The sequence below is a fragment of the Barbus barbus genome (genome assembly GCF_936440315.1).
Source record: "Barbus barbus genome assembly, chromosome: 5".
Classification (NCBI taxonomy): Eukaryota; Metazoa; Chordata; class Actinopteri; order Cypriniformes; family Cyprinidae; genus Barbus; species Barbus barbus.
The window spans coordinates 36,461,627-36,572,730 of record NC_136733.1 but is presented as its reverse complement, the minus strand read 5'-3'; the positions used below and the strand labels follow the sequence as shown (position 1 = coordinate 36,572,730).

The following is a 111,104-nucleotide window of genomic DNA, read 5'->3' as shown; positions in this document are numbered from 1 at the left end:
AATCTGCTGAAGCTGGTTTCGTTAAAGGGGTCCTATTATGCTTTTTCACTTTTTGAATTTTAGTCAGTGTGTAGTGTGTATGTTTGGGCATTAAAAAGATCTACGAAGTTACAAATCTCAAAGTCCACTCCAAAGGGAGACATTTTGTTTTTTTTTTTAAATCCCTTTTCAAGAACTACAATGAACGGCTCGTTTGGACTACAAAGTTGTTTTTGTGTATTTGTAAAAAATATATCCCACCTACGGACATTTGAATGGTTGGCGGGTGAGGAGAACACTTGGTTGAGCACTGCACGTTTCAAAATCGAAACCCGGTGCGGGTGTTTTTATATCACTGTATTTCTGATGGAAACCGTCTGTTTTCAGAAAATTTGGGATGTCATTTTCGTTTCATCTTGCATGTAATGTCTGATAAAGCAGCATTCGTGAGAGGAGCTCTGTTTTGTGTACAGCGTTACCGGGGAAACCTCGCTCTCTCCTGCTCCAACAGCACCTCCTGCTGGCAGAGAATGAATTTGCATATATATGCCGCCACAAATAGTGCAAGTCTGTGGCACTATGGTATAAATAAATTCAACTGTATAATAGTTTCACTGCAATTCATGTTATAATGTCAGAATTAAAGAACAATAAACATAATACATATTACCGTTGCACTTATCTGTACATAGTAAATGCAGTTATTTTTAAGCTGTTGTTGACATCCTATCTAAAACGTGATTTAGCAAAAAAATAAAAATAAATAAATAACGTCATCCACTTTAATATGTCTTGCAATATCCGTGCATGCAAAGGTTCTACGCGATCCTATTGTTCAATATTCTCGGGGTCTGAACTGATATAGCAATATTGACGAACTTGCTATTTTGGCAAGGGGCGGGGCAATACTAAAACACTGTCTAAGCTGTTCGCCAATCACAACGCACTGGGACAGCTAACCAATCACAACTCATTTTGTTTTTCGGAAGGCGGGCCTTCATCAAACCCGGAACTAATCGAGCCGTTTGTGCCAGGCTGGGGAGAAAATAAGAATGTAAATTATGTGAAAAATAATGCGATTTTCGTACCACCAAGCATGAGAGCATGTTCTAGTACACCCCCAAAACAAAATCAAGACTTTATAAAAGAGCATAATAGGACCCCTTTAAACTTTTTAAGTTTGCTCAACTTTAAAAAAAATTTGTTTATAATGCTGTAAACAAAATCTAAAGTTGAGAGAACTTAAACGTTTAAGGCAACCAGCTTTAGCAGATTTTTGAGTTTTCTAAACTTGTTGTTTTAAGTTTATACAACAAAAAATCGAGAGAACTCAATCTCCTAAAAATTAAGTTGAGAGAACTCAAAAATCTACTGAAGCTTAAATTTTTAAGTTTGCTCAACTTTTTCTTTTTACAGTGTATAACAATTTATTAACCAGGTAATCGTACAATAATTCACAATCCAATTAAAATCATAAATCCCTAATCAATAATATACATCATCAATAATCCAGAAATGAAGATTTTAGAAGTAGTTGTAGCAGAAAATAATACACACAGCAATGGTGTGGGAGATCTGTTTGCAGATTCCCTCAGCTCTTTGGCGCTCTTCCTTAAATATCCAGAACCCCAAATGTTACCAAGTTACCAAATGGTATTGTTTGTTTATTGCAGTGGTTTTAGTATATCACTTTTGGGGGTTGCATGCGAGTAACTTTGATTTCTGATTTACATACAGGAGGTAATTTGTGTGAAAGACCTGGGAGTAGTCTGTCTTCAGTGTTTTCTAATCTTGATGGCCGTCTGTTCTATTGTTATGAGAATGAGACCCTTTTACCAGGCACACAGATACCTTTCAAATGACATCAAACATGAATAGTTGCATTGTAATAAACTCTGATTAAGAAAGGTGGTTTTGATGATCTGTGTAGTGTCCTGTGTTTAGATGGAAATGAGGGGATAGAGTGGGATAGTGAGTAAAGGACATGGATGTGGAGAATCATACAGAGGTGTGAAACTTTTGTTTCTCTCAGTTGAGTGTGTTGTCTTGAGTGAAGATCGTAGGCTTGTGAGACAGAGTTCAGGTGTCGGTTCTCGTAAGAGTTCCTCGTCTTTTCAGACTGTGGCTTTCTTCCGGTCCAGACAAGGTCCAGAGAAATGACATCAATAATCTTACAACAATGATAAAAGAAAAATGTGATTCTAGATGAATGAAGTTCCCATTTCAGCATCCATATAAGCTATGTTATAATAGACACGTCGCTTTCCCTGACAATAATGGGTTTGTTGCTCAAATTGAGCAGGAACTGAATTGTGGAACATTGTGGATGACCCCTTTCCACACAGTCAATACAAAGACCTCATTAGTTTAATTTGGGCAGACTAAGCAGATTTCATTGTCACACTGTCACATTTTGAAGGAGCCAAAAGAATGGCTATGTTTGGCACAAGATGTGAGACACCCACAAAAGTCTGAAAACACAACAAGTGTCAACAGTCTATTCCGATATAATCCGAGGAGGAAGATGAGCTTGTGCTTGTGATATCATCGCAACAGTCCTCCGCATCAGAGAAAGAAGACGTATAGTGGAGACCTGAGAGTCTGTGGTAGTCCTGCTGAGTGACCTCTGGCAAATAAGACATGTCCATTGATGTCTGGCCTCTTCGTGAGCTACGTGACACACTCCACATATCAATCAACTGTGTGCAAATGGCACAACCCATTGCTCTGTTATATCCAAAATGTGGTCTTGAACAGAAAACTATCTCCCTATATGACATCACCTTTTAAAAAATACACACTGAACCACTGGTCTGTAGTGCAGAGGCAATTACTCATTCAAGCTCTGGCGGTCACATAATTGTGATTAACAGCAAGCTGGACTTGTTATACATTTGGATGCAACGTATGATGGCAAGCTGTGAGCGTGTCTGTGTGAAAAGAGCTATATGGGAAGAAAAGAGCGTGAGAAAGCAACTATTTCTAAGTAGGTCTTCCCTAGGAATGCTTTGTTCAAACCCTCGCCTGGAGGTAGTGACAATTATAAGGTGGAGTACAAGATGAAAATTGAAAAAGATGCATTGAGACAAGAAAAGACAGAAGGACTACTATTCAAATCATTGTAGCGTGTGCATTGCAGACTAAAAAGAATTTAGGACTAGACTGAAGACCGCTAGGAAATTACTAAAAGGTCACAAGGTTAGTGTAGTAAGTGTTGTGCAAATATTGGAACATGGTCAGTAATATTTCAATCTCTTAGCGTCAGTTAGAAACATGAAAAACTGGAATATGATATCGGAGATGAGTGTTTATCTAAAAAATGCAGTACCACAACTCTATTTTTGGTTTGCCCTGAACTCACATTACTTTATGAACATATAGAATATCAAAAGCTAATGCAGTCCCTATTTTGCCATAGTCAAAGATCAGTGAAGCTGTATTCTCCCACCCTGTGAAGCCTGGGTGTGACTCTGATCATCGTCGCTATTGTTGCTAAAGTCTCTGTGGTGTTTTCAGTCCATGCACATGGACCATCATCCAGCCTGGAGAAAGAAACAGAACACGTTCAACTGATGGCATCAGAGATTATCTGCATTTCATAACAATTAGCTTTAAACTAAAATTAACATGCATGGCTGTTTACAAGAACTCAAAATACCAGCCTAGTTATTCAGTCAGATGATGCTGATTATGATACTAAAAGTAAATTTGAATGTACAGTACAAAAAATTGACTTGCTAAAGATTACATTTAACTGTTATTTAGATATTAGTGCTTCTAAAGACCCTCTGTGGTGAAAATAGGGTTTATAACATTGTTTACATATCTATCTGATGTTATTAATATGACTAACCTTGTGCAAATTCATCAGTCAACACCATGACTTTGGTAGGCCTACACTGCAGTTAAGGGAAAAATGCAAAGTCTCCAAAATTGTGGTCTGAAACAGCCCCATCTGCACAAATGTGTAACTAATTTGTCAACTTGCAGCAAAGTGTTTCTACCAAAGGATGATGATTTTTGAGATGGCGAATAGGAATATGGTTTGTGTAACATTTAATTAGCTGTTTGATAAGGTAGTCAAGTCAAAGGCTACTGATATCAGTTAATGTTTTGAGTCCAACGTTGTAGAGAGCATTACATTAAGATGCATGAACAGTCTGATACTTCAGCTTGTAGATGACTTGTTAAGCTCTTCCTCTTCTTCTTCAGAATCAGTTTCTGGTTCAAACATACAGTCATGGCCAAAAATATTGGCACCCTTGGTAAATCATTTATTTAATAAGAATTTAAAATGAGGGGAAATATCATTATGAAATCAATGTTTTTCTCTAATACACATTGGCCACAATTAATGGCACCCTTTTATTCAATACTTTTTGAAACCTCCATTTGCCAGTTTAACAGCTCTATGCGTTTTCTACAGGGTTCAGGTCAGAGGACTGGAATGGCCATAGCAGAAGCTTGGTTTTGTTCAGTGACCCATTTTTGTGTTGTTTTTGAGGTTTGTGTTTGAATTATTTACGGTTGGAAGATCCAAACATGGTCCATTATACGATTTCTAACAGAGTCAGTCACTTGTTGATTTTATATCTGTTGGTATTTATATGATTACATGAAAATAAATATTGGGGCATTTTATATGAAAAAACTCATTTCGATACACTTCAAAATATGAAACTTTCAAAAACAGCACCACAAAGAAGGTGTGTTCAAGCAATGAATCTGAGCAGAATGTGCAGCTACCAAACCTCATCTGCATAAAACAGGTTGTTTTGTCAATAGTCACGATTTCCATCATATATAAGGCTTTTCTAAACCTTCTGGATTTTTTTTTTTTCTTACCACTGTAAATGTTAATAAACCAGAAAGGGCTTTTTTTTAGTAAATAGGTTCTGCAATGTTGACAATGAAAATACTGATTTTGCAGCTCTGTGTACAGTCATGTTAGTTATTCATACCATGAATATCATATCAAGGAATTTAATTAGAAAGTTATAAACTGACGTTTTATGAACAAAGGATATTCATTTATTCACATGGCACTATCAGCTAATATAAACACAGGCTCTTGACTAACAATAACCCGATGATTTGGACTCAGGAATGCAGTATTTATCTGTTGTGTTAAACAAAAGAGCTGCCAGATGTTTCTTTAGCCCAGCTAGTACCACATATGCTAATGTTTAGACACAGTAGACCAAGCCAGCTAGATGTTATTGTCTACGTGATACACAAAGCATGTTGATTTCCAGAGATGACCCTCTGGATAAAGAAAGCCAGATGCTGCAATTGCGCAAAAAGAGAGGAATGACGACTCACTTTGGGAAGAAAATTACAATCCTTCTTCCAGCAGACAAGACAGGCGCTCAGATGGGTGGTCTGCAGCTCTCTGCATCCTTCTCTCCTCCTCCTCCTGCGCTCTCCTTTCTTCAGCCTGCAGACAGAAGGAGGACTTACAATGACATCAGCATTGATAGTGAGCTCCGTCATATAAATATTCACCTTACCTGTCAGATTATTTGGTTTATGCAGGGCAGCTGATAGAAGCAATATTCCAGGGGCTGTTTGAGGACAAAGGGAGAATGGAGATTATGGGTGGGGGGTTGGGGGCACGTGGGGAGTGGTGATAAAGATGAGCTTGGAGCATATACATAACATTGAATAGCCGTTCCTCAGCATGCTTAAAGAACGCCTGGGGCTCTGGGAGCAAAATATGGATCCTTGAAAATTTAAAGACGCCGTTTTTATCCACAAGTGATGGACCCATGGAAATGGCTCAGCTTGAGAAACACGCTTCTGTGTTTTTTTTGTTGTAGCAAATAAATTATTTTATGTATGCAGAGAATAAGAGGCATTAAAAAAAGAGAAAATAAATAATAAAATAAAAAGCTGAAAAAGAGTGGAGTTGTTTATTTTTAGGCTCAGCTCTTACTGTTAACTAAAACTAAAATTGTGCATTAAAAAATTGCTAATTGAAATTAAGATAAATATAGAAATAAAGATAAATAAGAAATAAATCAATCTAAAAATAAATAGATGAAAAATGACAACAGTTTAAAGTCTAACTGACACAAAAGTTTAAAGTCCGTGTGAAATCAAAATTGACTATATTTATTTTGTTAGTGCACATTGCTATTTTTGTGGTGAGCAATTCATCCATGCAAGTCAATCCAAAAAAAAAAATGTGTTTGCCTTCATAATCTTTAATCCAAATCTGAAAATGCTCCTCCCCTCTAATATGATGGGCCTTCTCTGATGACATCAGTTTGACGGCTTGGGCATGAGCATGACATCCTTAACCACGCCCCTCCAACTGTCAGTGTTCATACATCCAATCAATTCGCAGTAGAAAAAACAAGCCATGCCCTCTATTTTCCTCATTCAATATTCTGTTTCTCTCGGAAGTACGCCACAATACGGAAGTAGAAACGGTCGCAAACTTCTGGTTCATGCGGACTTAAAGAACTAAAATGACTAAAACCAAAGTCCCTTTATAAGGGTCATCGGCTGCAAAATTCACTTTTCAAGTTGTTTGAACATAAATGTGTGTTGGAAGTGTGTACACATCCATCCTATAATGATAAAAATCCACCCAGTGTTTTTTTTAAATCCCTATTTTAAAATCCCCTCTCTCAAATCAGGCTGTTCTGAGATTCCTGTCAGAATGACGTAGTTCTGTACAGACCCCTCCCACAATAGCTGATTGACAAGACTGTCTTACCTTAGACCCGTCCTGAGTGAGCTGAAAGTTGTCTGCCATTGAGTCGACTCCGGTGCAGCAGGATGTCTCAGATTAAGCGATTGAAGTGCTTTGTTGTTGGATGTAATAATGAATAAAGCAGTCGTCAGTTACTCCCTGCTGATGACGCAGAGGAATAACGTTACTTTAATTTTGAAGGGAATGCGCCGATCCCCAATCTGCCTAAATGTGTCTATGTTTGCGCGAATCATTTGTGATCCAGCTTCATCTACAGAAAAAGTGAGTATAACGTTTTTTTTATGAATCTTTGCAAATCGCCTTTCCTAATAATGTACTAGTTAGCCAGTTTTGTGGCTAAAGTAAACAATCCTGCTCCAGAGATTTTCTTTATATAGGTAGATGTGAGGGTCTGTATTACTTACTATTGGAGAAAGTGTAACTGTCAACTTCGATCACATGTGCCTTGATAACCAATCACATTACAGTCTTGACGTCATTGAATTTCAGTCAGAGAGTGCGACACTCATTGGCTGTTTACAGATACCATATGAATCCAAGACGGTGCCGATGATGGCAGCTATTGTGCGTTGCTCTTCAGTGCTTGTACTGTTTTTGTTTGTTTTTCCTGTTTTTTGTTTTTCAAATAGGATCAGTTTTACCAGGGATGACCTGCTGAACATTCGGCAGAACACACCACAAAATCTTTTACCGGATTTTGATTTTTCGGACGTTTTGCTGGACATTGTAGTTGGCGGAGCCATAGCTCTGGTCAAACGCTTCAGGAGGCGTAGGCGGGGGAAGAGAGCTGGTGCGCTCGTGAAGCTTCGTCAGCGTGGATTTTGAACGGCGTTGCCTAGCATCCATCTGGCGAATCTCCGCTCTCTACCCAACAAAACGGACAAACTCCTTCTGCTCTCCTGGACAAACAAGGATTTTTCTAACTCTGCTGCTCTGTGTTTCACAGAAACCTGGCTGAATGGCGACATACCGGACAGCGTGCTACATCTGCCTAATTACCAGTTGATCAGAGCAGATCGGGATGCAGAATCAACGGGGAAATCGCATGGCGGCGGGACATGCTTTTACATCAATGAGAGGTGGTGTACAGGTTAAGGAGCTGGCTGTCTGGTGCAGTCTTAACAACCTGGAGCTTAACACGCTCAAAACTATGGAAATGATAGTGGACTTCAGGAGAAACCCCCCTGCTCTCCCCCCACTCACCATCATGAACAGCATTGTGACTGCAGTGGAGTCATTCAGATTCCTGGGCACCACCATCTCCCAGGACCTGAAGTGGGAGATTCACATAGACTCCATTGTCAGGAAGGCCCAGCAGAGGTTGTACTTTCTTCGCCAGCTGAGGAAGTTCAACCTGCCACAGGAGCTGCTCAAACAGTTCTACTCCGCCATCATTGAATCCATCCTCTGCACTTCTATAACTGTCTGGTTCAGCTCAGCTACCAAATCTGACCTCAGAAGACTACGGAGGGTAGTCCGGACTGCTGAACGAATCATTGGTACAACCCTCCCCACTCTCCAAGAACTGTACTTATCCAGAGTGAGCAAAAGGGCAGGTAAAATCACTCTGGACCCCTCACACCCAGCACACTCCCTCTTTGAAGTGTTACCGTCAGGTCGACGCTACAGAGCTCTGTGCACCAGAACGACCAGACACAGGAACAGTTTCTTCCCTCAGGCAATCCATCTCATGAACACTCAACAATAAACGTGGAACACACAACTATAATACACTATCCATTCACCACACTCACTAATTTTATTTTTATTTTCTCATTTCTAATGTGCACATACTTGACCTGTACATACATAGTTGTCTATATTATATATTGTGTTTTTGCTGCTTTGTACATTGCCTATTTGGTTATTTGTTGTTATTCTTTTATTATCTGTGTCCTGTCCTGTTGCTGTCTTTCGGTTACACCGTGGAGCTTCTGTCACTACAACAAATTCCTTTTATGTGTAAACATACTTGGCCAATAAAGCTCATTCTGATTTTGATTCTGAATGAATGAAAAGTGCCGTAAGCTGAATACCACCAGTCGCAAAAAGTCTGTGACTTCTCTTATAAAACGGCATTTTTTTTCGGTGTAAACTCTAAAAATAGTTAAATCCAAAAGTATTGTTTATTTTGTAAAACATATTGTAGATTAGCAGATAGGCTGTCGATTCATTAAATGATGAGCTGTTTCCTCTAAAAAGCTGTTTATTCAGCATAGTGAAGCCTCTCCTCCATTGACATCCATTAAAAAAAAAAGCGGCCTCTGGTCTCCTTTCCAGACTCCTTTACTGCCAGACCGGAAGTGTTAGCATTAGCCATTACGCATTTTCGGCTAATGGTTGCAGGCTTGCCTTCTAGTGGCTTTGGTACTGCTCATCACCCCATGGAAGAGAGGGGTGGGGTCAGCAGAACTCATTAGCATTTAAAGCAACATGGACTAAAAAACGGCTTGATGAAAACATGATTTTGACAAGGTGATTTTTACACTACCATTGAGAAATTTTAACCAAAGTATGTTATAGACTTTTCATTAAGACCATAAAGAATCATATCAACTTGTGGAAAATGGGCATCCGATGACCCCTTTAAGGCAAGTCATGTCACTTGGCGGCCATCTTTGAAACACCTCTCCGGCATGCAACTGCAGCACCTATCTCTTTGAATAGGGAAACATCAAATTCTCAAAAACTGGTCGCCAAGCTTACGATTAAATTTAATATTTGAAATCACCAATGAAATCTGACAACAACTATCATAAATGTTGTTTATTTTTGCTCAAATCGCATTTAAAAAAAGCTTATTTGTCAGGCATGCACAGTCCTACGCACACGTCTCAGAACGCCGACTGTTTCTATAGAAACCGGGATTTTTAACGGCGGATGCAGTGACACGCTGACTTTACCAATTAGCGATTGGCTCTTTGGCTCAGAAGGCGGGGCTTCGTTTGATAGACCGGCCATATTGAGCGTTGCATTTATTCCCCATTCAAAACTATAGAGCCCTGGAGCTTGACGTCACGCAATCTAATCTCCGACATTTTGTCAGGCAACCAGAGAGCGCTAGAGTGGCCGTAGCATTGGTATCGACAGTTGTAGAACAATCATTTAAAACCAGACTATTTAGACCTTACAAACCTTACAGCATTTTAACATGCACAGCTGCTGTGCGTTAGGATGCCAGAACATGCAGGGGAAAGCTAGGGTTGCCAACCGCCCGTATTAGCCGAGACATCCCTTATATTGGGCTTAATTTATGTGTCCTGTATGTGACCTCCCTTGGCCAGTTTCTCGCCCCCTCATGCAGTCAAGGGTGTAGTTTTGGTTTGAATATTGGGGGGATTGAAGTGAGCTGTTTTAGTGGAGTCCCGCGTCATGCTCCCTCATTAGGCTTATTTATTTGTTTGTTCGTTTATACATTTACTTTTGTAAAAAGGTATTTTGTGCTATTGTCCACGCATGCAAAGTTGGTTAATAACATAACTTCAATAATAGCCTAGTTAACAATTAGCCTACTTGTTTACATATAGCCTACAGTATATAAAGTATTTTACATTACTTAGGCACTTATAGCCTATAGTTTGACAGAATGTTCTAATTCATCATGCCATGGGAAGTCAATTTAACATTTTCTTATATTGATGTTTATTTCTTACCCCAGCAGATCAGGCTCTTAATAATGTAATATATGCCATCTCTTGGAATATGTGAAGGCCAGGTTACACATGTCTCTCGATTCTGACTTAATTGCTCTTATAAAAAAATGTACCATTGTTCCTAATTTTAGCCTTTGCTATGGCATATAGTCATAAGGCCAATAATGACTTTATATACTGTGTGTGTATTATATATATATATATATATATATATAATCTATATAGCATTTGTTATGAAAAACTACAGCCTGCACATTTAGCAACAATAGTTCCACCATAGCACAGTTGTAATACTGTAAAAAATCTATAGGGAAAGTCTATTCCCTTAACTATGGTGCCCAGGAGGGGCCGTCTTCAGTTCACTTAGTTTTGTCGTGGCCACGAGATCGTTTTGTCGAGGTAATGACATCCTTATGTCGTGGCCTCGAGATGCTATGTTGAGGCAACGACATCCATTTCTCGTGGCCACGAGTTTAATATGTAAACAAACCTACGTGATCAGAGCAACCCGGGATTATCATAAAATAAGCCTACTGTAAATGCTCGACATAAAGCTTTGATTATGCTGACTGGAATTTATAGCCTATTGGAAATACAGTTTAAAGGTTGAATTTAACATATATGAATTTAACAATAACACTATGGGTCGACACCCGCTTGTATGGAGGTTTATGAGAGGTGCACTGCGTTTGAACAGGGAATCAAAACCACTGATTCCGCCGTGGGACCTGTCTGTGGTCCTTAATCTCATGCACCTTTTGAACCTATAAACAGCAGCGATCTGAGGCTCCTTTCTCTAAAGACCGCATTATTGCTGGCTCTTTCAACTGCAAAACGGGTTAGTGAACTTCATGCTTTGTCGGTTCATAACTCCTTTATGCAGTTCGCTATGGATTACTCAAGAGTGTCTCTCAAAACTAATCCAGTGTTCATGCCTAAGGTGAGCGAGTCAGCTCTAGCCTATAATCAAGTGGATTTAATGGCTTTCCATCCGCCGCCTTTCTTGTCACCAGACGAAGAGCGGCTTCACTGTTTGTGCCCTGTCCGTGTGTTGTGTTGCTATGTAAACAGAACGAAAGCACTGCGGAAGAGTAATCAGTTATTTGTCTCATGGGCTGATTCTCACAAGGGTAAACCTATTTCTCGTCAGCGCCTGTTCCACTGGGTAGTTGAAGCTATTATAGTGGGTTATAACCACATGGGTCTTAGTCCTCCAGAGGGGCTTAGAGCTCATAGTACCCGAGAGTTGGCCACTTCGTGGGCGTTGTTTAAGGAAGTTTCAATTCAAGACATTTGTGCAGCGGATAGCTGGGCTTCGCCACACACTTTTGTCAGATTTTACATGCTGGATGTTACGGAGCCGTCGTTGGCTCATTTCGTCCTAAGTGTGTAAAAAACACACACAAAAAAACAACAAAACTTGTACAGATGCATTTGTTTTACATATGTCTCCATTATATTCTGAAAATGGTGGGGGCTTGCATTCCTATGTTATCACACATTATGGAGTTGGTTGACCTGCCTACTTCAGACAGCATGTCTGCAATACGGGAGTTGTCTATATCCCATAGTGAGATACCGAATGAATGTTTGAAAGAGAACTTTAGGTTACTCACGTAACCCTGAATCTCTGATAACATGAGTGAGGTATTTCACCGCAGTTCCTTCCTTGCAGTAGCACCCCCTGTCAACTGACAGACATGGTGTAATTGGTGCTTTCAGGATTGATTGATTACCTCACTCATGTTATCAGAGAACTGGGGTAACGTGAGTAACCTAAAGTCATTGGGGGTTTACCTCCCCCCCACAAACTACGCCCCTGCATGCAGTATTCATTAAGGCTGGCCGCACACTAGAGAATTTTAAGCCTGATTTTAAGGCCGTATTCTTGTAGCTTTGTAAAATTACGGTTGAACCCCTGATGTCACATGGATTATTTTACTTTTCTGGACCTTGATCATGTAAGGACCCTTTCTGTCTACGGAGGGCCTGAGAGCTCTCAGATTCCATCAAAATATCTAAATTTGTGTTCCGAAGATGAACAGAGGTCTTGCGGCTTTGAAACGACATGAAGGTGAGTAATTAATGACAGAATTTAAATGAATTAAAATTTTTGGGTGAACTAACCCTTTAACCTTCCAGTGACAACATTTTTACAGTCGGTTTTAGCCGGCAGACTCCTGAATATTCATCAAAAAATTAGATTGCGTCCATTTGTACCCCTCCAGGCTTTTGTAAGCTTTTAAAGAGTCTCCGGAGTAACGTTAGGCGGGAAAGTTGATGAGGTAGTTATACATATCAGGATACTGCAGGTCAGGAAATCTATCCATTCATATATTGATACATGTTAAAAGCACCCCGGGGGCATTATAGGGATCTGTTATGTTTAATCTATTAAGTTTTGCTATGTACAGCTCTATGTCTTTTGAATTAAATGCGCAGTGAACTCTGTTGCATTGAAACTTATGCTGGCGCTATTCATTTCATATTCGCTCCCGGCTGTTCTTGCCTGCCAGCATGGTGATGTAAACAGAATGGGTCACGTGACATCCGGCGCTCTATATGAGTGACATGTCTTGGGTATTATATAGTCTTTGCTAAAACTGAAATAAAAATAAAGAACGACAAGAGCACATGAAATAATAAATGCAAAATAAAATGTAAAATTAAAACTGAAAACATAAAAATAAATATTATTACAGTTTATATACTGTCCGATATATTGCCAATGTCCAGTGCAATTTATTAAAACAATTTATTTTAAAGAAATAATTTAAAATCATCAGCTAAAAAATGAGACCATTAGAATGCTAGTTAAGAAATAACTTCCTTTTCGGTGTTAACAAGTGTGGGCATGGGTTTAGGTTTTGCAAAAGAGATCTAAAGTTTATAACTGGATCAAACTAGTCATGAGTGTAATCACAGCGGTTGCTGATAGATGTGGAGGAAATTCTGGGAATCACAAGAAGAATAAAATAAACAGACCGTGTGAAGAAAGAACAGGCTTTATTTCTATTTGCCAAATCAGACAGACCTTAACATTTAAATCATTTAAGTTAAAAATACATTACATTAGAAGTTACCTTGGAATTTTAGGTTCCTGCATCAAAATATGTAACAGACCATGTTGTCCTATACACAACTCAGCAATTCTACACAATTCTGACCTGCTTATGAGAAACGAAGACAGTCATAAATAAAAACTATGTACAAAGAATACGTTTGTAAAGACAGCATTCTATTAGCATTTCTAACACATCTGATACGCCTCATTGCACGTTCCCTTAAAAATGTTGTTTTGGGGCCATGGCGCTGAATTATTAAAACATTGTAACATATAAATGATGCAGCTTTTAAAAGACCACACATCAAGCATTTGAGTAAACAGTTATGTTTTTGCCAGTCTGAGGAAATGGAGAAAATTTTGAAGACCTTTTAATACTGAACAAATATTGTAGCTTGCGCAACCCTGTGTCAGAGTTGGGGCACTGAAATGGGGATATCCGGGAAAGATTCACTTCCTTTGATTGGGACAGAGCATGGAGCTATGCCAAAACAAAGGATTTTAAAGTGCATTAAAACAAAACGCAATATTAATGGCAGAAAATGAAACGCATCCTGATAGTTACAGGCAGATTTCAGTAGCATTGAGTAAACAGTCCTAGATTAAAGAAAACTTTTACTATCAACATGTAAAGGCAAAGTCACCTATAACATCACAGCCTGTTGCCACTTTAGATTTTTAATGCCTGAATTATAACTTCCAAAGCACCAACGTATATCTGCAATATCAAAGCTTATTCCTCTTACAGTATAGTTCCCAAAAAGATTTAATGGCTAGTGCGAACATGAACATTTGATTGTTTAGTATTGACGGAAACTGTTTTCATGGATCGTGGAGGTAGGAAGCGAGTTGGAACATAAACAGAACTCACTTTGAATTGAAATAGTGAAACAATTTAAGCCTTCACCACTATTATGATTCACTTGTTTCTTCGTAAAAACTCAAAGTGCCAACATGCTTGATTTCATCAAATTTTTAGTGCGAATTATTGCGATATAGAGGAGTTGGGTGAAGCTTCTTTGAACATGCAGGTACTAGGTTCAAGTTTTATTTTGCCTAGGCAGACGTAAGCAAAGAGCTCTAACAAAGATTTGAATGTGTCCTGCGTGATGCATTATGCATTTACCTCTGTGCTACTGAGAAAGGCTTACGTCACTGCCCTTACTTAGTCCCACTGACAACAGAAACACGCATATCACCAGCGCACATGAATGAAGCTTGTTCATGAATGTTAAATATGTTTTATGCATGTATCTGACAGCAGATTTATTCACTTAATAAATAAGACCCTTTCCTACACTAGGAGAACTCTGTCAGAAATAGCAGATCCACAGAAAGGCTCACAAAGTGCTTGTGAGACAGAAATGTAAGCATAGTGTGTAACGGTCATCCACACATGGGTCTTCATTACCTACAGCAGAGCAAAGAAATAAAGAAGACCTATCAATAACAAATTAATGTTTCATGACTTATTAAATATGACTATTTTATTATTGGAGCTTTTCTGTCCCTTAGAATGATCTTACAGGAAAAAAAGGGGAAATATATATATATATATATATATATATATATATATATATATATATATCAAAAAACTACATTACACATAATACCAAAATTCACCTATAAATGAATGAAAACCCTTATCAGATCTAGTATTAAATATTTGAATGAAGATGAAATCAAGTTAATTTTTCAGGATTTCAAGTAGTAAAAGTTCCATCATTGTAACTCTGTTATGACACACACACACAAAAGGGTGATTTATTTATTTAGTGATGAATCAGCCTGTCTGCACCATACCATACGCTGATGAAACATGTCAGGCATTAATGATACTAGAGCTTTTCTCAGAACTAACTTCACATTCTCAGACTAGGCTGTATAAAGGGTTCCCCTCAAATTCATACAGGTGAACCAGAAAAGTAGATATAATACACTGTTTTATTGACACAAATATTCTATAACATTTAAAAACCAAAAAGTGACTAAATACTTTTATTCATTTTGAACAACAAAACTTTTTAAGTCATATTAAACCTAACAGTTTTGTGAAATTATTTTTGTTTGGAAAGCATGTTTGTGCTATTTGTTTTAAATAAATGATACTTGGTTTGACATTTTATTATAGAATGGGAATAAATTCATTACCGTTCATTTAAATAATTCTAATATGCTGATTTAGTGCTCAAGAAACATTTATCATCATCAGTGTTTAAAACGGTTATATTTTTGTGGGACCAAATATCAAGATTCTTGGATGAATAGAAATTTGAAAAGAAAACAAATTTAAATCATGAGATCATTTGTAACATTATAAATGCCTTCTATAATTATAAATGTCACTTTTAACCAATTTAATACAAGTATATATATATATATGAGGTAATTTGCTGAATTTAAAAAAAATTAAAAATCTTACTGTCCCTAAACTTTTGGACAAGTAGTACACGTAACACATGCATGCATACAAGTGTGGCTTAGTGTTTAAATACTTTTGTGGTTATTCTATGCGTCTCACCATTTCAGAGGGCTCTGGTCTCTGCCTCTATCTTCCTCTCACCATGCGTGTCAGTGTCTGGGGGGCTGATTGTTTGCCGCACTGCAATCTCTGGCCCACCGCCATAAATACTTAACAAGTACTGCCATGTTTCTTCAGATATCTGCCCATAGTCTGCTCCTGCAAACCAAGCCATAGATAATGAATTATATGCAAACACACACATGCAGTATGTGTCAGACAAAGTTTTGAAACACAAGATGATTCAAAGACATGTCAATTTGACGCACGCACACACAGTCCAAACCTTGTTTAAGCTGGATATGTCCGCCTTTCATTACTGCAATCTTGCTGTTGTCAATGGGGCCTGGCGGCTCTAAACCAGCAGAGAGAGACAGAGAGAGAGAGAGAGCGAGAGAGAGAGAGATGAAAAAAAATAATGACCTTTGCAGCGCGTAAGCAAACATTTCCTTGAAAATACAGAGGGTGGTCTTGGCAGAGCTAACAAGAGGTCTCGCCATTGGTTGAGTCGATGTGGCCATGTCAAGCTGGTCAAAACACTCAAACAAACAGAGCAATGTTTTAAATGCGTTTCAGAGACACAATGTTTAAAATTTTTGGAGAGTACTATAACATCAGAAAAATGTACCTAAATGTAACAGACTTTTGCGATGCATTTTACACAAAGCCTTAAAAGGACAGTTCAATAAGATATTTTTAAAAATGCTGCAGTGATTTTTGGGCAAATAGTGAAAGTCAATAGAATATTTTTTCAAAATATCCATCAAGTCAGCATGTATTGGAAATTGCGATTGACTGTTCTTCTCTATTATGATGTAAAATGCAAGTGAAGGGCATCTCAAACTAGACAAATAAAGAAAATTTGTCAACCGGGAATTGATTGAATTATTGTCGTTTGCTACTTATTGCGATTGTTTCATGTGAGTGACAGATTGCAACTCATCAGGCTATTGGACAACCTAATTACATAGCCCTCACGCTCACGCCATCAAATAAAAAAAACTGTGCAAGAATAAATTATTTGTTATAAATACTGCCCATTTTCCACAAAAAATATGATTTGTCAATGTTGATTTCACTATAAAAATGTTCAAATACAAATAGAAAATGTCACAATGGTCGCAAAGTATAACCAGACACTTATATACATCCCTCAGTGAACTAAACGCCCCAGATTACATTTATTTTGCTGCATATTTTCTCAGATTAAAAAAAGTTTCATGTTTGTTGAGATGTGCATTACTCTGTTTGTATGAGACTGTACCGTTGTCTTTGCCCTTGACAAAGTTCTCCCATTCTCTAAACCACTGCATGCTGATACACAGGATGACTGTAGGCGCTTCTTCAGCTTGAAACTCCTTATTTAACTATAGACAGCGAGAGAAAAAGAGAAACAGAGATAGAGATATGAGGATTACCAAACTCCCTTGAACCAGTCTGAGCTTTTCAGCATTTGACTGAATTCTATTATATAGCAATTCAATTGTTATATTTTACTCTGATGTGCCCCTTGCAAACCTGATGAGTTTCAAACAAGACCTCTAGATATTTCCAAAGCTTTAAAACATGTCTGATTCAAAGCCAGTGATGCATCTCACAGATGCTGCACTTCTGATAAGATCGCAGTGGAGATCACACTCTTGATCTGTCCAGCATGCAGTCTGCGTTTCATCAGTTCTCTGGCTTTTACGAGCACCAAACACTTCCAAGAACATTATGCTCCTTCCAAGAAGAGTTTCCACACCATGTTACATAAAAACGCTGTAGCTCTGAGGACATAACCTAGAGGAACAGTATTCAAATACGCTTCCTCCCCATCTATGATTGACAGTGAGGGTTGTGGTGATATGTAGCATCTAGTGTTGTCAAACGCACTGCCTTCGGTACCAGTTGGTACTGAAAACGTCCATTTCCTGCTAACATTTGAGCGCTGTTGAGCCGATTCGTAAACAGTGCTGATTGACCAATGTGTTCATGCAGTCAACAGATATGACTGTGATTTGCTACAATAATCATCGCTTTATTCTCTGCACCGAGCGCTCACACAGAAACACACAGGAGCGTTTGAAAGCGGAGTCTATCAGCCGATCCCCAATATATCTGCATATACACGGATCTGCTGACAGGCGGCTGCTTTTAAATGCTCCTGTGTGAGTGCTCGGTGAAGAGCATAAAGCGATTGATCACTGTGGCCAATTGCACTCATATCTGCTGACCGCATGAACACATTGGCCAATCAGTGCTGTTTAAGATTCGACTCAACAGCACTCGAATGTTAGCAGGAAATACACTTTTTCGGTACTTTTGACGACACTAGTAGCATCTCATTGTATATTTTAAGTGGGCTACAATAGTCGGCAATACTCAAGCAGGCACTAATTTGTCTGTACTTGGATGTCACTTGAAGTAATTTGTTCACCTTGATAAAGGTGTCTATCTCCAGTTTCCGCCGTTTGGCTAAAGTCTCCATCTCTACTTGGCAGATGGCACACACGTATAAGTGATTCACAGCCGGGCCTCCCCCAAACCTGTGAAAAATGTTTCAAACCATGATGAAACGTTCAAAGTATGGCCAGTGAAAAGAGCAAACACATAACTCAACAATGTTTACATTGAACTGCTGGTTGAGTTCCTTACACATGACATCAGAGGTCTTGAACCAACAGAACTCCATACGCATTTTGTTAGTACAGGGTTGGACTGAGGCTTTGTTGACTTCACCAGATCAAAAGTCTTCCCATATTCCACTAAGACGGTAAATGTCCTGAGGACTTCCTAAAGGTCAAAATGTGCATTGCTATGCATGACTCACCTGTTGTAGAGATATTCCCACACATTTTGGGGAAGGATCACAACCAGATCATCCACATAATGGTACTTAGTAGGAGGGATTCCTGTATAAAATCACACCCGAGTTAAGTTTTTACTGCTTACAGTAAGTGAAAAAGATTAAAAATCCACCAATGTGCACATTATGGGGGGATATACTAGGGAGAAAATGACCTATTGGTTGTAACTGCCAAAAGTGGATGATTTTGCACCAAATCGTGGAGCTCATTGTGTTACTTGTAATACAATGTCAGTAGTTATCAACCAGGGAACTCCACTAGGGGGCCTCAGCAATCTTCTAAGAAGGGCCCAATATTTTTTTTTTTAAGAAGACTTTAGTTATTAATTTTCAGTGTTTTAAAGTAAGATTATACGTACAAAATTAAACTGCATTATGTTTTTGAATTTATCTGTTTTTATTACAGCAGAAGTACCATAGGTATATATTTTAGCTTTAGATAAGATGGCCTTTGAATATAGTTTCAGAAGAAGGGGGGCCTTAGAAGTCAAAAAGGTTGAGAACCACTGCTCTTATGTGAAAAACTGTCTCACATAAAAACATTTATACACTGAATTTGGTGGCTTAAATGTATTAATAGTTCACATATGAGTCATCAAATAGAGCTCTAGAGGAGGGAAAGAAAAACTTCAGCCATCCTAGATAAACATCTGAAGGTAAATTTTCCACTGAGGGAAAAAAAAGCTGTAAAAAGATGCAAGTTTTGACGGCTCAAATCTTTTGATTTGAGAAGAAACATAAACATATACACTATAAGACTGTGTAAATCCTTGATTTATTATTTTATATCACTTATGTTAGACAAAAAAATTCAATAAAAAGCAGTAAGGGCCAGCCTATAGTTCTTGCAATTAAATGTGATAATTCACCCAAGATTGAAAATTCTGTCATTAATTACTCACCCTCATGTCGTTCCAAACATGTCCGTTTCTCGTAGCTTCATACAATTAAGACTGAACCGCTGATGTCACATGGACTATTTTAACGATGTCATTACTGCCTTTATAGGCCTTGAACGTGGTAGTTGCATTGATGTCTATGCAGGGTCAGAAAACTCTCAGATTTCATCAAAAATATCTTAATTTGTGTTCTGAAGATGAAGGTCTTAGAACGACATTAGGGTGAGTAATTAATGACAGAATTGTCCTTTTTTACTTATCTACCACATACTGTAGCCAGTAAATCCATTTACCCATTCAATTTATATTCACTTTCAACCCTTCATTTTTGCACAGTAATCACAGCCAAGTGTAAAAAAACAAGTCACTGTCCTTATATAGCAGCAAAGTTTATGAGAGAGCCAGGCTCAGCAGTGCCCCCCTAAACTCTTCTGAGTTTAACACAAACCTTGATGCAAGTAAATTAATAATTCCTAAATAAATCCACTTAAATTAGATATACGTGAAAGTCTGTGTGTGTGATTGTACCTCCATGTTGACAAAGAAAGGTGAGGTTGGTGATGGGTCCGGGCTCAGTGAATGTGTTGAACTTGTTGAGCCATTCTCTGGAGATGTAGAACTGCAGCAGACTGGGCTCCTTTAAATTAGCCAGAGCAACAACCTTCTGTCTCTCTCTCACAGATTCTTCACTGCTCTTCCTGAAAGAGAAATTACATTCATTTTTGCTATCACTCCATGTCATAAAACAAAAACCAGTATTAAAAGACATTCTGGGAACAAATCCAAAATAATTCTTGTATTTTGCTGGCGATTCATTGTGGTGCACGGCAAGTCACGTGATGTCAACATGGCAGCTTCCATGAAGAGGCAACCCACTCCATATAGAATAAAAAAGCTATTATTAGGCTACTGATATAACTGCAGTCTTCCGCTTATGTTAATGTTAGGCATGTAAACGATGCACCATGAGCTGGTTGAATTGTGATACAGTTTAGTTTTTTTAAGCATTTTCTTTTCATCATGCATCTGTATAATGCATATTAAGGTAGTGTTTATAAGTGCAGTGCTGCTTTGTTTAAACCAAGGAAACCCTATATCTATAAATAAAAGCTGTGCACTACCTGCTGTCCGAGAGTGAATTTGCATCTCATTCAGCCTGTCTGCTGTTTTTATTTCATGCAGAAGTTTTATGTTGCAGCATTTAACAAAGCTAAAGTCAGAGCATAATGTTTCTGCATCAAATTTTAAAATAATACAATCTAATTTAGATTAAAAACTGTTCATGCTGCATGTATGCAGCATCATTACTTTTAAGGATGTTCATTTCTGTTATTGCTCCTAACCGTCAGCCGACGCTTGTTAACGGATTATTAACCGTTAACCGACAAGATTATTTTAATTTAGAATTGAATTAAATTAGAAAGGATAAGTGTCTGTGACCCGTTAAAAATACTATAACCTTTGTTTAATTAATTTTACATGCGCAAAAAGCAGCAAACAACAGAACATGAGGAGTCACATGGTCATATCAAAAATAAATCCAAACCAGAGAGAAGGAGAATGAGCGGTGCTACATGAAAGAAAATAACAAAACATAAAGTACTAACTTAAAAATCCCTCCCTCTGTCCTAAACAAACAAAGAAGAGAACATAAGTCTTCGGCATCACATGCCCTAACTAACCTACACTGTCCTAAAACAAAATATACATAGAGTGGCACATGCTCCTGACCTAGTGCATTTAACAAAGGCAAACCTGCATGTTGTAGTATGTATGTCACGTGACGTACTTTCCTCACTCTTCTCTCTGGGAAGGTATAGCACAAGTCAGGGAAGACGTCCACTGACTAAACAACGGTTAGAAGCGAACCACACATACAAACACAATCGTGAACGTCTTAAATATAGAGTCGTCATTCGTGATTCACAGGTACGCAGATTCTGACAGACAGTCAGCCAGCCAATGACAAAACTAATATAAAGGCCTATACGAGAAATAGATCTTTACTTAAATAATAAATTAAGAAAATGGAATAAAAAAAAAATAAAAGAAACTGCAACAAGTAGCCTAGTATGCAGCGCTGCGGTTCATTTTTGTGCTGCTTAAAAGGAAACGGCAGAAAGCAGCATCCTGTTTTTCTTTAGGCCTATTTTACAAAAGCACAAAGACTTGTTTGTGTTGAGAATGTACACAAATATCGTACAAAAATAGGGATGTTAACAAGCGTCGGCTGTCGGTTAGGAGCAATAACCGAAATGAACATCCCTAAAAGTAATAGAATGTACAAAAACAGATCTGAATGCAAGTTTGAAATTGTAAGAAAAGGGCGAGGTTTAAGCAGACTAAATGATCGGGAAGAGTGATGGGAAATATTAGCTATAACATCTTCATGAAAATCATGAATTTCCATTTCACCATAACTTTAATAAGGAAAAACATTACTGAGTGTGCAATTCACAACCATTACAAGGTCAAAAAAGAAGTGTACCTGTAAAAGAGAACATACGCTTCAGCGCTCTGCACTACTGTCTCGTGCACTTCTGTTACATACTGATCGTCAAACTCATACCACTGTCCATTGATCACATTTTGACAGTAGGCTATGTAGTGACCACCTGTCGAACACAAAACATTATTTCACTCAAATAAACTACAAACAAAATAATGTCTTAATTCTCATCTGGGAAAAGCGCCAGTGATAAATGAATGCCAGTTCATGTCTCAATTTCAAAGCTTCTGCTACGATTTATTTCGCAATATTACACAGAAGTAACTTACTCCCAGCAGTGCCGTGATGGCAGATGACAGACAGTAGGTCGTAGGTAGTAATCTGAGATGGGCTCTCCTTAGCCAAGAAGGGCTTAAGATCCAAACCCTCCAATGGGAATGACACGTGGCTATTTATCTTGAATGAGTACATGACTTCATGCCTGAAACGCTTCAGGTGAATGCACAATATCTGAAAAGGTGATGACACACAATCAAACTTACTAGGAATACAAGTTGTGTTGAAAAGAGCAGTAAATGTAAAAACTTACAAACATACTTACTTCTGGCAGACGCAGAACTTTACAATATTTCACACCATTTCTCAATCTGGGAAACAGGTAGTGTAAATAAGTTCATGTTTCATCAACTAAACATGCAAACCACAGCTACAACATGATTTTGGCTGTAAAAACATAAGTACTATTTAAATTAGACTATTTACACAGCATACTAGCACTACAGTTTTACATGTTGATCACACACATTTTAGAAATCTTACTTTTTACATCGCTCACAGCTGTACATGTTGTCTCCTGTTCGGCAGAAAGAAAAGTTTATTAACCAAGGGTTGACAAGCAGTGGAAAAGGGAATATTAAGTTTTTTCCATCTTACCTATCTCACTCATATTGCACATTCAGAAATGTCAAACATGATGTGCTTACCTTTCAACTCATCAGCAGCAAAGAAGGCCGCCAGGCAGTCCTCCAGCATTACCATTGGGCCCCAAAACCAACTGGGAATACACGACACTACAAACCTGCATTAACATGTTTATATTAAAAGATCAGTGTCTGTTTTCAGGGCAATTACATTGGTGTGTTTACTAAAAGCTGAATATAAAACAATGTTCAAAAACTGACTTTTGTTGAAAAAAAGTTATTTTACACATTCTATTCATCAATTAACGTGAAAAAAAAAAGTTTTCCGCAAAAATATCGACCGATTAGAATAATAGAATGATTTCTGAAGGATCATGCGACACTGATCGAAGTAATAGTTGCTTGAAAATGTGTTTTTTACTGTATATTTGATTAGACAAGCGTAACCCACTGCGCAATCTTACCAAAGCCAAATTGTGTTAACTACAGTGGAATTTATTGTCAAAGACCTATTTTGCTTTTTCCGCATCTTGATCATTCTCTGCAACATCACTCTCTCACTATACCTTCGTATAGAATCCATGATGTAGGAGATCCAGCCCTGGGTGGCATAGCCTTCTGTGCAGACACCAGCTTTAACAGGAGCACTCTGGTGGATGGAGGAATGGAGTTTGGCCAAATCCTCTTTACCCGGAATAGGCAAAGAGAGGTCCTGAAAGGTCTCCACGGTTGTTGAAACCTACAAAGGCAGATATTTTCTGTGAAACATTGCTCTTTCTGCAGTCTCACACATACCGTTCCCTTAAAATATATCCTTCTACGGTTACATAACATTTGGTTTATGTGATATGAACACTGTTTGTGCAGCTATACATTGCAGTATTCTTCTAGAAGCGATATCAGAAACTACAAGGTGCATGATGATCTTGCAGTTTTTAATGCATTTTTAAGTGTAATGAAAGTGATTTGATGCTTAGTGCCCTCTAGAGACAGAAAAACTCTGTGCATCCTTCCTCACCCTGTCACATGTCAAACACTGAACAAGGCTCAGAATGGATCCATCAAAAATATCTGAAATAACACTGCGGAAACGGGACTGCTTCTTCTTCTTGGTGCTTAGGAGCATCTGAGCTACAGGACAAACAATCATGACGGTTATTCAGTGCAAAGCAAAGTACAACTTTTTTAACATCTATGCTGTATTTAGTTATATGAGAGAAGCAAACCTTTCTTGAACGTATAAGTGGGTCCAGCTCTGAGGGGGCTGGATCTTGGTGGGCTGCTGGAGAGTCTGGAGCGGAGCTGCTGCACACTGTGAGTGGGGCTACAGGGACGAGAGGATGAACAATGCATGGAGGCTTCATTATCAGGTTCTGCAATAAAAAGAGGGATCAGGAAGTGAGAAAATGTATATAATTTTAAAGAACGATAACTATAAAGATATTAGCGTTCACGCCAGCAGACAATATCATCTGTTTATTCTAAGCGCACACGCTCATCTGTTGCTTTAAAATTCTTGAGCTTGTTACAGCAGGATGGATTCTGATTGGCTGTCAATTTTTGTATCATTCATCAGCTGAAAGAAAAAAAAAAAAAAGAAAAAAAAACTTTCTGAAAGTGATTCCAACGATATCATTTCTCTTTGCCTTTCTCGTTATAGCTGTAGTGTGGACTCTGCTATTCTTTAATATTGAGAACGATTTTTAGAACTATATTTTTATCGTTATCTTTATAGTTATCCTTGGTGTGAACGGGCCTTAAGACTATAAGAACATCATACCTGTATTTCCTGGTGTCGGCACAAGTGTGGTTGTAGTTGTTGCCTCTGTTTCTCTCTCCACCTGTCCCTCTTGTGCAGCCGTGTCCACATCTGCATCCTCATCCATTTCCCGTGTCCTCTCTTCTCCTCTTCTCTCCTTCAGTCTCTCTTTCTCTGAGATTACTCCATTTCCTCTCACTGCCACACATTCATCTTGGATGAGCAGCTCTGCTTCTCCTCCTGCTCTCTCTCCATCTCCTCTCTCGCTTCCTGATCCAGAGTCAAATGACAGGAACTCATCCTCAGTGGGGCTTCGGTCTCTATCGACATGATTACGGCAGTCAAGGTTGTGGTCGGGCTCGACATCTGAGATTGCAGCGCTGCAGTCGGTCAAAGGCTCCTTCAGTTCCTCATGAAGTTGGTCCATCAGACATCGCAAAAACTCCTGAGTGTCCTAAAATAGACAGAAGCAAGGAGTGTGTATTTACAAAAATACTATGGGGCTTATATGATAGTATTACAATCTGGTGTTAATACTATTTTTTAGTTTTGGTCAATTGAAAAATCTGAAATAAAATATAAATGTTATACAATATATGTACACTTAAAAAAAGAAAATTAAAAATGTTACCTTGTCAAATTATCTGAATAAAATCTTATATGTTTATGTTGAAGTCTGTTACGGTCAAAGTTACTTTGTCCTTATTTTTGTGTTTTTCTTTGTATAAATCTGGTTATTTTCTGTCATCTCGAGGTTGAGCTCCGCCCTGTTACACCTGTGGCCTGTTTAGTGAGCGCTGAATTGGATATGAGGGGGAATCGAGATTGTGTTGGCGTCTCCCTGTTTCCAGCGCATGGCCAGGACAGTGATTTCCTGGCTTGGTTGAGAGCAAGACTCGCACTCGTTTGGAAGCTCTTTGTTCCCGCGGATCAGCCACCTTTTACGAAGCGCTGTCTCCAGCGAGCTTCGTGCCCGTCTTAATGCAAGTCAGCCTCGGATGAGCGGTGTGTTTGTTGTTTGTGTTTTCTGGTTGAGCTGTTAATTGGTTTGTTTTTGCTATGGTTGTTTCGTGTTGTGTTTATTTGAATTAATGATTTAATGCACGTTAATTGTTGCCGAAAGTGGCACGTGAGCCGTCTAGATCTGTTAATAAAAAGTTTGATCGATATCTGTGGTCTCACGTGTCCTTGTTATGTTGCTTAACCCCTTCCCTATGAGCACTTTAAAACGGGGTACGTAACATAAATGGGGGCTCGTCTGGGATTACAATAACTTTATTGTAATGTTTAGTTATTGTTGTTTCCCGAGAATTCGTTGTAATTTATTTGTTACGTTGTAAGCAAATTTGGGATGGCCAACGCATTCTCCGGTTAGTTAGAGTAAGCCGGCAGGGCTGTGCTTAGCGCCAGCTCTGACTACGGTTTGCTGTTTATTGTTTTCGTTTATTATTTTAGTTTGTTGTGTTTGGAGGTATTCCGGGGGAGAGAGTAATCTCTCAATCGGTACCCTCTGAAGACTAGCTAGATGTAGTTAGTTTTCTGGGTAGGTAGGTAGGACCGGAGTGTGTGTGGGTCTTTTTCGTTTTTTATTTACTCCTTGTTTTGTTTTATTATGGCAACATTTGATTTAAATCAGTTTATAGATCAACCTAGTGTTGAGGGGTTAGAGGTATGTCGGAAAAATGATTTAGTTCTGATTGCTCAACACTATGAAATTTCGATTTCTAAAACACAACGTAAAGCCGAGATAAAGGTTTGTTTAATGTCTGCTTTGATTGACAAATGAGTATTTTCTGCTATGGATGCTGTTTCTACGCCGGCAGCTGAACTAGCTGTTGACTTTGCGGGAAGTTCACCTTCACGAGGATCTGTCGGTGATCAAGTTACTCCAGTTACTGTCCCTGGTGGGGAGGTAGGTCCACCTTTTTCTATGCCTAAGTTTGAGCCTGTTTCACTTTCTTCGGAGGCATCGCCTGAGCTCCGTACCGATTGGCGTTTAAAGCTCCGGTTAGCTCGGTTACAATTAGAGACTCAAGACCGTGCTCAAGCAAGACAAGACGAGTTGAAACACCAGATCGAAAAATACCGAATTGATGCTGAAACAAAAGTGCGATTGAGGCAGTTGGAGTTACAAACTGCTCGTGATCCACCTGAACAATTGATTTCTAAAACCTCTGTTAATTTGAATGGTGGCTCCGAGACCGCTGCTGCACCGTCAAATTCGACTATTGTTTCTAGTAATTCTGTGTCGGCTGGTAATGAGACCGAGTCTGTAGTGGTGCCGTTAACTCATTTTGATGTGGCCAAAAATATCGCTCTTGTTCCAGTTTTCCGTGAAAAAGAAATTGAAGCGTATTTTCAAGCTTTTGAACGTATTGCGAGCGCTTTGAAGTGGCCAAATGAGGTTTGGGCTTTAATGTTGCAATGTAAACTGACAGGTAAGGCACAAGAAGTATGTGCGTCTCTTTCGCTGGAAGAGAGCGTTCAATATGAGGCAGTGAAAATTGCCATTTTACGGGCGTATGAATTAGTTCCTGAGCATTACCGGCAACGTTTTCGTAACACGAAGAAGTTAGTATCTCAAACCTACGTCGAGTTTGCTCGTGAGAAGGGCATATTGTTTGATCGCTGGATAAAAGCGTGTAAGGTTACGGACTTTAATTCATTGAGAGAGCTTATGTTGATTGAAGAATTTAAAAACTGTGTCACTGAACGTACTGCGTTGTACCTAAACGAACAAAAAGTCAATATGGTGCAACAAGCTGCTGTGTTAGCAGATGAGTATATGTTGTTGCACAAGACTGTGTTTAAGCGTGTGAGTGACAATGTACCGTTAGACAATGAGAGTTTCTCCGATTGTAAAACCAAATGGGTTCCTTCCACTCTAAAATCGCGTAAGGAGTGTTCCTATTGTCATAAAATTGGGCATGTGGTGGCAGAATGTCGTTGTCTGAAACGAAAACAAGAGCGACAAGAATCATTGTCTGTTCAGGCTCGAGGTTCCGTTTTAGTACAAACATTACCTTCGCCTTTTACTCTCTCTGCACCTGATTCGTGTTTTCAGCCTTTTGTGTTCAATGGATGTGTTTCATTGACTAATGGAAATAATGGTAGAAAACCTGTTCGAATTTTACGTGACACTGGAGGCTCGCAGTCTTTTATTTTAGCGAGCACTTTGGATTTTTGTGGGGACTCTGCGTGCGAAACCAGCACTATTGTGCAGGGTATTGAAATGGGGTACATAACCGTTCCTCTTCATTGGGTATGGGTAACTTCCGAATTGGTATCTGGATGTTTTGAGGTTGCAGTTCGTCCATCTTTACCTGTGAAGGGAGTAGATTTCATCATGGGGAATGATATTGCCGGCGGTAAAGTCTTGCCTGCTGTACAAGTGACGAACCTTCCTGTTGCTGAAATGCAGCCTGATGCACTTGTTGAAACTTTGCCAGATGTGTTCTCAAGTAGTGCCGTTACAACCCGAGCTCGAGCAAAACGTGATTCCCAAGAACATTGTCTTAACGATTCCATTTTTTCAGATATTTTAGAAAATGAATCTTTTCCAGAATCTGTGGATGCGGCTACATCGAATCCTCATCCTTCTGTTAATTTTAATCTTGTCACTAACATGTCAATCTCACGCAAAGCCTTGATTGATGCGCAGAAAAGTGACCCAACTTTGGAGAAATATCGTGTGAGTGCTGAAAAAAGTTCACTGACGCCGCGTAATTACAATTTTTATTGGCAAGACCATGTTAATGCGCAAATGGGGTAGAACCTTGAGCCCCGAGCAGGCAGATGAGTGGGATGTGGTACATCAAATTGTGGTTCCTTCAAAATTCCGACAGTCTGTATTAAACTTGGCTCATGATCATCCTTGGTCTGGACACCTGGGGATTAATAAAACCTATAATCGGGTGCTCCAGCACTTCTTTTGGCCAGGGTTAAGAACCGATGTTGCCAAGTATTGTAAGACCTGTCACGTCTGTCAGATGGGAGGAAAGCCAAATCAGGTAGTGCCACCTGCCCCTCTCTGTCCGATACCTGCTGTGGGAGAACCCTTTGAACGTGTTTTGGTGGATTGCGTAGGACCACTCCCTCGTGCTAAGTCTGGGTGTCAATATTTGTTGACGATTATGTGTGTGTCCACTCGTTTTCCAGAAGCGATTCCTTTAAGGAATATAACTGCTAAGTCTGTCACGAAAGCTCTCACGAAATTCTTCACAACCTTTGGATTACCAAGAACTGTTCAAACAGATCGGGGTTCAAATTTTATGTCTCGAGTATTTCGCAGTTCTTTAAAAGCGCTAGGAGTTTCTCACGTTGTGTCCAGTGCACATCATCCAGAATCCCAAGGGGCACTGGAACGCTGGCATCAAACTTTGAAATCTGTACTCCGTAAATACTGCATCGAGACCGAGAACGAATGGGACGATGGGGTTCCTTTTGTGTTATTTGCTGTGCGTGAAGCACGACAGGACTCGCTGGGGTTTAGCCCTTCAGAATTGGTCTTTGGCCATAATGTTCGGGGTCCTTTGAAAATGTTAAAAGAAGAACTTCTTTGTACAAGCCTTTCCAAGAAAACTAATGTAATTGATCTAGTCTCTCGTATTCGCGAACGGTTGCGTAAAGCTTGCACTTTTGCTAAAGAAGCTCTTTCTCTTTCTCAAACGAAAATGAAACGTTGTTATGATCAGAAAGCAGTTGGGCGTAACTTTCTGCCAGGAGAGAAAGTTCTGGTATTAATTCCTGCTCCTGGGTCTGCATTCACTGCGCCATTTTCCGGTCCCTACGTGATTCAAAGTAAAGTAGGTGAGACTGGTTATATAATCCATACTCCAGAACGGCGAAGAAAAACTCGCTTATGTCACATAAACATGCTAAAACGGTATGCATCTCGTGATGTTATGGATGAGGGGGAGACTACTAATGTTTCCGTATGTGACTCAGCAATTGAAGCAAGAGAGCACGTTTCATTGCTTACTCATCTTTTGCCTATGCAGGACATCGATGATGGATTAAATGTGTCGATGGAAATCTTAAGTGGCGGTTGTTTGAAAAACTCTGAGGCTTTATTAACACTCTCCTCACAACTTTCTTATTTGTCCACTGAACAGCAGCAGGACATACAGAAATTGTTGAAGAGTTTTCCTAACCTGTTCAACGACGTTCCTTCCGGTACTTCTGTTATCACGCATGATATTAATGTCGGTAGCACATTGCCTATTAAACAACATGCCTACCGTTGTCCAGTAAATAAAAGGGAAGCAATGAAGCATGAAGTGACGTATCTTCTGGAAAATGGTTTTGCGGTTCCCAGCAGTAGTGCTTGGAGTTCCCCCTGCGTTTTAGTGCCAAAGGCCGATGGGTCTTTTCGTTTCTGCACTGATTTCAGAAAGGTTAATTCCGTCACCGTACCAGATGCTTTCCCTCTGCCGCGTATCGACGATTGTATTGATAGTCTTGGTACCGCAAAGTATATTACGAAATTGGACCTTTTAAAAGGCTATTGGCAAGTGCCGTTAACCGAGCGTGCTTCGGAGATATCCGCGTTTGTTACACCAGATTCATTTCTTCAATATACGTGTATGGCATTCGGTTTACGGAACGCACCCGCGACATTTCAGCGCTTGATGTCTTTAGTTCTAGGTGATGTTCCGAATTGTAACATTTATTTAGATGATGTAGTCATCTTTTCGTCCACTTGGGATGAGCATTTGCTGTCTTTATATGAAGTGTTCCGTCGTTTATCCGCTGCGTCCCTTACATTAAATCTTAAAAAGTGCGAATTTGCTAAAGCTTCGGTTACTTACCTGGGGAAACAGGTGGGGAACGGCCAAGTAAGACTGTTGGTCGGAAAGATCGCCGCTGTACTCGAATATCCAATCCCTACAACGAGGCGAGAGCTACGTAGGTTCCTTGGTATGGTGGGATACTACCGTTGTTTTTGCAAAAATTTCTCCAGTGTCGTTGCACCATTGACTTGACTGTGTAGTCCGAAAGTTGATTTTAATTGGACTAATGACTGTCACCAGGCATTTTTTTCTGCCAAATCTCTTCTCTGTAGTGCTCCTGTTCTCTCTGCTCCAGAGGTGTCCCGTGCGTTTCACTTGGAGGTTGACGCTAGTGCCGTTGGAGGGGGAGCTGTCCTTCTACAGGAGGGTGCTGACGGGTTACTCCATCCAGTTTCCTATTTCTCTGCTAAGTTTAACCGTTCTCAGTTAAACTATTCGACCATTGAGAAAGAAACTTTATCACTTTTATTGGTATTAAGGCACTTTGATGTGTATGTAGGGGGCAGTATGTTTCCTGTTACGGTCTATACTGACCATAACCCGTTAGTTTTTTTGGGCAAAATGTACAATCACAACCAACGCTTGATGCGATGGGCACTAATGGTGCAGCCATACAATTTAGAAATTCGGCACAAAAAGGGATCTGAAAATGTGGTGGCGGATGCTTTATCACGGTGTTAATTTTGTTTTTCTCAGAACCAGTTTCTCAAACTTTTTAAAAGGTTGAAGGGGAAAATAACAAAAACTGCTTCTGTCTTTAGGGGGGAGGTGTTACGGTCAAAGTTACTTTGTCCTTATTTTTGTGTTTTTCTTTGTATAAATCTTATTTTCTGTCATCTCGAGGTTGAGCTCCGCCCTGTTACACCTGTGGCCTGTTTAGTGAGCGCTGAATTGGATATGAGGGGGAATCGAGATTGTGTTGGCGTCTCCCTGTTTCCAGCGCATGGCCAGGACAGTGATTTCCTGGCTTGGTTGAGAGCAAGACTCGCACTCGTTTGGAAGCTCTTTGTTCCCGCGGATCAGCCACCTTTTACGAAGCGCTGTCTCCAGCGAGCTTCGTGCCCGTCTTAATGCAAGTCAGCCTCGGATGAGCGGTGTGTTTGTTGTTTGTGTTTTCTGGTTGAGCTGTTAATTGGTTTGTTTTTGCTATGGTTGTTTCGTGTTGTGTTTATTTGAATTAATGATTTAATGCACGTTAATTGTTGCCGAAAGTGGCACGTGAGCCGTCTAGATCTGTTAATAAAAAGTTTGATCGATATCTGTGGTCTCACGTGTCCTTGTTATGTTGCTTAACCCCTTCCCTATGAGCACTTTAAAACGGGGTACGTAACAAGTCCTAAAATGATTGAAAATACAACTGAAATAAAAAAAATACATTAAAACAAATATTTTAAAAACTAAAAATGACAAAAGCACCTAAAAAAAAAGTTAAAATAAAATCCATTTTAAAATATGAATAATTACTATAATAGTATATAAATCATACTTAAATGACTCTGCTTTATATACCTGTTGAGCGTAGCCACGGAACATGGGGTTCACCAGTTTGATTCCATGAAACAGACTAGTAGGCACAACATAACTTGGCCTTGAGTTAAAAAAGAAACCAACAAAGAACAATAAGATTCAGAAAATTAGGACCAAGCTCAATAGATTAAGATTAAGTTAGCTAGAACTGGCCAGGTCTAGGTTAACAGTTTAGCAAGTCAGTACTTGTTACCGTTTCTTGTGCCAGAGCTCAGAGATAAGCTTCTGATAGCTTTTACACAACGCCGGCTTCTTATCCGTACGGACCAACCCACTGCAATCCAGGAAAAACTGAGTCAAAGGAGGACTGAAAAAAGAGAAAAATAGAAAGAAACAGGAAAACAATGTCAATTTATGAGGCAGGATACATGGAACCGAAAAGTAAACCAGTGAAATTAGTCAAGTTTCCAATTTGTGTTGTCTGAATTATGCTTATTTGTGCTTCATAACTTGTGAGCTCACCAATTGGAGAGGGCCTGCAGTGCAGCATTCATGTAACAGGAGTTCCCAATGTTCTTCATCCCTGTGAGACCTTTGGCATGTGGAACAGAATCTTAGCCGTTACACATAACCACTGACAATCAGATCCAATTTAATTCAGCTTACTTCCATTTTGCCTGCTCATTTTAAGAGAACAGAAAATGTAATTGACTGGTTATTTGTTCTTATAGACATTATTCAATCCGTTCATTTAAAATGTTGCATAAGCAGGATATAATAGTCATCTGTTAGTAAATATATAAGTTACGGAAAAGGTCATTTGAAAAATCCATACTGACTGACAACTGCTGTGAATATCTGGGGTCACTTAATTTTTAACACTGCAGTGTTAAGGAATCAATGCTTGTACTCTGCAAGGATGCATAAATGCTGTTATTTAGAACTTTATATTCATCAAACTAAATCTGGAACAAGTATCACGGTTTACACAAAAATGTTACAACATTGATAATAGTAAGAAATGTTTCATGAGAGCCAAATCAGTTTCTTGAGTTTCAAATGCTTTTGAACACCAAATCAGAAAATTCGAAATTGCATTTTACAATATATGTAAATTTTTTAAATGGTCATTGATTGTAATCATATTTCAAAACATTGCTGTTTTTGCTGAAATCTGTTTTTCAGTCAAATAAATGCAGGTTTGGTGAGCATATAGGACTTATTTCATTTCAATCATTAAAAAAAAATCTTATTAATCTTAATATTTTCTAGGTGGGTGTCCTTGCTATTTAGCCTTTATTAGAGGATTTGAAATAACATGCAATGTGTACTAGCTAGCCTGTTAATATAATTATACCTCTAGGTTTGATCTCATCCTCCTCAGATTCTGAGCCTTCCTCATCCCCCACTGCGATAGGCACAGCTTTTAACGGGTGACATGCTGTCTGGGGAAGAGGATCCTTTGGGGATGAAAAAAACATGAGGAGAATTGTGTTTCTTGTACTATACATGTGCTTTATTTTCTTTAATAAAGCAAATCTCTCCCGCGAACTGCCAAAATACAGACAGCACATCACATGTCCCACCAGAGACAGTAATATATTGGATCACTGTTACACAGCGATAAAGGACGCATATCACTCTGTCCCACGAGCAGCTTTAGGACTCTCTTATCACTATTCGGTTCATCTCATACCGGCCTATACGCAGAAACTTAAATCTGCTAAACCTGTATTAAGAACTGTTAAAAGATGGACAAATGAAGCAGAGCGGGTTTTACAAGCCTGTTTCTCTCTCACTGATTGGAGTGTTTTCGAAGCTGCTACAAACGATCTGGACGAGCTCACAGAGACTGTAACATCTTATATCAGTTTCTGTGAGGATATGTGCATTCCTATCAACTCTCATCTAACTTACAACAACGACAAACCATGGTTCACTGCAAAACTCAGACAGCTCCGTCAGGCCAAAGAAGATGCTTACAGAAAGGGGGATAAAGTCTTGTATAAACAGGCCAAATACACACTGGAAAAGGAGATCAGAGTGGCAAAGAGGAATTATTCTGGCAAGCTAAGGAACAAATTCTCTTCCAGTGATTCTGCTTCAGTGTGGAAAGATATCAACACGGACAAGACACCATCCCCCAGCGCTCTGGAGAATCAACAACTAGCAGACGATCTGAATGAGTTCTATTGCAGGTTTGAAAAAAACACCCCAAACCCACCCTGAACACCTCTCCACACAACCATTAACAGGAGCAACCCCCCTCTCCCCTACACACTTGCAATTCAGATCAGTGAAGATGACGTGCGCCAGGTCTTCAGAAAGAACAAAAAAAGGAAAGCACCAGGCCCAGACGGTGTGTCACCAGCCTGCCTAAAAACCTGTGCTGACCAGCTGGCCCCCATCTTCACACAGATCTTCAACAGATCACTGGAGCTGTGCGAAGTCCCCTCACGCTTAAAACGCTCCACCATCATTCCCGTCCCAAAGAAACCCAAAATTACTGGATTTACTGACTACAGACCTGTGGCTCTAACATCTGTGGCCATGAAATCATTTGAAAGACTGGTTTTGGCTTATCTGAAGGCCTCCACTGGACCCTTACTGGACCCCCTGCAGTTTGCCTACAGAGCAAACAGGTCTGTGGATGATGCAGTCAACATGGGTCTGCACTTCATCCTGCAGCATCTGGACAGACCAGGGACTTATGTGAGGATCCGGTTTGTAGACTTCAGCTCCGCTTTTAACACCATCATCCCGGACACCCTTCAGAATAAACTGACACAGCTCTCCATCCCCACCTCCGTCTGTCAGTGGATCACCAGCTTCCTGACAGACAGGCAGCAGCTAGTGAGGCTGGAAAAATTCTCATCCATCACCTGCACCATCAGCACTGGAGTTCCTCAGGGCTGCGTTCTCTCCCCACTGCTCTTCTCCCACTACACAAACAACTGCACATCTAAAGACCCCTCTGGCAAGCTCCTTAAGTTTGCAGACGACATCACACTGATTGGCCTCATCCAGGACGGTGACGAGTCTGCTTACAGACAGGAGGTTAAGGAGCTGGCTGTCTGGTGCAGTCTCAACAACCTGGAGCTCAACACGCTCAAAACTGTGGAGTTGATCGTGGACTTCAGGAGAAACCCCCTGCTCTGTGAACAGCACTGTGACTGCAGTGGAGTCATTCAGATTCCTGGGCACCACAATTTCTCAGGACCTGAAGAGGGACAATCACATTGACTCCATTGTGAAAAAGGCCCAGCAGAGGTTGTACTTTCTTCGCCAGCTGAGGAAGTTCAATCTGCAACAGGACTTACTGAAACAGTTCTACTCCGCCATCATTGAATCCGTCCTCTGCACTTCAATAATTGTCTGGTTCAGCTCAGCTACCAAATCTGACCTCAGAAGACTACGGAGGGTAGTCCGGACTGCTGAGCGAATCATTGGTACAACCCTCCCCACTCTCCAAGAACTGTACTTATCCAGAGTGAGCAAAAGGGCAGGTAAAATCACTATGGACCCCTCACACCCAGCACACTCCCTCTTTGAACTGTTACCGTCTTGGCCGACACTACAGAGCTCTGAGCACCAGAACGACCAGACACAAGAACAGTTTCTTCCCTCAGGCAATCCATCTCATGAACACTCAACAATAAACGTGGAACACACAACTCTATTACATAATATTTATTTACAACACATACTTATTTTTTTTTCTTTCAAATTTGCACATATCAGACCTGTACACACATAATTGACTATATTATATATTGTATTTTTGTATTATTATTTTACTATCTGTGTCCTGTCCTGTTGCTGTCATTCTGTCGCACTGTGGAGCTTCTGTCACTATAACAAATTCCTTGTATGTGTAAACATACCTGGTCAATAAAGCTCATTCTGATTCGGATTATAAATATTGTGTCTAAATTACATCTTTGACTGATATTAATAATGCAGGAGACACAGCCAACCTCAACCAGGAAGTACCATCTTAATCATGTTTACACAATCCTAGAAAGAACACATTTCTGTGAGATGTTTCAAATAATCTGATGACTTTACCTGATCATGTGGTTTGCAGCGGTGAGCTAATGATACAGGAGTAACAGGCTTTGGTTCCAGAAACACCTCCCTCTCACAGACATAACACCACACCCTGAACGTGGTCAAGTTTACTGTCAGATTGTGTTTTTTGGCCTGAAAAAAAAAAAATACAAGTACAAACGAACAAGAGAAATTGATATAGATAATAACTGAACAAAACGAATGCCAGAGAATGGATTGAATAACTGAATGAATAAGAATGTCACCTGTGCATGTATAGTACTGTGATCAGAATGAGATTCTCCGCAGCCTACATAAGGACAGTCACACTGTGGGGAAAGCAAGACAGAGTAATAATTATGATTTTTTTTTTTCTGGGCCTAAAAATGCATTCTACTTGTCTAACATGTTTGCAAGGGAAAAGGCTCCTCACCTGTAGACATGCCCAGAGGTTGGGTCCACCTACTCCACATGACTGGCATGTGCCCTTGAGTAAAAACAATGAGATAAAATTCACTGTGCACCACTCATAACACATTTAAGACTTAAATATTAGTCAAAGCAATTCTAACCTTTGATTTCTGAATCAGTTCTTCCTTAGTAACTTCACCGATAGAGTCCAAGTGAGGACAAAGATCCCCGCAGTCAGTCATCTTGATTTTCACCTCACTCTATTACAAAGCACAAAGAACACTTTGAGAACTACTGGTACAGCATCAATACAATAAACACATTAAAAAAATGAAATGAAATCATCTACTCAGCCTCTTGTTGTTTTATAAATCTAATAACTTTCTTTTTTCCTGTGGTGAACAAAAATAAATATTACCATTCAGTTTAATTGGATGCAAAAAAAATATTCTGTGCAACATCTCCATTTGTGTTCCACAGAATAAAAAAAAGGGTTTGGAGAAACATCAGGGTGAGTAAATGAATTTTCATTTTTTGTTGAACATGTACCTTCAAGTATAGCCTTCTAATGTACTTACAGTCTCAGTATCAGCAACATTTACAATCACTGAATGCATTATATTATAACTGTGAGTCTGTGCCTGAAACTCCCAGCAGCCCAAAACTGCTGTTTCATGCGCCTGGCACGACTGAGAAGCATGCATTCACCCCGTATCACCTCCTCTATTGTCACAGTGAGGAAATGCACAGCAATGCATCATGAAGATCCGTGAATCTGTTTTTCCATAAGTAAAGTAGCTTAAACAGAAATCCGAAAACAAAGGGGAAAACAATAATAATAATATGAATCGGCCTCACAATTAATCTGAATTTAAAGAATAATATCTCAAAACAAACGGTCTGCAGTTCCTCTACGTGCAACCTAAAATCTGTTTAATATCACGATCATACAGAATAAACAGGCCATATTTCCACTCGGGCTGCAAGACAGTATTCCTGCGCTGACTCGACATGATAGTATCTAAGCAAATAAACAGTGAAGGAAAGATAAGAACAAACATTTACCTTTCAGACAGAAACAAAAATAACGCTCATAGCTAATCATTTTGGGCCAATCGGTGGTATTTGTAACAGTGGTGGGCAGCATCCATACTGAATACAGCATGAGTGTGCGTCAGCTTTGACCAGAGCCAATGAACGCTGTCTGTTCTTTCATCGGATCAAAAGCAATTTTTAATTTACTTAAACTTATACAGTTTACATGCTGCTTGATTTAGGACTCAATGTTTTTATTGTTTTGTTATTATTTTTTTTTATTATTATTATTTGTCAAATAAGTAGCTGATCTTGAACCAGTCATTAGTCGCTTCACACCGTTACACCGCGCGTGTGGAAAACAGACGAGCTGACCTCAGATCAGCTGCTAAACCCGGAATTTTGATGTCAGCGGAAGTTGCTGGTCCGTCGATAAACACAGACCGCCGAGGGTGTAAAATAAACATTAAATAATTCAACACTTTTTCAAATCATGCCCCCAGGTAAAAAATCATTCAATGGCTACATCCAGGCGCCTGTTTATATGTGAGAATATATTTAAATATGTTAAATTCAAACATATTTTCTAAGGTTCAAACTGGATGAAGCCAAGGAGCATGGAGTAAGGTTGGACACATGTCGTTTTATACGAATATAACAGTCTTAATTGTATAGTGAGTAATTTCCAAGTTTTAAATGTACGTAATTAATCATTTTAATTAATGTATGCATTCTGCTCCTCCAGCATTGCTACGTTACTTGTAGGAGAGAAGCTTCCTTTGGAGGCTGAGCTTGAGGCATGTAGCAAACTGCATTTTGTATTACAATGAAGGTCTTGCAGTGTTACAGTAAATGTATGATTTAAGGGGTATATATGGTCACAGGGGCGTAGATTACGCGGGGGACGTCCCCCCCCCCACTTTTTATAAAAAGTAAATTCGTCCCCCGCACTTTTTCTTTGGACAGTTGTGTTCTCGACATGTTGTGGTTTTAATGGAGCATTGTATATAAATGCAGAATGATTTAAAATTCGAAGAGACAAGATCATTTATACATGACGTTTACGTTTCCATGGTAATCAGTCACTCAGTTTGTGACGTCACGACCTGTCCAGTCTCGCGCCCGCGGTCCCGCGCTGTATCCATCATTCATTGGAGGTCGAAATGAGTTCAAAGCGGCAAGAAACTCTTCACTCCTTTTTTACGAAAAAGTCAAGCAGCGTAAGTTGTCATGTGGGATCCGAATAGTGTTGCACAATGTTGAGTGACTCTGCCTATTGCTCTTGTTGAATAATTAGCAAGTTTTTATGTTCATTACTATATGGAGAAATAAAAAGCTACCTGGACAAACATGCACTTATTTATTTTCAGTGTATTTTTCCGTAACTCTTTTGTAACGTCTTTTATTTTAACACGTATGTATGTTATCAGAACCCTTCAAATAAGAATAAAGATAATGTCGAACTGAGATTTTACGGCGTTTGCAGCATTGTGACACGTTTAACTCTAATGTTCAAATCTACATGATGTATTTCAATCAAGTGTGCAAGCACTTATCTGATACAGGACCGATCTTCATTTAGGGGTGCTCTGTCATTATTGCACTAATTTGACGTTTTTATGTGTTGTCAAGAATGACCAAGAAACAGTCAGCCTAGGTTTGTTAGCAGAATCAGGACGACACACAGTGACAGGTGAGAAGAGCGGCTTTTAACACCTGGCTGTTTTTACATTGTATAATGTCTATAATACACAAGCGTTTGTAGGATTATATATGGACCAATCAGAAAACACATAATTAGTCAAATATAGAAAAATAAAAAATAACATTAGTATGATGAACAACTTCTCAGCTATCATTTTTAACTACAGTAGGTAATTATTAGCTTGCATATATTGGTTGTTTATTAGCACTTAAGCACATATTAATTCTGTATTCTTCATGATCATATTCTGCATCCCATAATCCTAAATTTAACAACTACAACGACTACCTTACAAGCTGTTAATAAGCAGTAAATAAAGAGTTTATTGAGGCAAAAGTCATAGTTAATAGTGAATATGTGTTTATCATTCTAAAGTGTGAAAAAATAATTTAGGATACAAATGATTGGTTATTGTCCAGCAGTGTACTTAATGTGTTATTTTCTTCTGTATGTCACTATTCCCTGTATGTACATGTTTCAAACACTACTTTGTTTGCTGTAGACGGAGGCAGAAGTGAATTCAGAGTTGAGAGTGAATGAGGCAGACAGTTTCAGTGAGGCTTCAGAGGTAAAGATTATTTACAGCATTGTCTATGATAAGATATTTCTTTTAACAGACTAATCAGACTAATGTATAATAGAACAGAGCAGAATAAAGAAGTATGTGAATGTGCAAGTATCCATTACTGTGTGCCATGTACTGTACATACAACACACACAAAATACAATCTGAAATATGTAAACAACAGTACCCTTATAAGGACATCTTTGTAACTTATACTCAAAAAGGTGCATATTAGTACATTAGAGTACCAATATGTACCGTAATGTACAACTATGAAACTTTTTGGGGTAAATAAGGTACAAAGATGTGCTTTTAAGGGTACTGTCCCAGTGACAAGCTGTTGTATTTCATTCATTCTTTTTCTTTTTTCTCTCTTTCTTTCCTTCTATTTTATAATCATATATAATAATATAATCATAAAGCATATTAAGCAAAAAGGTATGATTAAAAATAAAACCTGTTAATTAGACAACGGTTAACTGAAAGACCATCGACTCTACCGTGCGACTCCACCGGGCAGGGACACCGGCAAGGGATAGTAGTAGCTTTTTATTAAATTTTTTCATTGATATGTTTATTATTGAAATGTTGTTGTTATATGCATGTGTTAATTTTATTTAATTTCTTTATTTTCTTAAATATGTGGGTAGATAGTATTTATAGAGTTGTAACTTTTTAGTTTTAGTTACTTTTTCTTATTTGTAAGTCGCTTTGGACAAAAGCGTCTGCTAAATGACAAAAGTAAAGTAAAGTAAAGTAAAGTACAAAAAAACAGGTATAACACTAGACATTCCGTCCCCCCCACTTTTGAAATGATGGCTACGCCCCTGTATGGTCACACTGTGTTTTGTGCATTAGGACGACCCATTTAAACTGAAGTCTGGAGGAGTTGTTGACATGAAGAAAGTGAAAGACTGAAATCGAGACATGTAATATTATGGAGCCATGTTTGCTGTTTATTTAAAGTGGATGTTTCTGTATTTTAAAAATGAATTTACATTTCCTCTCCACTACAGGACAGTATGTGTCCACGCAAACCATCTGTATTGTTCGTCTTTCCACATGATGCTTGTTTTTGGTCAATTTTGCCTGCATTTAAATGTTTATATCCCATCTCTCTTTGTATGCTTTTTCATTCAGGATGAAGTACATTGAGACTGAATTAAAGAAAAAGAAAGGCATGGTGGAGGCAGAAGTGCAGAAGGTGAAGGTGAAGAATCCAGAGGACCTCCTGTATGAGCTTCCAGAAAAGATCGGTGTCAGTTCTGCCAAAAAGACAGAAGAGATGCTGTCCAATCAGATGCTGAGTGGAATTCCAGAGGTGGATCTGGGGATAGAGTAAGTAAAGACCAAAACTAATTCAAAGACATTTTCCTTTGCTCACATTTGAGATATTTCTTTATACTCCTAGGCATGGATGTCCGCTTCAAGACCTTTTTTTCCCCTTTCTTATCAGTGCAAAAATAAAAAACATCATCAGTACAGAAGAAGCCAAAGCAAAGCTGCTTGCTGAGCAGAGGAATAAAAAGGACAATGGGACATCCTTCGTTCCCACTAACATTGCTGTGAATTACATTCAGCATAATCGCTGTAAGTGCACAAGTATATCTGAACTACCAGCACTTTGTATTTTAAAGTCATGTGTTTAGTGCTAATGAATAAAAAAGTTTGTCTCGATAATTATACATTTTCGTCCCTAAAGCACAAAGATTAAGTCATTTTCTATATAATTTTTTTTCATGAGGATCATGAGGATGTAAACGCTCCCCAGAGACGACACAGAAGAACCCAAAGCCAGGCCACTACGAGTTGGAGACACTGAGAAGCCATTACCTGAGGGCAAGATCATATCTTATTTTGCTAAAAATAACACACAGAACTGCATTTGTTGGATTTATATTAATGTTTACACCTCTTCTCATTCTCCAGCTTCACCACCCAATTACCGCAAGATACCGAATAATGATAAGGCCACAGATGACTACCACTATGAGAAATTCAAGAAGATGAGCCGACGGATACTAATCCTCCTCCTTCTCTACACAATCACCTAGTTGGACACTTTTTTTTCCCTGTAAAATGAGATGTAAATATTTTTTACTGTTTAAAAATGTTCATCGCTTGCATGCAGTCATAAACATTTTACAATAAAACTCCCCCCAAAACATTGGTCATCTTTGCAAACTTTATAAAATAGAAGAACATTTTTTCATCAATGTACTGTATATTAATGCATTATAATGTGTTTCAGTCTGTTCAACAATTGATTTATCACTTTATATTAATGAAACTTTGTTTTATTAAAGGCTATTTTTATTCTACAGACTTATGAAATAAAGTAATATTATAACCTCTATTAGAGTTACAACATTTCCTTTCCGCTTAGTTTTTGCTTGGATGTCTTTTAAATACCTAAAATGGAAAGGTTGTCTTAAGGTAGCACAGCAATAAAAACATATACATGTAAATGAATAAAAAAAGAGAACAGTTCCTTGGCAGTCACATTTTGAAGAGCATTCCAGTGCACATATACTATGAAACATACAATGAAATTTAACTATTTTGTTTCTCAAATAGAGGAGCTAGATTTACTCCAAATGTACAGTATGCAGCATATTTACAGAGAAGTCTCCTTTTCTTTTAGCATCCAACACACCACTTGCTTAAAGTTGTTAAATTACCTAATTTGTAGAACAGTAACGAAAGTATAGCATAGTTGTAATTTTACTCAGAGACATTAAATTTAGCCAATAAACAGACAAAGACAAACACTTCATTATTCCAATGTAGCAAATTACCCAACTACAATTTTGAAATACTATTCATAGAAATGTTCTCAGCATTAATTCAGTGTCATTTTTGCAGGACAAAATCACATCAATTCAAGTAGTTGACTAGATTTGCAGTCTGCAGCTGGAGGTTTAAGATGGGGCTTATTATAATAGCAAATTGCTAATCGTGTAATCTAACTGGCCACCGGTATTTCATGACTGCTCACTAGTGCTGCTGCCGTGGCTGTTTAGGTGACGCTGCATGGACTCCTGGGTCCCCAAGTTGTCTGAATCCTCTGGGTTGGCACATGAGGGGTCAGAGGTCGTCTCAGGGGACCCCCAACTGTCCTGCCGATGAAAGGCCTCACAAAGTGGCAACTCAACACCATCCCACTGTCCACAGCTAGAAATGTTATACACACACACACACACACACACACACACACACACGTTACACACAAACTAGCATTTCTTCTGTCCACTTCTGCTTAAAAACACCCAATAATCCATTAGGAGCATGTATGAATAATGTTGAACATTCATTCACTCGTTACAAAACAAACTCACACAACATATGAAGGAACTGGGAAAGAAAGCACAAGCAGGGAAAGGAAGTTGTGAAAAGCATTGCTACTGACATGACTGGAACCGTGTGGTCACATGACATTACTCTTCTGTTTGCTGTCTTTCTGTACATCGAACAGATAAGTGTAGAGTCTAATCATAAAACTGCTCAACAGATGAAAAGCAAAAGGCTGTAAGCAGCAGGAAATTTAGATTATGCACTCAGCAGAGGCAGAAAATATAGTCCAAATCAGAGGCGAGCAAATAATAGATCAGACACTAAATGTGCTCTATTTTATCTCTGATTTATTTATGAAATTTGAAACGACCAGTTGGTTTGTGAAAAAACTGACAAATATTCGGACACATTTTGAACAGGTATTAATGTGACCAACACTGTTTCTACTTAAAACGTCCCCACAAAGAAACACAGTGTAGTGCGATTTCAAACACTTCATAAATGATAAATATTACATTTTAAACATGCCACAAATGTCACTGAAAGCTAAGCCCAGTTTACACAAACTTTGATAGTTTAACAGAGAGAGAAAAAAAAATATCCCTGCATTTATGAATATATAAATTGATTTTGGATTTTCGTTTCTTGAATGATCGTCTTCCACTAAGCTAATTAATATGATTCTTTAAAGTAATTTTTACAATAAACACAGCACCCTACATTCTTTTTTTTTTACAAATTCTAAAGTGCTTTGAATTTTGCAGCTCATCATTAAGCATCACCATCCAAAATTAATGTGCAAGTCCAAACCTGCTCCTGGAGAGCTACCATCCTGCAGGTTTCAGTTCCAACCTTGCTCCAACACACCTGTCTGAAATTAACAAGTAGCCTTGAAGACCTTGATTAGCTGGTTCAGGTGTGCTTGATTGGGGTTGGAGCTGAAATCTGTAGGACCGTAGCTCTCCAGGAGCAGGGTTGGAGACCCCTGTGCTAAGTCCAATACCAATTTTAGATTCACATGTACATTTTTCTTAAAAAAAATTATTTCCAAAATGTCTCTTCTCATTTAACTATTAATGTTTATAATGGTGTGCTTCAAAGACAGCTCGAATTGATTTAAAGTCTCTAAATATCATACTAATCTCAATAACAAATTAAACCCAAACAGCACCACTAATAAGACTAAATAAACATCCTGATTGCAAGTAAATCTGCTAAGACACAATCATTTAAAGCACCCGGAGGGGAAATATTTACATGCACTTATATTTGTATAACAGATGGGTTTTCTTGTGCAAAATCAGTTATACTGAAAGTGCTTAATAATGTCTTTGGTGTAACTACAATATGAATGGATATGACAATATGGATGGATATATGGATTTTGTTATTGTTTATATTAGAAGCATAGCAGAAAAAGATATATCTGGCTAGTTATAATTATGACAAGCAGAATAAAGCACAAGGGCCATACAGTATCTAAATTGTCTTACTATGTGACTGCACTGGGTCAAAGGAGAATGTACTCTTTCATTAGTTATTGTCTTATCTGCAAGAATGAACACTCTTATTAAGGCACAATGGTATCATATGACTGTGTATGGAGGACCAAAATGGGATGGTGTAATTCAAACAAATAGCAAACCAACATGGTTAGCACATGATATTTTAGTAAATGAAAAACAGTCGGAGCCTATACTTGATTGTGCAAGTTAAAAATACATCTAGCTCCATAACCCTGTGTTATGTTCTTATAATGCACAAATGCATCACATTTATGGTGCTGGTATGCAAGGGAAGGCAGAAGTGACTGCACACGTTTGGGATCAGTGGTCTATTTGTACCTGGAGGAGTAATACTCTTCCTCGAGCTCATACAAGTCGATAGCAATCTCATCACGCAGGGAGATGAGCTTCTTGTCGCACTCTTCCTGCAGCGTGCGCAGCTGCTGGTTGCGGAGACTGATGGCCTCGTTGACAGAGGGGAAGTCATTCAGGATGAGGAACTGCTTCAGGTCTGAGACAAGCTTCATGAGAGACTCTCCTGCACGTACCTAAGACACATTAAACATGGAAATGTCATCCAAGTCTAATATGTCTATTCATTATCGGAATATCACTTTTGATCTTACGATGTTGGCAGCTCGCACGTGCATTTCATAGTGATCCTGCTCAGCTTGCGTCGCCCTGGAAACCTGAGTCTCATCTTCCACCTGATAGATGAGATGACCAGATTATTATCCTTGTAAACTTATAATGATAATGAATGTCACATAGTCATAGCAACATACCTTTGCTGATTTGATTATTTCTGTGAAATTGTCTAGAATTGACCTGATGTCATCTTTAAGTCTCTTATTGTAGTTCTGCAGAAGAGATTCTTTGCTTTGTGGGAGTGCTCTCTGTGTGGCCATAACAGCGCTCTTCTTCAGTCACACTTGACTCAGTGCTAAAGGATCAGAAACAAGACTTTATTGTTAGAACTGCAATTAGTTTTCACACTAACAGCAACTAAATGCATGTAATAAACAACCACTGATGCATTTCCATAGCCTAATGGTTTCTACTAATACTGATTGATTCTTTATCGTGTATAGTCGTTAGCAGTAATTAATCGCAGACAGCTTTTAACTTTTGTAAACCTCGTTTTTACTTTCATATTTATAAGGTCAGTTACATTGGACAAGTGTGGCTCGTGATGGCGACGCGGGTTTTATTAGTAACCGCTTTATACGAAACGTATAAAAGCGAAAACAAGAATAAAGGAGTTAATAGTTTGCCGACAACATTTTGCTTTTCTCTCAGGCGCAAAAACTAAACTAAACAGCGCGTGTGGGTTTCTGCTACTATACACCACGCATGAATAATTAATGAAGTAAAAACGTTGTTGTTAATCCAAATTAAAAGTAAGTTAATTAAATTCGCTACTCACCGCTTGCATTAAACATGAACCTCCCTCTTTTGTTGTTCTGTCGCGTACAGATGATGTCATAACCCAATGTCGCGGTAGTTATATTTCCCACAATCCCTTTCTTCTTCCTTTCCGTCTGAACCAACATGGTGAGTGTCCGACGGTTTTGACTGTGAAGCCATCGCTTTTTTAAAATCCTTAAGCATCCTGTTTTGTAATGTGTTCTAGGACTCTTAAAATATCGGTTATGGGAAATAAAGCACCGACGCTTGCTCTCTGAATGAAAATTGCAAACATTTGAGGTATTTAGATGAAGAATTGAGAGACGTTTTGTTAGCTGTGCAGTGTCCGCGCTGACGCCGTTAAATGTTATTACCCGTAGTTTTAATACGAACTCCCCTGACTGTATATTTTTGATATCATGTTTATTATTATGAGAAACTTGACCACGGGTTCCAACGCAAATGCTAACCTGTTAGCGAGCTTGTTTGTAGGCCAAAATGAATTAGATTGAACTCACTGGTGCTTGTTAAACACGTAAGTGCTGCTGTATAATACACTATTGCACACCTGTTGGTCAGTTAAATAACTCTTAATTACTGAAAATGAGATGCTAAATTGGTTAAGTTGCTCCAACGCATGTCACACCGTGTATTTTGACTTGTTGGTTCTTTGGCTTCTGCAGTGATGTCTTGAATTTCTTCACCTGAATTTTTTGTTGAAGACATCTTTTCTAAACTGAGCATTAGCCCCAAAAAAACATTATTTCTGTTGAGCTTTCAGATTTTTTTGGATGAACTGATGAAGTATTGTTGTGCATCTCTCCACAGCCTAAGGGAAAAAAGGCGAAGGGGAAGAAGGTGGCACCAGCCCCTTCTGTGGCCAAGAAGCATGAGGCCAAGAAAGTTGTGAATCCCCTGTTTGAAAAGAGGCCCAAGAACTTTGGCATTGGTGAGTAACAACTGGACCACAGATGAGATTATGAGTCCTCAGTCATTTAAAATGTAACTCAATAAAGTGCAGATGATGTTACAAATATTTGCTATCTTAACAGCATTGCAGACAATCTCCCACCAAGATCGCTGATGCACATATGTCTGGAAACCAATTTGCAGTTTGTTGATCCTAATCCACTTAAAGTCATGCACTTTAATCTCCAGGTCAGGACATCCAGCCGAAGAGGGATCTGACCCGATTCGTGAAATGGCCACGTTACATCCGGCTGCAGCGCCAGCGGTCCATTCTCTACAAGCGTCTGAAGGTTCCTCCTGCGATCAACCAGTTCACCCAGGCTCTGGACCGCCAGACCGGTGAGTTATTCACTCGACTGGAGTCTTTTGACTTTCTAGTGCTGTTCATACAACAATGCTTGTAGAGGTCGACCGATGATGGATTTTATTGATATTGACTGAGTTTTAAAGCAATAACATGAGCAAAAACTTGCTTGATGTAACTTAGAAAATTAACAATAGTGACTTGACTATGACTGTAATATGTTCAATTATATGAACTACATTTTTAGACTTGTGAATGTGCAGATGATGTGAAAGAATATTTGCTATCTGAATAGTCAATGCGGACAATTCCCACCAAGATCACTGATGCACTTTTGTATATTATTTCTATTTAATTCATCTTGGATTGTACTGTAAAATTAGTATTGACTAAGTTTTCATCAATGTTAACTTTGCAGTCCTGGCATTGGTGCTGGAATTATGGTTGTTGAAGAGCTATTATGTTACACTTAACACTTTGAAATCTTTCTCAAGCTACCCAGCTGTTCAAGCTGGCCCACAAGTACAGGCCCGAGACCAAGCAGGAGAAGAAACAGAGACTGCTGGCTCGTGCTGAACAGAAGGCTGCTGGAAAGGGCGACGTACCCACCAAGAGGCCACCAGTCCTCCGCGCAGGTGGGTGTTTTTTATAGTGTTGCATTCTCCATTGTTCTCAACCTTTTTGACTCTCAGGCCCATCCTTTGTTCAAGACAATATTTGATGACCCTCCTATTTTTCGTTTGATTTGGAAACTTTAGATGTTAACACTTGTTCTCTCTCAGGTGTGAACACAGTAACCACACTAGTGGAGAGCAAGAAGGCACAGCTGGTCGTTATTGCTCACGATGTGGATCCCATTGAGGTGAGTTTTTCTACAGGATATAGACATCTTGTCATAAGTCTTGTTGTGGTTGTCTGCAATGATGTCTTGAATTTCTTCACCTGAATTCAAACTGAAGATCAAAAATACGAGCTTTTTAACCCTGAGCAACAACCACTTACATGAGCAATCAGAATATTCTGCTTGGGTTTGTAGTTTTATCAGACCGCTGAATGTGGCGATGGATGTCTATGCATAATTGATTTAATTTGTTCTGTTTGTAGCTGGTGGTGTTCTTGCCTGCTCTGTGCCGTAAGATGGGTGTCCCATACTGCATCGTCAAGGGCAAGGCCAGACTGGGTAAACTGGTGCACAGAAAGACCTGCACCTCTGTTGCCTTCACACAGACCAACCCGTGAGTAAAATGCACACTCCTGTTTCACTTTCCTGCGCTGCACATCCTGAGGCTATGATGACTGAATTTCTTCAACTGAACAACCATGTGGTTACAAATGAGCTTTTTAACCCTGAGCAAAATGATTTGCAGTCTATGATTTCATGATTTGGGCATTACAGACAAGACATTGGTTTAACATTGTTTTTGTTCACCCATCTTCAGCGAAGACAAAGCAGCTCTTGCTAAGCTGGTGGAGGCCATCAAGACCAACTACAATGACAGATATGAGGAGGTCAGTTTATTGGCTGTAGTGCTGATCACTTCACAATTTGACCTTTTCAATTAGCCTAACTTTTATACATTCTCCTAATTGATGTCTTAATGTAATTCTAATGTTTGTTTTTCCCACTTCAATTCTCTCTTCAGATCCGTCGTCACTGGGGAGGCAATGTCCTCGGTCCCAAGTCAACTGCTCGCGTTGCTAAACTTGAGAAGGCAAAAGCCAAGGAGCTGGCTACTAAACTGGGTTGAGTTCGTGTTTAATAAAAATGATCCCACAAAGTGGCTGAAGTTTGACTGGTTCTTTTTCATTTTAATTTAAGTATAAGCCAGTACATGCAATTGGAAAATAGATTTCTAAACATTAGCAGATTAAAACGGTTTTAAGAGATACCGACAGTAGTTGATGAAACCATTGGCAGGGGTTCTAAAACATTTTGACTCTAAGCCCTTTCATTTTTCCACAATATTCAAAAGCCCCTCCACATTGGTTTAGATATTTATGGTATATCTACATGTTTTAGAACTTTAACATCTCATTTATTTTGTGCTCCTTTAAGGTGTGAATTTCTGATCTGGCCTCCTTTTTCATTAAATGTTTATTGAGGGTGGGAAAAAGTGATTTCAGTTTAATTTAGACATTTCATTCTGTGGCCTCCTGATTAAGAACCATTGTTCTAGAGGCTAGGTTTCCCTTCACAGCCTTAGTATCAAAGTAATACACATGCACAATTAATTGTTTTTTGACAAATCCATGTTTTTATTAACAGTACTGAGTTAAACATGATATCTTGAGATTCTTGATTAAGGTCAAAGTGCTGAGTACATCTCATAAAGCAATGCGCTTAATGAATTTTGCATACCACATGTAGGAGGTAGCAGCACATAATCCATACCTAAAAGAAAACAAAGAACAGTTAACCTCAGTCATCTTTAAGATTACAATCAAACGGTTAATTTTTTATTCGGTTTTTTAAAGCAACCTTTTCTTTTTCTGCTCTATAGTAAATGCAATAGTATTGCATGATTTAAATTTAAACCCTAAATAATAAAAACATTCTGTGTTAAGGCATGAGAATAGAGTAGCAAAATGTGTTTAAACAAACCATGTGATGACATATTGCATGTGTTCATTCCTCAAGGTCACTCTTGTCTGCCCTCCTATTGGCCCACCAGGTATTGTGCTGTCTGTATGAAAAAAAAAACTAGATTTTAACAGATTTGTGTACTTCTCTGATCAAAACTTGTTATAGGTTTGTAAACCATATAGTCACCAAGCATTAGTATTAAGAGCAGTTCTAACCAAACACGGCATCAATGAAGATTTCCTCAGCACCAGTGACCTTTGCCATGGCCTCCAGGTCACGATAGTGCCACCTATTTGCTTCCACGTTATTTTGAGGGACAAATGGTTTCCTCTGCTCAGTTAAACGCATCACACCAACAAGATCCACATCTTCAGTCACCTTTTAGAAAATATAAACACCTCGTTAACATTTAGAAAGATTAAGAAAATGAATAAAAGTAAGATCGTCTGTTGATAATGTTTACGCCTGGATTTGATTCAAAAGAAATTAAGATGGTATTACCTGTCCCTTCATTCTGGTTTCTGGTCTGATCTTATTTTTTGGTACATAACCTCTGTTCACCAAGATAGTGATCCTAAAAATTTGAACCAGAAAGCCATATCAGAGTGCAAAGCAAGTGTATGGAATTAAGTGTATGAAATTCAAATTGTGTTTGTACCCCAGATCAGTACAGTAGAATGGTGTAATGACATTAGCTCCACTCTCCCCGCTGGAGGAAATCCTGCCTGCCTCCCGGGCCTCTCTCTCAGGGTCCACAGGGGAGCGGGGCAGGACATACAGCTCTTTAGAGTGGTCGAAGTGTCCTCGTGCCTTAACTCGCCTGTACTCCAGCTGCTTAATTTCCATAGGACTGTAACACACAGATTACATCACCATTTCATCAAAATGTGTAATCTTATAAACATGAGAGATTATGGCACATGGATTTGGAAAGAGACTCACTCTACAGGCAGTGGGATAGGCGCTGAATTCGTCAGGCTCTGAAGTTCACGGATCAGCTCCAACTTCCACTTTCTGCGTTTCAACTATAAAATCAAATGGAAGGCTTTTCACAAACAGTTAATTGCTGTTTTAGTTATGTTTTTTATCAGATAAACACCAAGCTCATGCCTGTACCTGCCATGCTCCAAGACAAAAGGTTGTGGCAGGTATCAACAAGAGAAGCCACTTCAGGAAGGAGTCTTCTCCTTTTCCGGTTCCCGCGACAGTGGAACTTGACCGTTGGCCATACCTGGCTTGGTTATCTATAGAAAAAACATTAAAAAGTCACATCAGGCTGTGCAAGCTGCTCAAGCATACTGCCTGAAAGAAAGACAGCTATATTTCAGTCCTTAGTCAGAAACTCAGCATTTTTTATTTAGGTCAGCATTTTTTATTATTATTATTAAAGAAATAATAATTGTATTCCACACAGATGCAGTAGTAATAATCTAAGACTGATGTTATGTTGATGATAATAACAACAAATGTTTCTTGAGCACCAAAATCAGCATATTAGAATGATTTCTGAACGACTGTGACACTGAAAATTGGAGAAATGGCTGATTAAATTAAATATATCTTAAGTTAAAAAAAATGGATTTTAATAATATTCCTCATTGTTACAGTTTACTGTATTTTGATTAAACAAATGCAGCCCCGATGAGCATAAGAGATTACCGACCTCAAGTTTTTGAATGGTGGTATAGTCAGTTTAGTCAATAATTAAGAATATAGTAATGAGCAAGATAAAGAGAATTATACCTTGTCGTGTCGCAAATAGGGTCTTCTTTGGTGAGATGAAAGTCTGAGAAAACAACAAATAAAATACACTTTAGCTGTGAGTGTGAAAACAAACATTCTGATTAAAAATAATTATTATTATTTAATGACAAACTGAAAATGAACTTACATAGCCTCTGATTATTTTAGATGAGCTATTAGAGAACACCAGCATTAATCTGAAACTGCTCATGTTCGCTGAAATTGTTATAACTGCCAGGTCGACTACATAATACCCCTTGTGCTTTCGGGGGAATGTTTTCAATGTAACCATTTCCGGTGATTCCGACCCGTCCTGCGCATGCGCAAGATCACACACGAGGGGCATGTTTCTGAATTTGCTGAAGTGCTGTAGGATATAGTGTACATTTCGAGGATTTTATCCGAATGAGTTTGTAATTTCGAAGGAGGTAAGTTACACGAATGATGATGAAACGTGAGCGAGGTAAATATTCCGAACAAGTCAAACGATTAATGACTTGTTTATTAAATGTATTAATTGACGTATTTGTTATTGTTGTAATAAAATACTGCATAGGTTTCACATCACTCTGACTTTGCTAAAATCGTTATATTTTGTTTTGAGCTGTTTAGTGATGACGTTACACATCTGCATCAAATGTCTGTATTTATTAATTTATTGTTAGTTTATTTTTAATAGGAAACATGGCCAGCCTTGCTGCAAAGTATGATTACTTCGAGAAGCTGACCCGAAGAGTATGCCTGTCTCACAGCCAGGAGCCAAAGAAAAGACCCTATGGTAAAGTTTAATTGCTTATTAATTAATTTGTAAATACTGAACAGACACCTGCAGAGGTTATGCCATTTTTATTGCTGGTTTATTTATTCATTCAAAGTCAGTAGTTAAAAAAAAGTAACTATTTAATTATAATGAACAAAGTTTTATTAATTCCACTTTTAGTTCCATTCCGAGGCAGTGGGGTAAATGATGGAGCTCCTCCAACGAAGAAAAAGAACAAACAAAAGCCAACAAAAGGAGATAACATGAGTGCGAACAAAACTAAACCAGTCCCAAAGACCGCTCCGACTCCGAGAAAAACTGTCCAGAATGGGATTTCAGAGACACAGAAGAAACCTGAGGGTAAAAAGTAGTTTGTAAAGAGACATTAGTAGTTCATGCAGTATGCTTAATTCTTGTTGAATAAAATGCTATTGCATTTTTACCGATTCATTCCTATTAGGTGGAACATCACAAGAATTTAATGCTGTTGACATTCTTCGTCAGAGACTTCATCAGAAGATCGAGGAATCGCGAGGACAGGTGCATGCTCAAGTTGGACTAAAATATTGAAATTGGCTAAAATGTTATCTCAGTCGAAGGATTGTTAAATATTTGAATGTTAATATGCTGAATCGCTTGACTTCAAGGGATAGTTCACCCAAAAACAAAACTTCTGTCACCATCTTCTGCGGAACACAAAAGAAGAGTTTCTGGTTCCCATTGACTTCCAAATTATTTGGTTCATACTATGGAAGTCAGTGGGTACCAACAACAGTTTGTTTGGCCTCATTCTTTAGAATATCTTTTTGTGTGTGTGTGTTCAACAGAATGACAAAACTCATGCAGGTTGAGGGTGAGTAAATGATAACAGAATTTAATTTTTTTGAATGAACTATCCCTTTAAAATTGATTAATTGTATGGGTCAGAGAAATTAATTGCTCATAAATGCTAAATTATTACTGTTTTGCTGCAAAAACAAGATATTATATGAAAACAGTGACATTTATTATATCATTCCTTTAAGAATTTTTAAGCCAAGCCTTTATGTCTGTTTTTTTCCAGGGCCCTTCTAAAGATTCCTCCTCTGAGGAGGTAAAGAAGAAACGAGAGAGGCGAAAACAAGAAAGGGAGCGTCGGAAGAGGAAAAGAAAAGAGTTTCGAATGAAAAAGCTAGCAGATGCTGCAGCTTTGCAGGCAGGAGAAGAGGACAAAGAGACCGCAAATCACCAACCACAAGCCGCTTCTACATCGAGCGCTCCTACAAAAAAGGAGCAGAGCTCCATAGTCTTCAACAAGATGGAGGTCGGAGAAGACTATGTGGACAAAGGGACAAAGCTGATGGAGAAAAAAAAGAAAAGGAAAGTGAAAGGAACACTGACTCCCCTCACTGGTAAGAACTACAATCAGCTTTTAATGCGCATTGAGGCGAGGAAAGCTCACCTGGAGCAGCTTAGAGAGAAGGATGAAGGGAAAGCACAAAAAGAGGAAGAGAAGATGAGGTGGACCAATGTTCTCTACAAAGCTGAAGGCATGAAAATCAAAGATAACGAGGCACTCTTGTGTGCATCATTGAAGAAGAAGGAGAAAAGGAAGGCTCAGAAAATAAAGAAGTGGACACAGAGGAGCCAGCTAGTTGTGGAGAAGATGCAAAAGAGGCAAGACAAGCGGAGAAGGAATATTAAGAAACGCAAGGATGCCAAGATGGACAAACGCAAAAAGAAGGCAAGGAAAAAGGGTTGTGTACTGCCTGAGGATCTCAAGAAGGCCGTCTTATAGGCAGAAAGGATGAAAAAAAATGAGATTTGGTAAATGGCGGAAAGGATAATGCTCTTGGGGACTTCAACTTGTGTTTAGGACTTAAAGAGACTGAAAAAAAAATTAATTGGGATTAATTGTTTTCACTGATGAATTGTCACTTTTAAGATGTCAACTTTATAAAGAACATAGTTTGTGTCCATATTTTGTGTTTTTATTCTGTCAAGCCAAGGTTGGACATTTATCTACATTCCAGCATTTTGCAGACACTTTTATCCAAAATAGATGTACATAACCAATTTGTCACAGAGCCAACAATATTCATGGAGTACTATAAAAGAGTAGTCACTACAAATTACAAGGTATACTGTCAATTGACCTATCGGTAAGTCCCTCCCCTCGAACGCAGACTAGCCAATGGCATTCGAGCATCAGTAGCACGGGGAGCAGAACTCTCCAAGCTCCATAGAGAAACATTGGAAGATCCGAAGCTTGCATCGGTTTGATGGGGTTTATGCTTTAAAAATGGAAAAACAATGTGGGGTGTTTCTGTTTATTTCACTTTTAAAGCACACATTAATACAACTATTGTTGCCCAAGGTGCTGTACAAACAAATAAAAACCAAGAACGTACAAAGATAAATTCAAAGTAAACACAAAAAAATTCAATAACACCCCTGAATACTCAGTAGATTTAAAAGCCTGAGATAAATATTTTTTTTTTTAATAATGTAAATATAGTTGGAGCTGCTCTAACATACAGGGGTAAAGAATTCCACAGTCTAGGTGCAACTACCGAAAAGGTTCGATCACCCTTAAGTTTTAATCTAGACCTAGGAACAGTTAGAAACAGCTGATCAGAGGACCTAAGGGATCTAGTAGGCGTGTGTCGTTTAAGAAGGTCTGCAAGGTAAAGAGGTGCCAAACCATTTAATGATTTAAAAACAATAAAAGCTTGAATTTTATTTGGAAACGCATTAGCAGCCAATGAAGGGAAAATAGAACTGGTGTGATGTGCTCTCGTTTACAAGTGTCTGTCAGCATCCTAGCTGCTGCATTTATGCAATACTTTCTGGCTAACTCCTATATAAAGGGAATTACTATATTCAAGCCTTGAAAAAATAAAGGCATGGATGACTTTGTCAAGGTCTTTAAAAGAAATAAATATCTTTACCTTAGCCAAAAGTCTCAAGCAGGATTTAACGACAGCATTAATTTGCATGTCAAATTTAAAAGCTTTATCAAATAAAACACCCAGATTTTTCACCACCATCTTATTATACGAGGCCAGAGGACCAAGGTTAACAGTCTCACTCGGCCCAAAAATAATAATCTTTAAATTAATAAATAAATTTAAAGACATCCAGCCTATCATTTAGACATTCTAAAATAGGAGTTAGAACATTCTTGTTATTCTGTCTGCATAACAGTGAAATGAGACATCATGCTTCTTAAAGATAGACCCCAAAGGGAGCATATATAGAGAAAAAAGTAACGGGCCAAGAATGGACCCTTGAGGGACGCCACAGGTGAGAGGAACTGAGCTAGATAAAAATTCACCTGCAAAGCTTCTACTTGATAAATACGACTTAAAACACACTCTTTGTATTCCTGCATATTGCTGCAGACCTGGAGCAGGCAGATCTAGGGCCCAGCGGAAGTACTCTTACATAAATAAAGTGTGCTGCCTCCAGGAGGAGCTCTGCTCGCATTTTCATTGGCTCAGACTGAGGAAGACGCTTGCGACGCGCTCAGCAGCTGGGGAAACTAAATGAACAAGGTTTGGTGCAAAACAGAAAGTTTAGTGTATTCGTCTTTTAGATTACAGTATGAAATCGACATTTAGCACAGTAATTTATAATCTGTTTGTCTCTCGAATCTGTAAATCCCGAGGACAAGACTGCTGTCATGTCACTGAATTATCATCGACTACCAGACATTTAAAGGTTTACAGTTCAGATGCTAGAGATTGTAATCTCTAACTGTGTGTAACTGATTCACTGCTTTAGGGAGGTGTTTTGAAACACTGGAATGTGGAGAAGAGCAGCGGTTAATGGACCCTGGCTATCGGTCAGATTAGTAAACGCAGGTTTTCACGAAAAGGTATGAGATATACACCTGTATGCGTGATCAAGTCATTTGCATTTATTTTTACTGACTGCATGTTTTCTTCTTGCAGGGCAATATGTCTCGTAAATTGCACGCGAGAAGAATTGAAGGAATTGACAAGAATATATGGTAATTACGTTTCACGGCCTGTAAATCAAGTGAAAGTATAAATGGGTAGACCGTAATCATTTAGTGCTTATTGCCAAATTAGTAAATAAATGGATAAAATATGATGGCTAAGTTTCCGCTAGAAAGTCCGAACATAATTTAGAAAGCAGCAAGACGAACACTGCAAAATATACTTGTTTAATATTAAAAATATTTTAGTATTAAAGGTATTTTTCCTAATGTTCGGCTTGTTTTATTATTGGTTTTCCTAGATATAATCGACTATTATTAGTAGTAGTAGTAGTAGTAAGTAAAATAGCTATGAACGTCTAGTTTAAGCTCTCTTTTTGTGTTTTAGCGTTTTTTCTAACTACTTACGTTTTTTTGTTTTTTTTATTATTCAACATAAATATTAAAATTAATGTCCTCCATTTTTAAAGTCGGTAAACGCAATGACAATTTCGATCGCACGATGGCGCCAATTAGCAATTTTAGTAATTCAGTGAGCTGTGTAGTAAGTTTAGTATTCCCACAATTAAATCAACTTACATTTTTGCTCATTTTAATGTTTAAAACTGCATGTTATTCCTTTTGTGTGTGTCATCTGTAGGGTGGAATTCACTCAGATGGCTGCTGATTATAAGGCTGTGAACCTGGGTCAGGGGTTCCCTGATTTCTCCCCTCCTCGTTTCATTCAGGAGGCTTTCTGCAAAGCCCTGAGTGGAGGTTTCTCTATGCACCAGTACACGCGTGCTTTTGTAAGTAATCAAATATGTCTTTTGCTCGCTTTCAATTTGCAGTTTGTTTAGTAAATGATCAACTACCACTGCATAATGTAATAAGTAAAGCTTTGCTAAACAATCTTACAACATGTGGTCATACAGGGCCACCCAAATCTTGTGAAGATCCTGGCCAAGTTCTTCAGTAGGATTGTTGGCCGGGAAATAGATCCAATGGAGGATATCCTGGTTTCTGTAGGAGCATATCAAGCACTTTTCTGTACCTTCCAGGCTCTCGTTGATGAGGGCGATGAGGTAACAATAATCATATTCCGAAAATTATATTGTTAGTAGAGAATAAAAAAGTCACTCACTGTTTATGTTCAATATATGGTATCTGAATGCCCCTTTTCCCCTTACTTGCACAGGTGATTATTGTGGAGCCGTTCTTTGACTGTTATCAGCCAATGGTAAAGATGGCAGGAGGAACAGCTATATATGTGCCCCTTAAACCAGTATGTTCATATATCACGTGACAAGATCTGTTTGCTTTATCTGAGATTAAAATGTTTGTTTTGAATAATTGTAGCTGTGTATTAACAGAGAGAAGGCTGTGGTCCTGTTCTGTCCAGTGCTGACTGGGTGTTGTCTCCTGAAGAGTTGGCGAGTAAATTTAGTCCTCGTACCAAAGCCATTGTCATTAACACTCCTAATAACCCTCTTGGCAAGGTGAGTCGGTCACCAGCAAATGGAGGACATTTTTACTCTTTCTTATACTGTTGTCCAATATATTCTTATATGAAGTTCATGAAAACTGCCAAGAAAATCAAATCTAAAGAATGAAATTAAAACTTAATTGTTTTAAAATGATATCTGTTGTCACTTTTGATTAATTTAATGCATCATTACTGAATAAAAGTATTAATTTCTTAAAAATAAAAATCTTACTGACCCCAAATCTTTGAATGGAATTGTAATTAATATAAAAATGTAAACTAAAACTGAGTTGAAATGACTTTTCAGGTCAGTGTGTACAATTTGTACCACAGAGACAAATTCAGCCTAACCCTAACTGGTTTCTTGCAGGTCTACCAGCGGGAGGAACTTCAGATGATTGCTGACTTATGCATTAAACATGACATCATTTGCATCAGCGACGAGGTGTACGAGTGGCTCACATATGATGGAACAAAACATGTGAAAATCGGTAAGAGCAGGACTGTGCAGGTAATGCGATTAATCACAGTTTTGTGGACTTTTACATTTATGCATTTAGCAGACGCTTTTATCCAAAGCGACTTACATTGCATTCAAGTTACAGTTTTTCCATTTTATCAGCTCTTATCTTTTAAAGTAACATACCTTTTTTTTTTTTTGACAGCCAGTCTGCCAGGTATGTGGGAACGCACTGTCACCATTGGGAGTGCAGGCAAGACTTTCAGTGCCACAGGGTGGAAGGTGAGCTGGTCGAATTCAACAGGATTTGTTTCTTGCAATGTTATATCCCTCTGTTTGTCTTAAATGTCTTTGACTGGTTGGAAGTGTCATGGTTCAGTATGCATACACCACATGCAGGTCATTATATTACTCTATTATTTTAATGTAGGTGGGCTGGGCAATGGGATCAGGACATATCCTAAAGCACTTAAAAACTGTCCATCAGAATTCAGTGTATCACTGTGCCACAGCTGCCCAGGTAAAACAATGCTCTTTTTTTTTTTAGGCGTAAAGTGTGTAATTTGTTTTCAGTGGGCTGATATTGGCTAATGTTGTTTTTAAGGAGGCCGTAGCAGTAGGTTTTCAGAGGGAATATGATGTATTTGGCACAGACGAAAGCTATTTCCACCAGTTACCCTTACATCTTCACGAAAAGCGTCTGAGGCTGGCAGATTGTTTGAAGAGCGTCGGCCTAAAACCTATACTACCCCAGGGAGGATACTTCATGATCGCAGATATCTCAAATCTTAGTAAGTAACAGAGGAAAAAAAGGTAGAACAAAGTATTAAAGCAGAAACTTGGATTAATTTTTATAACTGAGAATTCCAGAGATGAGGTGCTTTTATGTTTTTGTCCTCTCTTGAGCGCTCGTTTATGGTAATAAACACATCATTTATTGTTCCCATCCTTTTTTTTCCAGGTTTATTGTATAAAGATATTTAAAAGTATTTTATAGGGTTTGCACTTAAGATTCAGCGACATTTCTAGCTGGTAAAATAATGTACCACTGACTGGAAAGTACAAATATATATCTGTAAGTATTAATAAATATATTTTATAGAATATTTCTATAATTTCAGATTGTATTAATTTCCAGAAAGTTTAATTACCTGATATTACCAGGTTTTCCATGAGTAGGGGAATCCTCATAATATGAGAAAAGGCTTATTCCAAATTATAATTTCTGATCATTTTAAAACAAAGTTTTATTAATATTGCTTTTTGTTTCTAAATGTTTTTCTACAAGATGTTGACCTTACTGACCCTAGTACTAAAGATGATCCCTATGACTACAGATTTGTGAAATGGCTCATAAAAGAGAAGGTAAGCCAAAACATAGTACTTACAAATGGGTTATGAAATCTTCTCATATTGTGACATCTGTGAGCAAAATGTGTTATTAAAGTTCTACACTTCTGAATAGGGACTGGCCACTATCCCCGTGTCTGCTTTCTACAGCCTGGATCACAGAGATGAATTCCAGAAATACATCCGATTCTGCTTCGTTAAAGTATTTTTAACACAAATGCAGAACATAACATTTCAAACATTCTACAAATAATGTTGTTAGGTTTTTTTAAATAACAACATTTAAGTACATTTCATTTATCTTTTTAGAAATTGCTGCATTGTGCATTTTATGCTTTAGAGACTCTTAAGTTCAGTTATCATTAAAAGTCCTTAAATTACGTTTAATATAATAAGCCAACTGTTACTTACTCAACATTGAAACTTTGACCTGAAATTGTTTTTTATATGGATTGCTTTATGTAAGTGAATAGTACATCATGATACTAAATCAGAAAAAGTGATATCAATTGTGATCTGTTCACCTTGTTAAAATGTTATTTCATTCATATTTTTGTCAACATTAATAGGAGGACTCGACCCTGCAAGCAGCAGAGGACATACTGAGGCAGTGGAGTGACAGCAAATGAAATGAACAGCATAGGCCTTGCGCAGACTGAAGAACCTGAAAACCAAGAGATGTTACAGCAGACCAAATCGAAAATTATACTGGTTTGTAACAGTTTGGGATATGAATAGTTAATAAAAAAGAAAAGTTTGTTATTAGGCTTAAGATTGACTAGATGATTGACTAGATGATTGCATCACGAAACAGAGGTATTAAAGGAAAGGAAATGAGAATCATTGTTTCCATGATAGCAATCAATATAACATAACTTTTTAGTATAGTTTTTTTGCTAAAAACACAAGTGGGTGCAATCTTTTCAGCCAGTTAAGCGTTGTTGTTCTTTGATTGTCATGTTCTCTCACTTTTTTTGGCGCATATTTCCTTGAATTGCATCACTGCCTATTATTACTGGATCCACTCCGAGTTAGAAATTACACATTAATAGATTGCATTTCATGTTCAAACTCTTATTAATTTGTACAATGTATGTGTTATGTTGAGGCACTTCCATCAAAAAATATTGCAAACTACCTCGTACATCTGCATTTAAATCTAAAGGAACTTTCTTTGTGGGTGTTCTAAACACTCACCAATTACGCAAGTTTTTCTCTCTTTTTTTGACACATTTCTGCAGGAGAAAGCAATAAGGTGCCATTGTCACACACTGGTCTGTTTAAAACAATGGACACGATGCAGTATAAATAGTAATAAAACAAATCTGAACATACTCTTTTGTGATAATGTACATTTTTATAGCACACTAATTTCTGGCATATAAAATCAAAGCATATAGCCTTTATTATTACAGTAGATCGTTGGGTAAATGAAAATGCAATCTCCCCATCAATACTGCCAAATCCACTTCAGCCTAAAAGGAAAAAAAGGTCATAGTGGGGAAGTGGTACAATAAATTTGACCCTTTCCATTAATAGTATACATTAAAAAGTACATAAACACTTAGAATGTGAATTATTGAGAGGTATATTGCTGAACTTTACACCGAGGTCATAATCAACTCAATAATAGCAAAAATTTCAGGAGAAAATGTATGTTCTGTTAGATTTCACGAATAAAAATGTGACTTCAAAACGTCTTATATATAGACTTTTTTTTCTATAGATACATCTCACAGTGTGACTTAATTTCTTTCTTTTTTAACTCTACACTCTAAAAAATGCTGGGTTAAATACAACCTAGTGCTGGGTAAATATTGGGCGGAACACATGCTGGGTTGTTTTCAACTTACAGTTGGGTTAAATGTGTTGCTGGGTTCGTCTGTATTTAACTCAGCATTTTTTAGAGTGTATGATATTTTCACTACTCACGCAACCTGACAAATTCTGATAAAAAAAAAATAATAGGAAAAGTTGTCAGATGTGTTTTTTAGGAAAGGATGAGATGAGGACTCAATTTGCAGGAAGAATGGGCTTATTACTAATAATAAAAACCAAAAATAACTACCCCGTAGGGGAAAACGGGATCAGGAAACAAGGGTATATTAGACAATGAACTAGCACAGAACTGCAAACACAGGGGGAATAAATAGGGTGTGATTAGCATGAGCAAGCATCATTGCGACATAGTTTTCTCAGTTACTTGTCATTAAAATTTTGTGACAAAAACATTCCAAACCCAAAAAAGAAAGACTAGTTTATATGTGAAGTCTCTTCCATTTGGTCATCCAGTGAAAATTGTATTGTGATGGGGAATGGTGCTCCTGATAGTGATTTCCTTCTTGTACCTATTTTCGAAGTGGTTGAATTTACGATGTTAAATCTCACCTTGTGGACATTAATCAGAATCAGTATGAGGTCAAATATGCTAACACTTAGCCCAACAGCAGTTAAACACAGTATAATGACGCTACTGCCTTCTGTAGAGCTGCTTGTAGCCTAGCTGAATTGATAATCTGGTGAACTTTGCAACATTGACAATTACTGAATTACACTGAGCCTGAATAATGACTCTATCTTCTGTAGAGCTGCATTAAAGCTGAAACTGAATTCATTTTATTACGATTTTAGCCACTTCAAAACATTGCTTGTAGATGTGTGTATATGTGTTTTTGGCACTAGCCAATGACACTAGGTCAAGCGGTTTGGAGAATGGATGATGGATGAATATTGCTCAAAAGAAAACACTGCCACTGACTTTGAGTCAGGTTAGTTCTCAATGTTGTAATATTAAAAGAAAAAGTTCAATGTTACAAAACCTAAGTTGACCAACTTCCTTTTACCTCAGAGGAAAGAGAAGGTGATTTCTTGAATGTTGTCACATAAGAAACAACAACTTTAAGTCTGCAAATACACTATAATGATGTAAAAAAAAAAGTAAGTGAGCAATAACAAAGCATCCAAACCTGCAATTTTCCACAAAGATCAACAAACAAGACATTGTCAGGGAGTTTAAAATCGGCACAAGATCCAGCACAGTTACTGAGAAAACGGGATAACAAGGGCTGCTTGATTTCACTTAAATTACTTTTAAAGGTTTCATTTTTCTAAAAGAGTTTAAATGTAGCCAAATTATATAAAATATCTAGTATTAAGAACTGTAAGCCTACTCATCAAAAATAAAGTTATGATGTACTGTAGGTTTAATGAAAATGAAGATATCATGTAAACGAGTGGTTGTGTATATTGTACAAAGATTTAGAGGATTAGGTTAATGTTAGTACTAATTCAAATAAGAGGATCTTCTGTCAGGTTTGTTGAGAAGGTGCGAAAATCAGTGGTCTGGAGAAGAAAGATTCAGAGAAACTAGTGATTGCCACTTTATAAAACAGTGGTTCTTAATCCTGGTCCTGGGGGCCCCCTGCTCTGCACATTTTCCATGTCTCCCTTATTTGACACACTAGATTCAGATCATCAGCTTGCTAGGAGAGAGCCTTCAAGCGATTTAATGGCAACAGAGCCAGCCACCATTAAACACCTGAGCGCTGTTGCCATTGCAATTTTTTTAACCCACTTTGAAAACCACTGGGTTAGCCCAGAATGTGTTCCGTCCTATATTCACCCAGCCACTTGGCTAAAAAAAGTGTTTAGCCACAGTAATTAATTTTTGAATCTTAAAGTGACAGCACCCTTTAACTTGCACAATCATTGGTAGTGTTTTACTGTAGAAAGTGTGTATTTGTACTATGTATAAACCTCTTTGTTGTTGAAAACATTTAGTAGTTTCGCAAAGGGGTAGTGCACCCAAACCATCCCTTCAACTCCACCCATTATTCCTAAACGTAGCGTAACACACATGCACCGCTTAGACCTTGCTATAAAAGAGAGCTGAACACTTGCAAACATCACTGAGAGCAGCTTCTTGGTCTTGAATTGACATGGCAGTGCAGAACTACCCAGCACCTGGCGAGAGCATGAAGCAGGACGACGGAGTCTTCACTGCCCAGCCAGTAATACTCTCCATGCCTGACCAAAACGTCAATGATGATATAATTTTTTCCACATTCAATCTTCACTTCTGTAACCCTTGCTGTCTTGGGTTTGGGGCCTTTTACAACTCAATAAAGGTAAGCAATATACATATATGCAATTATATAACTGGCTTGCTGCTTTACAAATACCTGAAGCTTATCATTTTGTGTCAGGCCAGGGACAACAGATTGCTTGGAGACATCCCAATGGCTCGCTCTTATGGCACTAGAGCTCGCAATCTAAACATTGCTGCCACCATTATTGGTTCCGTCTCTATACTTATCCTCATCATTGTCCTTGCCAAGTCATTGGGTCCACTCACATCAAGCTATCATCGTTTGTAACTTCTTCAAAGAATAAATGTTAAATGTTTTTGCCTATGCCTTTCATTAAAAGATTGATATTGTTTGTTGAAACTTTGGTTTGTTCTCGTTTGGTCATTGTCATATAAATATAGCATATACCTAAATACACATTAGTCGTATATGTGATTCAGCTGTGCATTTATTATTATTATTTTTAACCTGTCATATATAACAATATATATCTTTATCACTTTTGATCAATTTCGCATATATCTTTGCTGAATAAAAGTATTAATTTATGTAAAAAAAGACAGAAAAATATATCTGAACTGCAGTTTAATAATAATTTAACATAAATAACGTTTCCAGGACACATAGGGAGGCTTTGTGTGTGTGTGTGTGTGTGTGTGTGTGTGTGTGTGTGACATCAAGAGAACAGAACATTCTCTAATAATTATTTTTAGTTCATGTTTTCATATCCATAAGCTAAGCTTTTAGAATTGTTTTAATTTTTTGGCATCCAATAGTATAGCTACCCCAGTAAAATAATTTAATTACCATACTGAACTATTAAATCTTGCACTACCTCAATGTAATTATATTCTTATATTTATATTTGTATTAATCTGAAGAGCTGCTAAACTGTATTTCGCTGTTAAACAATGACAATAAACGTATATTATATTCTAAACAGCACAGGTCAGGCTCAAACTAAACTTAAATTTAGCCAGTTAATCACTTATTCCTGACATAATAATAATAATATTAATAATAAGAAGAAGAATGATCATTTACAATTAGCTATTATTATTGTCATGTGATATTATTATTATTATTACTATTCATAATTTTATTTTACCATGTTATTTTAGTTAATAATTAGTTATTATTTCTCACTTATGTATTAAAAATGAATCCAAGCGTTTGGAGCCTGTTGTTTTGGCGCGCTCTTCTGTACCGGAAGTTGTCAGTAGAGACGCTGTTGTCTCTCTCTCAGGAAGGGCCTCAGAGCGAAGATGGCGACGGACAAACAGAAACATGAAGGCAGGGTGAAAATCGGACATTATATTCTCGGAGACACCCTAGGAGTGGGAACGTTTGGAAAAGTCAAAGGTAAAGCTGTCCGAGGTGTTTTGGGTTTTGTGTTATTGTTGTATTGAAGACAGTTCAAGCTAAATTGGAGAAGATAAGTGCGGCTAAGCTGCAGCACTTGTTGGCTAATGATAGTGTAAGTTAGTCCTGAAACAAACATTAACAACAAAGCTTTCTGCGATGGTCAGCGTTGATAATGTTAGCCGATCACTGCTGACGTGGTTTTCTGAATTTGTGCGTGATGTATTGTGTTAGTCTGGTTTGTAGAGGGATTGGTCGCAGCTAACCTGGTTAGCTTCATGGTTTATGAAGTGATTAATATTCTGAAGTTGCAGTTTGGTGAGCATTGATAGATTAGCTCGTGCACAGGCCAAATGACAACTACAGATACAGCTAGTCTTTGTCATAATGACAAGAAGCTAGTTAATTTTGCTGATAGGTTAGTCAGATGAATTAAAAATGATTGCGCCTTTTCTGTGATCCAGTCGTGACTTCAGTAATCGAGCATGACAAAAATCATATGAAATATAGTGACACAGAATAGTTATATTTTTATTAGGTGTAATAGGGTATAAATGTAATATAAGTAAATGTGTGTTCTTGACTTTCACTTCATTTTGGTGGTCAAGTTTATATTTTAAACCTTTAATTACATATAATGTATAGCATAGACTGAATAGGTACTTTATTCAGTTTGCACAGTACATTTTGCATAATGTTAAAAATAAAATGTTTTTAAATCAGATAAATTGAGGTCAATTAATTGATTAATCTACTTGCCAAGGAGCACCCAACAGTTGGTGACATTTTCAAAAAGTTCACTCTTTCACAGTTATGTTAACTTTTTTACCAACACCACATCTGATGCAATAATGAAATGCCTACTGTATTAAGGCATGGTTTCCCAGCTTGGTGTGCCCCTGAGATCAATCCATTTGCCTGTTATGGGGCAATACATGATGCAAACCAAATGTTTCAAGACAGGATGTGTGCTGTGTGTAAAATGGTCTGGGAAAAGAGAAGTTTATGTACCACTGACAGAACATGGAACCTACTAATCAACCATCTAAAAAGTAGCCTTTATAAACCAGGTTGATAGTGATGTTTTAGTAGATACTGTGGATACACACACACAGAATTCCCTCTGCGTGACCGAGTTTGTGTTAATGCATAACTAGAGCAGTCTAGTTATTGCAGGTGGCCTGTTACAGCTTAACCGAGACCATACCCAGCTTCTAGGAATGGTTTAATATACGGCCTTCAGCACTTACTGATGCAGCAATATCCAGCCTTATAATAAGAAACTGGTTGGCAAGGCCTTTGCCCATATGAAAATAGTTTATGGAAAAATTGAGTAAATGTGCGGTGAACCTCACACATTAACTAGCTCTGTTATGTAAATGCAAGCCTCAAAGATGTTTTTAGTTCAGTGTTTGTTACTTCAGGATGTAGATATTACAGTAACAGTGTTTATATTAAGTTAACAAAAATGGAAATCAATATTGGTAATATCAAATAATAATGTATTCTAATTATTTTTAATATAACCATGGCCTGCCAATTTGCAAATTGTTTAGATTGAATGGTAAAATGGACAATTTTGTAAATGTATACAGCAGCAAATGTGTGATTTACCAGTGTGGAATAAACACTGGGTGAAATAAAGTATTAGTTTTAGCCAAATTACCAAGTGACAAATGGATTTGTACAAACAGCCGTTGCCATCAACAGCAAAAGACTGAGGCCCCGTTTACACTAGTGTGTTTTTGTTTTAAAAAGGCGTTTTAGAATGAAAACGATCCTCGTTTCCGCTGCGTTTCAGAAACGATCTCCGTTTACACTACACAACCGAAAACTCATGCCACGTGACCATTCATGCAGGTACTACCATAGATATGTATAGGTAGATGCCCTATTATTTAGATGGCGGACGTGTCTGCGTGCTTAGAGCGGTCGAGTGGGGAATCTACTAGGGGTGTGCGATATTGGAAAAAAACTTTTTTTTTTTTTTTTTTTGATAATTAGACGATATTTTGCAGAGTGTGTTATTGTGCTGATATCTGACTACCGTGGACAGCTGCAGTTTTCGATATTCTTCATATTCTGTGTGGTCAGTTCACATCAGTGATTAATTAATCTTTTCATTTAAGTTTAAATTGATTTTTATCTTTAATAAAGCAATTTTATTCTAAAAGTGTACATCTTTTCAGTCAAATCAGTCAATTAAGATAATACACATTTAGGCTGTTACCAAACAAATGAAACCAGTATCAAAATTAATCTTTGCAGAAGTTGCATCTGAAGGGGCATTTAGATGCATTTACACACTATTTAATGCAGCTCAGAGGGACATGGAGTGCTTTAACCAGTTACAAATGCATAATGTTTTGACATTTTAAACATTAAACATTGAATACTGATATTTAAAATTATAAAAAAAATGAAAATCATGCTTATTTTTGAAAAAACGTCACTCTTCGTGTGATTTTAACTATATGAAACGTAAATATATACATTTTCTGCCCCCATATTTAGAATTTTTTTAATCATTCTTAATGCATTTTAATAGACTGAATCATGCAGTGAAAGTGAATGTATGCGTGCACTCCGTGGTGTTTTGTTTGGTGTTTGCAAAATACTCTATTGTCAAATTGCACATAGTTAAAACAATTACGATATTATCGCAGACGATAGATATCGCTCACCCCTAGAGTCTACCCATACATATCTATGGGTACAACAATGAGCATGATGTTATTGTTTACACGGTCATGAAGGATACGCATGTGGCCATCATTTTCAAAAGTCTCCCGTTTTGGTCCGTTTACACTGAAACGCAACCTCGAAATTTTCAAACTAAAACGGGGTCTGCAGCGTTTTGAAAAGTCTCCGTTTTTGACTTCGAAAACACTGGAGTAGTGTAAACGACAGGCGTAACCGTAGTAGAAGTTATGCGTTTTAAAACGAAAACGCACTAGTGTAAACGGGGCCTGAGAGACCGCTTTTTGCTCCTTTTCAAAAGTCTATTTATTTTGCTATAAGTATGTTGTTTCTTCTACCTGCCTATGCAGTGGGCCAGCATGAGCTGACCAAGCACCAGGTGGCGGTAAAGATTTTGAACAGGCAGAAGATCCGCAGTCTTGATGTGGTGGGGAAGATTCGACGTGAGATCCAGAACCTCAAACTCTTCCGTCACCCGCATATAATCAAACTGTGAGTACTGATTCATTCCATCTTTGTGCTAATACACAGATAATGAACTTGCAGTGTTCTGTGTCGGGGCTAGAATATGCAACTTTGATCTACTCGTAATTATTTTGAGTTTTTTTTTTGTTGTTAAGGGGTCGTATGATGCGATTTCAAGTTTTCCTTTCTGTTTGGAGTGTTTGTGCATAGATAAGATCCCTAAAGTAGCAAAGACTAAAGTCTCAAACCCAAAGAGATATTCTTTATCAAAGTTAAGACTTGTCCACGCCCCCCTAAAACGGCTCATTCAAACACGCCCCCACATGTCTACGTGACTGTGTGGGAAGATTTGCATAACACTGCCCAAATGTAGGCTATACGCAAAGAAAGAGGGCGTTTATTCTCAGTGTAGTGCCACCGGGACCATGTCCTGGAGATGCTGTGTTTCATTGTGAAAGCGAAAGTAATTTGTTTGGGCTTCCAAAAGAGGACACAACTAGAAATCAGTGGTTAAGTTGTATTTACAACACTGTTCCAGAACAGTTCAACCCAAATATTAGAGTGTGTGCAGCGCATTTTATGGAGGACTATTTCCTGAACCTGGGAGAGTAATGTTAGCCTACAATGCTGTCCTGTGCACAAAGGCTGTTTCTATAAAGTGGGGCAATTCCAACTTTGCATGGACAGTCTGGCGCTTCTCACTCACAGCCTGTAAGTATGTTTTCATATTTAAAGAATTTGCCACTGACTATTTGAGCTGTGTAGAGTAGTGCTGGTTGTTTGTCGTTTCTCCGATCACAAATGCAAACATGGTGTTATGTTTGAGGCGTGATGCAAGGTGACGTGTAAAAAGACCTCATGAGAAGTCATTATATATCAGTGTCACCACTGGATGCAACAAATGCCTCGTTTATAATGGGTTTTATCATTTTTGTCTCGTCGCGCCGGGACACGGTAAGGGGCGTAACATTTCGGTCTCATGCTTGAGGTATTCGGCCAATCACAACGCACTGGATAGCTGGTCAATAAGAGCACACCTCGCTTCTCAGAACGATGAGCTTTGTAAAAAATCGATGCGTTTCAGAAAGGCAGAGCATAGAGGAGCAACAATAATGTACAGTATGTGGAAAGTAATGTTTTTTTAACCTTAAACCACATAAACACATTGCATTACACCAAATACACAAAATAATGTTCTTTTTCGCAGATCGATGTGCAAATGAGCACCCATGTTTGTATGGAAATTTGGACAGGCTTCTCTAGTGACCCTGCTTGCATTTTGGCAAGACATTGCCAAATGCGTCTTGGGAAGACATTCACATAATTACAGAGGATGAGAAAGAGGGAGGGGATTTCCTTTTCCTCCCATTATAGAAAAACTATTTTTTGGTTTTCTTTCATCTTGATTGTAGGGCTGCATGATTATGACAAAAATCATAATTGTCGATTATTCCCTTGAGACTGTAATTGCGATTATTAATAACAATTATTTTGAACAGATTCATGCTATTGTTTGAAGCTGCATGCCATATTTTTATATAAAATATATATTTTAAAAAAGGTTGAAAACACTCTTCCTGAACTTTTATTGCTTTTCTTTAGCGTTGAGCCTCAAATGTTACTATACATTGGTGTGGTTTCTTCTTTATACAAAAAAGGTCAAATTATACATGGTATAATAATGTTATACTAAAACTAAAAGAAAAAAAACAATAATGGTTCACTAAAGCTATTTATTTCAATTACAATTAAACAGAAATTTCAAATTACAGTAACATTTTACAGTACAATTTATATTATTAGGGCTTTATCACCTTTATTTATGTAGCGCTTTTAACAATACAGATTGTGTCAGAGCAGCTTTACAGTATCAAATAGGAAATGAATTCATAATTCATCTCTAAATCAGTACTAGATAGGGAAAGTTCAGTGTTTTTTTTTTTTTTTTTTTTAAACGAATGATTCAAATATATTGTACACATTTGAGATTTTTGCATAGTTCAGATGCATTTCACTGACTACACGTACAGAACCAGTGACATGTATTCTTTGCAAATTTGTGCATTTTGTTTGTTTCGCAGTTACCAAGTTATCAGCACACCAACAGACATCTTCATGGTAATGGAATATGTGTCAGGAGGAGAACTCTTTGACTACATCTGTAAAAATGGAAAGGTAAATATTCAGTTTTAATTTGTGGCTTATGATTAGGGCCTGAAAATGAATTATAATTATAATTAATAATGGATTATAATGGATGATGAAAATAATTGACTTTATTTAGTTGTGTAGTTTGGTTGTGCTGTGCCTAGAGACGCTCCATCAGTGATTGCTTTTTAATGTTGTTAAATATTTTAGTGTAAAAATACATTTACTTAAGAGCATTTCAGTTTTGTGGAGTGCCCAGCAGAAAGTAAGAAAATAAATGTCACTCTCATTGTTAATCAAATACAGGTACATCTAAAAAAATTTGAATATCATGAAAAATATTTTTTGTCACTCATTTCAGAAAGTGAAACCCATATATTATATAGATTCATTACACCGAGTGAAATATTTCAAGCCTTTATTTCTTGAAAGTTTGACGATTATGGCTTACAGATAATGAAAACCCAAAATTCAGTGTCTCAGAAAATTAGAATATTACATAAGAGTAATATAAAAAAGGATATTTTAAACAGAAATGTCAGGCTTCTGAAAAGTATGTTCATTTCTATGCACTCAATACTTAGTTGGGCCTCCTTTTGCATGAATTACTGCATCAATGCGGCGTGGCATGGAGGTGATCAGCCTGTGGCACTGCTCAGGTGTAATGGAAGCCCAGGTTCCTTTGATAGCGGCCTTCAGGTCATCTGCATTGTTGGGTCTGGTGTCTCTCATCTTCCTCTTGACAATATCCCATAGATTCTCTATGAGGTTCAGGTCAGGCGAGTTTGCTGGCCAATCAAGCACAGTAACACCATGGTCATTGAACCAGCTTTTGGTACCGTTGGCAGTGTGGGCAGGTGCCAAGTCCTGCTGGAAAATGAAATCAGCATCTCCATAAAGCTTGTCAGCAGAAGAAGCATGAAGTGCTCTAAAATTTCCTGGTAGATGGCTGCGTTGACTGTGAACTTCAGAAAACACAGTGGACCAACTCCAGCAGATGACATGGCAGCCCAAATCATCACTGACTGTGGAAACTTCACACCGGACTTCAAGCAACATGGATTCTGTTCCTCTCCATTCTTCCTCCAAACTCTGGGACCTTGATTTCCAAATGAAATGCAAAATTTACTTTCTTCTGAAAAGAGGACTTTCACAGAGCAACAGTCCAGTTCTTTTTCTCCACAGCCCAGGTAAGACGCTTCTGACGTTGTCTCTGGTTCAGAAGTGGCTTGGTAGCTCTTTTCCTGAAGACGTCTGAGCGCGGTGACTCTTGATGCACTGACTCCAGCTTCAGTCCACTCCTTGTGAAACTCTCACAAGTGTTTGAATCAGCTTTGCTTGACAGTATTCTCAAGCCTGCGGTCATCCCTGTTGCTTGTGCACCTTTTCCTACCCAAATTCTTCCTTCCAGTCAACTTTGCATTTAATATGCTTTGATACAGCACTCTGTGAACAGCCACCCCTTTCAGTAATGACCCTCTGTGACTTACCCTCTTTGTGGAGGGTGTCAATGTTTGTCTTCTCGATCATTGCCAAGTCAGCAGTCTTCACCATTATTGTGGTTTCAAAGAGCAAGAGATACCTGGAATTTATACTGTAGGGATGGTCATTTATTGAAACTCAAATGTAAATATTCTAATATTTTGACATACTGATTTTTGAGTTTCGTGAGCTCTAATCATCAAAATGTAAATAAAAAAACTTGTTTTACTTTACATGTAATGAACTTTTTGAAATAAGTTACAAGAAAAAATGAACTTTTTCGTGATATTCTAATTTTTTGAGATGCACCTGTATATCATAAAGCATCTGCATGCTTGTCAATCAAACAGAGCTCAACAGAAAAAAGTGCAATCATTTTAGCAATCGTTAAACAATAGCAATTCAATTTAGGTTTAAAGGGTCTGTAATCTTGAAATCCTAAATAGAATGCAAGTAATTTGATATTTGTTTAAATAAATGAACTGTAAATTTAAAGCCATTGGCATAAAAAAAAAAAAAAACAGTAGTCCCCTTGCATTAGTTTATCACAGTTCATCTGAACTCTATTTTTCTGCTTGTGGAATAATCTTTTCCAATCTTGCCAGAATCAATAAATTAATCTAAGAATTAATCACAAAAATTTACACTACTGTTCAACACTACAGTTTGGGGTCAGTGAGATGATAATTTTTTTTTTTAAATATAAATAAGTTTTTTTTCAACAAGCATTAAATTTATTCAGCATGCATTAAATTGTTAAAAAATTACAGAAAACGGTTAAAAAAATTCTGTTAAAAGTTCTTTTGAACTTTCAATGCATCAAATAATTTTGAAAAAATGCATTACAATCTCTACAAATATATTAAGCGGCACAATTGTTTTCAACATTTATAATAAGAAATGTTTATCGATCTAATAAGCTGATTTTGTGAATGATTTCTGAGGGATCATGTGACGTTATGGCTGCAGAATTTTTTTTTCCATCACAGGAATAAATTACATTTAAAAAAATATTATATGGTGAATGTAAGACATCTATCCAAAACTGACCCCAAACGTTTAAAAAGTAGTATAATATCAGGGGCCACAAAAATGGCACAGTAGGTTGCAAAAGGGGAACTGTAAACTGAATGTTCAGATCAGTCCACATGGGAATGTGTAAAAACATGTTCCTGCATCTCTGGTCAGTTGGAAGAGAAGGAGAGCAGGCGTCTGTTCCAGCAGATCATCTCAGGGGTGGATTACTGCCACAGACATATGGTGGTGCACAGAGACCTCAAGCCTGAGAACGTCCTGCTGGATGCGCGCATGAATGCCAAGATTGCAGACTTTGGTATGTGAACTCTTCATATTTAAGAAACATGAAACAAGTTAGGTGGTTGGTGGACTTGCTCTTTCTTTAATATTTATATTACAAGCTATACTGACTTAAACTTTGACCTTTCTTCATGTAGGCTTGTCAAACATGATGTCAGATGGAGAATTCTTAAGGACGAGTTGCGGTTCTCCTAATTATGCTGCTCCGGAAGTCATCTCTGGAAGGTAATGTTTGCATTTTGTTTTTTTAAGTTTGAAATGATCTCAACCTGCTGTCATCCTCTAAGATAATACTCTGTGTGGCTTTGTGTTGTCCGTTCATTGATATTTTCTTGCTGTTCTCGCCCAGGTTATACGCAGGGCCAGAGGTGGACATCTGGAGCAGTGGTGTGATTTTGTACGCTCTGCTGTGCGGAACGCTGCCATTTGACGATGACCACGTGCCAACGCTGTTCAAGAAGATCTGCGATGGGATCTTCTTCATGCCTCCGTACCTGAACCCCTCCGTTATTAGCCTTCTGAAACACATGCTCCAGGTGGATCCTATGAAGAGAGCCACCATTAAAGAGATTCGGTCAGAAACTACACAAACGCTGTCCCTTTTAATTTTAGCAATGCCAAAACTATTGTGCAAATCTCTTTCTCTGTTAATTGCTATCCATTTTCAGGGAGGATGAGTGGTTTAAACAAGATCTCCCCAAGTATCTGTTCCCAGAGGATGCTGCATATAGCAGTAATATGATTGATGAGGAGGCACTGAAGGAGGTGTGCGAGAAGTTTGAGTGCACTGAGGAGGAGGTGCTCAACTGCTTGTACAGGTTTGTGTGTGGTTTTTATCTTTTTGTATCCAACATTTTGTTACTTCTGCTTTTCTTGTTACTTGCTATTGAGGCTTTTGGGTGCCTACACTGGAGGGAGTTTTCATATCAGAAGAAATTATGACTTTCATTTGTAATGGGAAATTGCAGTGGTGTTGATGAAAAATGCAAGGTTTTTAATGTGATCATAAATTCAGGATATTTAAACTTTTGCGAAGGACATTCATGTTAGCATCTAATCATGGCTATTGATAAAGATTTCGTGATTTAATTCGATTTTATTTCTGAAGATTTCCTGCTTTTTTGAACTAATTGTTTTAGTGAATGATCAATGAGTCACTGAAACACTGAAATCACATTTGAATGAAGGATTCATCACTCATTAAAGGGATGGTTCACCCAAAAATGAACATTCTGTCATCATTTAATCACCCTCAAGTAGTTCCAAACCTGTATGAATTTCTTTGTTCTGCCAAACACAAAGGAATATATTTTGAAGAAAGTTTGTTACCAGGCTGTTTTGGGATACCATTGACTTCCATAGTAGGAAAAAAAATGCTATGGAAGTCAATGGTGCCCCAGAACTGCTCTGTTTCCCACATTCTTCAGAATATCTTCCTTTGGGTTTGGCAGAACAAAGACATTCATACAGGTTTGGAACTACTTGAAGGTGATTAAATGATGACAGAATGTTCATTTTTGGGTGAACTATCCCTTTAAAAAGAAACTTGCTGCAACCTACTAGCAGTTTCAGGGCGAATTCCAAACGGTATTGAGCACCCCTATGCCCTACTCCCTTTGAAGGGCAGAGCGTTTAGGGCATTACTGTATAAGCGTTTGGAACTCCCTTGGCGAAGGGAATGACTGACCAGATGTTACCTCGACAACGCTGCACGTGCATGCAACAGTTGTTGCAAATAAATATTTCTTATTATTATTATTATTATTATTATTAATTAATTTTTCAAATATTGTTTAATTGTGTCTTATTTACTATCACAGTTTTTCAAACTAAACTTGCTTACACTTCCGTCTTAAATCATATTTCAATCTCTGATGAAAAATATTTTGTTACATTAAAATAAATACAATTTTAATCCGCCTATTTTTAATACTTACCATTGTATGTGAAGTCGAAATCAACAACAGCTTTGCTTTAAAATGCATCGCAAGATCTCCTAACGGAAGATCACATGATCACAAACGGAAATCACTTCCATGAAGTGACCATGGCATGTTCCCTTCGCTAACGGACCTCTGGAAGGGCCCATCGTGAAGGGATTCAGTTGCTCACTTTCGTTTGGAACATCCCAACAAATGGAGTCTCCTTCCCGAAGTGCCCTTCAAGGGCGCAAAAAAAGCCGTTTGGAAATCGCCCTTAGTTTCCTATTGAAACATATTGCATTATTCAAAATTTGGTAACTGTTCCATTAGATAATACATCTAATTAAGCTAAGCAATACATTTGTTGTTTATTAATCTTTGTTAATAATAGTTAATAAAAATACAACTGTTTTTTTGTTAGTTAATGGTAAGTATAGTTTTGTATTCCTACAAAAAAAAAAATTGTGTAATCTCATAGTTATTGGCAAAATCCCCAAAATACATCATTTTTGTCAATATCGCAGTTCTATTACATTTGGGTATGTTACAGTTAAAAAAGTCCATTTCATTTAGCTATAAAATAATTATCTCTGCTAATTAGACTGATTTAAATTTGTAACTCAATTCCTCATAGTGTCACTGCAGTCGAATTAAATGCTACCAAACAACTATAAACTCTCATCTGTCCTGTTTTTGTCCTTGCTTTCTTTGCAGTCGCAATCACCAGGATCCTCTTGCTGTGGCCTATCACTTGATCATAGACAACCGGCGCATTATGAACGAGGCCAAAGATTTCTACTTGGCCTCCAGCCCCCCGGACAGCTTCCTAGATGACCTGCCTGCGCACCACTCTGCGAAGATTCACCCCGAGAGAGTGCCATTCCTGGTGACGGAGTCCCAGCCACGTCCTCGACACACGCTGGATGAGCTTAACCCCCAAAAGTCCAAGCATCTCGGTGTCCGGCGAGCTAAGTGGCACCTGGGAATCCGTAGCCAGAGCAGACCGAATGATATCATGAGTGAGGTCTGTCGTGCTATGAAGCAATTGGACTATGAGTGGAAGGTAAGCGTTTGTGCTTTGGGTTGTACTTTACATTTGTTGGAACACTGCATTGTTTAGCATTTAAATAGATTAGCATTTAAAGGGATAGTTCACCCAAAAATTTAAATTCTGTCATTTACTCACCCTCAAGTAGTTTTGTTCAGTTTTTTTTCCTACCCTCTACGGACACCTTGTTAATTGAATCGCCATTGGATATAAAATATAGCTGAGGACACAGACTGAACTGCGGCGGAGAGTGCATAATACAATTTTTTTCTAAACATGTGACAAACTTTATATGAAGGCCTTTAAAAAAACTCGTAAGATATAGAAGCCTATACTTTAGTTTCAGTTTAAGACGGCTCTGACAGAAAGGCTGCGGTGTGCCGCTGACAGAGATGCTACTCGTGCTGTTTAATGTGTTTGAGATGTGATGTTTTCCTTAATGCATAACTTACATTTCACAGGTATATTCTCCATCTGTAAATGTTAGCAAGCCATGTAAATATTTCCATTTTGGTGTCAGCAGTGCATGAGCCTTCTGCTTTGAGACTTGAGAATGAGTGCCGCCACGCGCATGCGCGCCAAACAGATGCACAATGCAATAGGGGTGCGATAATTCTAAAATATACATTTGCTTAAATATTTGTAGTTAATAATAAATGTAATGTATGTAGAATTTTAAACCTACAAGTAAGTGTATTTGTATGATAGCACTAACTGTAAAGTGACTAATGGGGTGCTTTTTAGTAAATATAACTTCTGCTTTAAAAGCATTATTTTTGTTTTTAGATTGCAGTGTTACAATGTTAGAATGTAATGTGATTTTAACCCTTTTTAAAACACAAATATATGCCTATGGTTATATTCACTTTGTTTTTTTAATCCAAATACAAAAGTGTATCAATATCGAGATATATACCGTAAATCAGCCAAAAGATACCGAGATATGAATTTTTGCTCATATCGCCGTTTGTGCATTAGTCCCGCCCACTACCGGAAAACCCGGCAGTTCATAAAAGCTGAAAACATCCAAAGGAACGCCGTTATTTTGACAGGAAAATGCAACAAAGAATATGGAATATGTGGAGCAGTGTTTATTGTTATTCAGGAGTACGCCATTCAGACTTCCTCAAAACTATGTTACAGTGCAATGTACCAGTCCCTTTAAAAGTTTAAATCCATTACAGTAAGATTTTACTCTGCTGACTTTTTTTCTCTGTGGTTTAATAGGTAGTTAATCCTTATTACTTCCGAGTGCGGAGGAAGAACCCAGTCACTGGCATACATACAAAGATGAGCCTCCAGCTCTACCAGGTGGACAGCAGGACCTATTTACTTGACTTCAGGAGCATAGATGGTAAAAATTGTCACACTGTTTGTCTGTATTTTATTTATTTTGGTACTTTAATTTACAGTAATCAATTAAAAAATATAAAAATGTATACATAATCACACAAGGATATGAATCTCACAGTGTGGTATCTGAATAAATCTGACTCTTGTACTGAATGCAAATATTATTTATAGGATATCTAAAGTGTTACCATGTTATTCATTACTTAAGTCTTGTGAGACTGTAGCCGAAAAAATTGGAATATCCCATTAAACATTTGCAAATAAGCACCACTTCCATCCAACGAGTTAGAGAGAACAAAATCTTCACTTCCTGATAAACTGGCACTAAATATCACTAAGAAAAGTAGGAGAGGCCACTATTTATAATAATTCTCAAATTACTTGCACTTCAAGAGAGCAGATGAAACGCAGTAAATGCGGTCTTGCTTTCGGAGGTGAATGTCAGCTCTTTGGGAACGCAGTTGTGGCAGACCGTTCTGGGAGGCAATTATATAGAAATACTTTGACAGACTTTGCTCAGGCACTTCAGAATGACCATAATAACATTTCAGATGCTGTGCAACAAAATCAGTCCGCTGGTTAGTCAGGTTATGCCATCCCATAGTGCAAAGTCACGTGACGTTTTTGAACGCTCATGCAGGATTTATTCGCTAAATGCGTTTCCATCTCCCATTATTCCAGGGTTCCTACGGGGTTTGGAAAAGTATGGAAAAATATTTGTTTCCAGACTTTTGCCCCTATTTAGTTTTTTATAATAGAAAATTCAGAATTTAATGAAAATAAGTTTATCGTACAAGAAGTGGGGTTTCATGGTAGCTGTTGAAGGGATAGTTCACCCAAAAATGAAAATTCTGTCATTTACTCACCCTCAAGTAGTTCCAAACCTGTATGAATGTCTTTGTTCTGCTTAACACAAAGGAAGATATTCTGAAGAATGTGGGAAACAGAACTGTTCTGGGGCACCATTGACTTCCATGGTATTTTGTTTTTTCCTACTATGGAGGTCAATGGTGCCCCAGAACAGCCTGGTTACAAACTTTCTTCAAAATTTCTTCCTTTGTGTTTGGCAGAACAAAGAAATTCATACGGGTTTGGAACTATTTGAGGGTGAGTAAATGATGACAGATGAATGATTCTTCACACTATATTCTTAGCACCGTATTATATAACTCAAGGACCTTTGCAAAAATAAAAAATATATATACAGACCTTTATGTGCGCACAAGAAACCATTAAATTTAGCATATAGACCAATGCACACTGAGCCACCTGTTGTGCCATCAGCCCATTTCGTGGTGTAGTTTCAGACTATGAATTAAAGTAATATGGCATAATATAATAATAAAATAATATGGCATATTGCCCCAATGAAAGCCAAATCTTAAAGGTATTTTACTGTACCAGTCTTTTTTATAGACCCTTGAGCTTGGCAAATGTTATGCCATCAGTCCATTGCGTACCATAGTTTCTCCACCACCACAGAGGATGTGTTAAATTGGACATTTGGCCTTGATATTGGAAGTACTACCGTAAGAAAAGCTAAATTTTGAGCAGGTAGATCTGTTAATTCATGTGCATCCATGCTATCTGTTTATTCATAGTAAGATGGGAGTGATACACAAAGGAAATAGGTTATATAAAACTAGAAATTGTAATGCGTAAGAATGCAAAACATTCCCATGTACATCTGTATTTTTGAATTATTTTTTATATTAGGAACTCTGTATGTTGGCTATTCGAGAAAATCAATGAAAAAAACCCCTGATAAAATAAAAATATTTACAGATGACTGTACTATATACCAAATATAAAGCTGGAAATAATGCTCTATGAGCCATTTGTTAAATATGGTCTGAAAATCTAAGCATTAAGCCATTTTCGCACAAGTCAAAAACCACTAAGCGAACAAAACGTTTTTGTGAATTAAGGGATTTCTTTTCGAAATTTGGCGTTTCCATCACTTATTTCTAATGCGATACTTCAAAAGTTATTGCATTGTGTTAGTGTAGTTATTTTAATTTAGCATGAAATGTGAAAATATTTATTTCTTAATTCTTATATTGGTTCTGCTTAAATCTCAAATATAGTTTTATCAGATGAATAATCATTCCAGAAAAGGAATCATAAACTAAATTGTTTACCAAAATTCTGTTTGTTGCTGAGTGTGCTGGAGAGCGTTTTCTGTATATTTTATTCTCTAAAGCCTTCTGTTCTGTTTCATATAGATGACATGATAGAAGTAAAATCAGGGACTGCCACACCTCACCGCTCTGGCTCAGTCGGTAGCTACCGGACTACCCTAAAGAACGACAGGAACGAGAAAAACGAATGTGAGGATGCAGCAAAGGGTGATGCGTCCGCGCCCTCCACGCCTCCGATATCCGGAGGGAAAGCAGCAGAAGGCTCTCTGGCTTCTTCTCTTACCTCCTCAGTGGATTCCACAGGGGGCGAGATCCTCCCCCGCCCAGGAAGTCACACCATAGAGTTCTTTGAGATGTGTGCCAACCTCATCAAGCTGCTAGCACGATAACTTGTGGTTCCTCTGATGCCTTCTCTCTCACTCTCTGGCTTCTTTTCTCTTTCTTCTGGAATACTGTCTACCTCTTCGTCCTCTGATATCTGTATCATCATCCACAGCAGTCCTTCTATCTCTGTTCTTTTCGTCTCTCTTTTTCTCTCTCAGTGTCTTTGGAGCAATAAGCATGCGGACGAACTCAAGACTCCATGCATCCCACTCGCATGAACACGCTGAATGGTCTCTGGCACTACAGTCGCCAGGATCAGCCTGTTTGAGGATTGAGAAAAGGTACAAAGAGGAAAAGGATGGAGGTTGTTTTTTTGTGCCACAGTTAAGATGTCAGAAAGATTGCTAAGCCGCTTTATAGTGTCTAAACTCTTTTAGAGATGGTTTTACAATTCTTTTCTGAGTTTTATAGCAAGGATTTCCTTGCAGAGAGTGAGGCGTAGAGGTGCATTTAAATGAGTTATACACTGAGCTAGCTGTACTGTACACAATGCTGTTGCGATTCTTGGCGGACCAAGAGATATATAAAGAAAGAGCCCTTGTGAGGCACGTGGGACGACAAGTAAGACAGAAAGCACTTTTGCACAGTTTTACCTGTAAGTTTTTGTGGGCCAGTGTCAGAACTGGTTTATCCCATTGAAGCGGCCTACTGGAAAGAGCACTTGATTAGGAGGAGCCGTCTTAAAAAGCGGGGCCAATTTAACGTGGTGGGCACTTTAACACAAAGGGACAACTTGATATGTCAGTCTTTCTTAAGGAAGAGACCAATATTAAACCCATTTATCCTGAAGGAGCGCAGTGTCCTTGCCTCTGTTTCATAGATTTTTGTTTGTTTGTTTTTTGTTCGTCACACCTTGGTCTTTTTTTCTATTCGCTCACATTTTACATACATTTAAGTATATACAGAATTTAAACATGCATTTGGATTTATATTTATCAGTGCTTTAAATGGGGTTGTAGATTGTATTAAAATTGTGATATTGGACTGGATTTTTTTTTAAGAAATATTTGATTGTATCGCTGTTAGATATTTTATTCCATACACTGCTTTATCAAAAACTATTTTAGTTGTTTTACAAAACAATGGTTGCTTGAAAATTAAGTTCACCTTAAAAAAAAAAAGAAATCAAAGGTTTTTGTATCCCCTCCACTTTTACAAATTAAGTCTCTGTGGTAAGACAGGCCCAATATTAAAACTTTTTTTTTTTTTAATGTTGGCTGAGATGTAACACAGACACAGCTGAGGTGTCCAAATAAAGTTTCACCACAATGAAAAGGGGAAAAAGAGAGATAAAATTAGTTGAAATATTGGCGCATACTGATCGATCTCCAGAGCGAATCATATAGTCATTTCTTAATACGGTGTTTGCAAAGTCATAATCTTAAGATCATAAAATAGGAAAGCTACTTGCATGTTACTATGTGCCCTCGTATGAAAATTCTACAAAAGTCCACAAATGAAAGCACTGCAACCTGTTAACAATGAATGAAATATAGGAGCTTACTGACAGGAGTAATCCTCCTCTTCAGATCAGTTCTTTCAACATATGTTTCATAGATGAAAATGAAAACAAGTGCTCTTGTTCATTTGCCTGCCCAGAGCTCCAGCTTTATTCAAATTAAATATTCCAAATTCAATGCTAAAAAAGCTAAGATGTCATTTTAAATACTAAATGTATTCTATGGTATGTATGGCATAGCGTATTTACTTTTAAAGTCTGAACGCATATTCTTACCACATTAAACAAATAACTCTTAGTTCTTATTAATGCAGCAGTAACATTCTCAAAAAGAAAAGATGTAAGGCCAGTAATTCTGAGTCTTTGTTACATGTTAAGATCTAGTTTCCTAAAAGGATGATGTTGTTTTTGTTCTAAACTGCACTGTCATTTCAGAATCTCTATTAATGAGATTTTAGAGCTAAAACTTGACAATCTGTGCTTTGCAAGTCAGCTTAAGACAAATCCAGAGAAATGTAGTTTTGCTCTGTCCCCTTTAGCCCCCCAAACGTTAACTCCTTATCACTAGGGAACCATTTCATTGTCTCCACAGGCTGTTTATTCAGCCATCAAAAAGAAGTTTAGAAAATCTGTTGACGTCCATTTATGTTGATTATCTGTGCAGAGATGCACCTCATGGAGGCTTGTCCATGTACATTTACAGATAATTACTGATTATTTACAGTTGAAAAGATGATTTGTAAAGACAACTGCTTAATAAAACGATACATGAAAAATGATTGTATTGTATCTTTTGAAAACATGGTGTATGTTGTGTGACTATATTTTTAAAGAAATGTTTGGTAATTCCTTTAATTACAGTAGTAAACATACACACAGAGCTTTTCCTTTTTCCTTCTATTGTTTTTAATTAACTAGTAAAATTAATGCTTAATTCAATTTTTTTTTTTTTTTTATGAATTGTAATATTTTTGTTGAGCAAACAGGAACAATAAAACCGTTATTAACTTTATCCAAAGGGTTAAAATAGTTTTTAGTCTAAGGAAATTTTATATATATATATATATATATATATATATATATATATATATATATATATTGTCAGGCCAAGTTGTCACGTGTTTGCAATATAATATTAAATTTTTCATTCTATTCATTAATACTTTTTCATCAATAAGTAATTACAAAATAAGTCATGTTACATAAGACGTCGTTGTGTTTTCATGGGTTGATAAGAGATTCATGATGATTTACAGTTTACATTTTACTAAAAATAGTCTTGAAACATTCTCCATATGTTCTCTATAGACTTTTGTAGACCTTAAGGTATGTACAGAAATAGACCTTCTAAGCAAACCCACCTTTATTCACTAAAAAGGCGGTCTTCCCCTACTTATGTGTAGGCCAGAGCCATAGAGAGAGAGATTCTCAGCAGCTCTGGTGTAGGCCTGTTATTTATTGTGTTTCTTCCAATGCACGTCTCTAAAGGGAGATCTGTACTTCAGAAAATGACCCGCAGATGTCCCTTTAATCCTGAAGACGTGTCATTATTGGAGTTAACTTGAGTTTTGACAAAACATTCTTTTCTGATTTCTAACTTCTAAAATGTATAGGATATCCAATTACACAGTATTAGGCTACATTTTGTAATTACAAATTAAAGTTTTTTTTTTTTTTTTTTTTACAAACCATATATAAATATATACCACAGAACCATACATGTGGGTATTTAAAATTGAAATAATAAATTACGCTGATAGACTTCTGCTGCACACCTGCCGTAGTGCGTCATAGTGTAAGCAGCAACTCCTCCATACGCATATCTACAGAGAAGCATGGTAATGTTACTCCAGGACTGGCTGCTCACGCTAAGCTTTCAAAACTGGAGCACTGTTCCGCAGAAGAAGCGCTGAGCAGTGTTCGTGTTCATCACTCTGGTATGTAAACAACAGACTCACCTGCACTAGTGCAGATGGGATAGCCTATCTTTTTGGAAGTTTTTCACTGTATTATTTAGTCGTTCCTTTGGGCAGTCCAAAAATATTTTGCTTATTATATGTAAATATCATTAATGTTTCAGAGAAATGTTTAAAAATATCTCATGGCAAGGTAGAGTAATTATTGCTGATAAAATACAAAGTATTAGTTATTGAACTCTATATTTAAGTAAGTTATTAATGAAAAATGACTGGGGTATTAGTTAAGGATCTGGGCTCTGTGATGCATCTGAGCTAGTCTCAAATGAGTGTGTAATCCAGTGAGCCCAAAATATACTGGTCTGTACCAGGAGCAGATTATGTCTGTTATTGCACACATACATATTTTTCCCCTTCAAGAATACAGTATCCAGTAAAGCTAACCAGATTAATTTTCCCTCTTTCATTGCATTCCAACAAAACAGCCTTTGTTTGTGTTTCAGGATTACATTTGAGTGGTTTTTCTAGACAAAGTCAACAGCATGGGCATTTGTTACATTTAGTAATCAAGTTAATTTGTACTTTTTGTCTGTTATCAATGTTTAGCAAATTATATGCATAAATGATTTAACCATGAGTAGTCATTTCAGTTCATTTTTGGTTTTCTGCAGTGCAAAATTATTTTTTGTAATATTTCTTAATATGTGCCAAAAAATGATACAGAATTTTGTTGTTCTCTTTCGTCAGTTGTTTTACATTCATTTTCTTAGTTATTATTCTCAGGTGTTACTTTGTGGCCTAAAGCCTTTATGCTTATATCATATATATATATATACACACAAGTGTGTTCATGGATCACTGTGTCCGTGTCCTCTCACTGCCAAGCAATTCAGCTGACACAATGCTTTACCCAAAGCAGGTCTCATGTTTCAGATATCTGTCTGCAGTGACAGTGCAAGCTTCTCCTGGTTTGCAGGGTCTCTTTCATTCTTCATTTCTGTCATAATCAGAAGGAAGTGACATTACGTTGTGGACACATGAGCTTTTGTTTGTTGCTGTCAGGGTCACTGAGCTATAACTTCTGCTTGCAGCAGCACCAACTGTAAGAACGATGATATATATATATTATTTTTCAAAGCAGTTTATCCAAAAGACTGAAAAAACCCCATTTTTTAACAATCCCTTCATGTTTCTCTATCATTGCCTTTCTCATTCTTTCAGCCTCTCTCTTTCTTCAGGAGGTGTATTGGAGAACTACAGACTGCTGACATTTCATATCTCCAGCAGCAGGGGGCAGAATATGAAAAAATATTGAATCTCTCTTAAAGAGTAACTAAACCCCCGGTCAGAGCTTAACTACACCCACTGGCAATATTTGAAAAATGCTGGAAAGGTGGGCAGAGTATGTCACAGGGGTATGCAACGTCCCATAGGAAAATCCAACTGCAGTAGCCACCGTTCAACCTGAAGAGGGCAGCACTCAGACTTTTTTTACACCATATATTAGAATTAAAACACTTTATAACCAAACGTCAAAACATTTACTCGAATCAATGCACAGCACTAATAAAGACACCGTCTTACAGATCATTAACTCAGAAAAGTTGTTTTAGGGTTTAGTTACCCTTTAAACATACAGGTGCATGTAAAGAAAAAGTTCTTTTTTTTATTGTAACTTATTTCAAAAAGTGAAACTTTCATATATTCTAGACAACATTTCAAAAGTTTTTTGTTTCAATTTTGATGATTAGATCTTACAGCTCATGAAAGTCAAAAATCCAGCATCTTAAAATATTTGAATATTTCCTAAGATCAATCAAGAAAAGGATTTGCCAAACAGAAAAGTTCAAGTTCTTTAAAGTATGTTCATTTATGCACTCAATACTTGGTCGGGGCTCCTTTAGCACAAACTCCAGCATCAGTGAGGAATGGCATGGAAGCGATCAGCCTGTGGCTCTGCTGAGGCACTATTGAGACTTCAGCTCGTCTGTATTGTTGGATCAACTGTTTCTTATCTTTCTCTTGAAAATATCCCATAGATTCCATATGGGGTTCAGGTCAGGCATGTTGGCTTTCCAATCAAGCACAGTAATATCATGGTCAGCAAACCACTTGGAAGTGGCTTTGGCAGTGTGGACAGGTACTAAAGTTCTGCTGGAAAAGGAAATCAGCATCTTCATAAAGCTTGTCAGCAGATGGAAGCATAAAGTGCTCCAAAATATCTTGGTAGACGGGTGCATTGACTTTGGACTTGATAAAACACAACGGACCAACACCAGCAGACGTCACGGCACCCCAAATCATCACTGACTTCAGAAACTTCACACTGGATTTCAAGCAGCTTGGATTCTGTGCCTCTCCACTCTTCCTCCAGACTCCAGACATTGATTTCCAAATGAAATGCAAAATTTACTTTCATCTGAAAAGAGGACTTTGGACCACTGAGCAACAGTCCAGTTCTTTTTCTCCACAGCCCAGGTAAGACGCTTCTGACTTTGTCTCTGGTCCAGAAGTGACTTGGTAGCCCTTTTCCTGAAGACGTCTGAGCTTGGTGACTCTTGATGCTCTGACTCCAGCTTCAGTCCACTCCTTGTGAAGCTCTCCCAAGTGGTTTAATCGGCTTTGCTTGACAGTATTCTCAAGTTTGTGGTCATCCCTGTTGCTTGTGCACCTTTTCCTATCCAATTTCTTCCTTCCAGTCAACTTTACATTTAATATGCTTTGATACAGCACTCTGTGAACAGCCACCCCTTTCAGTAATGCATCTCTGTGATTTACCCTCTTTGTGGAGGGTGTCAATGATTGTCTTTTGGACCGTTGCCAAGTCAGCTGTATTCCCCATTATTGTGGTTTCAAAGAACAAGAGATACCTGGAATTTAAACTGTAGGGATGGTCATTAATTGAAACTCAAATGTAAATATTCTAATATTTTGAGATACTGGATTTTTGACTTTGTTGACTTTTTTGACTTGTAAGCTCTAATCATCAAAATTAAAACAAAAAAACTTTTGAAATGTTTTACTTTACATGTAATGAATCTAAAATATATGAAAGTTTCACTTTTTGAAATAAGTTACAATAAAAAATGAACACTTTCACGATATTCTAATTATTTGAGATGCAGCTGTAAGCATAGGCAGAGCAGACACAAAACATTCATTCTACACCTGTCCAGTTTTATATTTTTGTTTATATATTGTTTGATTGAAGTGGCTTGAGTTTTAAATTGTTACATGAAAAACAGCTTGCAGTCTGGATAAAACCCTATCTGTAACAGTTTCTTGTGGAACAAGAAAAGATTAATAGCAGAGCTCTGGTTGCAATACTTTGTCATTGAATAATATATAATGCATTTTATCAGCTATAACAGGCACATCTTTATGTTTAATGTGCTCTGATTATATATTCTTGTCTGTTCTTGTTTTCCCAGTGTTTCCACTGCTGAGAAATTTAACAGCGGTATCATCAATCAACAGCTGCCATGACTCAAGAAACACATTTCCATCGACAACGTAAGAATCAGCAATTCCGTTTCACCAATTATCACCAAAATGGTTTTGACTTGCATGCTCTCTATTTCTGAATAACGCAAGGGGGCAGATTTGTTTGTATTTGATTGGGATTTTTTCTGTGTAAAGGCATAGTTAGTGTGGTTTTTATTCCTTTTCAAAGAAAAAGTTTTAGAGTGCCTGAGTGGATGAAAGAGGAAGGGAATAAAAAAGCAGTGGGTGGAGAGAAATGCAAAATAAGAGACTGAAGGCCTCCTGGAGGAGGAGAGCAGACAGAATAAGACAAGGACAGAGGAGAAAGAGAGCAGTTGAACTTTCCTGGAACTTTATTAGACTTACAACTTTTTTGGAGGAAATTCTAATCAGCAGGTAAGAAAATTAATAAATATGTCATCTTTTAGATATATTTAATTTTGATCGACATTTGAGGTTTTTAATAAGGAATGCATACATTTCAAAATCACAAATTCACAAATCAGATACATTTTGAAAGTCGAGAATGTCATAATTTGAAATGTTTCTAGATTATAAAGAATATGTACTAATTTATTTTGAACTCTGAAGTGGTTTTCTATTTGGTTTCTGCAAGTCTTAATTTTGGTCTGTGATTTTTATATTGTGTTTTCAGGCATGTCCGTTATTTCTACAGTCATAAGTTTTCATGCCCTTGGCATGGAAGTGTAAAAGGGATAAAGACGCATTCATATTAAACTTTCTGTTCTCTTCCAAATTTCTCTGATAAGGTCATTTTTGTCTTCTTTGTTTAAACAGACTGGAGTGAGATCCCTGCTGACACTTTCCACAGTAGCCCGTTCAGCATCGATACACCATATGGGTACCAGCTTGACTTAGACTTTGTTAAATACGTCGATGATATCGAGCGAAGTGACACCATTCGCCGACTGCATTTTAACAAGCGGCCGGGGGTGGCAAATGCTGCCTCTGAGCCGCAACGCATCATAAACTCCACACACTGGACTTCCTCAGAGTCTTTGTCCTCGGTGAGCAGTGATGAAGCCAAGAAAACCTCTCCCTCTTCATCCTCGTCCTCTTCTTCTGTCAACAAAAGAAGACCGCCACTTCCCCATTCCAAACCTAAATCTTCCAGTCAAAGACCAGAGGTCCCTCAAGACCTAGTTACTTCTCAGAGGGATGAACATGGGACGCCTACCCCAGCCACACAACACCCTACTACAACCAAATCAAATCCTATAGTAGAAAAGACTTTGGAACATGAGAAAGGCTCATCGCAGCAAGGACCTCCAGAACCACAGCCGCGGCGTAGACTGGCCAGTTTTGGTGGTCTTGGCTCTACCGGTACCCGGTCTCCATACACAAGCTGGAGTGCTCTAAATCAAGGTGCTAAGATGACAGTCTTAGACAAGCCCAAAAAAGGTACCTTGTTATTGGGGAGCGACCTAAAAATAAGCCCCTCAAGCTCAGGCCGGGCATCTCCAGTGAGTGGTGTGAGCCCACTCCACCTGCAGATGGTCAGGGATCAGATGGCAGCTGCTTTACGAAGATTAAATGATTTGGAGGAGCAAGTGAAGGCCATTCCTGTCCTACAGGTGAAGATTGCTGTTTTGCAGCAAGAAAAGAGACAACTGACCGCCTTGGTCAAGAGCCAAGATGAAGCTCAAGAATCTACCTCTAGCATCGACAAAGATTTACAAGAATTGAACAGCAAACCAGCGATGGAGAGTTGGGAGCACAGTGCCATCTCTGGTCTGACGGATTTTCAACAGCTCAGTGTTGAAATGCAACTGCTTGAAAGGAAGATCCAAGATGCACGTCTTGAATCCTTCGCTTTCAAAATGAGGGATGTCGCAGTTGGAGATGACAGGCGCATCAATGAAGTCATTGTCATTCATCAAGACAAATTAAACTTCAGTAAGGATGTTGCTGTCGATGCCAAACTTGAGACTCAGTCAGTGGCCGTCGGCGTCACTGAGGCTATGCTCGGCGTGGTATCCGACAAGGAAGCAGAAACTGAGTTGCAGCAGCAAACCATCCAACATTTAAGTGAACGAGTTCAGATACTGGAGGCTGAGCTTAAAGAAGCAATGCTCAAGGCAGAAATGGGTATGCTGAGGAGTGAACTGCGGGAAGCAGAAGCGAGAAACCGTGCTGACAAGAGTTCCTCCACACACCCGCAGGTAAACTGCGCCGCCACCCAGACTGAGTTGCAAACTCGCACTATTGGGGTTGGAGACCACACCAACCTTGTGCATTCTGCTGTTGGAGGAGGACTAGAGCGAATTTCCATTGGTGTTGGAGTTTCCTGCAAACCTGAGATGAAGGTTGCATCTTCTGGCCCAGATACACCTATGGAAGAGTGGGAAATGCACAAAAGAGTCAAGCAAAAAGATCAGTGTATCGGAAGCAAGAGTGTGGCAACACACAGTCAAGGTGTTGGGACGACAGTGTGTGTGTGTGATGCTGCCACAATTACCTCGGAGACAATGGAGAATAAAAGGAGCATTTCCCGCCAAACAGTGGGCTGTGGTGACTGCACGGTCGACGTGGATGTCAGATCTGTCAAATCACTAATTTCCCAAGGCACGGTCACTGACCCAGTTCGAAGTGTTGATTTGGGTGTGATGGCAACCCCTCAGACCATGTCTCAGCGTACCAGCACAGCCTTTTGCACTGTCTCACGCAGCACCAGCACTTTGCAAGCCTGTATCTCTGAAGCTAGCACCAATACAAAGCACACACTGACCAGGGAAAGACATACCAACACAGCACATTCAATGACTCGATCTCTGGCGGTTGGAGATGGGAAGGTTTGCGACCGAGTAGCTGCTGTTCAGATACGCTCTGTTGGAATTGGAACCACTGCATGCTTAGATAGAGACACAAGCACCCCTGTTATTCCTAATGTTATGACACGTGATGTGGGCGTTGGAATGGCAAATATCAATGAGAATATCCTCATCGGACTCCATACTCGGAACATTGCATGTGGTCCATCCCGTCTGCCAGATCCAGTCAAGACGCGTAGCATTGGCGTAGAAGTGGGGGACGGGAGAATACGCGACCCAGAGGGCCAAATGTTTGTGCATACTGAGCCTGGACTTGACCATTATATAGATCGCATGCAAAAATTACTTAAAGAACAACAGGACCTATTAACTGACAGTCACCCTGGGGCAAAACATGAGGTCATTCTACAGTCCGATGGTGTTTTAGATAAACAAGTTGGAGGTAATAATGTGTATAATTTTTGTTTCTGCCTTTGAAAGCATTTTTTGGCATTTTAGATACTTTATGGGGTTTCAGCTGATTGTTTGCTTTCACTTTCTTTCTAACTCCCAGGCATTGCACAAAACCAGACATCAAATGAAACTTCAAAAGTTAAAGAAAAGAATCAAATGGAGTTGCAGATGTCTGCTGCTCTTCATGGTATGTATTATTTGTGTCAAAGGCAACTCAAGTCAGTTAGCAAGCAAAAGTATAACATCCTGGTCTAAATGACTCCACCCGACAAAGAAGTGCATGCAGGACACAAAAAGAAGCAGAAAAGAGGAGGCTTTTTTCAGAACAATATTTTTGCATTGGAATTTGAACAGGAGGTGAAAATAGCACTCTCTGGTTTGTCTTTTGGCTGAATAAGCCCTACACTTAGAATATTTGGGTTGCTGTTGGCTTGTGGAATGCTCTCATGTCTTTTGGTATGTGGCAGATACAGGCATGAATATCATCCACACTGGAAGTCTGCTCTGGTTTTTGAAAGACAGGAATGTTTGTTTCAGGAGTCTTTATTACAGAATAAAAAGAGCCTTTAGCTGGTGTGTGTGGTGTATAAAGGAGTGCGCGCTTAGGGGCTGTCATGGTAGTCCATGCTTTTTTTTTTTTTGACTTTTTTTTTATTGCAAGGAGCCGCAAATATGAGGATTCCCTCACAAAAGACTTAATTTCTTATTATGTATTATTTAAATATTATGTTGAAAGGAAAGGGAGATAAATATCAACTGTATGCAGATTTAATTTTATCCCCAAATTTCAGTTTAAAAACCTGTTTTAAGAATTCTGCCAAAAAAAAAAAAATCAACAACAAAAAGAAGCAATATCAAATTTTACTTGAAAATCATTTTTGAGTCATATATTGTGTCCCATCTTATTAATTTAATCAGGAATATGATGGCATTTCTTTCAGGCTCACCCAGTGATGATCGTTGTCTCAGGTCCATCATGAAAAGGAGAAGCACCAATCTGAAGTCCATGGATAGTATGAACCCTAAGCCTGCCTCATATGGGTAAATAAAGTCTTTTATTATTTAATCATAACTAATAAATTCAGCTCAGTGACCCATTTTTTTATTATTACTGCTGAACTAGAATTATTTTACCAGATTGGTTGTATAACTAATTTTGAATAAAATGCATTGCTATTCATACCTATGCATTGTACATTTAATTGTACATCTCTCTCTCTCTTTGCATCTACACAGAGGTACTGTGGACCCCCTGTCTGAGGGTGGTGATTCTGAGGAAGAAGAGGTGAAAAAAAGAGAAAAGAGGGAGAAAGAGGGGACCAAAGATAAAGGGAAGATTCCCAAGAGCAAAGAAAGGTTCATGCTTCTAACAAGTTTTGTCTCATCAGTGCAAGATGATTCTGTTCAGCAAAACGTTATCATGTTACATTTGTTTTCTACTGCGTAGGTATAAATTTAGTGAGAAGATGCTTTCTGCCTGCCAAACTCTGGAGGTTCACCTTCAGGGCAGCAAGGTTATATCCAACAGAGAAATGGTGAGTTTCAGAACAGTAAGAGAGATCTGTGTTTTAATGTCAGTGCTTTTATTGTTTCCGGGGGTTTTTCTTCTCGAGTTAGTAGTTACTGTATAGTAGATGCTTTTTGAGGAGTCTTAGTCTGTGACATTTAAAGCCCATTGAATGAATATGTTTGTACATCCTTTATTATCAGAGATGGATTCCCAGACTTTAAATCACTATTTTTTAACAGATTGTACAGGTTTCATTCTCTCTTTTTTTTTTTTACTTCTCTTTGGCTTTTGCTGAGTAATCATTTCACCCAAATTGTTAGTAGCTGAATTGCTCGTGTTTTCAGTTGCTTTGCAGCAACAACAACAGTGTTGAACCATCTCAGACAGATCTACCTTTAGTGAGCAAACATGTTTATGAAACTTGTGAATTAATTCTCAAGACACAGAAATATATAACTCAACAACAGGAAAACAAAAGAAGGGCAAAACCAACTTTATTTATGATGTGTTGTGAAGCTGTATTTCAGTCTGAAAAGCTCAGTTGTTGATGTGTTCTATGTTTACTCGCTCTTATCCCATAATTACCCACTGGCATATAGATCAGATTGTTCGGTACTCTGTGGGATTTTGGGAAGTATAAAATTATAGCGTTGCTGTATTTTCCTTCCGTGTTAAAAGTAATTTAAACCTGCTTCATTTATTTGGTGTCATTTTGTTCTTGCTGTAGCATGTCTAAAAGGTTTCGATGTGGTTTACCCATACTCACCCGACAATTTAGTTGTAGATTTATTTATTTATTTGGCATTTTATCTGTTTGTCTTTGTAAAAGCGTTCCTGTCTGAGCACAGTGCAGCAGGAGTGGTTCTGTGTGTCCAGCCAGAAGAGGGCATGCCCACAGATCATGGAGGACTTCCTCTTCGCTTGTCGCCATGTCTCGCCTGATGTCCTGTGCTATGTGGCCAACATGGCTGACCAAAATGGCAACACAGCCCTCCACTACAGTGTGTCACACTCTAATTTCAGCACAGTAAAGATTCTGCTTGCTGCAGGTACCTTGAAACTTATTAACCTATAATCCTAGATTAATCTGTTGTGAAGTAGCTTTTCTGTTCATTCTATATATCTTTCTTTAGCTATATTACTATTTATTACTTTTTATTTAGCTGTATTAGTTGTGCTTTGAATATTTCAAAACCAAGTATATACTTTTATTCAGCAAGAATACATTAAAGAAATGGTTTTCTAATGACCTTTCTATTCATGAAACAATGAATAATTTTGAGAATGATTTTTTATTTTTTTCTGTTGAGAGACTCTCAAAAGGGTTAAAAAGGGTTCCAACTTTGGATAATTAATTTGGTCTTGATTCCTTCTCATGCAGGAGTATGTAATGTTGATCATCAGAATGAGGCCGGTTATACTCCCATAATGCTTGCCTCCCTGGCTGCTGTGGAAACGAAAGATGACATGATGGTGGTGCAAGAACTCTTCAGCAGAGGAGATGTTAATGCCAAGGCCAGCCAGGTATCTGCTTATCTCTGTTTTTGACTGAATATTGATCTATATTTATATGAGTAACTGAGAAAACTGTTTCTACACAAGAGTATCTGTGTATCATTTGGTGTTTTGTGTACTGTTTGCTCAATAGGCTGGTCAGACAGCTCTCATGCTAGCAGTCAGTCATGGGCGTATAGATATGGTCAGAGCTCTGCTGGCTGCTGGGGCAGAGGTCAACATCCAGGATGATGAGGGGTCAACTGCTCTAATGTGTGCTGGTGAACACGGCCATGCTGACATTGTCAAACTCTTACTGACCCAGCCAGGCTGTGATGCCACACTGACTGACAATGTGAGTAACCACATGGCTATCTGAGAGAAAAGATTTACAGTAATGATTTAATATTGTCATTTGTGTTTTAAATTGATGTTCTTGTTTAAATTTGTCTGTGTGCTTTTGCTTGGTATGTTTTGTGTCTGTGTGCTGGTAGGATGAGAGCACCGCTCTGTCCATTGCTCTGGAGGCTGGACACAAAGATATCGCTATGCTTCTCTATGCCCATGTCAACTACTCAAAGGGCCAACCTAGGGTATGACTATTCCTTGTCTACATTTGCACTCTCTTATAGCATTTTGCTTACTTACCAGTAACACATTTTTACCAATTACTCACATTAGCTGCACAACAGTTTCTGTTTGTGTGTGTGTGTGTATGCTCATCCACAGGGTTCCCCTCGAAGCAAGACTCCACCTGTTGCACGCATAAGCTCTTCTGATTGATATGACATTTTCCCATGCTCTCTTCATCCATACAGACACCCCCCTCTGAACGTCCTTCAATCATATGACTGAGATGAATGCCACAGGTTATGTTTTCCAACAGGTGTAATAAAGAGTGCAGTATTTTCAAAAGTGCAGTGCACTGGTGGTATTACAAGCTGCATCATTCATTTTCTTCTTTACTGACAGTTATGTTTTCCAGATTTAAAAATACCAGTTATGCAGACTGACAGTAATAAAGACCTACTATAATAGGAAACTGCATGTCAAAAGAGTTTTATATATTCATTGTAGGAGATATATACATTTATATGCATTTTAGGATTATATAATTTTTTTCATATTTTAAATTGAATTAGTTTCTTGTAATATATATTTTAACAAGGAGGCTATACACTATTCCAAAATCTGAAATCTAGATTTTAAGAACTCTTAATAAAAATGAATGAAATTAACCACCTGCAAATATTGCATTACTTTGCTCTCTTTTTGTGTTTTAGATCTGTAGAATTCATACAGTTGTAATGCCATCTAATGGTGAAAAGCTGTACTGCAGATGATCAGCAGACATGAGGAAGGTCGTGCTAACTCTAAGGAACAAATCTGCAAAGAAATATTATTCATTTTATTATTATTACTATTATTATAACAATCAAACTGACGAAAATCAGACTGTAAACATACCTAATGTTTCAGTAGTTCCTTTAGAATCTGACCCAGTGATTCCCTGATTCATGAGTGCAAATGAATTAGTTCTTTTGAATCGGCCGAACTAGTTTAAAGACTGAATTGATAATTTCCCACTCCGCGAAATGGTCAAAAGGATGCTTTAAAACAGACAACCATAAGAGTGCAGGAAGTGGATATTTACCTACTATTAACTAAAAACCTGCAATCTGTCGTTTTTCAGCCATTAGCTGATTCCATCAGTTGGAGGATATCAAACATTTTTTATATTTTGAGCCGATTTTAGAACACGTGTTTTCATTTGTTGTCATGCATCTTCTAGCAACAAGGCACACATTTCTGTGTGAGTTTGTTTATCTGAACAACTTCTGAACAAAATCTTAAAATGTTGATCTTTGCCTGAACTGTATAATTCATTTTTTAGATTGAAGAACAGAAAATGTGGCTTTTGAAATCACTTGGCCTTCTTGAGGCATATAAGATATCAGTGTTCAGTAGCACAGCCGGTGATGAGCTAATTTTACCAGCCTCTGCCACTGTCTGCTCAGGAGGGAGCAGCTCCCACACCAGACACTGATATCTGCTTAGAATGCTTTCAGTGGTGCATTTATAGAAACTGGTCTGGATATGTGAACATATGCCATTTGACTGTGATCTGCTCTTTTTTTTTTTAACCCCATAGAGAGTTATGGTGTCCTAACCCAAACAGATGGGTAATTATTACTCTGATAAGAAATGCCACTCCATGGCTTTCACATGCAGTGTGAAGGGCATTTCATTGTTCGGACATCATCTGAATTTAATACTTGTCACGAAGAGCTTATCATTTAGAATTCAATTGTTACAACTGGATATTTTCTCCACTGAAAACATGACAAAACTCCAAAAACTTACATGGAGCAAAAGTAGTATGGACTACTTTTATGATGCTGCTTTTCAGTGGCATTTCATGAATCTTAGGAAAGGGTCTCTTGAGAACCAAGTTTCGAGTCTGAAAAATACATCAGATAATAAAAAAATAAATAAAAAGAAATTGTGCCTAAGTACATATGTATCATGTCGTTTGCCATTTTATTGCATCTTGCTATATATATATATATATAAGGTACAAAAGAATACAAAATATTAGACTTCATATTTTGTCATTAAGAACCACTGGCCATTTTTTTTCCTTTATGATTTTTTAAGCTTAAAAACTCCATTCCTCATTCATTATAACTGCATGGAAAAGAGCAGCTAGTACATTTTTCAGAACTTATTATTTTGTGTTCCACAGGAAACAAAAAGTCTTTCAATGTTGGAATAAACTTGAGGGTGAGTAACTGATGACAGTTTTTTAAATTCATTTATCTTTTAAATGAAATCCTGTGTGATATTGCATTCTACTGCATCAATTGGAGCCCATTTCTGAGGCTACACAATCATGTTTGCAATTGGTAACATGGCAAAAGTTATTCTTCACCAAAGAGGGACATTTTGTGACATTCAAACAGCTGACATTCAAATCTTATGTAGAATCAGTGTAGCTGTTGTGAAAAAGAAAATAGATGGCTGTCAGATAAAAGGCAGTCCATAGTATTACACAAACAATATCTTGTGGTGAGAAATGAATTCGAAGGCTGTCTATTGAGGTTAGCTTAGAAGATTTGCTTTTTTGTGTAGCTTTTATATAACATGATATACTACATCTATGTTTTTGATACCTGACACATCACCTATGTGAATGCATGCATGGACTTACATTAACTTCACTGATTATAGTTCAGCATGTCTTTGGATTATGTAGCTCAGAGACTCATTGTGTTTGAGAAGGTTCAGCTCAGTGTGTCTATGTTTTGTGATGGAATGCTATAGCATTACAGCTCGGTGCGGTCTGCAGCCAGTAAAACGTGGTGTTGCCATAGTAACCGCCTGAGATGTTTTACCAAAATGCCCTTGTCGACCTGATAGCAAAACATGCATATGAAATGTAAATTTTGACACCATGTAATCATACCACAACACATGCATACACTAAAAACCTGCTCTTCCGTAATAAAACAATATTGATACTTCTCAGAGGCTTGTCAAGAATGATTAGATAAGATTGTTTGATAAATTAAACAGTGGTTTTTGTAATGAAGCTGTTGCCATGGCAAATGTACATGAACAATGTTGCATCTTAAAACTGCATCTGATTTTACACAGACACTTAAGAGGCATATTTCATTCATGAAAATATTGAAAGCAGAAATATGACTCATCACAGGGATTTCTGACGACAGATGGCAATTTAGCCTCCTAGGAAATTTTGGCAATTTATTAAACTGAACTTTCATAATGGATTTAAAATCAGATTACATAATGCTAAAATTGATAACATGACATTATAGTGCTGATTTGATGTATAATCACAAACTCTTATAAGTTTCTTTGCTGTTCACATGAAGAGTTATTTGTCGGGTTTTGGTTTATTGCAGAGATTCGTTTTAACTAGAAATATAATAAACACACGGCCAATTTTATTTTATTGCTGTATGTTCCCCTGATACAAATTTCTCAGCTTTTTTTCTCATGGTCTGTTTGTCTTTTTCAATTATTTACTTTATTAAGCACATTTTCACACCCATACCAATTCAGTAACATCATTTCAAAATAAATGTGTCTCAGGTCTGCCATCAGCTGATTATATTTGACCAAGAATACATTCCAAGGAATATCAGGACACCGCTGAGCCTTTGCAATAATACAGCATAAAAATAATTAAGCATATGCCACGTCTATGAGCTACATTACAAGTTATTAGTCTCAGTTCTCAAAGGGAAGCAGACAGAAACTTATGTTTTGGACTATCTGGTAATATTTATATAGCCCCAAATGATTTCACCAGAATCTCTATTCTTTTTTTATGTTGTAAAAGCTCCCAGATGCAGATACAAACATGCCATTAGCCAATTTATGTGCGTGTGTATTTCAGAGTGTGTGCAACACAACATTAACAACCCTGGAATCCTCTCAAGATGTCAGTAAAGCTTGCAAAAAAACATCTGCATAGGCACACAAATGGAGCCCGCTTTTAACAGAAGGGCGGTTAAAAAAGACTGAAGGAGAGCATAAAAGAGAGGGAGACGGGAAAGGGAAAAAAGGAAAAGAAACCAGATTGCGACAGTCGATATTAAAACATGCAGTGAGTGAGAAAGAAAAGGAGAGAGAGAGAGAGAGAGAGAGAGGGTGGAGAGAGAGAAGCGAGCTGCAGGCCTTTCCATGGGGACAAACTAGCAGAAAGGCACCTCGCAGTTATTCCTCTCTCTCTCTCTCTCTCTCTCTCTCTCTCAACATCCTAACGGCAATTGATTTGTGTATGAAAAGCTGGGCGCTTTTCGCCCCCCTTTCGGGCTGTGCGTTTTGAGTGATCAGCTGATGAAGAGACTGGCTGCGCGCGGCAATGCTGGTTTGCTAATTCTCTCTCCTCCAGACTGGAGCCAGCCTGGAGACCACACTCAGGTAAATCGCCCTCTTCCTCTCTCTCTCTCTCTCTCTCTCTCTCTTCTTCTCACTTGCTCTCTCTCCTGCGCATAGAGCACGCAATCACACCAGGCTTTAGCACATGGGCACACAGAAAGTGAGAGAGGGAGTGTGTGTGTGTGTGTGTGTGTGTGTGTGTGTAGGTGTGAACTGTGGTGAAGGAAAGCATTGCCCAGACAAATCGGTTATGTGGATCCTGACACCTTTTTTTCTTCTTTCTAGAGGTTACAGGAACAGACTTGTGTAGCGTAACGAGGGTTTTGGCTTGCTGCACCAAGTACAGACTCTTCTGAATGTGCTTTTTGCCAGCACCCTGCATGTTTTGTGTGCAGCGGTTTAGTTGTGCGTCTGTGCATGGGAGTGTATATGTGTCAGTGTGCATTCCAACATTATGCTGTTGATTATTAGGCCTCCTTCCTTTCACACGGTCCCCTGGGGTACGTGTGGATAAATGCATTCCGTGTGTTTCTCTGCGCGCTTTCATATTTGTCTTACTCCCGTGTAGAGGATATTTGCATGAAATGTTTGCGTCTGAGAGGGTTGTTCTCTCACGTCAGTACATTGCGTCTTGTTTTGTCTGATTTCTTTGTGCATATAAAAGTATATGAGAGCGTTTTGTGCGCCGCGCTCGTGTTTGATTTAGACATCAGTGGTGGCGCTGCTTGCATAGCGTCATACTCAGATTTCATATTTTCATCCCTCTCATATGCTCTCTGCGGCAAGCATATCACTGCACTTTAATTGCCTTTGTGTAAAACACAGACTCGACAGCACACACACACACACACACACACACACACACACAAACACACCCAGTGAATTCCGCATGCGCTTATCACACGTGAGGCGTGTGCATGTTGCTATCCGCTGCGTTCCAGTCCCGTTTTTAATGAAACGCGTTCGGCGGACTGTAGGTGAACCGTTCCTTTATGTCAGGTGTATTGGCTGGAGAATAGCATCGCCGTAAACGTCAATCATTTCATTCACAATGGGACTGAAGATCAGTGTACCAGCGTCTCCTGACTCCCCAGCAGCCCCTGTGTTGGATCATACAGAGCTAGTGGGATATTGTTAAGTGATTCTTTATCAAATATTAAAATGGAAATGAAAGCAGCTGCTCGTGTTAGAGGGGACTGAAGATTGAAGGCAGATTGCCTGGTGAGATTTATAGCCGAGATGATGAGTTGGACCTGGAAGTGTTCACATGAAAGGCCAGAAAGTTCATCAAACTGCTTAGTAATTTAATGCTGACTATCTTGTTTTATTCATTAAACATCTTGCAAACTTGTATGTTCATAGTGCATTAATTACCATAAAGTTTCAATTGTTATTTGCATAGAGAAGGTTGATGATGGCACAAAACACTGTTAAAATTAGGTTCTGTGATGGTTATTAATAGCTTATGCCAGAGGACCCCAACCACCGGACCCGCTACCGGGGCGCAAGAACTTTCTTGTATAGATATGACACGCGCGTTTATGATTGTGCTAATTATTATGTATTTTCGTTGTATGCGATTGATATGGAGTAGCAATTTGACGATTTCATGTTAAATAAGTAAATGAAAGATTGCTCTGATCTGTCACATATTAGGGGTTAAAACGGAGCACAGTTGATCCGTGATAGCTACGCGTTCGGCACGTATGATTCGCAGATGAATTTGCCATTTTACACGTTCAAGCAATTTTAAACCACAAGAAGACGAAAGAAAGAGAACTCAATTCATTACTCACGCGCTGTTCTCAAGCATAGAGACTTGTTTCAGAGGAAATACTGAGTTGCTTATACACATAAAATTAGTCTATGTAAAAAATCCTTCATGGCATTGTCATTCTCTGTTTTAAAAAAAAAAAAACTTGTTTATCCGTAAAAAAAAATCCAATCTGTGACTATATATAAAAAATATATATATAGGCCTATATAATGCGCCGAACCACTAATGCATAATATATGTGTGTGTGTGTGTGTGTGTGTGTGTGTGTGTGTGTGTGTGTGTGTGTGTGTGTGTGTGTGTGTGTATATAAATATATATATGTCTATTTGCAACCACTCAATGGAAATTTGCTGAAACTTACTCACCCTCAGTTTTTTTTTTTAATTGAAACAGATTGAAGAAATTTTGAATAACACTTGCTCACCAATGGATTCTCTGCAGTGAATGGGTGCTGTCAGAATGAGCGTTCAAACTTGATAAAAATATCAGTGAGGATACTTTTCAGTTCCAGTTCATGATCACAGTTTTATATTTTTAAAATGGCAAAAATCCTTATTTCTGTCCTTAAATCCAGTACTGCTCATCACTGTTTCCATGTCTTTTCCTCAGTCTCAGGCCATCCAAAACGGAGTGTCTGAGGTTATGGAGGAGGAAAGTAACTTTAAGAAACGAAAAAGCGATCAACAAGGCAACCAGGGCGCTGAGACTGGTCAGGAGGTGGTGGAGAAGGTCAAAAAGCGACGGGGTCGCCCTCCTGCCGAGAAACTGCCGCCCAACCCTCCCAAGCTTACAAAACAGATGAACACCATCGTAGACATGGTCATCAACTACAAGGACACGTCAGTAGTTAATCATGACACTAAAACAAAGTGATTTACGAAGAACTTTGCCAGCAGTTTTAAGTTTGTACTCTTTCCTTTTGCATATGTGCTTCATGTCAGACAGCACAATAAAATGCATAACAGCTCTTTTTTTTTTTTGTATCTCTTTTTTAACATATCATTGTTCTACAGGTTGGGCCGACAGATCAGTAAAGGTTTCGTTCAGCTGCCCTCAAGAAAAGAGGTGCCAGAGTACTATGAGCTCATCCGCAAGCCAGTCGACTTCAGGAGGATCAGGGTAAGTATGTCATCCTACAAACCTGCCTGTCTTGTTTTTTTCTAAAATGCCCAGTCCCTCATCCTCTGCCTCCATCACCCCTCTTTTCCACCAGACTATTCTTCACGTTTTTCCATTCTTACTGTACATCCACACCGACATCCTTTTCAGCTCAAGAAATGTCTTATCACACAGATTGTGTTTTTTTTTCTTTGCTGACTGTGTTTTAGAACGATATGAAGGAAGCAGTTTTTTTTTTGTTTTTTTTACAGATTTGATGAAATTCTGTCATTACTTTAAAAGTTTCACAGGAAATATGGCTGTTAACATACCTTTTTCATTGTTCTTGTATTTCTTTTTTAAAATATTTCCTGGTTTCGTTTATGCAGGAGAGAGTACGTAATCACAAATACAGGTGCATTGCCGACCTGGAAAAGGATATCATGCAGATGTGCCACAATGCTCAGACATTTAATCTGGAAGGATCTCAGGTTTGACTTATGTACATTGTTTTATAAATACTTAAAAATGTCTTCTTTGCATTCTCAGTGCATTGCAATGGTATTGCAACATTTATGCAAATAGATTTAACAGGTTTTTCGAAAAAAAAAAAAAATTCATCTCTGGCTAACATAAAAATAGTCTGTTTATATTTGCATTAAACATTAAAACTATTACTTTAGTACTTAAAGGGATGGCTCACGCAAAATTTAAAATTCTGTGATCATTTACTCACCCTCAAGTTGTTCCAAACCAGTATTATTTTCTTCAGTTGAACACAGAAGAAGACATTTTGAAGAAAGTTGGTAACCAAACAGTAGTCTATATAGCAACTGACTTCATAAAACCTTTTTTTCTTTAATATTATGGAAGTCAATGGCTACCGTCAACTCTTGGGTTTCCAACTTTCTTCAAAATAGAAAGAAAAATCCGTAACGAAAACAAAAAACTTAAAGGCACATAAATGATGACAGAAATCAAGCGTAGCATCTCCTAACATTCAGCTGATCCACATCTACCTATAGCAATACGACGCCTATCTCGGCATTCATACATAAGGTCCCTTAGTTTTATCAGAAGTTTTTGCGTTGCTCAATAGCTAATTACCCTCCTCCATCCCCAGCTCCTCCTCTCGTCCAGGCAGGATTCGGCCTTCTGATTCTTCTTTGAATCAGATGAATTTCTAAAATGTGTATATTAAATTATTGAACATTAATGATATATGTAATGCATGTATGTTGGTTCTGTTCTCACTACTCTGAGTTTTTGCTCAGAACCGAACCATACCACCAATCCAGACTTTATTCTAATTGTCAGTTATCTTTGACGATAGTGGTCTTGACAGCATTATAATTTTGTGGTGAACTGTCCCCAAAATGAGCCTGAATATTTTTGCAAGGCACAGAGCTATTTGTGTTAGTCAATATAGCTGATGAATTGTGTGGAGATTGTTAAAATGTCTCTCGATATCTTAGATCTTTGAGGACTCCATTGTTTTGAAGTCTGTTTTTGAAAGTGCAAGACAGCGAATAGTGAAACTCAGCGAGGAAGACAATGATGCTGTTGGAAGCAGTGAAGCAGATGGTGGCCATTTTTTAAATCTAGAGCGTAAGTCAATACGCATGCTTTGTCTTGTCCAGTTAGAGATTCAAGAGATTATAATCAGTAAAACCTACAATACAATAAATGCATAAGTCAAATTATTAATGATAAAGTCTGTATTCTTTGTGTAGAGTGTGTAAATGTTTTTGTCTTAAAAGCTCCTGTTTCGGAATCAACAAATCCCAAGCTGGATGAAAAAAAGGAGAAAAATAAAACCGATCCTAGTAATACCAGTTCAAAGGAAGTCACAAACAGTGATGAAGACCTTGGCAAAAAATGTGAGAATAACACAAGAGGACTATTAAATTAGACCCCAAATGACATATGTAAAGAGCAATGTATGCCATTAGAAGAACATTGTATGGCCATTTCAGTCCAGTTTCTTTGATGTTTCGGTCAAGGAATTGCTCAGAATGTGATCTCTCATTATTATGGTTGCTTAAAATTCCTTTGTAAAACCTTTGTATTCTAAAAATAACATTAATGCAGTGATACATCTGAAATTGACATTGTTTTCATGTATTTATAAAATGTAAATAAGTCATAAACTCAAAATAGATATAAAATATCATGGTAAAAAGGTCTGTAAGTTCGGACTGCCTGAAAACTTTCACTCTTTTTTTCCCCAAGGATGGAGAAACGGTGGTATGGCATATTATGTTATAGTATGATCATTTAAACGGATGCATTCAATCTTTCAAGATGGTATAAGCTGTGCTAAAAGCTATTATGTCTCTGTTTCAGAGAATTTTTAATCTGTGGTTTTTGTGACTATGAGCACTTTGTCATCCCCTCTTTGTAAGTTTCCCTTTCCTTCATTAACTTTTAACATCTTTAAAAAAAAAAAAAAAGATCCCGCAGCTCTTTATCTTTCTTTAGTTATCACAGGATCTTAACTATCTGTACATAGAGGAGTTGGGCACGATGGCAATGTATTCTTTGGTGACAGATCAGATACTGCCCTCAAAGAGAGGCACCTATTGATGATGCGGTCACGTTTGTGTGTTCAGTTTATGATGGATGGGAGAAGTGGTGTGTTTGTGGACAGATGTCAAGTGAAAGTAAAGTGTACGGGGTTTATATGATGTGAAAGGGCAAAGTTTTAAGTCATCATATTGCAAAAATAAACATTTTTATGAAATCACAATCACATTTTATGTGAATCAGTTTCCTCTTTTTGCTTTGTAGGTAATCATAAGCTGTTGTAAGATTTCAGATTCACATTAGGATATTTTAGCTTATTAAAGCAGGTTTTATGAGATCTGTGAACTTTAAGTAATGCAACAATAAGTAAGCATTGAGTTACTTTTAGTAATTTGGCTTTCTAAATATTTTATTTTACTGATGACTTGTTACACTACTGATTCGTGAATGGCACTTTCTTAATACAAATATGTTTTGTTTGGTTAAATAAGGACAATGCTACAAAATCAAAAGCTACAATGTAATGCTACATAATAATAATAAATTGTAAAAATGAATTTAAGAATGCTTGAATGATTAAAATATGTATATTTATTTTTATTAATCCTTGATGCATTGCATATTTAATACATTAGTATTATTAATATTATTATTATTGTTATTATATTCTGTTCAAAAATGAGGTCATAAGATTTTTTTTTAAATAAACTGATACTTGTATTCAGCAGGAATGCTACATAAAAAGATTGGAAGTTTGGGAAAAGGAATTGTAAAGGAAAGGGGTGTATGGTGACCCCATACTTGGAATTTGTGCTGTGCATTTAACCCATCCAGGTGTACACTCAGTAGTGAACACACACCCGGAGCAGTGGGCAGTCAATGCTGCGGCGCCCGGAGAGCAGTTGAGGGTTCAGTGCCTTGCTCAAGGGTCTCACCTCAGTCGTGGTATTGAGGGTGGAGAGTGTTGGTTATTCACTCCCCCACCTGCAATCCCTGCCGGACCTGAGACTCAAACCCATGACCTTCAGGTTACAAGTCTGTCTCTCTATCCATTAGGCCACGGCTGCCCTTATTATCATGAATTACTATCATTTATTATTATTATTTATTGTACAGGTTTTCAGTGTAATGCAGTGATACATAAACACTGACAGTCTTGTTATTTTTCTCTGTGATGCCTCGGGGCAATGCTGTGCAGTTAGGCTTTGTTTTATGTGTGCTCTATGCAGGATAGGTAATTAAAGCACAAAATTGTTGTTTTTAGGTTAAAACCCAAACCATAATAGGAAACTGTTTTAACAAATCAGCATTGGGGTTATCACAGAATTACCTGTTATTAAGAGATCATGCATCGTAAGGAAAGCCAAGGAAGCAGGAAACATGCAGGAACAAGGATTTACTCATAAAGTCATGTGAACGTAATTATTATATCCACTTATTATTTGTAAACTATTTCCATGTAAGAAAATAAGAAATATTTTTCTTATTAATTCATAATATATTTGAGCATGTCTGTTGTGTCCTATTAAAAAAAGGGTAAGGGTTTTGTTTAGGCATAAATAATATTTGGATTTGTTATCTTAATAACTGTACTGTTTATAGCTAAACTTGCAAATTTGATTTAAAAGCCATGTTGTTTTTAAATCTTGGTGTGCTATAACAGTCCAAAACGAATTATTACTCTGTGCAACTGTGCAATAATTGGCCGTATCGAAAGAACAAATTAGAATTATTGTACATGTTAGCAGGCTGTTAGTGGTAATATAGGCTAATTGCAAAATGTTGGTCTGATTAAAGACCTTAGCTGACAACAGTTGAGAAGCAAAAAGCAAACAATATTTACTTTTTAAGAGAGAGAGAAAATGTTCATGACCAAATTATCTGGTACAATTTCTCTTTCATGTGTTTCATAACAATAGAAAGATAAAAAAAAAAACAGGATGGAAACAACTGGCGAAGAATAGAGGGTAAATTTGCTCTTTGTAGAGGTTGTGAGAGCCATTGTGATGCCATTTGTAGTAATTTTACTATTGCTGATAGCCTTAAGGGTTTTTCTCTTTTTTATGTTATTCCTTAAATTTAAAAGTCATTTCAGTTCAAAATGCATATTCACGCTTGTTTCCCTTGTTCTTTTTCCTCTGCATTGAATGACTTCTTTAAATAATCTCTAATGTATGTTTGTTTGTATATTGCATGTTAAATAGGAAAGGTACTTTCTTAGTATAAAAGGTCACCAGTTAATAAAGAACCAGACAAAAACACAGTTTATGCTGACATATATTAACATCAAATATCCATTTATTTAACATCCAAGTAACTCCATGAAACCATTAGATGTGTTTCTCCTTTTTTTGTCAGACCACATCGACACTAGCACTGATGTCTTCAGTTATTATAGACATGACATCACTGGCACCAACTCACACGACTATGGTTTTACAAAAAGGATCAATTATTAATATTATTTAAGGAATTACATATCACGATCTAACAATAAACAACAGATGAGTGATTTAATTACCTTATAGCGATTTCTAAATATCCTACACATGAAGACTTGATTTAATATTTATTATTTGTAAGGCCATTTTAGTGTTACATCGGAAAGCACATAAAAAGTATATGACGTGTCATATAATTAAAAATAAAGGTTGATTCTGCAGCTCCTTAATTTTAGTGCCCACTTATCAAGATGTATTTTCATAGAATCTTTGAGTTGCATAACCTATATGATTCTTTAAATATTAAAAGAGCGAGCAAGGGCATTATACATTATTCAGATTATTGTATCTGTGGTAGGTTTCATCCAGGATAAATGATAAGGTTCTTTAAAGCATGCACCACTTATATGGATTTTAAAAAATAAAACTTTAAAACTATACATTTTACCTATTAAGCTATACAAATATTTGGAACCTAATTTTTAAGTGTAACGAAGACACATTCACCGGCCACTTTATTTGGTATACCTGTTCAATTGCTTGGTAACACAAATTGCTAATCAGCCAATCACATGGCAGTAACTCAATGCATTTAGGCATCTAGATGTGGTGAAGACGACTTGCTGAAGTTCAAACCGAGCATCAGAATGGGGAAGAAAGGGGATTTAAGTGACTTTGAACGTGGAATGATTGTTGGTGCCAGACGGGCTGGTCTGAGTATTTCAAAAACTACTGATCTACTGGGATTTTCATGCACAACCATCTCTAGGGTTTACTCTAGGGAGAAAGGTCCAAAAAAGAGAAAATATCCAGTGAGCGGCAGTTGTGTGGACGAAAATGCCTTGTTGATGTCAGAGGAGAATGGGCAGACTGGTTAAAGATGATAGAAAGGCAACAGTAACTCAAATAACCACTCGTTACAACCAAGGTATGCAGAATACCATCTCTGAACGCACAACACGTCGAACCCTGAAGCAGATGGGCTACAGCAGCAGAAGACCACACCGGGTGCCGCTCCTGTCAGCTAAGAACAGGAAACAGAGGCTACAATTCACAAAGGCTCACCAAAATTGAACAATTGAAGATTGGAAGAATGTTGCCTGGTCTGATGGGTCTCGATTTCTGCTGCGACATTCAGATGGTAGGGTCAGAATTTGGTGTAAATAACATGAAAGCATGGATCCATCCTGCCTTGTCTCAATGGTTCAGGCTGGTGGTGGTGGTGTAATGGTGTGGGGGATATTTTCTTGGCACATTTTGTGCCCCTTAGTACCAATTGAGCATTGTTTAAACGTCCACAGCCTACCTGAGTATTGTTGCTGACCATGTCCATCCCTTTATGACTACAGTGTACCCATCTTCTGATGGCTACTTCCAGCAGGATAATGCACCATGTCACAAGGATCAAATAATCTCAGACTGGTTTCTTGAACATTACAATGAGTTCACTTTACTCAAATGGCCTCCATAGTCACCAGATCTCAGTCCAATAGAGCACCTTTGGGATGTGGTGGAACGGGAGATTCGCTTCATGGATGTGCAGCCGACAAATCTGCAGCAACTGTGTGACGCTATCATGTCAATATGGACCTAAATCTCTGAGGAATGTTTCCAACACCTTGTTGAATCTATTCCACGAAGAATTAAGGCAGTTCTGAAGGCAAAAGGGGGTCCAACCCGGTACTAGTAAGGTGTACCTAATAAAGTGGTCAGTGAGTGTATAATCTGCATGTGAGTATTCCACAAAACCATAAGATGGCGCCAATAAACTAAAGCTGCAGTTAGTTAAAGCTCATTCATGGGAAATGAAGAAGGGGGAAAATATCAAAACCCAGGACAGAGACAACAAAATAGCAGCAGCTCTGCACCAGTAATTCAATGCCTCTTTTTGAGACCGATTTCTGCAAGCATTCTAGTAATAGTAATAGGAAAAGAAACAGCAAATGTCCCTCTTAAAGGGATGGTTCAACCAAAAAAATGCAAATTTACTCACCCGAGTAAGATATTCCAAACCTGTACGACTTACTTCTGTTGAGCACAAAAAAAGATATCTTGAGGATTGTTGGCGGACGAAAAGCTGATGGTAGCCATTGACTTACACGGTATGAAAAAATATAAATAGGTGTTTCTGCACCTACAGGCACTTTTGACTCTCCAAAATGTAAAAAAAAAACAAATCAACCCCTGTGAATTTTAATTTTAACCATCAGAGTCTGTAATACATATAAAAATGTCAACAAAATTGCATGGAGACATTAAGATTTTAATCTGGAGCATGTTTATTTTTTGTTTTTCAACTCTTCTTCTTACAAAATGTCCTTACCGCAACATTACAATAACGTTTATTATATATATATATATATATATATATATATATATATATATATATATATATATATATATATATATATATTTTTTTTTTTTTTTTTCTTTTTTAATTTCTATAAAATTGTAATAGGCATATATTTCAATAGCCTTTTCAAATTTTATGCAGTTTTGTTACTGATATTAAAAAACAATATACAAAATAGGGATTTTCATGGTTTTCTCTATGCCATACAGTTTAGACAGTAACATGAGATGTCAATTGTTTCCATACACACTAAAGAAAACATTTAGCTTTTTATGACAGATGTTGCAATTTCAATGTGTAAATCATCTCAACTTAAGTGTTCAAATATTTTTTGCAAATAAATCTTTTTTTTAAAACATCAAATAAAGCAGAGCTGCGGTAATGACATCTTGTATCGGTAAGGACACAATGTTAAAGTGCCATGAAATCAATAAACAGGCTACTGCAAAGAACAATAGTAAAAGAAACAGAAAACAGAAGGTATTGCATGTGTAAAAGTCAGTTGTTTTGCAGTAAAGAACTCAAACTGTCATTACGAGCTTTCCAGGGGAGTATGTTGGGCACGGTTTCTTTGAAAGCCTGAAACAACTCTTCCTGTATTTTTCAACTGAGGCCACTGCCTTCTTCATCTTGTACTTTGCATCTCTGAGTTCATAGTACATCTTTGATTGACTCTCCTTTATACTTTTTTAGGCCACTCTTAAATGGTTCGTACACCCAAAAATGAAAATTCTGTCATTAATTACTCGCATATCGTTCCAAACCCGTAAGACTTTCTTTCATCTTCAGAACACAAGTTAAGATATTTTTGATGGAATCTGAGAGCTCTCTGACCCTTCACAGACAGCAAGGATATTACCACAATCAACACACAGAAACGTAGCAAGGACGAGTGAAGTAATCCATGTGACATCAGCGGTTCAACCGCAATTTTATGAAGCTACAAGAATACTTTTTGTGTGCAAAGAAAACAATAATTTATTCAACAATTCTTCTCACCGGGTTACCATTTTCCAACATTTTGGGCAGTATCCACTGAACGTAATCAATGCTGATTATGTTGATTATGTTCTGGGATCGTAAAATTACGGTTGAACCCCTGATGTCAATGGACTGTTTTACAGATGTCCTTACTATGTTTCTGTGCCTTGATCATGGTAATATCATTGCTGTCTATAGAGGGTCAGGAAGCACTCCCATTTCATCAAAAATATCTTAATTTGTGTTCCGAAGATGAACGAAGGTTTTACAGGTTTGGAAAAACATGAAGGTGGGTAATTCATAACAGAATATTCATTGTTGGGTAAACTAACCCTTTAAGAGAACATACACTGATTTGTGGCTTGCCGTACTTTGTATTTTGCCTTCTGGTTTCTTTTAGTTAACCTCCACTGCCGCCCTTTTTCTCTCTGTTTGTCAGCTGGGAAGACACTCTTTATCTGCCCATTTTATTTTTAAAATGTAGTTCAAAGGACAGAATTACTAAGCTGTATGTTAAGGACACACAATAAATACTGACTCAGAAAAGATGCTATTTACCTTATATTTTGTGAGGTAGTGAGATGGCCCAATCTGTCAGCAATGTGCTCATGTGCTAATTTCTGTGACTTGTTTGTCTTTGGTAAAATGTAATAATAAAAAATTTTCATTGTTGTAGTAAGGACTCAAAAGTGTGGGACAGGCACATTTAGTTGAAAAAAATCATAAAAATCAGTAAATACAAAAATGCTGTAAATTAATATGAATATTAAACAACTCCATTTGAAATAATGTCAAATTGTAATTCAGTTGGCTTATTTTATGGATCTCAACATTGTGACCAGAGCTGTGGGACATGAACAAAAATGGTGTTTGGACCTATAAATGCTACATAATTTTATATTATATCACATTAATCATTCGTTATATTTGTCAAGGTGTGTAGTGACACTGAATATATTTAAAAAGCATCATATGACAAATTTGAACTTAAATCTAAAATTTCACTGCTAGGACTTAAGTGCCTGTAGTTGCAGAAACACCCATATACTGTATACCAGTGGTCGGCAACAGGTGGCCCGCGGGCCAAAAGTGGCCCGCCAGCAATAATATCTGGCCCGCACCCGCAACCAGATTATTTTGATAGCGGCTGGTTCTGAAATAGATCCGTCATGACTGCAACAGTTAGCCTACGCACAACCAGAGTGTGCTATGTGAGTGGAGCGGATTTTTTTAAAAGTCGGAGAGGCGTGGTTTTCACTCGCTCCAAGAGCGCTCCATCACAAGTACAATTCATGCCAACGACCCATAATATAACTGCATATTTAGCAAGAATTCCCAAGTTTAAAATATTTAGCTATAGAGAAGGATACACAAATCAGAAAGAATGTGAATGACGGCAATGGATATGAGCGGGAAGTTATAATATTTCTCAAGGAATTTGTTTGTTCCTTCTAGATACTGAATATTTTGAGCTGAAAGCATGATTTAAACAACTACTACAACACTTATTCACACGCAATCGCTCTCTCAATAATGCATTCAAACAAATGTAATCTTTCATCTGTATCCGATTTCGAATGAGCAGAAATCTGTAAGAAATGCATCGATCCGTAGTGTTACGTCTCTGATGTAAATTTAGTCTAGGATTTGAAAGAGGTAACATTAAGATGACATATTAAAGAAATAAGCCAGGGAAATAGATGGCAATGGAGCACGTGACACAAATTACACCTCAAAAGTTTGTTCCCAAGAAATCAGTAATTAAACAAGACAAAGAAGGGAAGTTAAAGTGGCGCTTAAATCATAAAATAAAAATAATAAAAGAATCCCACATACTAATGCCCAAATCCCCCAACTATTAAAGTAAGAAAAAGTCTT

The 111,104-nt window shown here is 37.9% G+C and overlaps 10 protein-coding genes across 27 annotated transcripts; 7 read left to right on the top strand and 3 right to left on the bottom strand.

The window, feature by feature from the left end:
• Window positions 1-1,392: 1,392 nt before the first annotated feature.
• On the bottom strand, window positions 1,393-37,704 carry LOC306869637 (ubiquitin carboxyl-terminal hydrolase 20-like). Of its 7 annotated transcripts, none has more exons than XR_013784183.1 (26): window positions 37,599-37,704; window positions 36,695-36,793; window positions 36,556-36,609; window positions 36,389-36,451; window positions 36,141-36,275; window positions 33,430-33,532; window positions 32,595-32,664; window positions 32,326-32,439; window positions 32,115-32,193; window positions 24,835-25,267; window positions 24,281-24,427; window positions 24,073-24,185; window positions 23,621-23,793; window positions 23,118-23,212; window positions 22,954-22,987; window positions 22,736-22,781; window positions 22,464-22,644; window positions 22,174-22,300; window positions 20,214-20,383; window positions 18,751-18,832; window positions 18,358-18,466; window positions 17,203-17,305; window positions 16,225-16,293; window positions 15,939-16,097; window positions 5,302-5,416; window positions 1,393-3,521 (listed from the first exon to the last, which is right to left on the bottom strand). XR_013784183.1 is itself a non-coding variant. In XM_079416471.1 (25 exons), the coding sequence occupies exons 2-24, from the start codon at window positions 36,773-36,775 to the stop codon at window positions 15,943-15,945; spliced, it is 2,736 nt and encodes a 911-aa protein (XP_079272597.1). In that variant the 5' UTR covers window positions 36,776-36,793; window positions 37,599-37,704; the 3' UTR covers window positions 13,336-14,828; window positions 15,939-15,942. The 7 variants fall into 7 exon arrangements, 5 of the variants coding, with proteins under 5 accessions (XP_079272597.1, XP_079272598.1, XP_079272599.1 ...); XR_013784184.1 differs by lacking the exon at window positions 1,393-3,521 and adding an exon at window positions 5,490-5,543 and having other exon boundaries at window positions 5,384-5,416; XM_079416471.1 differs by lacking the exons at window positions 1,393-3,521; window positions 5,302-5,416 and adding an exon at window positions 13,336-14,828.
• A 268-nt stretch (window positions 37,705-37,972) lies between these two features.
• LOC306869863 (splicing factor C9orf78-like) lies at window positions 37,973-42,204 on the top strand. Of its 6 annotated transcripts, none has more exons than XR_013784213.1 (9): window positions 37,973-38,071; window positions 38,160-38,195; window positions 38,314-38,365; window positions 39,201-39,261; window positions 39,776-39,841; window positions 40,979-41,176; window positions 41,295-41,428; window positions 41,583-41,677; window positions 41,768-41,999. XR_013784213.1 is itself a non-coding variant. In XM_079416790.1 (6 exons), coding segments are annotated over exons 3-6 (366 nt in total). In that variant the 5' UTR covers window positions 38,695-38,788; window positions 39,201-39,261; window positions 39,776-39,809; the 3' UTR covers window positions 41,585-42,204. The 6 variants fall into 6 exon arrangements, 2 of the variants coding, with proteins under 2 accessions (XP_079272916.1, XP_079272915.1); XR_013784214.1 differs by having other exon boundaries at window positions 41,250-41,428; XR_013784211.1 differs by lacking the exons at window positions 37,973-38,071; window positions 38,160-38,195; window positions 38,314-38,365 and adding an exon at window positions 38,715-38,788 and having other exon boundaries at window positions 41,250-41,428; window positions 41,768-42,204.
• LOC306869861 (mediator of RNA polymerase II transcription subunit 22-like) lies at window positions 41,578-46,201 on the bottom strand. 5 transcript variants are annotated; one of them, XM_079416787.1, is made up of 5 exons: window positions 46,064-46,139; window positions 45,423-45,580; window positions 45,264-45,344; window positions 44,977-45,185; window positions 41,578-43,012 (listed from the first exon to the last, which is right to left on the bottom strand). In XM_079416787.1, the coding sequence occupies exons 2-5, from the start codon at window positions 45,543-45,545 to the stop codon at window positions 42,823-42,825; spliced, it is 603 nt and encodes a 200-aa protein (XP_079272913.1). In that variant the 5' UTR covers window positions 45,546-45,580; window positions 46,064-46,139; the 3' UTR covers window positions 41,578-42,822. The 5 variants fall into 5 exon arrangements, 2 of the variants coding, with proteins under 2 accessions (XP_079272913.1, XP_079272914.1); XR_013784208.1 differs by lacking the exon at window positions 41,578-43,012 and adding an exon at window positions 43,461-43,948 and having other exon boundaries at window positions 44,371-45,185; window positions 46,064-46,136; XR_013784209.1 differs by lacking the exon at window positions 41,578-43,012 and adding an exon at window positions 43,470-43,956 and having other exon boundaries at window positions 44,116-45,185; window positions 46,064-46,128.
• LOC306869860 (large ribosomal subunit protein eL8) lies at window positions 45,538-49,098 on the top strand. Its single transcript, XM_079416786.1, has 8 exons — window positions 45,538-46,191; window positions 46,873-46,993; window positions 47,203-47,352; window positions 47,812-47,952; window positions 48,100-48,179; window positions 48,422-48,552; window positions 48,757-48,826; window positions 48,961-49,098. The coding sequence occupies exons 1-8, from the start codon at window positions 46,189-46,191 to the stop codon at window positions 49,063-49,065; spliced, it is 801 nt and encodes a 266-aa protein (XP_079272912.1). The 5' UTR covers window positions 45,538-46,188; the 3' UTR covers window positions 49,066-49,098.
• A 460-nt stretch (window positions 49,099-49,558) lies between these two features.
• Window positions 49,559-51,925, bottom strand: LOC306869369 (surfeit locus protein 1-like). The gene is made up of 9 exons (XM_079416121.1): window positions 51,793-51,925; window positions 51,645-51,687; window positions 51,018-51,145; window positions 50,844-50,926; window positions 50,560-50,751; window positions 50,403-50,475; window positions 50,117-50,279; window positions 49,920-50,001; window positions 49,559-49,709 (listed from the first exon to the last, which is right to left on the bottom strand). The coding sequence occupies exons 1-9, from the start codon at window positions 51,853-51,855 to the stop codon at window positions 49,643-49,645; spliced, it is 894 nt and encodes a 297-aa protein (XP_079272247.1). The 5' UTR covers window positions 51,856-51,925; the 3' UTR covers window positions 49,559-49,642.
• An 18-nt stretch (window positions 51,926-51,943) lies between these two features.
• Window positions 51,944-54,362, top strand: LOC306869368 (surfeit locus protein 6 homolog). 3 transcript variants are annotated; one of them, XM_079416119.1, is made up of 5 exons: window positions 51,944-52,072; window positions 52,324-52,422; window positions 52,585-52,764; window positions 52,865-52,944; window positions 53,468-54,362. In XM_079416119.1, the coding sequence occupies exons 2-5, from the start codon at window positions 52,329-52,331 to the stop codon at window positions 54,179-54,181; spliced, it is 1,068 nt and encodes a 355-aa protein (XP_079272245.1). In that variant the 5' UTR covers window positions 51,944-52,072; window positions 52,324-52,328; the 3' UTR covers window positions 54,182-54,362. The 3 variants fall into 3 exon arrangements, with proteins under 3 accessions (XP_079272245.1, XP_079272244.1, XP_079272246.1); XM_079416118.1 differs by having other exon boundaries at window positions 51,955-52,107; XM_079416120.1 differs by having other exon boundaries at window positions 51,962-52,072; window positions 52,310-52,422.
• A 1,454-nt stretch (window positions 54,363-55,816) lies between these two features.
• Window positions 55,817-61,324, top strand: LOC306869249 (kynurenine--oxoglutarate transaminase 1-like). The gene is made up of 14 exons (XM_079415932.1): window positions 55,817-55,940; window positions 56,170-56,263; window positions 56,340-56,398; window positions 56,988-57,135; window positions 57,262-57,411; window positions 57,525-57,611; window positions 57,700-57,825; window positions 58,183-58,303; window positions 58,478-58,554; window positions 58,703-58,792; window positions 58,877-59,063; window positions 59,561-59,637; window positions 59,738-59,824; window positions 60,192-61,324. Exons 2-14 carry the CDS (start codon window positions 56,192-56,194, stop codon window positions 60,249-60,251), a joined length of 1,341 nt encoding a protein of 446 aa, XP_079272058.1. The 5' UTR covers window positions 55,817-55,940; window positions 56,170-56,191; the 3' UTR covers window positions 60,252-61,324.
• A 3,616-nt stretch (window positions 61,325-64,940) lies between these two features.
• LOC306870322 (5'-AMP-activated protein kinase catalytic subunit alpha-1-like) lies at window positions 64,941-82,502 on the top strand. The gene is made up of 10 exons (XM_079417532.1): window positions 64,941-65,072; window positions 68,123-68,264; window positions 70,319-70,412; window positions 73,056-73,200; window positions 73,322-73,409; window positions 73,534-73,758; window positions 73,853-74,002; window positions 75,821-76,169; window positions 77,382-77,508; window positions 79,733-82,502. The coding sequence occupies exons 1-10, from the start codon at window positions 64,976-64,978 to the stop codon at window positions 80,035-80,037; spliced, it is 1,722 nt and encodes a 573-aa protein (XP_079273658.1). The 5' UTR covers window positions 64,941-64,975; the 3' UTR covers window positions 80,038-82,502.
• Window positions 82,503-86,889: 4,387 nt separating this feature from the next.
• On the top strand, window positions 86,890-93,922 carry LOC306869524 (KN motif and ankyrin repeat domain-containing protein 1-like; the record flags this gene model as incomplete). Its single annotated transcript, XM_079416280.1, has 11 exons — window positions 86,890-86,920; window positions 87,689-90,124; window positions 90,236-90,322; window positions 91,077-91,176; window positions 91,372-91,491; window positions 91,583-91,670; window positions 92,475-92,694; window positions 93,027-93,169; window positions 93,294-93,494; window positions 93,634-93,732; window positions 93,869-93,922. 11 exons carry the CDS (start codon window positions 86,890-86,892, stop codon window positions 93,920-93,922), a joined length of 3,579 nt encoding a protein of 1,192 aa, XP_079272406.1.
• A 3,889-nt stretch (window positions 93,923-97,811) lies between these two features.
• Window positions 97,812-103,672, top strand: LOC306869539 (putative global transcription activator SNF2L2). The gene is made up of 6 exons (XM_079416292.1): window positions 97,812-98,092; window positions 100,437-100,666; window positions 100,841-100,946; window positions 101,315-101,416; window positions 102,401-102,533; window positions 102,686-103,672. Exons 1-6 carry the CDS (start codon window positions 98,009-98,011, stop codon window positions 102,835-102,837), a joined length of 807 nt encoding a protein of 268 aa, XP_079272418.1. The 5' UTR covers window positions 97,812-98,008; the 3' UTR covers window positions 102,838-103,672.
• Window positions 103,673-111,104: the final 7,432 nt, after the last annotated feature.

Coding starts and splice junctions, on each gene's coding strand:
- LOC306869637 (XM_079416471.1), bottom strand. CDS start 36,775: ATGACTGACTGCGGGGATCTTTGTCCTCACTTGGACTCTATCGGTGAA. Junction 36,610..36,694: donor AACTGATTCAGAAATCAAAG/GTTAGAATTGCT, acceptor TTTTTACTCAAG/GGCACATGCCAGTCATGTGG. Junction 36,276..36,388: donor ACAGTACTATACATGCACAG/GTGACATTCTTA, acceptor TTTTTTTTTCAG/GCCAAAAAACACAATCTGAC.
- LOC306869863 (XM_079416789.1), top strand. CDS start 39,810: ATGAGGCAGACAGTTTCAGTGAGGCTTCAGAG. Junction 39,842..40,978: donor GTTTCAGTGAGGCTTCAGAG/GTAAAGATTATT, acceptor TTTTTCATTCAG/GATGAAGTACATTGAGACTG. Junction 41,177..41,249: donor GAGGTGGATCTGGGGATAGA/GTAAGTAAAGAC, acceptor TTATACTCCTAG/GCATGGATGTCCGCTTCAAG.
- LOC306869861 (XM_079416787.1), bottom strand. CDS start 45,545: ATGGCCACACAGAGAGCACTCCCACAAAGCAAAGAATCTCTTCTGCAG. Junction 45,345..45,422: donor AAATAATCAAATCAGCAAAG/GTATGTTGCTAT, acceptor CTCATCTATCAG/GTGGAAGATGAGACTCAGGT. Junction 43,013..44,976: donor GAAGAGTATTACTCCTCCAG/GTACAAATAGAC, acceptor TAACATTTCTAG/CTGTGGACAGTGGGATGGTG.
- LOC306869860 (XM_079416786.1), top strand. Junction 47,353..47,811: donor GGCTCTGGACCGCCAGACCG/GTGAGTTATTCA, acceptor ATCTTTCTCAAG/CTACCCAGCTGTTCAAGCTG. Junction 48,180..48,421: donor ACGATGTGGATCCCATTGAG/GTGAGTTTTTCT, acceptor TTCTGTTTGTAG/CTGGTGGTGTTCTTGCCTGC.
- LOC306869369 (XM_079416121.1), bottom strand. CDS start 51,855: ATGAGCAGTTTCAGATTAATGCTGGTGTTCTCTAATAGCTCATCTAAA. Junction 50,002..50,116: donor CTTCATTGATGCCGTGTTTG/GTTAGAACTGCT, acceptor TTTTTCATACAG/ACAGCACAATACCTGGTGGG. Junction 49,710..49,919: donor ATGCAATATGTCATCACATG/GTTTGTTTAAAC, acceptor GTTTTCTTTTAG/GTATGGATTATGTGCTGCTA.
- LOC306869368 (XM_079416118.1), top strand. CDS start 52,086: ATGATGATGAAACGTGAGCGAG. Junction 52,423..52,584: donor GCCAAAGAAAAGACCCTATG/GTAAAGTTTAAT, acceptor TTCCACTTTTAG/TTCCATTCCGAGGCAGTGGG. Junction 52,945..53,467: donor TCGAGGAATCGCGAGGACAG/GTGCATGCTCAA, acceptor GTTTTTTTCCAG/GGCCCTTCTAAAGATTCCTC.
- LOC306869249 (XM_079415932.1), top strand. CDS start 56,192: ATGTGGAGAAGAGCAGCGGTTAATGGACCCTGGCTATCGGTCAGATTA. Junction 56,264..56,339: donor ACGCAGGTTTTCACGAAAAG/GTATGAGATATA, acceptor TTCTTCTTGCAG/GGCAATATGTCTCGTAAATT. Junction 57,612..57,699: donor TATATGTGCCCCTTAAACCA/GTATGTTCATAT, acceptor GTGTATTAACAG/AGAGAAGGCTGTGGTCCTGT.
- LOC306870322 (XM_079417532.1), top strand. CDS start 64,976: ATGGCGACGGACAAACAGAAACATGAAGGCAGGGTGAAAATCGGACAT. Junction 76,170..77,381: donor AATTGGACTATGAGTGGAAG/GTAAGCGTTTGT, acceptor GTGGTTTAATAG/GTAGTTAATCCTTATTACTT. Junction 77,509..79,732: donor TGACTTCAGGAGCATAGATG/GTAAAAATTGTC, acceptor TGTTTCATATAG/ATGACATGATAGAAGTAAAA.
- LOC306869539 (XM_079416292.1), top strand. CDS start 98,009: ATGAAGAGACTGGCTGCGCGCGGCAATGCTGGTTTGCTAATTCTCTCT. Junction 98,093..100,436: donor AGCCTGGAGACCACACTCAG/GTAAATCGCCCT, acceptor TCTTTTCCTCAG/TCTCAGGCCATCCAAAACGG. Junction 102,534..102,685: donor CCATTTTTTAAATCTAGAGC/GTAAGTCAATAC, acceptor TTGTCTTAAAAG/CTCCTGTTTCGGAATCAACA.